The sequence below is a fragment of the Grampus griseus genome, assembly GCF_964374135.1.
Source record: "Grampus griseus genome assembly, chromosome: 3".
In the NCBI taxonomy this organism is placed as follows: domain Eukaryota; kingdom Metazoa; phylum Chordata; class Mammalia; order Artiodactyla; family Delphinidae; genus Grampus; species Grampus griseus.
In genome coordinates this window covers 147,572,427-147,716,605 of record NC_139019.1, presented here as the reverse complement: position 1 = coordinate 147,716,605, position 144,179 = coordinate 147,572,427, and the positions used below count along the sequence as shown (strand labels likewise).

Sequence of the window (144,179 nt, the reverse complement as noted above, 5' to 3'; positions counted from 1 at the left end):
GGGTGAAGTGAGAGTAGCGTCGATATATATACACTACCGAATGTACAATAGTTGGCTGGTGGGAAGCAGCCGCATAGCACAGGGAGGTCAGCTCAGTGATTTGCGATGACCTGGAGGGGTGGGATAGGGAGGATGGGAGAGAGGCGCAAGAGAGAGGGGGTATGGGCACGTGTGTATGCATATGGCTGATTTGCTTTGTTGTGCAACAGAAACTAACACAGTATTGTGAAGCAATTATACTCCAATAAAGATCTATTTAAAAAAAAAAAAAACACGGAGAAGGGGTAAAAACAAACACTCATGTAACAAAAATCCCTCTCAGCCCTCTTTCTCCATGCCTGCTGCCATTTTGAAAACCTAAGTAAGAACCTGTTAAGTAAAAACCTAATAGGCCTTTCTTTGTTAAACTTTCTTTACAGAGAATTTTAACCATCACAAAAGTAGACAGAATAATATCATGAAGTGCCATGTGTCAGCACCCATACACATGAACCACCAACTCCCTTGCAGTCCTGTCCCCTCACGACCCCCATTCAATTCCCCCCACCTACAATTTTACAGCAAATACCAGACATCATATCCTTAATGGGCTTTTAAAAAAAAATTATGGTCCTAAAAGACTTTTTTTTTTTTTTTAAGAAGATGTTGGGGGTAGGAGTTTATTAATTAATTTATTTATTTTTGCTGTGTTGGGTCTTCGTTTCTGTGCGAGGGCTATCTCTAGTTGTGGCAAGCGGGGGCCACTCTTCATCGCGGTGCGCAGGCCTCTCACTATCGTGGCCTCTCTTGTTGCGTAGCACAGGCTCCAGACGCGCAGGCTCAGTAGTTGTGGCTCACGGGCCTAGTTGCTCTGCAGCATGTGAGATCCTCCCAGACCAGGGCTCGAACCCGTGTCCCCTGCATTAGCAGGCAGATTCCCAACCACTGTGCCACCAGGGAAGCCCCTAAAAGACTTTTGAATTTGTGAGTCATAAAGAAAGGATTAAGAACTGTATTCTTTGACTTCCCTGGTGATGTAGTGGTTAGGAATCCTCCTGCCAATGCAGGGGACACGGGTTCAAGCCCTGATCCGGGAAGATCTCACATGCCCTGCAGCAACTAAGACCATGCACCACAGCTACTGAGCCTGCGCTCTAGAGCCCGTGGGCCACAACTACTGAGCCCAAGAGCCACAACTACTGAAGCCCGTGCGCCTAGAGTCCACGCTCCACAACGAAGAGAAGCCACCACGACGAGAAGCCCACACATCGGAACGAAGAGTAGCCCCCGCTCGCCGCAACTAGAGAAAGCCTGGTGCATCAACGAAGACCCAACACAGCCAAAAATAAATAAGTAAAAAAAAAAAAAGAACTGCATTCTTCTTTTTTCAATGGCTATCTCTCCTACAAAATGTACCCCAAGAATGACCCTCAACACCCCAGAAACCATCAGGATCTGTGCAGCCTTCTCACCACTTAAATATATGGTCTGTTTCTGATATACGTGCTGGGTGTGGGTGTCCTGTCGCTCGACCAGAGGCAGAAAAGTCCTCGATTCCAAGGCCAGGCTGGCTCCTCCCTCTCACGTTCTCCAAGGCCTCTCCCCAGGCTCAGGCCATGACCCCGGTGCACACTCAGAGGAGGTGACCAGCTGGTTCCGAGCCTAAACCCAGAAAATTTTCAAACACAGGGAGTGACCTTGGGGATAAGCTGCTTGCTTTCCTTTTGCTTCTGCCTGTTTTGATAGTACACTGAAAAAAAAAGAGTGGTTCAAAATTACAGATAATTTTTAGGGGTGGTAATGGTATTGTGGTTTTGTTTTGTTTGTTTTTTGTTTCAAGAGTCTCTTATCTTTTAGAGAGACATACTGAAATATTTATATGGATGACGTCTGAGATTTGCTTCAAAGTAATCCAGATGGGAGCATAGTGAGGACAGAGTTGGAACAAGACTGACCAGGAGTTGACAACTGCTGGAGCTGGGTGATGGGTTCCTGGGACTCATGTACCAGGCTCTCTACTTTTGTCTCTGTGTAAAATCTTCCAAAAGTCTTTCAAAGAGTAAACTCTCTTCCTGTTTTCCTACACGGAGGATCCTGGGCAGGGCAGATTCTCTTCTGTGTTATAAGGGAGACATCATGGAAAAGCTATTGGGGAGACCCAGATGGTCTGCGGAAGCTTCTTCTGTGGCCTCTGACTGCATCTTTTTTTTTTTTTTTTTTTTTTAATTTATTTTTGGCTGTGTTGGGTCTTCGTTTCTGTGTGAGGGCTTTCTCTAGTTGCGGCGAGCGGGGGCCACTCTTCATCGCGGTGCGTGGGCCTTTCACTGTCGCAGCCTCTCTTGTTGTGGAGCACAGGCTCCAGACGCGCAGGCTCAGTAGTTGTGGCTCACGGGCCTAGTTGCTCCGTAGCACGTGGGATCTTCCCAGACCAGGGCTCGAACCCGTGTCCCCTGCATTGGCAGGCAGATTCTCAACCACTGCGCCACCAGGGAAGCCCTGACTGCATCTTTTAAAAGCAGCTCACAGGACTTCCCTGGCGGTCCAGTAATTAGGACTCCGTGCTTCCACTGCAGGGGGCACGGGTTCGATCCCTGGTCGGGGAATTAGGATCCCGCATGTCGCATGGTGCAGCCCAAAAATAAAGAAATAAAAGGAGCTCACAGTAAAAATAACATTGGGGAGTACAACTGTAAGCTGATGAAATACTAGCAGACTAGCTGCCAGCCAATAACTGATCATCTCTCTGCCTGGCCAGGGGTGTCCCCAGCGCCCTAGATGAGAAACAGACTCCCAGGCCCCTCCTCCAGCCTTGCTGCGCCCACTCTCCAGGAGAGAGCCCCTGGGAGTGCTTCTGCACATTTTGATGGGGTTGTGTGGATCTTGTAGTACAACTATAAAAACTGAAAAGGGAAATGAGAGAGGCGTATCCCACTCTGGGTGAGACCAGGCTGTCAAAGAAGTGAGAAGCCACACAGATCAGTAAGCTTGGGGGCGGATGGGGGCAGAGGTGGAGGAGCCCGGGGGCAAGGGCTCTGGAGCCCGTATCTCTGGGAGCAGCTTCCCACTGCAGGCCCGGCTTTACCCAGCGTCTGCATGGCTTCCTCGCTCTGCTGGACCTGCTGGGACATCATCCTGCTGATCCCCATGAGGCTCTCTGTGATAGCACTGGACGTCTGGGCCAGGCTCTCTTTGGCGGTTTTCCTAGAAGTCCAGAGTGGGAGGAGGAATGTCAACAAAAGCCTGGCTGCAGGAAAGCCCCAGATTCAAATGAGATCCCATTTTTTAATCTATCGAATTAGTACATATTTTTAAATGATTATAGTCAGCGGTGACAAAGGCGTGCAGAGAGCATGCTCTTGAAGACTGCTGATTAGGAACGTAAACTGGTGCTACCTTCTGAAAGCCATCTGGCGATATGTATTAGGGGCCTTAGAAATGTTCACGCCTTTGAACCAATAATCTCATCTGGGAATCTCTCCAAAGGAAACATCCAGAATGTGGACAAAGCCTTATGTACTGACATGTGCCCTGGTGTGTTATTTATAATACTGACAAACTAGAAATATAAACACACACAAACAGGGGATTAGTTAATATAAGGGAATACTATGTACTATTAACATTTTGTTTAAAGAGCTTTTTAAAAAAAATGTAAGTCTGTGCAACGATACTAAGTGAAGGGGAGTAGGAGACTAAATTTTATGCATGGTATGATATTGACTTTATAAAAAATATGGAAGAAAAAATAATGAGAGGAGGCAATATATCAAAATGTTTGTGAGTAGTACAATTATGACTTACTTTCAGTTTGTTACTCATATTTTTATTTTACTAATTTACTACAAATAAGAATATATTTCTTTCATACTTAAAAAAAATATTACTTATAAAATTAAATACTAATTTTATGCTGAAAACAAGAAGGGGTTCCCCACAGTGGGTTTTGCACCTTGCCGATTGCTCTTTATTCTGTCACCAGAACCCAGAAAGACAAAAAGACAGGTACCTTTGCCTGAAGAGGTCTCCTCCCTGGAGAAGTTCTGCTTTCTCTAGGTTGTCAATAGCAATTTTGCAAGTGAGATTTGCCTTCCTCCATGAGGTCTGATTGCTGGAATTAGAAGGGTCATGTGTGAGTTTCTGTTGATGCCACCAGGCTGTCAGTTCAATTCACAGCAGGTCTTCCTTCCAGCCAGGGAGTAAGGAAGGCCACCCGAGTTTGGCCCAGGGTCCATCCCCACCCCCCCACCACTTCCTCCACTTGGTTGCCCCAGCAGCTGCTCCAGCTCAGGCCCCAACACCTCTTGTCTGGATCCTGGAGGCTGTCTCTGAGTTGTTTTCCTACTGCCCATTAACTGTCCCTCTCCCCCCAGGACAGCCACAGGGAGCAACCTGGCCATAGCATGCCTCTGTTTACAGCCCACAATGGCTCCAGACTTCAGGGTAACATCCAAACTTCCCAGCGGGGCACACGAGGCCCGTTCAAAGTTATCTCTTACACATTACTGCCTTGCCTTGTGTGCGACTTGGTTCTGTTCCTCGAGAACCATGACTTGCTCATCTTTGTATAACCAGTACCCAGAACAACAGTTATTGGCCCATTAGCTGCCCAATCAATATGTGTAATAGGAAGTAGAAAAATCATAAGACAGTCTTCTTCAGTATTTCTTCAAGATTTGCTGTTCTTTACATACCACAGACCAACCATGGACAACACAAACACACTGTATTAGAAAAGTCCAGTCTGACATGATTTATTTACATTTTTTACCTGATCTCCTTGCGAGAAACAACTCAAATTTGGTGAACAGTTCCCTGGAGTTCGAGTAGGGTCTTTTTTTATTTAATATTTTATTGAAGTTGATATATAATGTTGATATAGTTGATATATAATGTGTTAATTTCTGCTGAATAGCAATGTGACTCAGTTATATATATTTTCATATTCTTTTCCATTATGGTTTATCACAGGATATTGAATATAGTCCACTGTGCTATACAGTAGGCCCTTGTTGTTTATCCATCTTATACATACTAGTTTGTATCTACTAATCCCAAACTCCTAGTCCTTCCCTCCCCTACTCCCCCTTGGCAACCACAAGTCTGTTCTCTCTGTCTGTCTGTCTATCTGTTTCATAGATACATTCATTTGTGTCGTATTTTAGATTCCACTTATAAGTGATATCATATGGTATTTGTCCTTCTCTTTCTGACTTACTTTGCTTAGTAAGATAATCTCTCGGTTTGTTGCAAATGGCATTATTTCATTCTTTTTTATGGCTGAGTAATATTCCATTGTATATATGTACCACATCTTCTTTATCCATTCATCTATCGATGGACATTTAGGTTGTTTCCATGTCTTGGCTATTGTGAATAGTGCTGCTATGAACATAGGGACGCATGTATCTGTTTGAATTATAGTTTTCTCTGGGTATATGCCCAGAAGTGGGATTGCTGGATCATATGGTAAGTCTATTTTTAGTTTTCTGAGGAACCTCCATACTGTTTTCCATAGTGGCTGTACCAGTTTACATTAGAGTGAGGTCTTTGTTTGATGGACTATAAAAAAGTTAACTGGGCTCCTCAGAGAATCAAACTCATGCACTAGAACTCTTACGCAGCTGGCTCAAATCAATTGTGCTAACCCCCGGAATATTTAAAGAGGCAAATGAGAGTACACGAACTGATAGGGTGGTTTTGAATAGCACCTCTATGTTGAAAGTGTTCAAATGAGCTCTCTGATGCCTGACCAGCATCTGCTATGCCGTCTCACATCTGATACTTTAAAAGAATCAATTACATTTTCAACTGTTTACAAGGGAGTTCTGCTGGGCCCTGCAATGCAGAGATAAATGAACAACAGTGCTTGCCCTCAGGGACTCACATTTACTGGGGAGAAAGACAAGCAAAAATATTTACTGTATAGTGTGACAAGCACGATAACCCAGGTAAGCACAAGTACTGTTTCAACACAAAATCGCCGAAGTATTAATTTACTGCTTTCTCTCCTCTACCTTGGAATTGCACATCCTGAATGGCCACTCGCAACTTTAAACCCATGCTGAGGTGGTTTTGCTGGTGTAACTTGCTAGATTTTACACAAGGGTCCTCTTTACTCAATGTTTATAATCTGAGTCCCCATGGTGGCCTAGGGAAAGGAAAGCCATCATGACACAAAGTCTCACTGGTCCCCACTCACACATCCCTCCCTCCACACAGGAGCCTCTACCACGCCCATGTCTTTGTCAGTCCCTATCCTCCTGACGGCTGGGCATTATAAACAGAGCTGCTGTCAGCAAGGATGATGCTGGAGAATTACTCAAATCAGAAGCAAAGCCATAGACAAATACAGATGTGACAGTTAGTCCAATTAACAAGGATGAAGAGAAAACCTACAAGGATGGTGACATTGATAGGGACTTCAAAAGAGAAGGATATGGCTACCAGGGGCTTGGAAAAGTTGATGGGGCCCTCAAATATTTTTGCAATAACAATCCTCTTTTTGATTGTGGTGCAAACATCAAATGTGAAGGGTCAGGTACAGTTTCATGCTATCAGACAATTTTGTTGGATAAGTCCCCCAATTTCAATACCAAGAAATAGCACATACCTTCAGTTATATAATCAAGGATTAGCATATAGCTGCAATGAAAACCTCAATTTTATTTAACATAAGCTTATTTACATTTTTTTTTTCATTTTTTAAGATAAAGTCCCATTCAAAACTTTCTACATTTTGGTCTGTCTTAAGTAGGTTCACTTTCAATGGACTTTTTAAGATATCAATTCTCTTTAGATTAAAAAGGACCTTGTATTACTGGGACTTCCCTGGTGGTCCAGTGGTTAAGACTCCCTGCTCCCAATGCAGGGGAACCGGGCTCAATCCCCTGGTCAGGGAACTAGACCTCACCTGCCGCAACTAAAGATCCTGCACGCACCAACAAAGATCCCGCGTGCTGCAACGAAGACCTGGTGCAGCCAAATAAATAAATATTTAAAAAAAAAAAAAAGGACCTTGTATTACAAAAGCAACCATTTTTTTGCTTTTTTAAAAATATAAAATACAGTATAATGTTAAATACGCTTTTGTAAACTACACACAGTCTCACTTACCCAACAGCCCCTGCTTGCCCCCCAGCTTTGAGAATTACATCCGGTCTGTGTATAAATGGCACAATTGAGTCATTAAGCTAGGTTTATTAGGCAAACTCTGGCACAAGCCTCACAGGCAGCAAGTAACCCAGCCAAGGCCACTAGCAGGAGGCCAGGCTCTACCTACCTGAGCATCTGCTTTTTGTGATTCTCCACTTCCTGGAGCAGAACTTGCTTCTCCGACTCTTTGTCTTGCTCTTTAGCCGACTGCTCAAGCTCCTGTGGGGGGAAAACAGCTCTAAATTAAAATGACTTTAAAAGCTAATACAAAACTGGAGAGCACTTCTATTATGCAACAGCACTTGAAAATCCTCCTAGGGACTTCCCTGGTGGTCCAGTGGTTAAGAATCTGCCTTCCAGGGCTTCCCTGGTGGCGCAGTGGTTGAGAGTCCACCTGCCGATGCAGGGGACAAGGGTTCGTGCCCGGGTCCGGGAAGATCCCACATGCCGTGGAGCGGCTTGGCCCGTGTGCCATGGCCGCTGAGCCTGAGCGTCTGGAGCCTGTGCTCCGCAACGGGAGAGGCCACAACAGTGAGAGGCCCGCACACCATAAAAAAAAAAAAAAGAATCTGCCTTCCAACGCAGGGGACGCGGGTTTGATCCCTGGTCGGGGAACTAAGATTCCACATGCCACAGGGCAACTAAGCCCGCATGCTCTAGAGCCCGTGCGACACAACTAGAGAGCCCGTGTGCTGCAACTACTGAGCCCGTGCCCCACAACTAGAGAGAAGCCCACATGCCTCAACTACTAAGCCCGCAAACTCTGGAGCCTGCGGACCGCAATGAAGGGCCCACGTGCTGCAACGAGAGATCCCACATGCCACAACTAAGACCTGATGCAGCCAAATAAATAAATATTAGAAAAAAGAAAACCCTCCTAGAACGGAAGACTTAGGAATGCCAGTTCACATACAATAAACATCCTTTTACATAGATAGCTCAGTCTGCAGGAAGTAAGGAGCATCCCCAGGACCACAAAACAAGAAGGGAACTAAGAGCCAGAGCGGTCTTCCTGTGAGGGATGTGAGGCTGCCCTGGAGCAGGAGATACACTTCTCTAATCTAGGGCATGCCTGAAAAGAAAAGGAAAAAAATACAACTATATAGGAGCCTACTGATTCCACTCTGAAATATGATGGAAATACCACTACTGTTGCTTCATGCTTACTCTCAATCTCTGTACATATTTCATTTTAGACTGGCGGCAAACAGGGTTTTAAAGTCCATGTGGGGGGACTTCCCTGGTGGCACAGCGGTTAAGACTCCACGCTCCCAATGCAGGGGGCCCAGGTTCAATCTCTGGCCAGGGAACTAGACCCTACACGTGTGCCGCAACTAAGAGTTCACATGCCACAACTAAGGAGCCGGCGAGCAGCAACTAAGGAACCCACCTGCCACAACTAAAGAGCCCACCTGCTGCAACGAAGACGCAGCACAACCAAATAAATAAATATTTTTAAAAAAACAGAAAAAAGTAAAGTCCATGTGGGGACAGAAAATAAAGCCTTGGCCATTTGAGGCCAGGAATTGGAAATGGAGAACACCACAAAGCCAGGACCACAAAGGGATACACCCTCAGTGAAAAGGTGAACTAGGAAAATGTCTGTCAACCAGCACAGAGAAAATGTGGAAGCTTGTCCTTTTTTGCTGTGGGGTCTGGCTAGAGGGATACAAAATACCTTCCCTGAGAATATATAACCATGGAGCTACCCTCACACTGATCTAGGATTCAAATTCATACTCCCTGAGTGGTTTCAGAAACTCCACGAGGAGAAATGAACACAAAAGTGCTCCCAGACTTGTGCTAATCCTAGGAGACCTGGCAAAAGCAAATGCAAAAACCTTTGAAGAGACTTGCCTTCAACTCAGGCCACACAAAAGTCCCACCAGGAAGGGCTTCTGAAGAGGAGTACTCAGAGCCCAAAATAACCAAACACCAGGACCCAACCATCCACCACAGTGAGGGACAGCAGACCTAACAACCAGCTGTCTGAGACCCCCGAGAACTTCAGATGATGGCACTATCAGACAGACTATAATTAAAGATGTCAATATACCTTGAGTCTCACGTCATTTTTTTTTTTTTTTTTTTTTTTTGCAGTACGCGGGCCTCTCACTGCTGTGGCCTCTCCCGTTGCGGAGCGCAGGCCCCGGACGCGCAGGCTCAGCGGCCATGGCTCATGGGCCCAGCTGCTCCGCGGCATGTGGGATCCTCCTGGATTGGGGCTCGAACCTGCGTCCCCTGCATCGGCAGGCAGACTCTCAACCACTGCGCCACCAGGGAAGCCCTCATGTCATTATTTTTTTAACTGAAGTATAGTTGATTTACAATATTGTGTTAGTTTCAGGTATATAGCAAAGTGATTCAGATATATATATATATATATTCCAATTCTTTTCCATTATAGGTTATTATAAGATTTGAATATAGTTCCCTGTGCTGTACAGTAAATCCTTGTTGTTTAACTATTTTCTATATAGTGCTGTGTATCTGTTAATCCCAAACTCCTAATTTAGCCCTCCACCACCCTTTCCCCTTTGTTAACCACGAGTTTGTTTTCTATGTCTGTGAGTCTATTTCTGTTTTTGTAAATAAGTTCATTTGTATTATTCTTTAGATTCCACGTGTAAGTGATATCATATGATATTTGTCCTTCCCTGTCTGGTCATGTCATACTTTTGGCTTTCAAATTAAAACAAGTTCCAGTTTTAATCAAGCTATTGATGCAAAAACATAAACTATTAGCTCATTTATATACTAATTTATTTATTTATATGCTTGTTTATACACTAATAAATGTTTGGAGATGCAGATTAAAACTGGGATGGAGTCAATATTCATTGACCATGTGCAAAATTATTAGGGCCTTACTAGGTGCCAGGGGTAGACTGGTGCTTGAAGAGCTGATGATTGGGAGGGAGGGACATAACAAATGTGTAAATGTACTGAGGTTATCTTACTTAGTGAAGGACATAAACACTGGGTGAGCACACAGAAACTTAAACAGAAAGAACAAGGAAATACTTATACTTAAGGTGGTGAGTGTGGTTGGAGAGCTGAAGTCATATGAGTTGAAAAAAGGTCTTTCATGGAATAAATTTGCTTTAAAAAGCAAAAAAACAGTCCAAATAAATGCCCTTTGACAGAGAACAGGCCAAAAATAAATTATGGCTATAAAAAAAGAATGAGGAAGCTTCCCAATACTGACATGGAAAGATTTCCAATACATATTCAGTTTAAAAATGGTATTAAAATACCATTTTTAATATGCTACCTTTTAGATGAGAAATGGGGAAGAAGTAAGAAAACATTTGTCTTTTTTAGTATCTGAGTAGAGAAACTATGGAAAGATACATAAGTAACATATAAGAGTGGTTACCTATTTGGAGGAGGGGAACAGAGAACAAATAAGGAGGCACACCTAAGATTTTCACTGCACTTTTTCCTGCCTGCCAATATTTACACACATATACGCATATATAAAAAAATGTGAAAGTAACAGGCTTTCTAAATTAAAAAATTAAAATGATTAAATCAGCACTAGAGATGGAGGTGGAAAGAGATCAGCCAGGTTCAGTGACATTGCTGAAATCTTCAAGTGAACTCCTTTGACAAAAACTGCATATTGCCAAAATTGCCCTTGAAAATCCCTTAGGAAGCAACGCACAGGACACAGACATCCTGTTTTTCAGGGTCCAAACTGCCAGTTTTTCTATCATCTTTGGAACAGACTGTCTTCTTCTGGTAAGCAAAAACAGGGTTATTGGCTGGCATTTGGGGCCATGTCATAAAGAGAGCACAAGTCTTTAAATCCAAGAACCATATGCAGCGAGACCAGGTGCCCCAAGACCCAGACAGGAATGGCCAGCTCCATGCCACCCATCTTACCCTCACTCAGGGCACAGCACAGAAACACCTATGCTATTCAGACTGCTACTTTTCTCATTCTATTGTTTTTGGAGACAGCACATATACCCTAGTCGAATTCAGGACTGTTACATATGCATATGATGTGACTGGAGACTACAGAAACAGAGAGGAAGAGGCTGGGCAAAGTGACAGCACGGAAAAAAAAACCAGGGGACACTGGTAATGGATTGAGGTGGATGGGTTGGAGAGAGTGGTAGAGAAAAGAAAGTAATGCAAGTGACCTCAGAGTTTTCAAGTTGAAAAATTCCCAGGACAATGGTGTCTCTACTATCTACCTGTAACATAGCTGGCAGTGCCGTGCATTCAGAAGTCCCTCATCTCTACCTGGATAGCAGGTTAGTACAGTTACCTCCACTGTCTAAACGTTTACTACTCCCATCTGAACATTTACTGAAGGACCTGGACAGCTCTCGAGCAGAGGTTAGTCCCAGTTCCAAGCCCCATTCATCGTTACCCAGTTTCAGCATCCCAGCTCTGCAGACACTCACCTGTATTCTGTGCCGCAACTGTTGAAACTTCTCTTTCACTTTAGTATTCAGTTCGGTAAGTGCACTTAATGGCCCTGAACAATCTCCAATATCCTAGGAGACATTGAAGAGATGAAGAGGTCGTTCTCAAGACAATGCAATGAAATGACACCAGCTGTACAGTGAGAGAGTTGGCTTACAGCACAACTAAGTTTGGCCTACTGACTGTAATTCACCCTGATCTTTGCTATTTACCTCTGCAACACAAGCAAAAACATTATAATTTACATTTTCTCATCCCGCTTTAGGTTAATTCTGACCAAGCAACATAAAGGCATAGATAGAAACAAAATTGTCTTGACTTCTTAGTTCCTGAAGCTTAACAAAACGCCACCCAGCCACTATGAAAGACTTAAAGCAGCTTATACATCTGACAAGAATAAACATCCGAAAGAGATACTATAACTTTAGATCTTTCCAACTTGAAAATCAAGATGCTAAATTCCTGGCATCATATGCCAAGATTAACTTCTCAATCTAATTTTACAAACCATCTATTATAAATCACACTGTTTATAAACATGTTTGAAGGTAGATTTAGAATTTGTTTCTGGACATTCAAAATTACCGGGGCCAGGTTTTTTGTTTTTGTTTTTTTGGGGTTTTTTGCAGAAGGGCGGAGCTGGTTTTATTCAACAGTCTCATTACAAAAATAACCAAAACGTATGCAGCAGCGGAATTAGGAAGGACCCTGCCTGACTTCTGCAAGAGTGGGCAGCCCTCTTTTCCCCACAGCCCTGCAGGGGCAGTCAGCTAGCGCAGAGAGCCTCAGGGCAAGGTAGCGGGCAGAGCTCTGCATGGGGGCCTGGCCTTGGCTAGTACTGTCCACTCTGAGCACTTCCATCCTCCCCGCCATTGTAAACACCATGCTCAGGTCAGGTCTCCCAATGCTGGGCATCAACCCTGCCCCGCTGTTAGGTCCTCAACAGGACAAACTATCCTGGAAACTTCCTTCCATCCAGCCAGCCAGGAAGGTAGCAAATAAGGGGTGACGACTCGAGGAAGGATGGGCCACCCCAGCATGGTTGGGGGCACTGCTTTCCCCCAACACTCCTAGGTGGGCTGTCCCTGAGCTGAAACAGTTCCCAAAGAGGCCATGGCGGCTCTCCAAGGCTGAAGGGAGTTGAGGCTGTGGTGGGCCCAGAGGGGAGCCCTGGATTTCATTCCTAAGACCCTAGAGGCCCGGGGAGGGGAGCCCTGGGAGGCTCAGGCGTGCTCCATGGGGCCGGGGCCACCGGCGTGGGAGTGGGCAGGGGCTGCAGCCTGCAGGGGGCCAGCACTGGGCTCTGGGGATGCCGGCAGAGGGCCTGAGAGGCCGTCAGTGGAGTCTGTGTTGAGGTCCAGCCTCCAGTAAGCTTCACACAGAGGCAGACCATTAGCTTCGCAAAGACTTGAGCTAGACGAGTAATACTCCTCCTCCAGCTCGCAGAGGTCTATGGAGACCTCATCCCAGGGCCAGGTTTTAAAGAAGGCCCTAGAGCCAGATTATGTGGATTCAAATTCTGGTTGTAGCAGTTTATTAGCTGTGTAACCTTGAAAGTTAGAGTCCTCTGTGCCTCAGTTTCCTCATCACAACATACCCACTTCACAGACCAGGTACCTATGTAAAGGGCTTAGCAGAGGAGCTGGAACACAGTAAGAGTATGCTAAATCTAGCTATCATCAATTGCTCTCATCAAGAGAATGCAAATGTTGGAAAGTGCAAAAGGGCGCTTAAGCAATTTAGATTATGTGAAAAGGCAATTTCATTTGTTCTGAATCTTAAATTTATTTTTCTAGAATTGGCCCAGATGTTTCGTAGTTTACACATGGGAAATGTGAAGTTCAAGAAGTTTAAATGTTTGCATCAAGTTGCCTCACTTGTTCTCTGGGTTACTCGTTAAATCACAGTCCTCGCAACATATAATAAGCTATTAATTTGGTTTATTTTGCATCTGATTTCCGTGGGTAGCCTTACTTTCCTTCACCTTTTACGACAGCTAGTTGCAAACTCTGAGTCTACATCGAATGTTTAGTAACATTTGTTGGAAATGGAAACGATCTGCCTAAAAGGAAGGTTTTAAACTTTTGGTTTCTTTTTGCTAAACTCAAGGAACTATTTCTACATTCCTAACTCTTGCCTATGCCAATTGGTTTACTGCAATACTACCTTCTATCCTTAAAATTGGCTTAAGGCAAAGGACCTCAATTACCCCATCTGTTAAACGAAAGAGTAGACTCTTAAGTCTTTTCTACAGACTAACTTTCCCTGTCCGGGTCCCAGTTTTGCCAGTATCTGCTTTCTGATCCAGGCAGACTCGATTTCCTCATTTACAACAATCTCAACTACGGTCTAGGTGACGTTCGTTTCACGTAACGAACGGTGCCTCCCATGCCAGGTGGCCTTTGGTGCCACGGGGCATCGGACCCTGGGAGCTGGCCAGCAGGGGGCGAGGCTAATGGCTTCCAGGACGCTACCAAAGGATGGAGAGGACGGTGCCAGAAGGCGGGGCCAAGCAGGATGACAGGTAAGCTTTGAAGCTGTCGTGGGGGCGAGGCGACGGCCAGAGGTGTGTAGGGGAGGGGCCACAAAGGGGAAGGCTGGTCGGGACTGAGGTGGAGGGGGCGTCCCGGAAGAGGGCGAGCCAACGGCAGCCAGATGGAGTATCAAGGCCAACGGTCAAGGGGACGAAGGGGAAGGGACCAAGGGGGAAAAGCTCGGGAGTGAGACCGCCGAGCTCACAGAAGGCCAGTGGATCTTGGGTTTAGGGCTACTGGACCCCGGCGGGGGTCCCGGGCATTAGTACCTGGATAAGCGCCTTCACCTCCAGGTCGAATTTGACAATCTCTTGGTTACAGATCCTGACGTGGACGTCTTGGGGAAACGCCATGTTGGGAAAGCCGGCTACGGGCTGCCGCGGTGCCCAAATTCCAACGCGTTTTCGCACCAGCTTCCTTCTTCCCCGTCGGGTTTTGCGGCAGCGACTCCTAGAGACCGGCCTGCGGCGAGCGAGGGTGGTAGCGCCGAGTCCTGTGGACTTTCCCTGACTCGTGGGAAAAATCAGTCGGCCCCTTGGTGTGGACCTAGTAAGACGGAGAGAAAGAGAGGAGGAAATTATCAGCAACGCTTTAACAGGGGCCTCTCCCCATCTTCCGCCCATCAGTCATTCTAATGACTGCATATTTTTTGCATAGAGGGGGGAAAAAAACTGGAGGAAAAGTATCAATTGGGATGTCTCTGGAAGGTGGAATTAACAGTTTTTTATATTTCTTTAAACTTTCTTGTATTTTTCATATTTTCTACAGTGAATATAAATTGTGGAGTGAAAGAAAAAAAAGACAAATGTTATCATTACATTTTTAAATGTACGGAATTCAAAGCAGTTTGCTAGGGTACTTCCTGTCAGTCCAGCTCACGGTCCAAGGGATCTTCCTAAAACGCACATCTGATCAAGTCACATTCCAGCTTACACCCCTTCACTGGCTCCTGGTGGTTGCCTTTTGTGTACAATTGGATTTAATAAATTTACCTCGCTGGAGTAGTTTCGATGGAAATAATTAAGAACAGACCCTCAACAGATGGAGGCTCTTTCATTGAATTTTTATTAACTAGTCCAAGTTTCTTAGCTGGACCTCAAGGGCATCAGGTACCCCATACAGCCCTGTCTCCTTCCTGGATTCAAGCTCTTTTTGGATCTGTAGCCTTGGAGGGAACACCCTCCCTTAAGGTGTTCATCACCCCACTGCACCTAATAAACAGGCTGTATATTGCAGGCTTGGGAATCTGCCCTGGCTTGAATCCTGCTTGACAACCCACTTCACATCTCTGTGCTTCAGAGGCTAAATGCTGGTGATCACAGCATTGACTGAAAGATTAAAAGAGGTAATACATAAAAAGCACCAAGCACAATGTAGTAATTTGGTACATCGTAAGAATGCAATGCACATGACTGCTATTATTATATTACTGACATTTGTGGAGCACTTCCCTTGTGCCAGGTACTTTGTACTAAGTGCTTTATATGTATCATTCTAACTTAACTCTCACAACAACCCTGTGAGGTAGAGTTATCCACTTTTTACAGATGAGGAAACAGGCACAGAGAGATAATGAGTTGCCCAGAGCAAATGGAATTGCTAGGTCAAAGGATATATGCATTTTAAAATTCTGATACATGCTACCGAATTGCTCTTTATAGAAGTTATATCAATTTACACTCCCACCAGCAATGTGGTACAAATGCCTGCTTTCTCACGGCCTCGTACACACGGTGTGTTAACAAACACTGGGATTTTTGCCAATCTGATTAAGTGAAAAATGCCATCTTTCAATTTTCATTTCTCTTATCATGAATGGAGAACTACTTGTATTTATTTTACTATCTGCTCATTTTTCTATTAGGTTGTCAGTCTTTTTCATATCAGCTCCCAGAGTTCTTTAGATAGTAGGAGGATTTGCCCTTAGAAATGAGCTTTGTCTCTTAGTCTACAGAATTTTGACTTGGCTTTTATGGTGTTTTGGGCCTTAAAAAAGTTTTATTTGAAATTTTATTTTTACATTTAGATCTTTACCCATTTTGAAATATGTGTTGGCTTATGGTGGGAGATACAGAGCCAAGTTTACTTTCTCCAGAGGGTTACCCAGTTGTTCCAACACTATTTTCTGAACAATCCATCCTTTTCTCACTGGTTTCAGATGCCACACTTACCATATAAATTAAATATAAATAATATATAAATTAATAACATTAATATTATTTATAATATATAAATTAAATATAAATACATCTGAATCTATTTCTATACTTTCCATTCTATTCTGTTGGCCTATTCATTCATTCACCAAAATGATACTGTTTTAATATTAGTTTTATGTGTTTTAATATCTGTTAGGATCGAACACCCCACTTTTTTCCCCATGTGAACTTTAGTTTTTTGAAATCGTATTGGTATGTCTTATCGGGATGGCACTGAATTGTTCATTTAAGTTAGGAGGACTGACAGGTTTATGCCGTTGACTGTTCCTATTCAAGAACTTGGTCTATCTTTCCACTTGTTCAAGTCGTCTTCTGTATCCTTCATAGTATTTTAATGTTTTCTTCAGAGTTTGTACATTTTCTTTTAAGCTCATTCCTGGAGACATTTTAAGATTAAAACCTTTTAAAGAAACTGAGGTTGACATTCTTCAGGTCAAACGTTTTGGATCCTCAAGTAGAAGCTCCCTGTTCAGGACACTGAAGAAACCCAAACTCTGCACGCAGTAGATAGGCCCACGTGACCTTGAGCCCCTTTCCCATCATGCTACTTGGTGGAATGTCCTCTGCAACCAACAGTCACCAATTGCATTTCCATGAGGCAATTAGAGAAAACATAGCTCCTCTTTTCTCCACCCTCCAACATACTCCATTCTAACAAAAAAGACTCAATTCTAAGGCCTTCAGCTAGAGGCCATCTTTGAGGGATAGATATACAATTTGGTGACCCGCATTCCCCATCACTGACTACTGCCAATGCTGTTTTGCTTCCGTCACCTTTACCTACTGATCCTGAGACTAGCTTTTTTTTACTGCATCTACTAGGTTCTGGCTTTAGTTCTTTCTGGTTTGCAGACCCTAAGCCCATTATCTCCCTCCTACACAGACATCCATCCAAATATTGCCAGTGACTTGGCCAGGTCCCTTACAGAGGGGTACGGATTGTCTCTGAGTGCTGCAAGCAGATTGCCATTTGAATTGGAGTTCTGTATCACCTAAGCTGGGTCTGGGGTGAGTCCCTGCATCTGGTTCTAGTCTCTTTTGTAAAATGGACACGATCACTCACCTTACTGGGCCACAAAGAGCAGCAGGTGAGTTCCCTGATAGGAAAGCACCTCGCAGGGGCTTAATGAATGCCACCCTAGCCTTCTAGGACTTTCTAATGCCTTCTTCCTATTCTGAACCTTTCAGCTGGGATATTAAAGTATTTCCCAACTAATGTTTTCCTCTCTAAGGTGCTCTCCTGGTTCCGAAATCAATGTGGGCAACGAGAGACAATTGAACAGCCCATCTCACTGGGTGCTACCTAACAGAAGGGTTGGTTTCCTAAGAGCTGTACTGGAAGGGCTGGCTCACCCAGCTCCTTAAAAGTGCCCAGACTCTGACAGAGGCTCCTGTGAGGTCAAGTCCTGAAGCAGAACCAGTCCATGAGAGGCTAGGCCCACTTTGCTTCCTGACAGCCTCAGTGTCACTCAAATGAAGCAAAAAGGGCTTCTTCAAGGGACCAGGGATGTCATGCACACAGCCTGTCAATTCTCTTAACATACCCCACTTGATGTGGTACCAGTGTCCTTGCAAATACCTCTGCGGTAATGTACCTAGAACCCTTTGTGTGTTTAACAGCTCTTGTGTTGTTTTGTGGCCCTGTTCACACGTGGCCTCCCTTAGCAGACTAAACGTTAGTGGCGGTCTCTTTAGTCTCCTTCTGGCCAGTACGCAGCACAAGTCTTGGCAGAGAAAGTGCTAAACAAATGTTTGTTGGCCGAAGGAACACACTGCTACAGTGGTGTTTACTCGGGTCCCCTGATTTAACAGTTCTATGTATATGCCCAGCCTAGCTTGGGGACCTACTTAGAATTATGAAACACACAAACACATACAAAGGCTTAAGTCAGGAGAGACTCAAAATACCTTCTTTCCCTCAGAGAAATCGCTTGGCCAAAGAATCAAGGAGGAGAAATAAGGACAAACTAAACTATGCTCTAAACTATAAAGAATGTAAATGTTTTTGTCAATGAATAATTCTACGTAATAGCTAAATTTAACTAAAGTATTGAAAAAGCAGCCCAAAATGTTAAAAAAAAAAAGTTAGCTGTTCGCACACTACACCAAGAGAGGCGCAGCGCGATCAAGAGTTCACTGCTGTCTCCAGTTTGGAATTTTGTTGCAGTGGGTTATTCTGAAGGGTGGATGATCACCTTGGAAAGCAACAGAAAAGCAACAGAAAAAGGAAGGACGAAAGCATGAGGCAAACAATTCAAAACCTTTTCTTTTCATCTTTTTTTATTTTAAATTACAAAGGATGTTGCATACACTGATGAATCTGTATCTGACTAGAAGTGCTGAGGGGTTGGAAAGTGACAGAAAACAAAGGCAATGTTTGAATTGCCTTTTCTTCTGAAAAGAAAAACTGCACAACTATTAACCAACATTTAATAGAATAATTTTTAAACAGCTCATGCGTCAACGAGATAAAATTCTTTCTAGACAATAGACAAGACTAAATCCAATAAAAAGTTTCATAGCTACAGTTAGGGGAGTGGGGAACAAAACTACAGAATATTTATGATAGCATTACAAACAGGATCCTACGCAACTATGCAAAAGAGGTCGCCACATTGTATGAACAAACACTTTGAATTCTTGCCCTTCCGCTCTTCTCTTGTGACGTCTTATGTGCAGTCAGCCCTAGTATCACTGTTAACCACAAATGCTAAGTTATAGGACAAATCCTAGGGAAAGAAGGTTAAAAAAAAAAAAAAGCAGGCAGTGGAATACAGTGTCATAAAAATGTGGTGAAAAGGCAGATACAGTACACACATATACATTTCTGTTATTTGGTTCTGAAAAAAACAAAGGGCGAAGGGCAAGACACAGTAATCAGTCCCGCTCACATCCACCCATAATTTAATTAACTACACCATTGTGTTTACATTGTTATGAAAGAGGCAAACTTAGTTCACCCGAACTTGGCACATTGAAATACCCAACTTTGATGTTCCTCACTAGTCACCAAGTCATCAATTCCAAAATACTATTTGGAAGTAGTTTTAAGGTTCTATTCCCTCACCACTACCCCCAAATCTCTCTTTTCTAAAGGAAAATGGCAATTTGGCATAATTCAGTTCCTAGGTGTAATTTCTACAATTTCAGTCAGTTTACTAAGCACGAGGATTATGCTTCAACACATAATCCCACTTGTCTATGGAAGTGTAAAACTGTCAGTAGTACATTTTCATCATCTTCCCCCAACATGCTTATTCCTTAAAACGAAACAACCATTCCTACAGTTGACATTCATGGTTACATCCCAATGTGTTTGAAATATTAAAAAAACATGGAGTCATCTTCTCATAATGCCCTTATTAAGATTACAAAGATTACAAAAGAATCCACAAGTATTACGGCACTGTGTGAGGCTTATTTGTCATGATCCGAGGGAAGAACAAGACTGCAGTTCTGTGCAAAGTTGTGGAAATGGCCTTAGTTCCATGGGAAATGGTATTCCACAATAGACTTCACTAGAAGGATAATTTGAAACTTTAACACTGAAAGCATAATTCAATGCATTCTCAAAATTCAAGTTTCAAGATTTGGAGAGATGCTAACATTCTGTTACATAATTAACTAGAAAATACTTGAACAGAATTTTAGGAAGACTATATAAAGAAAGGGAACATAAGTTTTTGTTAATTCCTGCTGAAGGCAACTTGATTTCGTTTCTTAGAAAGTTAACTAACTCTTAGCAGCTAAAATATTTAGAAATGTATGGAATAAAGAAAAGCACATCCATTCTTGACATTTTGGTGAATAAACTAACAGCTTTATTAATGAAGGCAAACATCAGATAACTGTATGAATATTATATATAAAAAAAGAAATCCAAACTAACAGCATTGTATTTCAAAAGTACTGTACTTCTGTTTCTTTTAAAGAGACTTGTCATCTGTTTTATAAAACAAACAAAACGAGTACTCTTCTCCTAAAAAATTCTGGAAAAATGAAAATAGTCAATTTCAAGCTGATGAACTGAGCATACCTTTCTTTAAATGCAGACTACTGCTAAGGAGCAAATGAAGTCAAGCATCAGAAAGAAGATGTATGACAAATTCATGAAAGTTAGGAAAAAGGGATGTAGTGAAATTACTGCTAATCTCTCCCCCTCATATTCAAAGACCATTCAAAACTGGTCTTTCATACAAATATAAAATAACAATAAAGAGAGGGAATTTGAAACCATACCCATCTGAAATCCTTCATGATGTTTTTATAATAGCTCTGATTCTCTTACCAAAAAGGTCAAAGTGAAAGATTTAGGAAGTGAAAGGGAATGGAGATGTTTTGTTTTAAATGTACAAGTAAGGCACAATATAAAGCCACATCATAATCTGTCATGAAGGATATAGGAGAGGACAAGAATCGTACATGGTACAGTAGAACAAGCAATCATATTGACTGAAAAAGTGTGGCACCCAATTCAAAACTCAGACAAGATCTTAACAAGAACAACTGGACAGCATGCTTTCATATGGAGACAAACTCTATAAAGAATCCAGTGTATCTGAAAAGAGGAAGAACGTTTTTTGTTTTTTTAAATCATAGTAGTACTAGAGTCAAAGTTTATAATCGCTTTGGGAACAATGGGTTTATTTGAGGTGAATTCACAATGCCTTCACTTAAAGTAAAATTCTGGACTTCATTATGAGCTATCTGTATACCATGTATGAACACAGAAAACCTTTAGAGAGCTCTTCTCTAATGATCTTCACCCAAAAATACATGCCACAATTTTCAAAAACAGAACACGTACAATTGTTGGGGTTTTTACGTTACCCTTATAAGATTTGTTTGTGTGATACACTAAACGTATACATTTTAATGACAATAGAGGAAGCAGATTATTACTGGCATTAAAGTACAACCATTTCTAGACGGTTTTAAATGCCACAGAGTCCCCTGGTTAAAATGTAAAGCTGCACAGCTTGCCTATGTCATCTTTATGATAAAGTTAAAACAGCAAGAGGATTTAACTTTCACTCTACATTTTACTGCCAGGTTTTTATTTAGATCAAGTATCGCTGCAGCATTCTGACCAGCCCAGATTTAGCAGCAAATGGCAGGAATCATATAAAATGCAATTTTTTTTAACAAAGTGCTTTTCTAAGATATACATACATATATAAATAGGTACAAAATAAAGTGTCAACATTAAAAAGCTCAACTATTTAAAAGCTTTCACCTATTTAACTTAAGTAGTACATATAAAACACTGAAATGCAAGGAACAGATTCAAAGTCTTTTTTTGAAATGCAAGACCAAAAAATCAAATTCTGGTTTGCAGACAAGAAAAAGGTATAAAAAACCAGAATTCCTAACAGAGCAGCTAGAAAGGGGCAATTTTATAAACCTCATCAGCTGAATCTCTATCATGAAGTGATTTTCACCTGATTGCAAAACTGCCATATTTTGGAACATGTTTCAATTTCCCAGACACATTCTGTCAAAACTTCATATACCTCCAAGTTACAAACCTGTGCTTTGCCTTCTCCCACCTAAAAATGAAAAACTTTAAAACAATAAACTTACATTCTATTAAACCATTAGATCTAAGCTTATCTGTTTAGTGTGAATGCACTAACCAGGTACATTTCCACCAAGCACACAGGGTAATCTTGTGCATCACAGTTCAGCTAAGGTGTTAAGACAATCCTTCTTGGAGTTTCTTTTTCATAATGTCAAAGAAGCATGAAAGCAACATTGCTCACTTGTTACTGTGTGTTTTAGAATCAAGCAAACCTTTATAAGCTATAGCTTCATGTGCTATCACTTACAAATGGGAAACCGTGGTGGGGAGGGAGAAAATAACAGAAAAGGAAACACACTGTATAGACAAAATATAATTAAAAATAAATTCTCCAAGGGGTAATGGAGAAATAGTTGGAGAAATAGATACTTTCCCGGCAGCTAGGTCGGAAATTTTTGGTATTTTTTTTTTCTGGCTAAATAGGATTTTTTTTTAAGGTATAATTTTTAAGCTACCAGTTTTCAGAGTTCAAAACACAAGATTTGAAAATAAAACAGTAAGAGAGACAGGACGGAAAGATCTGTAGGGAAGGTTTATAACGTTGCCTTGACATAAGAAATTTCTCATCAAGAGGTAAAGCTTTAACATAGTTAAAACACTGACTAATGAAGCTGTTTTATGTGAACAAAAAAGAGCACCTAAAAACTAAATGTGTTAATATTTCTCAGTTCTAGAAACTATAGAAGAAGAATAAGTCACATGTTAAGTTTGAAGAAGCTAGTTTGAAAATACCTGTACAAAAATATAAAAATCTATAAATCTTTTTGTTTTTGTTTTAAGCTTGTGTTGATCTTTGAAAATATTACATGCACAATAATACATCAATTGGAAAAGTGGCAACTAAAGAATTAGATATTTTTAGCTTTTTTCTGTCTTTACATATATATATACATAATACAATAAAAATAATCTGTATTTTGGTTGTTTGGTGGAAGTATACTACAATAAGCTAAATAAACTTTTTAATTTTCAAGGTCAAAAACTATTTTACCAATAGCTTACTAAAATGAAATATATTAAAATTTCCTACAATAAGTGCAGAAATAAAAAGACTTATAGACACCTAAATGGCCACCAACTTATCTACTATGGAAGCGAACTAGAGGAACAGCAAAATAATATCTGTATGTGTGGATGCTCCTTCTGTAGATAATTGGACCCAAACAGAAATAAAATTCACAGTTCAGTAAGATCCCTAACCCTGACCTTTTCGTTTTTCTTTTTTTTCTCCTTTTTTTTCATACATTCATACAGTATCATGTAAGCTGTGCAAAACTTTACTTAGACTGGCAGTATGCCATATCAGTTGCATTTGTCTTTGGTACAAAAAATAAAACAATCGCAATAATGTGCAAGTATTTGTCTTCTTCCGGTCAAGTACCGAAATATGAGTTTTCTAGAGCCATCTTTTTTTTGTTTGTTTTTTTGTTTTGTTTTTTATACAATACACAGACTCTGTGGCATATATCTACATTTCAACATAGTCCTATATACATTCAAAAAATTTGAAAAAGAGTTGGAACAAAAAAACATTTAAACCCCATAATTTTTCCATCTATATATCTTGTTTTTCCTCATTAGGGTTTTCATCATACAAAATATTACCAGTTTTATAGTTTCCCCAAAATACAAGGCACAAAGAATATGCTTTTTTTTTCTTACTTGCACAGACATTATATATATATTTATATATATATTTATATATACCATATTGAGCTCGGAAAATGAACATCTAATATGGCACATGGGCATGAGTGCTGGGTTGTGCCATGTACAAGTGAGATTAATGGTTGTGGAAAATTAGAATAAAAAGCAATAATTCTAAAAACAATCTAAACTGACTGTTTAAAAAAATGCTTCCTCAATTTTTTTGTGGTTCAGAGCATAAACCTGCCACAATATTTGGCATTTACTATTATCTTCACTCTTCCAAAATGTTTTGCTTTAACAGATTTTGTAATCTGTATCTAAACATCTACTTAAATGTATGAGTTTCAATTCTGATGCCAGTAGCAGTTTTAACCAACGGTTTATGCTCTGAAAATGTAATAATCAAGTATTTTGGATCATGCTTCACTTATGCTACTTAGTTCTTAAAACAATGTAACCTAATTGTAAATGTTTACATAATGCTAAACTGACATGCAAAACAGAATGAAAATTTACAATGAATAACGTGACAAACACAGACATTTCTGACCAGTGGTCCAATGAGGCTGATTACACTTTTGATGTTGGTATCCTTAGTCCTACAAGGCCTCCGGTGGGATTGCCTTCCGCAGTCTTCTCTAACACTTGGTTAACAAATTCTGAGGTTTGCCCAGCAACTGGGAGACCTGAAGAAAAGAATAATAGGCACACTTAGACACATATGAAGGTGAGGAGTAGGAAAATCTGAGGGTCAGGGGTGACTCTCAGCTAGACACTGGTCCCAGATGAGTGTTCTGCCGTTTGCTACTGCAGCCCAGAAAATAATTCTACCCACCATAATTAGAGCCTACAAGATTAGAAGGATCAAACCACCAACTGCTCCAACCTCACTACATCTCATAGATGGGCTTCACCCACGTGACTGAAAATATATACCTGAAGGATGTTTTCATTCATTTTTATAATGACGATCAATTTTACGTTCCTTTTTCTTCATTTTAAAGAAAAGTGGATAAATAAGCAAACTTGGAAGAGAAGAAGGAAAGGTGGGAGACACTGCAGGTATGTTGATTTTTTCGTCTTCCTCATCCTCTATAGCTGAGGTCAAAGATATTTGATATATTGATTTTATGTAACAAAGGTGTACGTGTTTTAAATGTAATACAAAGCTGAGCAATTAAAGGAGATGGAAGCAGAAAAATACTATGCAGTAATTGCTCATAAGAAGTCAAAAGATACTGTAAAAAACAGAGAATTGACACCACCTTAACCATGTGATCAAAATCAGCCTGACCAATAATGGGACAAACTGATACTGTTTCTTGATTGACATAATGAGAAGGATATATAAGCTACAATGAATCCTTGCCAAGAAAATTTAACTGTAACTAATCATGGGCAAACAGATGAATTCAAATATTGGGACATTTTACAAGATCAACTACCTGGATTTTTTATGGAAGAAAAAAGCCTGGGAGACTGATCTAGATTAAAGGATACAAAAAAAAAAAAAAAGACACAACTAAATGCAACTCATGATCCTTAAATGGATCAAAAACAAACAAAAAGGTTATAATGGACATTACTGAGACAACTGGGGAAATTTAAATATGGACTCCATATAGATGTCACATCAACGTAAGTTATAGCAGTATTGTGTCTAAGTAAGAACGTGTCCTTGTTCTTGAGAAATACATGCTGAAGTAGTAGTTATGGATGAAGAATCATATGTTTATAAGTTACCTTCAAATATATAGGGAAAAAATGTACACAGAGGCAGAAATAAAGCAAATGCAGCAAAATATTAACAGCTGGTGAATCTAGCGGAATGACAGGCAGGTGTTCACTGGACTGTTTCTTTCTACTTTTCTTGTAGGATTGATATCTTAAATGAAAAGTTGAGAAAAAAATTAAGTATACATGTTATTAGCTAAAAAGTGAACCTGCAAGACAAAAATGTAGAGCTTGAAAATAATCAGAGGACACATACAAAATGAAACTATAATAATAATGGATCATAGAGTGAAGGACATAAAAAGGCAAGAAAGCCATATGAACAAATCTTAACAGCTTTTTTCTTTTTTTTTCCTTGCGGTACGAGGGCCTCTCCCATTGCGGAGCACAGGCTCCAGACGCGCAGGCTCAGCGGCCATGGCTCACGGGCCTAGCTGCTCCGCAGCATGTGAGATCTTCCCGGACCGGGGCACGAACCCGTGTCCCCTGCATCGGCAGGCAGACTCTCAACCACTGCACCACTAGGGAAGGCCCTAACAGCTCTTTTGATAACAGAAATAAAACCAAACATACATCAATAAATAAAAATGAGCTGGGACTTCCCTGGTGGCACGGTGGTTAAAAAGCCACCTGCCGGGCTTCCCTGGTGGTGCAGTGGTTGAGAATCCGCCTGACAATGCAGGGGACATGGGTTCAAGCCCTGGTCTGGGAAGATCCCACATGCTGCGGAGCAACTAAGCCCGTGCACCACAACTACTGAGCCTGCACTCCAGAGCCCACAAGCCATAACTACTGAAGCCCATGAGCCTACAGCCTGTGCTCCGCAGCAAAAGAAGTCACCACAATGAGAAGCACGCACACGGCAACGAAGAGTAGCCCCCACTCACTGCAACTAGAGAAAGCCCATGCGCAGCAACGAAGACCCAGCACAGCCAAAAATAAATAAATAAATACATTTAAAAAAAAAAAAAAAAGAATCTGCCTGCCAGTGCGGGGGACACGGATTCAATCCCTAGTCCCGGAAGATCCCACATGCCGCAGAGCAGCTAAGCCCGTGCACCACAACTACTGAGCCTGCGCTCTAGAGCCCGCCAGCCACACCTACCAAGCCCACGAGCCACAACTACTGAAGCCCACGTGCCCTAGAGCCTGTGCACCACAACTACTGAGCCTGAACTCTAGAGCCTGCAAGCCACAACTACTGAGCCTGTGCACCATAACTACTGAAGCCCGTGAGCCTAGAGCCCGTGCTCTGCAGCAAGAGAAGCCACCGCAAATGGAGAAAGCCTGCACACAGCAATGAAGACCCAAAGCAGCCAAAAAAAAAAATAAAATGAAAATGAGCTAAACTCATCCATTAAAGAAAAACTCCTACACTGACTAATAAAGAAAATCAAACTACAAGTTATATATAAAAATCTAGAAGTGAATTTTATGGTATGCAAATTGAAATTAAATGTAAATTTTAATCTAATTAAGATCTTCTAAAAAGAGATGTGTATCATATAAAGTAATTCAGAAAGACTGAAAATAAAAGGGAAGGCTACCAAGCAAAGATAAATAATAAGAAAGCTACATTCATGATTGTAAGATCCGACAAGATTGAATTCAGGGAAAAAGCTGTAAACAAGACAAAAGATGTGTGCTTCTTGATGATAAAGACTATAATCCATAATGAGGGGGATGTAACATATAGCATGGTGACTGTAGTTAATAGTACCATACTGCATATTTGAAAGTAGGTAGGAGAGAGGATCTTAAAAGGTCTCAGCACAAGAAAAAAATATTTTATAACTATGTATATTGACGGATGCTAACTGGACTTACTGTGGTGATCATTTTGCAATATATACCAGTATCAAATCAGTACATTATACACCTGAAATTAATATAATGTTATGTCAATCACACCTCAAAAAAAAAAGAGAAAAAAATGAAAACATGAACTCCTGAAATTAAAACAAATCTAAAAGGATATAAGAGCCGCAAATAAACACAACAGATAACGCATTTAAGAGAAACAGCAGTGAAAAGGGGAAGAATTTTAAAATAAGAAATTAAGAGATTTTTTTTTTAAATTTGAGAAGAAGTGAATATACTTCAGAAAATACTGAAGACAGGCAAAGAAGATCCAACCCACAAATAGTAAGAGTCCCCAAAGAAGAAAACCAAAGCAAGGGAACAAATCAAATATTAAAAACATATGGGCTTTCCTGGTGGCACAGTGGTTAAGAATCTGCCTGCCAATGCAGGGGACACGGGTTCGAGCTCCAGTCCGGGAAGATTCCACATGCCGCGGACCAACTAAGCCCGTGCGCCACAACTACTGAGCCTGCACTCCAGAGCCCGCAAGCCACAACTCCTGAAGCCCAGGCGCCTAGAGCCTGTGCTCTGCAACAAGAGAAGCCACCGCAATGAGAAGCCCGCACACCGCAACAAAGAGTAGCCCCCGCCCACTGCAACTAGAGAAAGCCAGCGCACAGCAGCAAAGATCCAACGCAGCCAAAAATAAATCAATTAAATAAAGAAAATTTAAAAATAAATAAATAAATAAAATTTAAAAGATCTGAAGCTACTTACTGAAAGAGCACAGAGTGTATATGAGAATATCAACCTAAAATGACCAACTCCAAGACATGGTCTAGTAAAATTACTAGGATTTAAAGAAAAAGGAAAAAATCCTGTTGACATCTGGGCAAAAATAGCAAACGGCATAAGGGAAAAAAATTAGGCAATTATTAGCTTTGCAACAGCAACACTTTATTCCAGAATAAAAATGGAGAAACATATTTAAAATACTCAAGGCAGGAAAATGTGAGTCAAGGATTGTATCTGGTAAAACTGACAATCAGGTACAAAGGGAAAACACAAACTTATCAATATATAAGACCTTTAAGTTAAAAAATAAAAAGGCAGGAAGAATTTTTTCTTATAACATTAAATTTCTCTCTCTACCTAACACAGGAAGACAATGTAGAAATAAAATTCTTTTAAGGAAAAAAATTCAAATGTTTACGATGTGGGCTTTCCTGGTGGCACGGTGGTTGAGAGTCTGCCTGCCAATGCAGGGGACACGGGTTCGAGCCCTGGTCTGGGAAGATTCCACATGCCGCGGAGCAACTAGGCCCGTGCACCACAACTACTGAGCCTGCGTGTCTGGAGCCTGTGCTCCGCAACAAGAGAGGCCGTGATAGTGAGAGGCCCGTGCACCGCGATGAAGAGTGGCTCCCGTTTGCCACAACTAGAGAGAGCCCTCGCACCGAAACGAAGACCCAACACAGCCAAAAATAAATAAATAAATAAATAAATTAAAAAATGTTTACGATGTAATATGGTAACATCAACAACTAATACTTACTAAGTATTGAGAATTTGTGTTCAGCAGTATGCTAAGTGCTTTACATGCACTCTTTCCATTTAATCCACACAACTGTCCACACTTTACATTATAGATGAATAAAATTAGGTTGAGGGAAGTGAAGTTACTTCCCTAGGGTCCTCAGGTAGTAAGTGGCAGGGCCAGGACTTGAATCTAGAACTGATTTCAAATACTCTGATTTTAACCATTATGCTGAATGAGCTTTTGTTTTTTGGAAACGTATCTTAATTTCTGCACATGACCAGTGGGTATTGCTAGAGCCACAGAGAAACCACTAGCATTTTGTGTGTAAAAAGATAGGAAACAAGGCATGCAGAACCTTAAGTATCTTAAGATAAAGAAAATGTTTTAAGAATGAAGATAAATGCTCAAAAGAATCAAATGTTACACAGAATGTCAAGAAAAATAAATTCTCAAGTAAGTCTACTGGATGAGGCAATTAGTGGGCCACTTGGGAACTATACAGTTCAGAAACTATCTAGAGATGAGTGTCAGATGACAGGGCCAAGTGATGATCCATGGGTACAGTGCAAGCACTTGCAACTAGGAGCACTTACTTCTAGCTCCTAGTCCTGCCACTTGTTGGCTGTAGGACTTGTGGCAAGTTACCTAATGCCTTGTTGGGCTTCCAATTCCTCATCTGTAAAACCAGGATAATAATACCTTCTTCACAGAACTGTGGAAGTAAATCACTAAATCTGAGTAGACAGATCCTGGATCATAATAAGTACTATATAAATGTTAGCTGTTTATCCCTTCCTAGACTAAGGAATTCTTTTTTCTCATCTCTTAATCTCTCTTTTAGATCTTCTCCTTTGGCCTTTAAACATGAAAGTTGTCAAATTTCATGAAATCGTTGGGTTTAAATCTATATGCCTTGCTAATTTTACTAATGATTCCAAATTGCCCTACAGAAACACTAGTATATTTTACGTTCAGTATGAACACAACACTGACAAGAGAAATTAATGACATTTCAAAAACCATAAGAAACTTACTAAGTGCATGGAAGCATTAAATGTGTATTTATTTTCAATTAAAGAAAATGCAATGATTTGGGTAGCAGATTTGGTATACAGAAGCATTTCTGTATAAGTGGAAATAAAATATTCTTGCTCACTCCACTGCATCTAAGCATCTTGATTTCTTCATAGCAGTTACCACAATGTTATTATTATTATTTTTGGTTTTCTATTCCTTGCCTTCCATTTTTAGACTACAAGCATCTAAGAAGAGTAGCAACCAAGTCTCTACTTAACCCCTGTGGATCCCCCAACACCTGGCAACGTAGTAGGCATTGAAAAAATTTTGTGGAATGAATGAATTTATAATAACTGGAAATCAGAAAAATTGTCTTAACAAATTCTAAGATATTTACAATTAAAAAAATTTTTTTAATTATAGTGTTTGGCACTCTAAAATTCAGGTAAATAACTAATTAATGATTGAAAAGTAAGCTGTAATTCTTTTAAGTGATGTGATTCAATATACAGTCAGCATCCTGGGGAAGAAAATTCTCAGGTAAGTGAAATTTACTACTCTACACAACAACTATGTAAGAACCAGTTTTTAAGAGACAGTCCTAGAATAAAAACTGTTAAACAAAGAACATATAATATAGCTGAAACAATTTTATGATGCTTCAGGGTCTTCATGGCTTGTGTTATGCTGTAATGCCCTTGGGATGCTACTGATCATAGGGTGATTTGCTCCTATGGCAGCCAAGCTCCTGGGGCCTCTAGGGTTTGCATGTCTTTGTCTACATTAGCTACCTCTACCCTCCCTGTCAGTATCACTCTGCCTGACTTGTGGATGCCTGCCTCTCTGTTCCTCCCCATGTGGTATAAACTGTTCAGGGATGGAAAACCAGATAATCAAGTCTGTTAGAATCCTGTGAAAGAGTAAAACAAATAGGTAAGAACCTCTATTGAAGTATATACTGCAGGCTTGACAAGGTCAGGGATCTTTATTTTCCCCACAGAAGGTTAAAGTTGCTAGAAGTTTATCTTTCCTAAGTGTTAAAACAGTTCAGTGACGAAGTCTAAATAATAAATTGTGGGGCAGCACAACGCTCACCTGCCCACTTGTAAGCCTAGTAAGCGTCCTAATAAATCACTTCTTGTCTATCAATCAATCAATCAATCAATCGTGGTAACCAGCAGAACATGTTTATGAATGCTAACTCTCAAAAAACAAATCTTCTCATAAAGGGAGGTAACTACAATGAGACCACTTGAGTTTTTCCTTAAAAGAATTTTGAATATTCCCTTGAATCATATACCTTACACTATACGTTATTAATGGTTATTAGTTTATCCAGTGTTCTTCTTACCAAGAGTATCTTTAATGAGGATTTCAAGCTTCTGTCCCATGTTGGGTCCTCTCTCCTCTCTTGGATTCTGTACTCGGTTTACAATCTCTTGCTTGATGGAGTTGATTACAAACAATAAATTATCTGTAAGACAGAACAGGACAGTTGGAGCATGTCATTAACATGGAAGAATTTACTTTTAATTATGTAATAACAGATACTCAATTAAAAATGAAGAACATATAAGAAAACATTAAGCAGTGATGGGTGTAAGCTTTCTTATCCAAAGAGACTAATAATCAAACGATATGCCACTTTTGATAACAGATTGTAGACATGTATCAATGTCCACTATCCTGTAAGCAATTTGCCCTACTTGTCTTCACAGCTATGACAGTGCCTGGTATATTGACTCATAGGGTCTTAGTAAATGTTTATTAAATAAATCGAACAAAGCCCTTCAAAGACAAAGCTTTAAAAACAAATTTCCCGGGCTTCCCCAGTGCCTCAGTGGTTAAGAATCCTCCTGCCAATGCAGGGGACACGGGTTCGAGCCCTGTTCCGAGAAGATCCCACATGCCGCGGAGCAACTAAGCCCGTGCGCCACAACTACTGAGCCTGCGCTCTAGAGCCTGCGTGCCTAGAGCCCGCGCTCCACAACAAGAGAAGCCACTGCAATGAAAAGCCCGCGCACCGCAACGAAGTGTAGTCCCCCCCACGGCAACTAGAGAAAGCCCGCGCACAGCAACAAAGACCCAACGCAGCCAAAAATAAAATAAATAAATTAAAAAAACAACAACAAATTTCCCCACCTTAAGAAGCTTTAAAAAAAAAAAAGAGCAAAGTTAACCAAAAGTAAATAAGGAGGGAAATAATAAATATAAGAGCAGAAATCAATAAAACAGAACACAAACACACAACAGAGAAAGTTAACAAAGCCAAAAGCTGGTTCTTTGAAAATATCAACAAAATTGATACCCACTCCCACCCTCATCCCCATCTCCAGCTAGACGGCTTGATCACCTCTACCTAGAATGGAAAACGGGTTATCACTTCAGAATACAGCCATTAAAAGGATAATAAGAAAATGCTATGCTAACAAATTCAAAAACTTGGATGAAATGGACAAATTTATTGAAAATGCCACTTCACAAGAAGAAATGGAAAATCTGAACAGCTCATTTCTAATAAAGGAATTGAATTCATCAAAAAGTATTCCCCAAAGAAAATGCAGAGGGCTTTAATGGAAAATTCTATCAAATGCACAATGAAGAAATAAAATTAATTTCATCAAACTTTCAAAAAAAAAGGAAGAAAGATCATGGCTGAATTCATTCTCTAAGCCCAGTATCCTCAAATACCAAAACCTGACAAAGATATTACAAAAAAAGAAAATCACAGACTAATAACCCTCTTGAATATAGATATAAAAATCCTTGACAAAATATTAACAACAGAATCCAACTTAAAATATCGGAATAGAATCTTACAAAATATTTTCAATAGACTCTAATATAAAGAGGAAAATACATCATAACCAAATAGAGTTTATTCCAAGAATGCAAGGTTGGTTTAATAAAAAGTTAGTTAATATAATTCACCATATTAACAGGGGAATATGTGACACATTACCAGAATAAAGGAAAACAATGTGATTGTTCCAATAAATGCAAAAAAAAAAAAGGAAAGAAAATGACAGTATTCAGTATCTATTCATGATAAATGAAACTAGGAAAAGAAGGAAACTTACTCAAAATAATAGAGAGCATCTCATCTACAAAAAAACCTACAGCCAATATCAACTTAAAGGTCAAAGTTTCCCCTGCAAACAAGGCAGTCACCACTTCTATTCAAATGTCTCAGACATTGCAACAAGGCAAGAAAAAGAGTTAAAAGGCATAAAGATCAGAAGGGAATAAATAAAGCCATTTCTATTTGCAGATGATGACTGCTTAAATAGAAAATTCCAGGGCATCTACTGGAATATCTACTACTGGAACTAATAAATTTAGCAAGAAAATAAGGTATAAGAGTAATACACAAAAATTCATTTTATATACTACCAAGAAAGAATTTGAAATTTCAAAAATGAGTCCATTTACAACAGCACCAAAAAACATAAAATACTTAGGAATAAATCTAACAAAAGATGGTCAAGCACTCTACATTGAAAACTATAAAACAAGTCAGAGAGAAATTAAAGAAGACCTAACTAGATGGAAAGAGAAACCAAGTTCATGGATAGGAAGCCTCCATTTTGTTAAGATGATAATTCTCTCCAAATTGATCTACAGATTTAAAGCAATTCCAATCAAAATTTCAAGAAACTTTTTTTGTAAAAAGTGATAAACTGATTCCAAAATTTATATGGTCATGCAAAGGACCTAGAATAGCCAAAACAACTTTGAAAGAACAAAATTAGAAGACTAACAAGGACTAACACTGCCTGACTTTCACAATCTACTATCTACAGTAAGACACTATATATTCACATAAAGATAGTCAAATAGATCAATGAAACAGAATACAGAGTCCAGAAGTAGACCCATACATATAGGATCAACTGATCTGATAAAGGTGCAAAAACAATTAAATGGGGAAAGGAAAGTTCTTTCAATGACTGGTGCTTGATCAACTGGATATTCATATGGGGAAAGAAAATCAACTCTTAGCCTACACCATACATAAGAATTAACCTGAAAAAGATCTCATAAACTTAACTGTAAAACCTAAAACTACATAAATCCTAGGAGAAAATATACAAGAAAATAGAATTTTTGGAGTCGGCAAAGTTTCTAATTAGAACACACAAAAAATGTAAAATATAAAAGGAAAGACTGACAAATTGGACTTCATCAAAATTGAACATTTTTGCTCTTTGGAAGATGTCAGTGAGAAAACAAAAAGGAAATTCAAAGACTAGTATAAAATATTTTCAATACATATATCAGACAAAGAGCCTGTATCTAGAATAAAGAACTTTTAGAAGACAAAATTTTTAAATGGCAAACTATTTTAATAGATACTTCACATATACACACAAAGTATATGAATAGCCAGTAAGTACAGTAAAGATGTTGAATATCATTAATCAAAGCAATATAAATTAAGACCACAATGAGATACTGCCACATACCACCCATTAGGTTGGTTAAAAGTAAGAAGATTGACCGTGCCAAGCGTTGGCAACGATATGGACCAACTAGAACCCTCATACACTGTTTTTGAGAATGTAAAATGGTACAGCTACTTGGAAAACAGTTTGGCGGTTTCCTATACAGCTACTCGTAGGTATTTAACCAAGAGAGATTAAAATATATGTCCACCCAAACACTTGTACGGAAATATTCACAGCAGCTCTGTTACAGCGAAAGCAAACAACCCAAGTATCCATCAATAGGTGAATGGATAAAGAAACTGTAATATATCTAACACAATGGAATACTACTCAGCAATGAAAAGGATTTAACTATTGATATAGATGACATGGAGAAATTTTTTTTTTTTTTTGCGTTACACGGGCCTCTCACTGTTGTGGCCTCTCCCATTGCGGAGCAGAGGCTCCGGACGCACAGGCTCAGCGGCCATGGCTCGCGGGCCCAGCCGCTCCGCGGCATGTGGGATCCTCCCGGACCAGGGCACGAACCCGTGTCCCCTGCAGGTGGACTCTCAACCACTGCGCCACCAGGGAAGCCCGAGAAATTTTAAAATAATTATTCAGAGTGAAAGGAGCCAGGCAAAAAAAGAGAATGTATGGTAGGATTCCATTAATATAAAATTCTGAAAATGTAAACTAATCTACAGTGACAGAAAGCAGATCGGGGCTACTAAGGGATAGGAATGGAGGGAGGGTTAGCTTACAAAGGGGCACTATGAAACTTTTGGAGGTGATCAAAGTGTTCATTATCTTGATTGATTTCACATGTATATACATATGTCCAAACGAACCAAATAATACTCTTTAAATATGTAGAGTTATTGTACTTCAATTATACCTCAATAAAGTTGCAGGGGGGAACACATCACCAATTTCAACACACAGGATTCCTATGGTCTGAAATAAATCTCTACTACTTCAGACACTGCTTTGAAATCAATGATGTGTTATTCCTAACCTTGTAATACTTAGAAGAGACCAATCTAGACTAACATTGAAGCGAGAAGTCAGAAATAACTGGGGGTGGGGGGGTGGGGAGGCAGTTTAAAACTACATGCAGGAACAATATATATAAAACGTGTCAGTAAACAAGGAAAGCACAGCTGACTCCCTAAACCACATGAAACAAGAAATTTATGCTTCTTCTCGAATAACTGAGAGAGAACACCATTTACTCAAATATAACGACATTTACATGCAGGCTGGACTTATGAGAAGCAAATGAGGTTCCCTCATCTTCAACAGGTAAAGTAAATCAGGTCACTTTTTTTTTTTTTTTTTTGCGGTACGCGGGCCTCTCCCTGCTGTGGCCTCTCCTGTTGCGGAGCACAGGCTCCGGACGCGCAGGCCCAGTGGCCATGGCTCACGGGCCCAGTCGCTCCGCGGCATGTGGGATCCTCCCGGAACGGGGCACGAACCCGTGTCCCCTGCATCGGCAGGCGGACTCTCAACCACTGTGCCACCAGGGAAGCCCCAGGTCACTTTTAAAAAGAAAGAAAGAAAAAAAAAAAAAACCCACTGTAAAATCAAAATTGAAACAGAGCAGAACAGCTCTTCTCAACCTGGGCAGTGTCCATGCCAGGCCCTGGGGGGAGGGAGGGCAGAGGTGAAGGGTTCTAACAACATCAAAAACTTCTGGGTGAGGAAGCGGAGGCATCTGGCTCAGAAAGTGAGGCCAAACCTTAAATCTCTAACAGATCCCTCCTGTTTTGATTCCATGTTCATCCAAGAATCTTCCAGTTTTAATTTTCTCATGTAGCTTGCTTAGGGATAAAATATGTCAATCAGGATGAACGTCCAATCCTCTTAGTAGCTTTACTTTTCATTCTGAGTCAACAAATCTACATTTGACTCACGGAGCAGCTTCTTGCGAGCTTTGGTAGAAGGAATCAATAGGAGGAGGAGGTTCGGCAGGATAGGACGGGATGAGTAGGACAGTCCTGGGCCCTGAAGCTAGTCCTTGGAACGGTGCTAGTTGATGACAAATTTAAAAGGATAAGGACAACAGAGTACATTTTTTCATAAAGCTAACTTTACTCTGAAATTATGCCTGTCTCAATTTTCTAATGCTAAAATATTCTACCTTGTATGAAATGACAGTAATTGTAGATGATGTTCCTTTTAATGGCTTCACATGGCAAAATATAAAGCTGGCAACACTATGGTTCCCAAGTCCCAAAATCTTTTTCCGATGTCACCGATTTGTAAATCACAAATTCTAGAAACCATTGGGTCAACAGATAGGTAACAGGGCTTCCCTGGTGGCACAGTGGTTGAGAGTCCGCCTGCCGATGCAGGGGACACGAGTTCATGCCCCAGTTCGGGAAGATCCCACATGTAGCAGAGCAGCTGGGCCCATGAGCCATGGCCGCTGAGCCTGCGCATCTGGAGCCTGTGCTCCGCAACGGGGGAGGCCACAGCAGTGAGAGGCCCGCGTACCGCAAAAAAAAAAAAGATAAGTAACGGATAAAAGTGTTCCACAAAGCAGTAACAGAGTGACTCCCAGATATTTAGAGGAATCAAGGGCACCATTCCCTTGAGAGATGTATCAGAAACTCCGGGAAGAACTTTCAGACTACATGTGGCAAACTACACAGGAGTATCTCATTGCTTCTGAGGTCTTCTAAACCAATAGTCGAAGCTGCTCTTCCCCAGACTGGAGGAGAGAAGCTAGTAAGACAGAAGTGGACGAGAAATAAATGAATGAGAAGATCCTTTTCCTCCATGCTGACTAACTGAGAAGAAAATGCTACCTTTTAAAGACAGGCCTTCAAATGTAAAATAGCTAGCTAGTGGGAAGCAGCCACATAGCACAGGGAGATCAGCTAGGTACTTTGTGACCACCTAGAGGAGTGGGATAGGGAGGGTGGGAGGGAGACGCAAGAGGGAGAAGGAGATATGGGGATGTGTGTATGTGTATAGCTGATTCACTTTGTTGTAAAGCAGAAACTGACACATCATTGTGAATCAATTATACTCCAATAAAGATGTTAAAAAATAAATAAATAAAAAATAAAGACAGGCCTTTCCTACATGAAAATATCTAGAGGCTTTAAGCTAGCTTTGGAAACAAGAAACATTTAAGGCCATCAAAAACTCAATGAGATAGAACAACACATTCAGAAATACACATATTCCTGGCCCTTACCAATTCCCCAATTGTTCCACACCCCAGAATATATTTACATCACAGACAGAAAGCATGTGTGCGTGGGCATGCATGTACATATATACAAATGCAAAAACATATGGCCACACAGATGTACATCATTATGGATAAATTTATTAACTGAGTAACACACAGATATATGCCTACATGTGTCCAGAGAAAAAGAGACCAGAAGGCTCCCAGGAGCTCACCACACTTCCCTGCAGTGTGAGTCAGCTGCGTTCTAAAATGAAGTATGAATGTCCATGACATTGCAATCATATATATACTCACAGAGCTCAAGGTCAAAATGCTTCAATAAGCAAGAACGAATAATAGGAAAATGGGAAGATCTCCATTCCAACAAACCAACTATTGTTTTACCTAATTCATTTACCTTGATTAGAATTCCTGTGTGGTCATTAATAAATAAAACGATCAGTTCCTTTCACAAGTTGTAAACATCACAGTTGGAAATCCTCTTTCTGTCCTCACAAATGGAAACAAGATAACCAAGATAAAGGATTAAGAAAAAACTCCACAACATTTATTGAGCACTTATGTGCCAGACATCATGCTGGACTTAAGAAAACCTCTGGAAACAAATAATAATCGATCATTTAGCCACTGTTCCACTTTCAGATACAATTTAGCCCAAGAGCAACACAGTGAAGAGGACAATTTTAGACGTAAAGGAACATATGAGCTCTTATGCTACCAGGCTTAAGGAAGAGTAACAGAGCAAGGGGAAAAGAAGGGGTGGTTCTTATTACAGAAGATCAAAAGAAGAGCTTTCCAACCCACTAGTTCGTTGTAGAAGGGTTCCAGGTGTATGAGATAATGATCATCTCAGCCCAAAAGGGCCTCCTCCCATCAGCAGCCTACTCTGTTATACTCCAGGATGCCTTAGGGATGATAGTTTTCTGCATGTGCCATGATGTGAAAGATTGGGAAGCACTGATCTAAACCAACGGTTCCCAAATATGTACTAGGATGGTTGCATAAGAGTAATCTGGGGTAGGGGCTTCCCTGGTGGTGCAGTGGTTAAGAATCCGCCTGCCAATGCAGGGGACACAGGTTCGAGCCCTGGTCTGGGAAGATCCCACATGCCGCGGAGCATCTAACCCCATGCGTCACAACTACTGAGCCTGAGCGCTAGAGCTCGCGAGCCACAACTACTGTGCCTGCATGCTACAACTACTGAAGCCCACGTACCTAGAGCCTGTGCTCCACAACAAAAGAAGCCACCGCAATGAGAAGCCCACACACTGCAGCAAAGAGTGGCCCCCACTCGCTGCAACTAGAGAAAGCCCGTGCGCAGCAATGAAGACCCAAAACGTAGCCAAAAATAAATGAATTAAATTAAAAAAAAAAGGGTAATCTGGGGTAATGTTAAAAATATGGATTCCTGGGTTCTACTTGCATAGATTACAGTTCAGAGTATCTGGGGAGAAGCCTAGAAATCTACAGTTTAACATGTACACACCAATGATTCTAATGAACAATCACATTTGTAAAACATGTTTCTAAACTATCCACTCAAAGGTTAAAGTATACATTAGTTAATAAAATTGGCTAACCCAGCACACAACTGTAAAATGGAAGTCAGAGATTACCCATGGTCACAAGAGGTGAGCTCTTTAGGATAGAGGTGAGATTTGGCTTGGCGCGCCACAGACGGACATACTAAGAGAAGGACGTGAATGAGTAAGAGTGAGTATATAGCTTACTGAATGGATGAACAAAAAAGAGGCTGGCCTAAAGCTGGGCAGAATACAGGGAAAGCAAATAACAAAACCAAAGAAAACGAGAGTGGTCAGCAAGGTAAAAGGAAGTTAATCAAATTGTTAAAAGTGTAGGTTTACCATATTCTGTGTTGAGGCCCCATAATTTCACTTTATTAGCTTCATACTGCGCTTTTTTCTTTAACCGACAAGCCCTGTGAAAGGAAGGAGCAATTTAGTTCACTTTTTTTTTTAAAAGGAACATTCAGAATATACTTCTTTTTGCTGCTGTCAGACATTTTCTAATAGCAACCAAAAATCGCTGCCTACTGATGTTTGTATCGAGGGCCTCAATCATCACCCCAAAACATACAATATCATCATTTATCCAAACTGATTTTTTAAAGTTTCAGCATAGATTCAAAAATAAAGCTATGGCTAGTATGCCAAAATAAACAAACAAACACTGACAATACCAAGTGGTGTAGAAGATGTGAATAAGTGTAACCCTCGTATGTTGCTGGAGGGGATGTAAAACAGTACATACAACTACTTCGGAAAACAGTAAATATTGTTTTAATTTACTTCATTACCTTGGAAATAGCTACTCTGGCAGTTTCTTATACAGTTAAACACACACTCCTGGGAATTTACCCAAGAGAAATGCAAACTTATGTTCACATAAACAACTGCAGATGAATGTTTATGGTGACTTTATTCATAATTGCACAAAATTAGAAACCACTCAACTATCCCTCAACCGGTGAACAGATACACTACAGTGTATCACTTCAAAGGACTACTACTATCAATACTCCTCCACACAACAACATTATGAATCTCAAATTCGTCCTGTGCGATATCAAAGCCAGACTCAAAAGGCTGCATATAATACGATTCCATCTATATTCTGGAAAAGGCGCAACTGTAGGAACAGAAAACAGATCGGTGGTTGTGAGGAGTTAGGGGTGAGAGAGGGAGTTCACTTTTACAAAGAGGCATAAGGAAATATTTTAAGGTGATAAAAATGTTCAATATCTTGACTGTGGTTGTGGTTACATAATTGGATATGTTTGTCAAAACTCACAGAAGGATACACTGAAAGTGAAGAATTTATCAAGTAAATTATACCTCAATAAAAAAACGTGACTTACTGCAAAACAAACAAAAAATAAAGAGCTATGATAAAATTTTTCCTTTTTATACTATAAGGCGCTTGAGTTCATTCACCTCTCCCCTTTAAAAACTTCTTCCATGAAGCATAAATACCATCATTTACTTTCAAGGGAAAAATTATAATACTCTCATTGTAGTATTTATAAAAGTATATTTCTGAAAAAAGGGCCGAGGGCCATCTCCTCTATGAAAGCTCACTGAAGTCTAACCTCACCTCCTAGACTTCAATCACATGAGTAAACATTACCATTTACCTGGAAGCCAGCTTATTTTTTTCCTTCCTTGACCTTGGCCGGGCTGTTAAGGGAAGCTCACTGACTGGAGTCAGATCACTAATCACCTTATTCAGTTTCCGTAGTTCATTGCCTATCTGGAGTAGTTTTTTAGGATTTGGAGTCAGGTCTTCCACATCCGTTCTCCGTGACTTCTTTACTGCATATTTTCCTATAGATGGTTTAAAAGAAGTTTAAGTGAGATCATTTTATTTAACAAGAGATACATTTTATATAGCCATATGTAAAAATCCATCTCTCCCCTCGTCCCTTTTCTTTTTTCAGAGGTCTCAGCATGTGAACAACCTACGCTAGAAGGGCTGGCCTCCTCTCCTTCCCACTTTGTGATGGCAAGAAATGGGGGTAATAGAGCACAACTCCAGCCTTTTCCCAAACCTTCTCCACCTTAAGGTTTCTAGCCCTGGTATGATGGATTCTTAATTATCTGTATGGAAGTAATAAGCATCTCAAACCTCAGGACTGGAGTCCAAGTTCACCTGCACACAAAAATCAGGGCTAGGGTACAGTATATGGTCAGCAACGAATTTGGAAATTTTACCCAAACCAAGACATTTACGCTGCTATGACTGAAAATTTGTCAGACATATATATTCCTGTGTTGGACCCAAAAGTCCAACAAATAAGGATTGCCTTTTCAGAAACCACGTCTTCAGTTAGTTTGATAAATAACATTACAGAAGACTCAAGAAGACTTTCCCTACCACTGCAGGCAAGAGGAATGGCTCTGTCCTCTGAACTACAATACCCTGAACAACTTTCCTAGTACTCACTACATGCTACCTGGACCTATTTTTTGGACCCATCTTTTCACTTCTGGTAGAAAATTAATCTGAAGTCAAAAACTAGGCCTTTATTCACTGAAAGATAATAGAGTACAGACCTGGGTGCCAGTGGAAAGGGAAAATGAGGCACAAATATACTTCTGATACAACTTCTGTGTCAAAAATGCTTAGCAACTTATATCTGTAGCATGAGCAACTACTAAACTGTTTACTGAGTCCAAGCCTACTAGTGCCCCTCACCTTCTCAGTACAGACTTTGGATTAAGGTAAAAACATCTGTGCAGAAGAAATTCTACTCAATTACATCCTCCTGGGTTCACAAATCAAAATCTGGCCTACCTAAGATTATAAGCCTCTCCTGACTCTTACTATTCAATTCTTCCTGCTCCATTCCTTTTCTCCGCAATTGTTCTTCCTTTCTTTCCTTTCCCTCCTCTTTTCTCTCCACCACCGTTTTGATTCCAATCTCCCTGTTTATATTTAGGCCTGGAGATTGGACAAAAATGAAAGACAGAGATGCTAGAGCCCATTCTCTTCTTCCCCAACCCTTCTTGCTTATGGCAACTGTGACAGGTCAGGAATCAGCAGGCTCTTGGGTCATTTCCTGGGTAGGATATATAGAACAAGAAGTGACTACAAATCATTTTTACACAAGCTTTCCTCCCTGTTTAGGTGATGGCTCTCAATACTGATAAACGCTATTTGTGAATGAAGAGCAGTCATAGCAAATACAGCAGCTCTACTGTTCTAGACTCTCCAATTTGCTAGGAAGGGTTGAATACCTACATATAATGTATAATGATTAAGCATTATGGTTTACTATCTCTATTTAAAAGTGACATGAAATATCCAGGACTGATGGTTACACCAAGACTTATCATGGTGATCATGGTGCATGCAAATGTCAGATCACAATGTAATACACCTGAAACTGATATAATATTGCACATCACCTATATTTCAATAACAAGAGAAAGGAAGGGAGGGAGGGAGGGAACATACATGATCACAATCCCCTCTTACCATGATGTAAGCCATTTTTCTGATACATGTTACTTGGCAAGGTATCTCTGTTCCATTCAGATGGCCTTAGCATCCTCTCTTGCTGTGATGGTGTGAGTTGTTCACTATACTCCCAGAAGTACCTTCTTTTACCTCTCTTCCGAGAGGTAATTGAAGTCATCTCCTTCAAATCTTCCACAGAATCATTTTCATAGCCTTAAAAAAAGAAAGCCCCCCGCCCCGATTTTAAGTTCCGTACATTTCAATAAACCAATCAGGACAAACAAAAAGATCCCCTCTATTTACCATCTGACACATTTCCTTTCATCAAAAAACAGTATTAACATGTCAAAGATAATAAACCAAATCTATAAAATAACTTTTAATATAGAAATCTCTAATTCAAAATATTTAGAGACTAATAAACAGAGATAACTACACTGTTTACCTTCCTTAGGTTTCTCTTTGGTTAGTATATGACACTTTCTTTTTGTATCTTCACATGAGATTGAGAGAATGAAATACAGCCACAGGAAAACAAACAACCCAATCAAAAAATGGGCAGAGGGGCTTCCCTGGTGGTGCAGTGGTTGAGGGTCGGCCTGCCGATGCAGGGGACATGGGTTCGTGCCCCGGTCCGGGAGGTCCCACATGCTGTGGAGCGGCTGGGCCTGTGGGCCATGGCCGCTGAGCCTGCGCGTCTGGAGCCTGTGCTCCGCAACGGGAGAGGCCACAGCAGTGAGGCGCCCGCGTACCGCCAAAAAAAAAAGAAAAAAAAAGAAAGGGCAGAAGACCTAAATAGACATTTCTCCAAAGAAGACATGCAGATAGCCAACAGGCACGTGAAAAGATGCTCAATATCGCTAATTATCAGAGAAGTGCAAATCAAAACCACAATGAGGTATCACCTCACACCAGTCAGAATGGCCATCATTAAAAAGTCCACAAACAATAAATACTGGAGAGGGTGTGGAGAAAAGGGAACCCTCCTACACTGTTGGTAGGAATGTAAATTGGTGCAGCCACTATGGAGAACAGTATGGAGGTTCCTTAAAAAACTAAATATAGAGTTGTCATAGGATCCAGCAATCCCACTCCTGGGCATATACCCGGAGAAAACTCTAACTCAAAAATACACATGCACCCCAATGTTCATAGCAGCACTATTTACAACAGACAAGACTTGGAAGCAACCTAAATGTCCACAGACAGATGAATGGATAAAGAAGATGTGGTGTGTATATATATATATATGTATACACACACACACACACACACACACACACACATACACACACACACACACACACACCAGAATACTACTCAGCCATAAAAAAGAATGAAATAATGCCATTTGCAGCAACATGGATGGACCTAGAGATTATCGTATTAAGTGAAGTCAGACAGAGAAAGAAAAATAAGTATCATATGATATCACTTATATGTGGAGTCTAAAATATGATACAAATGAAGTTATTTATAAAATAGAAACAGACTCACAGACATAGAAAACAAACCTATGCTTACCAAAGGGGAACGTGGTGGGAGGGATAAATTAGGAGTTTGGGATTAGCAGATACAAACTACTATATATAAAATAGATAAACAGCAAGTTCCTACAGTATAGCACAAGGAACTATATACAATATCTTGTAATAACCTATAATGAAAAAGAATATATATATGTATAACTGAATCACTTTGCTGTACACCAGAAACTAACACAACATTATGTAAATCAACTATATTTCAATTAAAAAAAAAGAAATACAGGCACAGAAATGTTAAAAAGTACCATTAATTAACGGTACTTAGACACTATACAATTATTTTTAATGTCTTCCGTCTAATATTTATGCATCTGAAACATCCCCAGACAGAAAGCTGTGTGCATTTCTGGGAAGGTATCCTATGAAGCAGAATGCTGTGAGGTAGCAGTGGTTTTCTTCCTACTTCCCACAATACGCTTTTTGTAAAAGTACAAAAATGACAGTTCTCACACAGGCTATTCAAATAAAAACTTATATGCCTATTCTAACTAATATTTTATTGGAAGCAATTTGCATTTACTTCACTTTTTAAGAAGTTATTTTCCCTACTAATAGGAAGTTTCAGAAAATACTTAATTCTGAGCTGCTAGAACTACTGGTCAGACCCAATACAGAATAACCTATAAATCTAAAATACCCTCAGAGCATGCCCATCTTAGAGATTACTCCACCTAATTAGTACTAGGTACCTGGGGCAATGGAGATGGGCTGTGCACGGGGTGTATACAGCCCTAAACCTAAGGTAGCAAGGAAAAACTGGATGGCAATGGCCAAGCAAAATGACCATTTTCCCTCCTAAAAACATGACTCCTCTGGAACTGACACTAAGAAAGTGATGACATCTGGACATTTTGGAAATAAAAATCGAATTTTAGAATTTTGCCAGGTTTTCTTCACATTAAGAGTTAATTAGGAACATGATTCCATTTATTCGACATTGTGGGAAAGGCAAAAGTACAGGGACAAAGTGGTTGCCAGAGGTTGGGGGTGGAGGGAGAGGCTGACTATAAAGGAACGGGAGGGAAATCTGGGGGGTGATCAAACTATTCCGTACCTTGATTGTGGTGGTGGTGGTTTCATGATTACATGCACTCGTCAAGACTCAAAGAAGTGTACACTTAAAGAGGGGTGAATTTTACTGTTATGCCTCGATAAACATGACCTTTGAAAAAAGAATCAATTCAGAGAGCAGAATGATTTCGAGGCAACAGTAAAGACAAGCTTTTGTAGCACTGCTGGCTTAACAGCATTAAAATGCTCATGTAGTACTTTAAAACAAATTAAAAAAACACAAACAAAACAACAACATGGCAAGCAGTGTGACAGAGAACCTTAGTTCTTCTTAAGAAATGAGGCACAGACTACCCTGGTGGCACAGTGGTTGAGAATCCGCCTGCCAATGCAGGCAACACGGGTTTGAGCCCTGGTCCGGGAAGATCCCACATGCCGTGGAGCAACTAAGCCTGCAAACCACAACTACTGAGCCTGCATGCCACAACTACTGAAGCCCGTGCATCCTAGAGCCCACATGCTGCAACTACTGAGCCCACGCACCTAGAGCCTGTGCTCCACAACAAGAGAAACCACTGCATGAGAAGCCCGTGCACCACAACAAAGAGTAGCCCCCGCTTGCCGCAACTAAAGAAAAGCCCGCATGCAGTAACGAAGACCCAACGCAGCCAAAAATACAATTTAAATAAATAAATAAGAAATGAGGCACAAGTGACACAATCATTTTTGGAAATCTGATTTTTAAAAATTCTGTTAGATACATAAAGTAATATTTTTTTATTTACTTGTGTTAATGTATCACTTTAAATTAAAGGACTTTATCTTATTCCAGTTATCAACCTAGCTTTGGAAAAGGTGCAAGGGCTACATGCTTCTGCCAGAAATGGCCTTTTTAAAAAGGCCTTTGCTCCATGAGGCCAAGCTAAAATTACTGGCTCACAGAGACTACCCTAGTATGGCTGGGAACACCTCAACACAGGCAGCACCAACCAAAACACTCCCATCTTCCTATCAATGTCAAGAACTGGTGTCCCAAGTCTATCCCGGCCCAAAGTATAAGGTAAACATTTTTACATACAGCTCCCTCAGGCAACCCATCCCCTGACACTTTATTTGATATGCTCCCTCAGTGGCCTAGATTTCTGGCAAAACACTTTCTCTCTCATTTAATGTACTCACATATTTCACTCACAGATGTTTCATTTGAGGCTTCTAAGAACTGGGTAGGAAGAGGTTATTAACCCTATTTACACAAAGAAACATGCTCAATGGAGGGTTTAAGTGATTTGGCAGAGCTGGGACTGGCTCAGGCCCCATGACTCCAGCTCCAAATGGGCTTCCCGCTTTGCCTGTGCCTATCTAGTTAAATGGTCTAAACAGATTTTTTCCCCCACATATATTCCACGTTAAATCCAAAGAGTCATTAGGATTTGGATTTCTTCTCTCCCACCCAAATTAATAACCAGTTTTATTTACTTACGTATGTTCAGCATTTTCCCAAAAAAAGTATTTAAGGGTTATCAGTTTTCTTTGACCTAATATTTTAATATTTTCTAATAGCATACACCATGAACTCACAATAACACACATACACACAATGGATTTGTTAAAGTCATCTGCCTTTCAATACAGAGACTACTGTGATCAAGTAGAATGCATGAAAATTATATTCCCAGATCACTGGTCTTGCATTTAAGGTGATTAAATATTTCTTGAAGTGTGTTCTGAGGAACACTATTACTATAAAATGTCTTCAATCCCAAGTGAGTTCTGTGATCAAATAAATTTTAAGAAATTCTTGTCCTGAATCTTTCTCTTGCCAAGTCACAGTACACATAAGATCAGAAGACTGAGAAATCATGACAGTAAATAAACCCACTCAACTCTAAGTTGCATGAAGATAAGGATCATGTCTATTTTGTTCATCTCTGCATAGCCAAAAATTAGTACACACAGTGCCTAACACAAAAATAGGCACCCACACACACAATTTTTTTTTAACAAATCAATGATTTGTTTAATGTAACATTTCCCATGGAGCCTTTTCCATTTTCTTTTCATTTGATGGATCACCATATTGATCTAACTCATTCCTTCCTGACACAGTTACCAAAACGTAGTCAAAAAGGCCTAAAATTCTGATCACACGTCTTTGGTTAGTGCAGATTACTGCCATTAAGCTGGTAAAGTCAATCATGAAAATCCTTAGTAGGGATTACAAAATAAACTCTCATTCTGGGGGCCTAATTCTTAGCCTTACAACCATGTAATTCCATGACCCCAAACAGTTGTAGCCTGTCCACAGAATAGGCTCTATTAAAACTTGGGAGCAAGTCCAGAGTAGGGACTGAAACTCCATTTTACACCTTTCCTGGAGCTTTGTAGGCTCAGGCACTGTTGTAGCCAACTGCCAAGAAACAGCATCAAGGGAGCTAGTCATCACAAAAGGGCCTTTGTAAACTGCTGCAAATTAAACCAATCAACCCACTCTGAAGAAACTATAACTATCCCACTTTTCTGCTTCAAAGAATTTCTTCTTGCCTCTCACCAATAACTCACATTTGTATTCTTAAAGTCACTTGTTTAGCTCTTTCTTCCAAGAAGAAGGGAAATTTTCATTAGCAAATGAGAATAAGCCCCCAAAATACCATAAAATATCATTGATTTGTGGATAAGGCATGTCATTTGTTGACATTTGTGAGAAGTGTCCAAGTAATACTAACCAAAGAGGTTTTACTTCAAGTCAACTGGAAGTGAGTGAATTAAATGCCATCCAAATATTCAGTATTGTTAAATAGTGCCAATAAGAGGGGTTCACCCTGACAAATGCCAGCTAACACATCTCTGTTTAAAGCACTGTTGGTTGCTTAACACCAACAAACTCACAAATCAGGGCTCTCCCGCCCCACCCCCGACAAGAGTCAAAAGGCTGAGAAAATGGAAATGAGGGTCAACTTATCAAGTGGTTTCTTTTCATGGACCTACTCATCTCTCAACACATTTATCCTTGTGAAATCAAGTCAAAAGATCAAGGATGACTGGAGTTAAAAGTCAAAGAAAAGCAGGAATTCCCTGGCAATCCAGTGGTTAAGACTCCACGCTCTCATTGTCGAGGCCCAGGTTCAATCCATGGTCAGGGAACTAAGATCCCACCAAAAAAAAAAAAAAGTCAAAGAAAAGCAAAACTACAACCAGAAGTGGAATAAACAGTATAGTCCTTGCCTGCCTTGCTTGGTGATAGTGGGATTTACCGACTCCCTCAGATTTATATATTCCTTTTAGCACCAGCCAGTAAAGGCATTTTCTTCCCCATACTTTCCACTTCCTAGTTATCACCCTAGTTATCACTCCTTGTCTCAACCCTTACCCTCCCTCCTACCCTAATTCTAAATATGGGACTCAAAACAATAGGACTGACCTGTCAGGTTTTAAGGACCACTCATGGAGAGCACTTTGGTCTCCCTATGGGAGGGAGCTATATAACTTACTGCTAACTGCAAAGACAGTTTGAAACACCTCAAAGCAGATTTCATTAACTTGTTGAGAGAGAAGTTTTCCTGCTAAGTAGAAAAGACCATTGTTCTGTCTAGACTATACTGAGTGCTAAAGTAAGCCAAAGAAAAGGCATAAACCCTTTTCCTCCACCTTTTCCTTACTTGAAAATCCACTCAAGTCAAACAACTTAATTGTCTCAAATGCATAAATCTAAGCATTTGTGCAATAGAAAGATTTCACTAAGAGGAAAGTCTCTGGGCAATAATATGCTTCACTGGCTACAATATAGCTACTATGGCTGAAAAACCTTTCTGAAAATTAAATACCAATGTTTATACTGGCTGAAATTCCAACAATGAAAGGGCTCTCTTTGACAATTTATATTTTTCTTAATAACTTGGTCTTTTATGTAGAAGTTATAGTGCCAATATTATGTTTGAAGAAAATAACTTTCGCTTAAATGTGAAGATCTTCACTTCTTTGTGCATTTAACTGTGTGCCACTTGGCAACACCATTTTCATAAATAAACTGCACAAGCCAACAGTGGCAAAAGCCCAACCATGTACATGCTGAAGTGAACCAGTTCCCCACAGGTTTCATTTTCTTTCTCCCTTTTTTTTATATGCACTGTATATAAATAGAGCAGAGACTCCTTCATGCTCATTAAATTACAGCATGTATTTTTCTTCAGTGGAAAAATACTGTGCAAATGACAGATGCAGCAGACACAAAGAAAAAGCTCTCTTTTACCTTATTCATTAAGTAGGCTTTGTTGGTTATTAGGGATGAGTAATATAAACCATCATTGCTTGGTTCACCATTCTAGGGACTCCAAACATACCTCAATTATAACAGAGGGACACAGGCAGAAATAGGAATATTTTTTAAACCAATCAATTTTGGCATCTTTGCACAGCTGCTCAAGACAGTAACAAATCAGATCACTTAACATAAGATAAACTAAGAAGAAGCCCTCGAGGAATCAGCATATGAACTACACATGAGCAAGAGTGATTATTTTAGAGCTGTTTCAATAGATAAAAGCAATTACATATCCAAGTCAAGATACTAAGTCATTTAATCCCCAAACTAAGACAAAGAAAGCAACCACAGCAAAACTTTCTATTTCAAGAGAGTAGCAAAAAGTCAATTCAGTAAGCCTCCAAGCACTACAATACCTGGTTCAGAGAAAGTGTCACTGATGTCATCATCCTTGTCATCTTCATAATCCTCTTCCTCTTCTTCCTCTTCCTCGTTTTCAGAAAGTTCGTGCTCGCTGCCAAATCCTTCATCATGGTCCTCATCGTCAACATCTTCCTCGTCCTCCTCCTCTTCTTCAGGACTGCATTTGGTTGGCTGTTCACCCAAGTTGTCAGAGACAAAAAGGGAATAATTGTGCTCTTCTTTTTTCTGGGATGAATCTGAGACCGATGTGCTGGCAGAAAGGCTGCTACTCTCTCCTGCTGCAATAGACACAGGCCCCTCCTGGGGCAGGGGACTGAGTAATAGTTCCTGGGTTTCTTTAAAAGGCAAAGCTGGAGTGGCATGGCCCTGCAGAGGCTCCGTCCCTTTTTTCTCTGGTCTTTTGGCTACGGCACCACAGTAGCAGGTGTTCTCCTTTGCTGCATCTGCATGAACCTGGCTCAGTAGAGGCCGGCTCTGCTGCACTGGGTTGATCTTTACCTTTGCCTTTTTCACATAGTCTTTACATTCAACATGAAAGTTCACTTTTTCATTATGATACATGTTGGTCTTCACCATGATTTGTGTGCTTGAAGTGGGTTTACTTGCTTTTTGGACACAGTCTGACAAAGGGACCTCAGCCTGAAGAGTCTTAGAAGAACACACAGGAGCAGCTGCTCTACTTGCGATCTTTTTACCAGGGAATGATGAGGGCAAGGGATTTTGTTTGACACTGAAAAGTGAATCAGGGTAATAAAGGGAATCAGAAACAGACTGAGAGTCCTCGCTATTAAGCTGGGCCAAAGTTGGAGTTTTACTTATGACCTCTTCATCTTGGTAAGGGCTAGAAAAGTCATCGAGACCCAAGTAATCCACTTCTTTTGTTCCCCAGATGTCACAGCTGGTTAGTTTGGTGTACTTCGTTAAGTCTTCACAGTATGTATCCCACTGTTCCCAGTTTGAGGTTAAAGTACCCTCGTTATCCAGGACATCTGTGAAAGACTCCAGATTTTCAATGTCTTTGCAGTCCTCCAAAGAAAGGAAGTTGTCTCTAGGATTTTGCTGGTAGTTCATCTCTCTATCCTGAGAAAGGTTTAAAAAAATATATAAATCACATACTGTAACTGAGGAAAGAATTATTTACCTCCATCCTCACTTTCATGCATCAAACTGATAAATCAGTACTCAACCTCTGGTCTGCTTTTACGATAAACACTACTTACATGACACTCTACCATTCCATTTAATATCATTTCCTCGGGCAAGGAAAAAAAAAAAAGGGAAAATATGTCCCCTGAGAAACTTAGGTATGGTTCAGGGCTCTTGAACTTCACTGTAAACACTCTTCCCGAAAAAAAGTTTACATTTCCTGATCTTTAACTTAGAAGGATTTTGGGACCTTCTCAGAAACAAGCTTCAGTTATAAAGCAAATAACAAAGGCCTTACCTTCATCACAGAATATGTCTTCCTAAGTGAGAATTTAAACATAGAGGTGAAGAGCAATCCAAAGAGAGGTGCAACTCAGCCACAGAAAGATAAAATCTTTGGTAAGACCTCGTAATAACTCTTGGGCATGGGAAAGTACTTTAACTCCTCATGAGTAGAGAGATGATTTTTTAAATGTCAGTAAGACTATGCAGCCATTAAAAGGAATGCAGTTAAGCTCTAATGTACTAGGATGAAAGGCCACTTACCATGTTTTTATGTTAGAAAGAGTTAAGTTACAGAATACTGTATCAATGATATGTCATCCAATTTAAAATATTCATATATTTATATATGCATAGAAAAACTCTGTTAGTGGTAATTATCTCTGGGGAGAAGGTTTGGTGGGTGGAGGCTCAGGAAGAAAATGAGGAAATTTTCAGTTTTCCAGTTTGTTTTTGTTCTGTTTTTGATTTCTCCATTTGTTTGTGGGGTTTTGGTTTTTTTTTTTTTTTTTTTTGGTTGCACGTATGTCTCCGTGTGTTTTAACAGCTTTATTGAAATATAGTTTATATACCACAAAATTCACCTCTATTAAGCGTACAAATCAATAATTTTTAGCAAATTAACAGATTTGTGTTAGTTTTCCAGTTTTGATATACCTCCGTGTTTCTGAAGTTGCATGTAATTTAAGTTATCTTTAAAGTCTTTTTCTTAAGAATCTTAAGTGTCTTTTTACCTCGAGAATAAATAATTAGTATATTCAGATGTTGCTTGGATTTGCTACCTTTGTCTCACATTCTCTGTGTCATCTGCCTTGCTCAATGTTATCAGTCCTAAATATCCCAGCTGAAAAGTCCTTTAGCAGTTAGGCATATTAAAAAGACGGCTTCTACCTTCATCGTCAAAAACTAGAGTTAAGGATATTTAGATAACCTTTCCTCTTACTATTTTCAATGGGCTCATACACCCTTCTAAAATACCAGACTGATAGTGACAAGAAAAAAATTTGGCCTGATCACATCATCTTTTCTTTTTAGACATTTATAAATAAAAAAATGATACAACACCTTTACCTCAAATCGATTAAAGCAGAATCCAAGAAAATGTTACTTACCAGTTCATACATGAAATCTGGATCTGAACTGTTTGCTAAGAGATCTGTGCTCGTCAGAGTCTGTTCTGAAAAGGTGTGGCTTCGAAAGGCATCCCCAAAAGGCGGATCCATTCCGCTTACACTAGGCTACAACAGAGTGATTTTAATTTTGGAAAGTTAACGACTGCTTCGAGACCAGTTTATTACACACAAGCCCCACCCTCACACCTACTAAATAATTATCTTTAAAACAATTTTGTATTTTTTCCTGCTTTTTAATTTTAGTACATTTAAAATATCTAACTAACATTAAACTATGGAATTATATTACGAAAATAACTAAGATGCATCAAACATTGGAAAAGGAATAGACTGGAAATTGTTAATTATACCTAACTTCTAAAAACTAAAGCTTATTTAGCCACCAGAGTCAGCATGTAATACCTAATGAGTACTTTTATTTATTAGCTATTGTAACATTTCTTCAAATCCATCTCTAACAACACTCACTGTTCTAACTCCAGAAAGTGGAGAATCCCCTGCCATTTCTTCGGGTCTGAAGAGATAGCAAGACAGTCTCTATACTCCTAAATGAGTTCAATGTCTTATTTCCCAAAACAAGTGTAAGACCATTTGGGCATCTCTAGTCCAACTAATGCCTCCAGGAACGTGATGGAGTCAGGATCAGCCAAATATCAAAAAATCTGCTGCGTGAGGCCAGTAACTGGTGCATGAACTCAGTAGCCTTAATCGTGATCCCTGAGAAGGATACAATTTCTATGATAAATAAGAAAGGGAGAAAAAAAGGCTCGGCACCCAGAGTTGATGCTCCTTCTTTTCTCTTTATCCCCCCTTTATCATTTCAAGGTCTAAACAAATCATTTCAGAGTGAAGTTCAGGCTAAGACTACTAAAGTGGCCCAAACAAGTCAAAGTCCTCACTTTGAAATCTAACTTGGATAAAGGAAGATGGGAAAGAATACAAATTCCCTGTTTGCCTTTTTGTTCTTCTCTTGCAAGTTTCTGTCAAAACTTTTAAAATTATATTAGTCTACTTGCTTATATTTCTCTATTCATATACCTTCTACCTACCACAGACTGACCCCTTTTCACACACTCTTTCACCATGTTTTCCTTCATGGGTACTTCCCATCCCATTCTTTTCTTTCTCTAATTTTCCGCAAGCTTGCCAGGTTGCAAGCTCAAAATAAGTGTTTTATAGACCTAAATTCAAGTATTCAATAAATAGCGAATGAAACCTTGAATGGGAAAGAACTCAAAATGGGTATCTGCAGTCCACTTGGTATAGTGGTTGGGGTGGAGGGAGGCCACTGGTCTTTTTACTATCAGCTAGCAAACCCCCTTTTGCCTCCGCTGCCTGTCTCCAAATCACTGGACCATCTCGGCAAGTTGCTGATTTCCTGTGCTCGAGGCACAGTTCTGCCTGGCCCCACATAAAGCCACCTCAGAGTCCCTGCCCTCTCATTATTTCTAGGTTTCTCCCCAGCATAAAAAGAGGGGGGACAGGGCTTCCCTGGTGGCGCAGTGGATGGGAGTCTGCCTGCCAATGCGGAGGACGCGGGTTCGATCTCTGGTCCGGGAGGATCCCACGTGCCGCGGAGCGGCTGGGCCCATGCGTCGCAGCTGCTGAGCCTGCGCTCTGGAGCCCATGCTCCGCGGCAGGAGGGGCCGCCGCAGTGGGAGGTCTGCGCACCGCGGCTAAGAGTGGCCCCCCTCGCCGCGGCTGGAGAGGGCCCGCGTGCAGCAGCAGAGACCCAACGCAGACAAAAAAAAAAAAAAAAAAGTGGGGGAGGGATAAGACCTAACCACGGGAGGGGGAAGGGAGGAAGTTTGGATATGCCGAATAGGGACTAACAGGACTTCATTTATTGTTTCAGTGATTGCCTCAAACCAGAACTGAGCAATTCAAAGTAGTTACCATGATATAAATAGTCATCCTTAGACATGTTTTGTGGGAGGTATAGGTATATATGTGTATGTGTGTGTGTGTGTGTGTGTGTGTGTGTGTGTATGTGTGTGTGTGAAAGACAGAAAGGTTGAAGTCCCTCACCATTTCCTCCTAACTGAATTCAATGGGCATGAAGGGAAAGGAACAATTGGGAAACTAGAAGAAGATAGAGGGGATGGAAATGGGCTTTCTGTGGCAGATTAATTTTCAGGGGAGTTGGTTTAGACCCCATAAAAGCCAGCACCTCTGCTACCTTCTAACCAACTTTTCCTTCACATTGTTCCCTGTGTCAACCTCATTAAATTTCAAAGCTATAGCAAAGGAAGGACATGTATTCAAAACCAGTTGAGATCAGCAGCAAAATGTCTTTAAAAGATATTATAGCAAGTTGTGTTAAGATTCAGAGAACTTACTGAACCAACTGCAGTGGGAAAATATAAAACTTTGCACCTACTCTGTATGATTTACCTGAGGCATTTCCAAGCCCAGATCCTGTGAGTCCGATCCCAAACTTCTTTTTTTTCTCGTTTGTAAATTCCTTTCCAGCTTTACTTTTAATTTCAAGATCAAAGATGATTTTCACAATAAACAGTAGGTTTCCCAGAATGCCTTCAATTCAACTGCTTGTATCACTGTTGTTTTTTTAATAATTCTGTGCGAATCTGTCAACAACACAAAGTAACTTCACTGAAAGCCACTAGAAACAAGTTGACCTTTCAAAAATAACATTAACAAAGAACACTTTAAAGGAATAAGTACTGTGATTGTACTATCAAGAATTTAGGCCATTTTTTAGTACCAACTATTCTGAAATTCACCATCCCTCCCTTTATTTGTTTCTACAATAGGACTGGTCAATAACCAACTGGCACCATTAAAAAAAAAAAAAAATGCTGACAAAATTAACATAGGCCTGGGACTTCACTGACAGTCCAGTGGTTAAGACTCCATGCTTCCAATGCAGGGGGCACAGGTTCGATTCTCTGGTTGGGGAACTAAGATCCCACATGCCCGGTGGTACGGCCAAAAGGAAAAAAAATATTATTAACATAGGCCCATCTTTCCTGTGATCTAAAAATGTATTTTACTTAATGTTAAAATAAACCTCCCATTCTCTTCATGTTTTGTATGAGAAAACACAATGTCTCAGCAATTCCATCTACTGTATAATCATTACTGCTAAGTGAACCTACATTTTATATCTCTCATAAATGTACAAGAAGAGCAATGAATATATATCACCAATAACAGAATTTAATATATCCTCTACATTACATAAAATCATGTTCATAATGGTATACGCAGCATTATTCTTTGAGTTATAAGTGAAATCTGTCCTTGAAGTAATTATTCCAGTAAGCTCTGAACGTGTATGTTGAGAGGCGAAACAGGGATAAGGACTACTTTGCAGAGTGGTTTCAAGGGTTAAATTAAATGACTGCAAGTCACCTGGCACAGGGTCTTGACTGTGGTAGAAACTGACAGGTTAGTTCCCCTTTCCCTCCTCTGTGAAGGCTTTAATCAAGAAGAACTAAACAGCTATACCCACTTCATCATCTCTTCCTAGATAAGTGGTCCTCAAAGTGTGATCCCAGGACCAGCAGCATCAGCATCAACCTGGAAATCTGTTACTAATGCAATTCTTGGGCTCCAGCCCAGACCTACTAAAGCAGAAATTCTGAGCGTAGGGCCCAGTAATGTGTTTTAACAAGCCCTCAGGGTGATTCTGCTCCTCTCTAAAATCTGAGAACCTCTGCTTTAAACTGAACTTCTTGCTCTTATTCATTCTAGATGCAGTATCATTTCTTAGACTGATGTAAAGAGCCAATTTAAGCTACGCTGCCCTCTGTAGTTAACACATTCTCTGGCCTAGAGCTTCAGAGTGATACATTACATCAATTTCAGAGACCTCTTGCTGAACAAATAAGAGATAGTCAACAAGTACGCAATAATTGTTCTACTCAATTAGATTAATAAATTGAGTATCATCTGCATTTCCTAGATCTTTGCTGGGCTTTTCCCACTACTTGGCTGTCATTCTCAGTGCACTGTTCTAGCCTAGGAAACACCCTCAAGTGCCCAACCTGGGCCCAGAAACAGAATTAACTATGCATCTCAATCCAGTGCTACAGTTTTTAAATGGACTGATGCCTGCTTGTGCCAAAGGCTAGTTCTGGCCCAATTCCTCCTTGGACATACTGCTGACACGTACTCTCAGTCCTAACTCTTCCCATGATTCCTGTGAGAAACAAGGTCAGTTGCCTTTTCCAGACCTATTACTTAGACACCCCCCCCAAAAAACAAATTATTCAAGTGATGCATTCAACAAAGTGGACTAGTATAATCCCGGTCTATAACTTTGGATCTGGGAAAAAAGTTTGATACTCTCTAAAACCTGAAACTTATCCTTTCTAGCAACAGGGTTGAAGAATCAAGAAGAGATTGAGTTCTCTACAACATATATATTTTGGCATATATTTATTGACAACCACTATAGACACCATGTACCAACAGCTTGGTTTATCAGGAAAACACTGGACAAAAAAAGGGCTAAGTTCTAGTTATTGCTCTCACTTGCAAACTCTACAATATTGGGTAGGTCAATCTTTCTAAGACTCATTTTTCTCATCTATATAAAGAAAATAATATTACTCCTGGCTACCAAATTTTCTAAGCCATAAAACTTCCATACAAATACAAATATTTATGTAAAACGTTATTTTAAACACTTGGCATCGAAACAAATTTGTCAATGCAGTTAGCAAAAAGAGCACTTGTTTGGAAGACAAGAGACCTGGATTCCAGTTTTGATTCCATAATTAAAACTAAATAGGAGGGCTTCCCTGGTGGCACAGTGGTTGAGAGTCCGCCTGCCGATGCAGGGGACACGGGTTTGTGCCCCGGTCTGGGAAGATCCCACGTGCCGTGGAGCGGCTGGGCCCGTGAGCCATGGCCGCTAAGCCTGCGTGTCCGGAGCCTGTGCTCCGCAACGGGAGAGGCCACAACAGTGAGAGGCCTGCGTACCGCAAAAAAACAAACAAACAAAAAACAAAACCAACAACAACAAAAAAACCCCAAAAAACGAAATAGGAGAGTGGCCAAGATGGCGGAGTAGAAGGACTTTAAGCTCATCAACTCTCACAAGCACACCAAAATCACAACAAGCTGCAGAACAATCATTGTTGAAAAAGACTGAAACCTACCAGAAAAGATCCTCTACAGCTAAAGACATAAAGACAGAACCATGAGACTGGTAGGAGGCATGGACTTACAATATAATCAAGTCCCATATCCCCCAGGTAGGTGAACCCCAAATTGGAGAATAATTATATTATAGAGGTTTCCCCACAGGAGCAAGAGTTCTGAGCCCCATATCTGGGATCCCAGTCTGGGGGTCTGGCAACAGGAAGAGGAGCCCCTAGAGCATTTAGCTTTGAGGGCCAGCAGGGCTTGATTGCAGAAGCTCCACAGAATTGGGGGAAATAAGACTTCATTCTTAAAGGGTGCACACAAAATCTCATGCACACCAGGACCAAAGACAAAAGCAGTAATTTCACAGGAGCCTGGGCCAGACCTACCTGTTGGTCTTGCAAGGTCTCCTGGGAAGGTGGGGGGCAGCTGTGACCCACCCTGGGGACACAGACACTGGTGAAAGATACATGGGGGAGGCTGATATATTGGCACCAAGACCTGGTTGCACCCAACAGCCTGAAGGCTCCAGTGCTGGGATACCTCAGGCCAAGCAACAAACTGGGTGTGGACACAGCCCCACCCGTCAGCAGACAGGTCGCCTAAAGACTTCCTGTCCACAGCTGCCTCTAAACACAGCCCTAAACATGGCCCTGCCCACCAGAAAACCAAGACCCAGTTCCACCTACCAGGAGGCAGGCACAGGCCCCTCCCACCAGGAAGCCTGCACAAGCCTCTGGACCAACCTCACCCACCAGGGAAACAAACAAAATTAAAGAAGACAATAACTGAAATGAAAAACACACTACAAGGAACCAACAGTACACTAAATGAAGGAGAAGAATGGATCCGTGAGCTGGAATAGAGTAGTGGAAATCACTGCTGCCAAACCAAAAAAAGAAAAAAGAATGAAAAGAAATGAGGACAGTCTGAGACCCCTGGGACAACGTCAAACATGCTAATATTCACATTATAGGGGTCCCAGAAGGAGAAGAGAGAGAGAAAGGACCTGAGAAAATATTTCAAGAGATAATAGCTGAAAACTTCCCTAACCTGGGAAAGGAAATAGTCGCCCAAGTCCAGGAAGTGCAGAGTCCCATAGAGAATTAACCCACAGGGGAATACACCATGACACACTGTAATCAAAAGGACAAAAATTAAATATAAAGAGAGAATATTAAAAGCAACACGGGAAAAGCAACAAATAACAAACAGGAGAACTCCCATAGGGCTATCAGCTGATTTTTCAGCAGAAACCCTGCAGGCCAGAAGCGAGTGGCACAATATACTTAAAGTGATGAAAGAGAAAAACCTACAACCAAGAATACTCTACCTAGCAAGGCTCTCTTTCAATTTTGATAGAGAAGTCAAAAGCTTTACAGACAAGCAAAAGCTAAAAGATTTCAGCACCACCAAACCAGCTTTACAACAAATGCTAAAGGGACTGCTCTAGGTGGAAAAGAAAAGGCCACAACTAGAAACAAGAAAATTACAAAATAAAAAATCTCACTGGGAAAGGCAAACATACAATAAAGGTAGGAAATCATCCACACACAAAGCTAGTAGGGAGGTTAAAAGATAAAAGTAGTAAAATCTGGACTTCCCTGGTGGTGCAGTGGTTAAGAATCTGCCTGCCAATGCAGAGGACACGGGTTTGAGCCCTGGTCCAGGAAGATCCCACGTGCCGCGGAGCAACTAAGCCCGTGCGCCACAACTACTAAAGCCTGTGCGCCTAGAGCCCGTGCTCTGCAACAAGAGAAGCCACCGCAGTGAGAAGGCTGTGCACTGCAACAAAGAGTAGCCCCTGCTCGCCACAACTAGAGAAAGCCCATGCACAACAACGAAGACCCAATGCAGCCCCCAATAAATAAATAAACAAATTTTTTAAAAAGTAGTAAAATCATTTGTATCCAACAATAAGCAGTTAAGGGATACACAAAACAATTAGATGTAAAATAGAAAATCAAAAACAGTAATCATCAGGGGAGTAGAATACAAATTCAGGGTATCTAAAATACGTTTGAAATTAAGAGATCAGCAACTTAAAATAAGCACGTATAAATATAGACTCCTATACAAAAACTTCATGGTAACCACAAAACAAAAATGCATAATAGATATACATACAAAACAGAAAAAGAAATCCAAACATAACACTAAAGTTAGTCACCAAATCATGACAAGAAAACAAAGAATGGGGGGAAAAACCTACAGAAACAAATCCAAAACAATTAACAAAATGGCAATAGGAACATACATATCGATAATTACCTTAAATGTAAATGAACTAAATGCTCCAACCAAAAGACATATACTGGCTGAATGGATACAAAAACAAGACCCATATATTTGCTGCCTACAAGAGACTCACTTCAGATCTAGAGACACATACAGACTGAAAGTGAGGGGATGGAAAAAGGTATTCCACGCTAATGGAAATCAAAAGAAAGCCAAAGTTGCAATACTTACATCAGGCAAAATAGACTTTAAAATAAAGACTTATAAGAGACAAAGAAGGACACTACATAATGATCAAAGGATCAATCTAAGAATATACAACAATTGTAAATATATATGCACCCTACATAGGAGCACCTCAATATATAAGGCAAATGTTAACAGACATAAAAGAAGAAATTGACAGTAACACAACAGTGGGGGACTTTAACACGCCACTTACATCAATGGATAGATCATCCAGACAGAAAAGCAATAAGGAAACACAGACCTTAAATGGCACATTAGACCAGACGGACTTAGTTGATATTTATAGGGCATTCCATCCGAAAGCAGCAGAATACACATTCTTCTCAAGTGCACATGGAACATTCTCCAGGACAGATCACATGCTGGGCAACAAAGCAAGCCTCTGTAAATTTAAGAAAACTGAAACTGTATCAAGCATCTTTTCTGACCACAACACTATGAGGCCAGAAATCAACTACATGAAAAAAACTGCAAAAAACACAAACACGTGGAGGTTAAACAATACACTACTAAACAACCAATGGATCACTGAAGAAATAAAGAGGAAATTAAAAAATACCTAGAGACAAATGAAAATGAAAACATAATAATCCAAAATCTATAAGATGCAGCAAAAGTAATACTAAGAGGGAAGTTTACAGCAATAAAGCTTACCTCAGGAAACAAGAAAAATCCCAAATAAACAACCTAACTTTAAGTCTAAAGCAACTAAAGAAGAACAAACAAAACCCAAAGTTAGTAGAAGGAAAGAACTCATAAAGGTCAGAAGAAATAAATGAAGTAGAGACTAAAAAAAACAATAGAAAAGACCAACAAACTAAAAGCTGGTTCTTTGAAAAGATGAACAAAATTGATAAACCTTTGGCCACACTCATCAAGAAAAAAGAGAGGGACTTCCCTGGAAGCACAGTGGTTAAGAATCCACCTGCCAACGCAGGGGACACGGGTTCAAGCCCTGGTCTGGGAAGATCCCACATGCTGTGGAGCAACTAAGCCCGTGCGCCACAACTACTGAGCCTGTGCTCCAGAGCCTGTGAGCCACAACTACTGAGCCCATGTGCCACAACTACTGAAGCCGGTGCACCTAGACCCCATGCTCCGCAACAAGAGAAGCTACCACACTGAGAAGCCCGCACACTGCAATGAAGAGTAGCCCCCCCCCCGCTCGAGGCAACTAGAGCAAGTCCGCACACAGCAACAAAGACCCAAAGCAGCCATAAATTAATTAATTTTTAAAAAGAAAAAGAAAAAAAGGGAGAAGGCCCAAATCAATAAAATCAGAAATGGAAAAGGAAAAGTTACAACCAACACCACAGAAATACAAAGGATCATAAGAGATGACTATGAGCAACTGTACACCACTAGAATGGACAACCTAGAAGAAATGTACAAATTCTTAGAAAGGAACAATTTCCCAAAACTGAACCAGGCAGAAATAGAAAATACGAACAGACTAATTACCAGTACTGAAATTGAATCACTAGTTAAAAAACTCCCAACAAGCAAAAGTCCAGGACCAGATGGCTTCACAGGCAAATTCTACCAAACATTAAGAGAAGAGTTAACACTTACCCTACTGAAACTATTCCAAAAAATTGCAGAGGAAGGAACACTTCCAAACTCATTCTATGAGGCCACTACTACCCTGATACCAAAACCAGACAAAGATATCACAAAAAAAGAAAATTACAGGCCAGTATCACCGATGAACATAGACGCAAAAATCCTCAACAAAATAGTAGCAAACGAAGTCCAACAATACATTAAAAGGATCATACACCATGATCAAGTGGGACTTATCCCAGGGATGCAAGGATTTTTCAATATCCACAAATTAATTCAGTGTGATACACCACATTAACAAACTGAATAAAAACCATATGATCATCTCAGTAGATGCAGAAAAAGCTTTTGATAAAATTCAACATCCATTTATGATAAGAACTCTTCAGAAAGTGGGCATAGTGGGAACAAACCTCAACATAATAAAGGCCATATATGACAAACCCACATCTAACATCATACTCAATGGTGAAAAGTTGAAAGAATTTCCTCTAAGATCAGGAACAAGACAAGGATGCTCACTCTCACCACTTTCATTCAACATAGTTTTGGAAGTCCTAGCCACAGCAATGAGGAAGAAAAAAAAAGAAAAGAAATAAAAGGAATCCAAATTGGAAAAGAAGTAAAACTTTCACTGTCTGCAGATGACATGAAGATACAGATACATATGCAGATACATAGAAAATCCTAAAGATGCTACCAGAAAACTACTAGAGCTCATCAGTGAATGTGGTAAAGTTGCTGGATACAAAATTAATATACAGAAATCTGTTGCATTTCTATATACTAACAAAAAATATCAGAAAGAGAAATTAAGGAAACAATCCCATTTACCATCACATCAAAAAGAATAAAATACCTAGGAATAAACCTACCCAAGGAGGCAAAAGACCTGTACTCCAAAAACTATAAGATGCTGATTTAAAGAAAGTGAAGATGATACAAAGAGACGAAAACATATACAGTGTTCTTGTGTCAGAAGCATCAGTATTATTAAAATGACCGTAGTACCAAAGCAATCTACAGAATTCAATGCAGTTCCTATCAAGTTACCAATGACATTTTTCACAGAACTGGAATGAAATTTTTTTTAATTTGTATGGATACACAGAAGACCCCAAATAGCCAAAACAGTCTTCAGAAAGAAGAATGGAGCTGGAGGAATCACACTCCCTGACTTCAGACTATACTACAAAGCTACAGTCATCAAACAGTATGGTACTCACAAAAAAAGATACATAGATCAATGGAACAGGACAGAAAGCCCAGAAATAAACCCATGCACTTATGGTCAATTAATCTATGACAAAGGAGGCAAGAATATACAATGGAGAAAAGACGGTCTCTTCCATAAGTGGTGCTGGGAAAACTGGACAGCTACGTGTAAAAGAATGAAATTAGAACATTCTCTAACACCATGCACAAAAATAAACTCAAAATGGATTAAGGACCTAAATGTAAGACTGGATACTATAAAACGCCTAGAGGAAAACATAGGCAGAACACTGTTTGACATAAATTGCAGTGATTTTTTTTGAATCTGTCTCCTAGAGTAATGGAAATGAAAACAAAAATAAACAAATGGGACCTAATTAAATTTAGAAGCTTTTGCACAGCAAAGGAAAATCATAAACAAAACGAAAAGACAACCTATGAACTGGGAGAAAATATTTGCAAATGATGCCATCGACAAAGGATTAATTTCCAAAATATACAAACAGCTCATACAGCTTAATATCCAAAAAACAAACAACGCAGTGAAAAAATAGGCAGAAGATCTAAACAGACATTTCTCCAAAGAAGACAGACAAATGGCCAAGAGGCACATGAAAAGATGCTCAATATCACTGATTATTAGAGAAATGCATATCAAAACTACAATAAGGAAAAAATAAATAAATAAACTACAATAAGGTGTTTCCTCACACCAGTCAGAATGACTATCATTAAAAAGTCTACAAATAATAAATGCTGGAGAGGGTGTGGAGAAAAAGGAACCCTCCTACACTGTTGGTGGGAGTGTAAATAGGTGCAACCACTATGGAGAACAGCATGGAGATTCCTTAAAAAACTAAAAATAGAGTTACTATATGATCCAGCAATCCCACTCCTGGGCATGTATCTGGAGAAGACTCTAATTTGAAAAGATACATGCACCCCAATGTCCACTGCAGCACTATTTACAGTAGCCAAGACATGAAGGCAACCTAAATGTCTACTGACAGAGGAATGGATAAAGATGTGGTATATATACATACAATGGAATATTACTCAGCCATAAAAAAGAATGAAATAATGCCACTTGCAGCATCATGGATGGACCTAGAGATTATCATATTAAGTGAAGTAAGTCAGACAGAGAAAGAAAAATACCATATAATAATCACTTATTTGTGGAATCTAAAAAAATGACACAAATGAACTTATTTACAAAACAGAAATAAACTCAGACATAGAAAACAAACTTGTGGTCATGAAAGGGGATAGCAGGGGATGGGGGAGATGAATTAGGAGTTTGGGATTAACATATACACTATTGTATATAAAGGAGATAACCAACAAGGACCTACTGTATAGCACAGGGAACGATACTCAATATCTTGTAATAACTTATAAGGGAAAAGAATCTGAAAAAGAATATTACATATACATGTATAACTGAATCACTTTGCTTTACACTTGAAACTAACACAACACTGTAGATTAACTATACTTCAATAAAAAAAAGAAAAAAACTAAACGGCCTTATGAATTAGAGCAAGTTAGTTAAATGTATGCTTTAGCTCCCAGACTGAGGAATTACAATTATTATCCCTTAACTATGTAATAGAGGTGTTATGAGAATTGAATGAGATATTAAATTAGGATGTAGCAATGAACTAAATCTGAAAGGTGATTATTATCAATAGGTGTATTTTGCCAACACATTCTTTTCTCCCACAGCTATTCCAGCTTAAAAACTCAACATCTGTGACAGCTGTTGACAACAAAGCTGTATATTTTAAAGACACCAATTCCCAAAAAGAGGGTATCCACCATATAGAGGGTTGAGCTTGTTCTCCTGGGATAAAGGTCCTTAGTTGCTTCTCCTAGTCTCTTAGGTGGCAGCAAACAGGATGGGGGAGGGCCAATTCTACCCCAAGCAGTAGAACCTCTTTTCAGTGATAAACTCTCCCAGTCTCTAAAACTAATGACTAAAGGTCACAACACCAACTATCCTCATTCCCAACATTTTGCACCCATTTTCCAGAAATGCTTGGTACTGTTCCAAACATTTATTGTGAAACAACCAAGAAGAGCAAAATTCCCCACCCAAAAGTGGAAGGGAAAAAGAAGAATAAGGATTTCTACAGCAGTTACACCGTTACAGTTACACCGTTACACAGAATCTTCCATAATGACACACTGCTTCAAAACTACCTCTTAGGGCTTCCCTGGTGGTGCAGTGGTTAAGAATCCGCCTGCCAATGCAGGGGACACAGGTTCAAGCCCTGTTCCGGGATGATCCCACATGCCGTGGAGCAACTAAGCCCGTGCGCCACAGCTAATGAGCCTGCGCTCTAGAGCCCGCATGGCACAACTACTGAAGCCCGCACGCCTAGAGCCCGTGCTCCGCAACAAGAGAAGCCACCGCAGTGAGAAGCCCGTGCACTGCAATGAAGAGTAGCCCCTGCTCACCACAACCAGAGAAAGCCCGCGTGCAGCAATGAAGACCCAATGCAGCCAAAAATAAATAAAGTAAATTTATTAAAAAAGGCAAACAAAACACACTACCTCCTATACCAGGGAGCCATATACAAAAGGCACATTAATACTTAGATGGCCAAGTGACACTGAGGAGGAAGGTGTAACAACATGCTTTTTGGGGACGCCTTCACACTTCTGTGGGTCTCAAGAATATCCATATTTTATTCAAAGTTTTTGATATTAAAGTACATAAAAAGTTAATGATCTAATTTCCCAATGTGTGACCTGAGGAATATTTGTCCCTAGGAATGTTAAATGGTTACTCAACAAAAGGGTTGTGAGGTTAGGAAAACACCACGTTAACCAAACTTATACTGCCTTTATGCAGAATTTCTTGGAAACTTCAAGATGCTAGGTGTTAATGTGCATTACAGACCCCAATAGGTGAACAGAGCAGATCTCATTTCTCAAGCTTATTTGATCAAAAAATCCTCCACCCTGCCCTCAAGCTGACCTCAAGGACTAGTAGTTATTCCGAAAAAACAAAAACCAACGACAGCTAGGGGAAAGGCTAAATTAATTCCCCTAGTTACTACTTTCTTATTCACAGCTCTGGCTCACCAGTCCCAATACAGTTTTGTGAGCCTTTCAAGGGAGAGAAGACTGTGGTCCATCAGAAACAATATTTACCAGTAGATTTTCTGTACCTGGGCTCATTCAAAACTATTCAACAACAGCTCCTAGGGGCAGGAAGACACTGCAGTAACAGAGAACTACCTCTCTAAAGCAATGAGATGGGGCAAATGATTTATTTATGAGCAGCAATGGTACCACCTGAAGAGAGCCGCAGCTTCAATCTCTTTTCATAGCCCTTTCCACCAGGTCCTACCCTACGTTTTTTTGGTTCTCCGTTTGAAAATATGTTGAGGCTTACTATGTACATTAGGCAAGGCAAAAGGTCAAGTAAAATAATAGGAAAGATCAAAGGACTTCTTACAAAGGTTCATCCCCGGGACTGCTCACAACACTAATCCAAACCTTAAAAGCCAAATCCAAGAGCTGACTGGTGTGGCCCAGGCAGCTCACACATACCCAAGGGCTCCTAAATTGTGCCCCTTCCAAATCTGAGGGTTTCAGCTGATCCCTAAGGGTCCACATATTTTACAAAAAAAAAGGTTGACATCAAGAAAAATATAAACCTCTTTATAAATAAAAATGTCTATGAATAAGCAGATATTGCATATGATGGCTAGAATCCCTGCAGCTCCTCTTTTATATGTCACTGCCTTAGGCCACTGCTCCCTTTTACTATCTTGAGGGAACTGGTTCCTCACAATAGTAAGCAGCACTTCTGAATCATCAGAGTAGATGTTAAAATTTTTTGACATACCCATCAGGATGGCTATCATCCAAATAAGAGAAAATAACAAGTGTTGGTGAGGATATGGAAAAATCAGAAAACTTGTGCATTGCTGGTGGGAATGTAAAACAATACAGCTGAGAAACAGTTTAGTAGTCCCTCAAAAAGTTAAACATAGAATTACTATATGATCTAGCAATTCCACTTCTGGATATATACCCAAAGGAATCGAAAGCAGGAATTCAAACAGATACGTGTACACCCATGTTCAGAGCAGCATTATTTCCAATAGCCAAAAGGTGGAAACAACCCTAGTGGTCATTGACAGATGAAAAGATAAACAAAATGTGGTATATACACACATTGGAACATTACCCAGTAATAAAAAGGAATGAAATTCTGATACATGCTACAACATGGATGAACCTTGAAAACATTATGCTAAATGAAATAAATCAGATAGAAAAGACAAATAATATACGATTCCACTTATATGAAGTACCAGAATAGGCAAATTCATGGAGACAGAAAGAGAAGAGAGGTTACCAGAGGCTGGGAGAGTACAGTTTCTGTTTGGGGTGAAGAAAATATTCTGGATATTTCAGAACAGTGGTGATGGTTATACAAAACTGTCAATGCACTAAATGCCACTGAATTGTACACAATATGGTTTAAATGGCAAATTTTATGTTTATTTTACCACAAGAAAAATTTTTATTATTATTATTGTTTTTTTTTTTTTTTTTTTGGCTACGCCGTGCATGGCTTCCAGGATCTTTGTTTTTGTTCCCTAACCAGGAATCGAACCCGTGCCCCCTGCAGTGGAAGCACGGAGTCCTAACCACTGGACCACCAAGGAATTCACCACAAGGAAATTAAAAAAAAAAAAAGTCTGTGGTAAAACAGGCCAACACATTTATACTGTTATATACCACGGTTTATTTTGATCTTTCCTAAACTCTGCTAGTTCATGTTCATCATTTCTTTCAGGTGGCAGAGTTCTTGGGTTCTCTCTCTGTAGGTGGTAATTGTCCTGACCCCTAATTTAAATCAGTCATTCCTCCTGAGATTTAATCCCCAAGATGAAAGAAAGGGAAGAGGGGGAGGGAAGGAGGAAGGACCCCCACACACTCCATCCAAACTGTTACACTTCAAATGTCCCACTCAACAATTCCTTGCTTTCTGAAAACTACTTAGCAGGAGTTCAACAAAACAAACCTTCAGATGCTTACTAAATCAAGCCACTACCTATTTCATGGTACAGTAGAAATCAGAGATCCCCAAATCTCCAAACCACTGAGGAGGAAGAGGCTGACTATGCAAGGAACGCATTGGAGAAAAGGCGGGGGCTGCGTTCTCCCTTCATCATGTAATATAAATCCTGTGAACATGACTGCAGAGAAATTGCTACTCTCTGCCCTTCAACAGCAGTTCTCTAGACTCCAAAATCTGAAAAACAAGTAAGTAAATTTCAATGTAGATGGTTATCCTAATTAGATGTTAATACAATCGGGATATGGATCCTTCTGCCATAACACCTTGTGAACTCTTTATCCCTGGGTCAACCCAATAGTCTCCTTTTATCTTCACACTCAGAATTTAAAAAATAAGGGGGTAAATTAGGTTGGCCACAATATCTTAATTAAATAATTAAAAGCACATTTTCCTGAGGATCCTGAGGAGCTAAGAAAATATACTAAATCTCAAAAGTGATCTCTCCTTGGAATTCTGTCTTAGACAGACACAAGCCCTCTCAGAATTTTATTCAATTCTTTTCCAAAGGCTTTGGCACAACGTTAATCTTTGGGCTACAGAGACAACACACTAGAGCTTATTTAAACCACTTTGGGAACCAATAAGAAAGATCATTAAAGCAGGTTTCTAGATCAGCATGAGGTGAATGGGAAGAGTTTTTATTTCTGAAAACTACTGACGGTTAAGATACTAGTAGGGTCTTTCTGCAGCCTTGATACCTGCCAATTAAGTTGTTCAAAGCACAAGAATAAGAGCATGAGACAGTTTTAGATAGAACCAAAGAATGCATTTCTAACCCCAGGCACCTTTGATTACTCCTGGTAACAAATATACAGTTTATATTTGATGTAACTGTTTACAGATTACAGAAACACTGCTATACCTTGTCATTTAACAAAACCTAGTGAAGTAATTAGGGTTAGTATTAGCACCCCCCACCCTCTGTCTAACCACTTGTACATGAATTTAAAAAGTTCAGCAAGGACAAGAGTTGTCCAAGGTCAGCCAGTAAATGGATGCCTCTGTGCAAACCTATCATCACAAAGACCATCTCTACTCTCAGTGCCTCAAAAGTCATCTCTAGAGAACTCTCGAATCTACCTCTTCATCCTAAACACACCAGTGCACCATCCCTACCATCTGAGATCCAGGTATTTCCCTGGATCACCCGCATCCCATGACCTCGGACACAACATGCCACCTCCCCACCCAAACATTCCTATTCTGCCAATAGTATCATCACTCTCAGACATCCAGGCATGTAACACTGATCTCAGCCTTGACTCTTTCTTTCCTCCTCCCCACTTGCTTTGTTATTAAATCACGTCAGTCTCGTTTATCAAAAATACACTGACGACTTACCTTGTAAAGAGCATGCATGTACCTGTCTGACTTTGCCTTTCCCACCTTCTCAACCCTTGCTTGGACCTCATCATTTTCTATTTACCATCCCAATATTTGCCCTGCATGTCTTCTTGCTTTCAGCCTCTCCCTCTCTCCAGTTCTTATGCCCCGTTATAAAATTATTTTCCCTAAACTACCACATCATATTAGCACTGTGCTCCTAAGTTTTTAGCAACTCCCGTTATCTCTTGGATAATATTCAAAATACTCAGACACAAGAAAACTATCTTTCCAACCCCATCTTCCACTACTCTTTGATAAATATAACATTAGTATTAGTTTGGTCTTACAATTTTCCCCCAAATCCTTGAAGTACTTACAATCCCACTTCACTCCACTAAGGATGTCCAGCAGTGAGACTCCAGCTTTTCATGCCTTTGCCCATAACGTTTTTCCTCTTTCTCCTCCCCAACCCCTTGCCTCTTCTACCAGAGATTGTAAAATTTTTGAGAATGACCATTACATCTCATGTCTGTTTCACCACAGTGCCAAAAGCAATGCTATGCCCAGCACAGGCATGCAGACAAGAGCTGACTGACAGCAAACAGGAAATCTCCTAAGACCACAGGTCATTCTGGATAAGGAGTCAAGAGGTGCGACGTTCTTCATGTAGAAAGAGTACATTACAAAGAAGTCAGTCATTCAGTATATATTTATTAAGTCTCTTTTAAATGCTCCAAAGTATCTTGTACAAGCTTGTTCATTTGAGTCTTGAACCACTGTAGTATTGTATAGTAAAAATATTTAACACTGTACTCCTGAATTTTCTTTTAAATTTCCAGGAACAGTAGTGTTTGAATTTCAGTCAATTTTAAAGACCTGAAATAATTTTTGTCTACGGAGGAGAGGGTAGAGGAAAAGAGGAGGATTAAAACTTATTTAAACCAACTGAATCCAGGCACTGGACTAATACATGTTCTTTTTTTAATTTTAATTTTATTTTATTTGGCCACGCCATGCAGCATGCAGGATCTTAGCTCCCTGACCAAGGATCAAACCCTGTCCCCTGCATTGGGAGCACAGAGTCTTAACCACTGGACTGCCAGGGAAGCCCCTGGACTAATAAATGTTGTACTATACTCTCTATCTTTCGCATGCACGCTCTCTCTCTCTCTCATACACACACATTTTTAACTAAGACAAAGTACTTTATCCAGGTTAAACATTGGAGTTTTAAAGAATCATTTCGTTTTCTGAGCTGTTCTGCAAAAATCTACAAGATGTAAAAAGGGAACAGTACAATTAAAGGTAGCAGCATAAAAACAGCGGTGCACGTGAGATCACACTTGAGCCGTCCAGCAAGATTGCAGGGAAACATCCATCATAGAGGACACTGGGGACATACCCTAACAACTTCAGTGCTCTTGTTATCAGGGATCTGGACTCTTCCTCAAAATTTATTGTCTCCTCCCTCCCTTCTCAGAGTTGATGCTTTTCACAAGTAGCATGAATGTATACTAGAGACAATTTTGAAATTCCCTTCGAATTCCTTCCTAGTGTGAAATGGGCTATATAAACCACCAGCTCAGGACTATAGAGGTACAGAGGTTGTGGCGCAGGGCTACAAAGAGGTTGTGAATACAGTTTTGCAATCATTTCTTTCAAAACTGAGAAAGGCTGCCTGCCTCTTTGGCTCCAATACTCCTAAAGACTTGCTCTTTGAGAAACAAACTCTAGATTCAAGATAAAATGTTCTGCTTTAAAATTGAGTATTTGGAATTTCATTCCAGATTCTTACTTGCCTTCTTTTATTTGTAAATACAAGAATTCCCCCTCTTACTTTGCAGGGATATTGTGATTCATGATAATATGTAAGGAATCTAGCCCTGGCACAAAACAGACAATAAATGGTGGCTATTTTTTGTTTCCTGATTCCTTCGTCAGTGTAAGATGTTCCTGGGATGTGGCTGCTATTGAATGTATAAACCTAAACTCAATTCAGAATCCTAGATTGTCTGAATTCCACACTTAATTATCACAAAAACCCAACTGCCTGGAACTAGGGTGAATAAAGGATATGCAGGCAACACAGGTCATTTAACACCCTCGCTCCAGCTTTATGAGGGTGAAATGTTCAACATGCTGGTTTAATCAGCAAAAGAATCTTTGGAGTCACAAAGTAATTCATAAAGTTGCAAACTAGTCATCTCTACACACAGTAAAGAATTGGTGGATAAATTACAAGGGGAAAGGCTTCTTCAGAGAAATTACTGCTCTTATTGTTCAAAAAATTACATACAATTTATCTTTTTTATAGTATTTATACTGGCTTCACCAAAGAAGCTGAGCAACTCGAGGGAATGGATTTATACAAAATTTATCTTTGTACTCGTAATACCTTACACAGTTTCTAACGAACACACACACATACAAACACACAGTTTAATCTATACTATACTTGTCTCAACAGGGTTCAGAATAAATCAAAGGAGGCAGACTATCCCAATTGCTGGGAAAACATAGCTTTGAATAGAATCAGCAGCTCTCAGAAAAGAAATACAAAGAGTAAAAAGAATCTGGTCCCACCCTTCCATTAGACACTCATAATTCTTATATCCCCCTACAATCAGAAAACAGAGTAAAATTCATTTACAGTAATTCATTAGTTTTTAACCTGGGAGATAGAAAATCAGCAAGTTATTATTCTAAGCTATAAAACAAATGTAACAAGGTCCTAATAAGTTCACTCTACCAAGAGTATGTACATTTTAAAACAAGACACAAAAAACTGAAGGCTTTGTTTTTTTGGCCATGTTGCACGGCTTGCAGGATTTTAGTTCCCCAATCAGGGATTGAACCTTGGCCCCAGCAGTGAAAGCACCGAGTCCTAACCACTGGACCGCCAGGGAATTCCCAAAAAACTGAAGATTTAAAGCAAAGATCTCAAACTGGATTGCAGCCACAAATCAATGCCTACATATGAGTTTTGTTCAGCCCACACATTAGTGTTTTGAAAAAATTAAATTTTAACTGCCAGCACTTAAGTTGGAAATTTCATATAAAATTTCTGTATCCTGTTATCAAATGCCACTCCCTTGGGGGAGAAATATCAGACCTGACAACATTGGGTACATATTCTCAGGAAGATCACTTGAATTGAAGTGAGAGTTATCGCTTGAAACGGGCCTGTGCTTTCCAGCTTGCTCCAATCTCCAACCAGGCCCATTTTACAAGTAGGGAATCTTAAAGATTCTCAAGGGCTTCCCTGGTGGCGCAGTGGTTGAGAGTCCGCCTGCCAATGCAGAGGACATGTGTTCGTGGCCTGGTCCGGGAAGATCCCACATGCTGCGGAGCGGCTAGGCCCGTGAGCCATGGCCGCTGAGCCTGCGCGTCCGGAGCCTGTGCCCCACAATGGGAGAGGCCACAACAGTGAGAGGCCCGCGTACCGCAAAAAAAAAAAAGAAAAAAAGATTCTCCAAACCACAGAATTAGCAAAAAGCTTGTTTGGGAACACAGGTAACTCCAGGACTTTCATTCTTAACCATTTTGCAACTCGACCTCCAAAATGAAAGGGAATGTGAAAACAGGTATTTAAAAGAACTGTACATGAATGTCTACTGCAGCTTAATTCACAGTAGCCCAAAATCTGGAAGCAACCCAAATATTCACCAATTGGTAAATGGACAGACAAATCGTGGTACATCCGTATAATAACAAGTACTCAATTGATAACTTGAAACAACATGAATCTCAAAAGCATTATGTTAAGTAAAAGCAGTCAGACTCGAAAGACAACACATTCTATGATTGCATTTATATGAAATTCCGGAAAAGAAAAAACTACAGTGATAGAAAGTAAATCAGTAATTGGGGCTGGGGTGAAGGGGAGCACGAGGGAACTTTTTGTGGTGATGGAAACATTCTATATCATGACTGCAGAGGAGGTTAAACAATTGCATACATTTGTCAAAACTAAAAATTGTGTGAATTTATGTAAATTATACCTCAATAAAGCTAGTTCTAAAAAGAGGTGTTCAGAAAAGGCTATAAAACTAGAGAGAAGAGTACTGCCATCTCTACCTGGGAAAGTTTCAGGCAAGGTGAGATTTGAATTGGGTCTCATCACAGAACAAGTTTAAGGCACATAAGAAGTAAAAAACACAAGATATAACTAGCAATATTCTGCACTGTAGCCTATGAGAAGTGACAACTCTGAATACAAAGAAAAATGCTTCGAAAAAGGAAATTCATAGAGATGGATAATTAGTACCTAGATAGGTATCAAAGACAAGTTGATTTCCCAAGATTTCCCAAGAGGGAATCAACTCAGACATATATTGCTGTTCATATGCAAAATAAACAGTAATGTGAAAGAATTTTTGTTTTCTTTTTAAATAGAGCAAAATGAAAAGTAAGACTCAAAAAAGGGAAAGGAAACCTAAAGAGAGTAAAGGAAGGGATGGCGGCAAGGAGATGAAGTAAAGGTAAGGGACACACTGGGTCAGAATCAAAGGTACCTGGTGACCACAGATGAGAAGACAGAAGGGAGGCGTGTCAGACCTTGATGAGGGGCTAAAAGAAAAACTAAAAACTAGGGGGAAAGAGACCAAAGTCAGAGCTACAGAGACCTGAGTGCAAAGCAGGCCCAAGAGAATTAAAGGACAAGGGAAAGCAAAAATGTTCTTTCCTCCTAAATCTCACAAAGTAGTCCCTTCCTCTTCCATCTCCACCTCTGCCTTAGTTGAGGCCTTCTCATACCCAACCCCACCCTACACATCTTGTACACCTTTTAGACTTCCCTGACTTCCTTCACTAGTCTTCAAACCCAGTTCAAATGCCGTCTTTTCTGGGAAGCTTCTCCAACTTGCCCAGGCAGAGTTAGTAGCCCATCTTCCATATTCTCAGGACATGTTGTTCTAAATACTATAATGTTGAACTGCAATGTCTGTCTCCTCTACTCATCAATGGGCAACTCCAGCAGAGGATTCAGTAGTAAGGATGTAAACTCTTACTAAAAACAGTTCAAAAAGCTATAAAGTCTACCTCATCTTTTACAACACAAGTAGGATGTTTGAAGCCTTGCTCTTTAAAGGGTACAGTGAGGGAATTCCCTGGCAGTCCAGTGGTTAGGACTCAGTGCTTTCACTGTCAAGGGTCCAGGTTCAATCCTTGGTTGGGGAACTAAGATACTGCAAGCTGAGCAGTGAGGCCAGGAAAAAAAAAAAAAGGGTACAGTGAATCTTTCAAACAAGAGTATATCCACCCTGCCCCTTGTTTCTCCCTATAACATCAAGGACATTTTAAGTTTTGTTTTCATAATGCTTTAAATTTCTTGGTGAATGGCAAACATATAATAGGGAAGAAGGCAAATTGTACCAGGAATGGTGTGTAACAGTCAAAGGAACTTCCTCTACAAAACAAAAGGGGCAGCTTAAATTCGCCAAGACAAAACATTATCCGGAAGAAAATAAGTGTCAACAAAGAATCTGAAGAAAACTGAAGAAGGACAAAAAATCAGCAAGCTCATGACGCTTTCGTCAGAAACTTGTCAACATCAATAATACCCAAAGATAAATGAGTGGAAACATGACTTTGTAACAAAAAATGTAAAAGTGGTTTTGGCGTTAAAAGGACAGAATGACAGGATGATCAGAGTTGCTGGGAATTAGTGGAGAGATGAGTAGTTTAGAAAGCTGTTGGGGCAGGAGAGTTCCAATATAGATTTTTGGAAGGAATGTCATGAACTGGCATTGAAAAGGTATACTGTCATGAAGAGGCACACAAGGCTTGGCTGGCAATCGAATGGGATTGCAGTCACAAAGTACCATTTTCTCTCTCCCTCTGTTTTCTCTTTCAAATCAAAACCGCAAGTCCTGAGACTGACAACCTGCGACAATGACTAAGCTTCACCCGCTGACAGGGCTGGGGCCTGGAGGCCCCTGGAGGGGGTGGCCTTGGCGGGGAGATGGCCTCTCCCAGCTGCCCTGGGGCCAGGCTGGCTCCTCTGGGCTTCCAGGGAAGTTCCATCCATCCATTTTCAAAGATGTCAAACCACCCTTCTAACTATGGGGCCTCCTGTCAGGGCCAGACCAGGGAAGGCTATTTTCTATTCTGGGGGATTGTTGTAATTTAAATGATTGTTTTAATAAAAATTCTAAGTTGTAAAAAAAAAAAAAAAAAAAAGGCATACTGTCACGAAAAGGCATACAAGGCTTGGCTGGCAATGGAATGGGACTGCAGTCACAAAGTACCACTGCAGTCCCCTGCATCAAACTCCCTCCACATCTAGCCTTCCCCATTGGGGTAAATCAGACTTATTAGCCAGAATGATTTTACAGTGCGTCTCCCCCAAAGGGACCCTGCTACATAGATGAATAATTATCCCAAACAGCTAAGAAATAAGAGGTTTCACTCACATTTGCCAAACACCCAAAGACCAAGTGTGCCAAGAGCTAATGACAAATCCAAGGACAAAGCACAAGGTCTTTTTGTTGTTGTTTTTTGGGAGTGTGCGCACCTGGAAGGAATATTCAATGAGTCTAACTAACGGAATGTACCTGAAAAAAATTAACAAAAGAATTCAAGGGGTTTTTAGACATCATCGAAATAGCTTCTCTATAAACTTCCTTACAAGAAAGGGTCAATTTTAACATGAAGACTTTTTGTATGAGAAGATGGTGATTAATTACTCCCTTCCAAGTCAGAAAGCCCAACATCTCTACTAATAGCAGACTGACTTCACTGCCTTCCAGATAAGCAGTTTTTAGCGATTCACTCATTTATTTAAGTAGTTCAGAAGCACTAAAAGGTGTGAGGCACTGGAGATATAGAAATAAGAGGCAGACTCTGACCTCAAGTTGCTCGCTGTTAAGTGGGTAGAGAAATGCTGTAGGGTGGGGAAAGTCCTAATAAAGAGAAACTGAGAGGCAATCACTAAGAGAAAGAAAATTGAATCCAGATTTGGGATGTGGTTTCAAGCGGCCTGAAGCATTAGCATATTCAAAGTACAAGAGTTTGAGAACACAATAACTAACAATTTCCCAATATCCCTCTGTGAGATAGAAAAACATCCCCACTATTAACAAATTAATAAACTGAATTACTCATAGTCACCCAGGCAAACATAGGTTAACTAGAACTAGAAACAAGATTGAACGCCACATGATGCTTTTCAGCTTTAAGAGGTCAATATATTCTCTTTCCTGAACTTTCATGCTCATGCTTGAAATCCAGTTCAAATCAACAAGACTGGTGAAATATTACATAAAAACAAAACAAAAAACTACACATGAAAAAGTATTTGCCTGTGTAATATTTTTAGTTACGGCATCTCTGCTTCATTGGGCACTTAGCACCACCTGACATTTTCCAAGGAAGGGGAGTGGCGGCAACCTAAAAATTTTGGGGGTCTTCTTTGAAAAAGCACTCCACCTTATTTAGGTAATTCTAGAAACATCTCAGGCAACAACACAATCAATGTGGCTTCCAAATTAACTATATGTGTATGTATATATATATACATATATATATATAAAATATATAAATAAGAGCTAAGTGTGTTATCTATTCACTTGACCAACCTCTCTTCAAACAGCTGTACAGTTTTGTTACGAATCATGTGTTAAATGCACTTTTAAACCTCAACAGGACCATACCCTTGAATATACTGAGGTTCTTAGAGACATCTTAAAGCCAAATTTTTTTTCAATCACAATGCATCTCTAAAGTAAATAGGACTTAATAGTCCAACATTTACTTTAAATGGTTTTTCAGGAAAACACCTATTTGCAAATAAAATAAAAATATAGAATACAATGTTGCCATGTGCTCTTACTCTAAAAATTCTTCAAGGCAGGAGATATGTACATTCTGCAAGTGCTCAAATATTACTCGAAGTTCACGTTTATATATGCTGCAATAAGTTAACATCTAAGTACTTAAAATCCAGAGACTGATGTCTTGGAACATGGGTTGACAAACAAATTACAGCCTTCAAATACAGCCTGTTCTTATAAATAAAGTTTTACTGGGTTATAGCCCCAAACATATTGTCTATGGCTGTTTTCATGCTACAATTTGCAGACCTCAGTAGCTGTTACAGACACTACATGGTCCACAAAGCCTAAATATTTACTACTTGACCCTGTACAGGAAGTCTGTACAGGTTACACTATCTTAGAATCATTAGCACCAATGATCTGACAAATTTATGTCCAGTCTAAGAGTTTATCTACTCTGAAAGACAAACTACTGAATACGGTGAAAGAGGATTCATCCCCAAAACATCCAAGTACAAACCCACATGGAAACAAACCTCTGCTGAATCACTGAAAGTCTCGTAGTTGTCAATCTTGACTAAAAACTAAACTTTAAAAGCGAACAGGGAATTTAGTTCTCTTAATCTTTTAAAACTGTGCTACATTAATAGAATCAATATGCAAACTCACTGTATTTTCATTGTCACTTGTATTTAGTTCACCACCACAAGGAGCCATAATTATTCCTTTATTCCTTACACTGGCATCCAAGAACCCACACATGTTAAACTAGTAAACCAGACGAGACATAGTTTTTGTAAAAGCTTGTTTCCCCCTGTCATGACAGACAGAAAATGGGATAGTAAGTGGAGGATCCCAAATCTCTTCTTTTGGATATATTTAGCCTCTTCTATGCTTACTAGTCTAAAAATTCCAAAGATGCTTTATCAATCATATAAAAGAATTACATCCAAATAAGTCCTGTTGGATCTATTTACCATTCTTAGAATAAGAGAAAAAATAAGGTAATATTTTTATTTGTCATAAAAATTATATTTAATAGCTGAAGTCTATCAAATAATCAGGGATTATATTTTCATATATCATTCTTAACAGAACTGTGAGTCAATCATATCAAATTAATACAGAAATCGATAAATCATTTATTTACCAATTATTATTTTTCTCCAATTAACAAAATAGGAGATAATGCAAATTCCTAAATAAAAACAGTCAACTCTTGAATAGCCCCTGCACGATATACCTAAGGCACGTTCCTAACCATAAGTGTTTAACCAAAGATGCAACAACAGCCTGGTACCATTGACAATACCATTGCAGTCACAGATTGTAAGGTTATGTTAACATGAAACTAAATTAAGCATCTAATACGGCGGACAAGATGCCAAAATAATCGTGAACCAAATAAAGTAAAATAAGTTACTTTCTAATTACTCATACCATTTCCTCTTTCATCTTTGGTGTTTCTCCTAGCTATTGTGGATTACAAGAAAATGGGGAAAAAAATATTTAGAAGTACAACCAAGTGACAAACAGTTTACCACAAATCACAAGATTTACAAAGAAATCTTATTTTCTGCTTTTTTAAAAAGAAATAAGTCAGCTCTTGATCCTATTTCTCACCTGCAGGGTATTCGCAAGACAGAGTCTTAAAGAACCTTCAAACCTAAATAATTTTCTCATGGCTCAGTTTTCTCATGAAGCTAATTTAAGTTAGCTACTAATTTATGTAAGCAGGAGGGGCAAATTACTACTAAGCTAGGGCAAACACGAGGGGCCTGATCTTTAGAAGGTATCCTGATGAAAAAACGGAGACCCCGCCCAGCCCTTAACTTTTCTCGGCTTTTCTAGTCCTGGCTTCCTCTGTGCAAAATCCAGAAAAACATAACTTCCTCCTCACTGCTTCTATCTGAGGCCTGGTGCAGAAATTTAGACCGCTAGTTATCCAAGTACCTTCTTAAGGCTCAAGCTCGCTCAGAAACAGCAAAAAGGTTTGCCTTCTTGGGTTAAAGGAGGGCAATTACAGGGTTTGGCGGCCGGGTTTGTCAGGAAGCGTAAGGCCGAGAAAGAGGGCGAATCCAGAGACTGAGCTCCATCTAGTCCCAGGAACCACCCCCAAGGGGCGGCTAGACTGCCCTCGGTACTTCCCTGCCTCCTCTGCTCGGGTGGGGAGAGCGGTGGGTCGGGGTCAAGCTCCCCTGAGCTACTTCATCGTCCGATATGACTCGCCTTCGGACACCCGAAACGCCCCCGGCCCGGCTCCCTTGCCCTTTGCCCTGTCTCCTCCCCTCTCAGTGACCCACCACCACCGGTCCCCTCCCATCTAACATGGCCGCCCCACCCGGCCCACCCCGGCACAGCCTAACTTTGGGGGTCCGAGGCACCGCCTCCCCTACTCTCATTGGCTTGGCAGCCTTCATCCGCCTGCTCCATTGGACAGCAGACCTGCCACTCTGCGCAAAAAGCTCCGCCTCCAAGCCGCTTCAAGCTGCTTTGAGAAGACATATAAACAAATCCCGGGAGGGAGGCCCCCGCTCGCCAGTCGCCGGGGCGGGGACGGGAAGGGGAGCGGCCACCCCCGAGACACCCCTGCCTGGAGCCCCCCAACCCCCAGCCCGCGCCTCCTCGTCTCCTGTCAGCCTGGTTCCAACCTTCGTGGCCCCGGCCCTTCCTCACACGCCCCTCTCTCTCGTCCTCCCCCGCCAGCCTCGCCTCCCCTCCCTTCCCCGGCCCCTCCCACCCGCTCGCTTCTCTGACAGGCCGGTTGCCGGCAGCCACGGCCCCGGGCTCCGAGGCAGCGGTGAAGGGCCGGGCGGCCTGGCAGGGCGGACGCCCGGCACTGCCCACCCCTGGCCTAGCCTGCCTCCCGCCCGTAGCTCCCTCTACCGCCGCCCCGCGCTTTTATATAACCATCCCGGGCCGGGGGTGGGGGAGGGGAGCCAGAACCCCCGTGACCGGCAGGCGGCAGCCTGCGGCCCGCGCGCCCCCAGACTCTGCCCTGGTCCTGGCCCCCGCCCCGCGCCGGCCCAGCGCAAAGCCCCGGCGCTGCCACCTCCTAGGCCAGCGGCCCTTCTCCGCCCCCCGCCCGGCTCGTCCCCTAGTCCTGGCCCCTGCGGGCTCCGGGTGGCGGGCAGCGGAGCTCACCTGTGGGAGTGGGGGCGGCTCAGGGGCTGGGTCCGGTTCCGCTGCAGGGGCCGCGGCCCCTCTCCATGCTTCCTCGGGTTTGTTTTGTTTATGTCCTTCCTGACGGGTTCCCGGAAATCGCGTGACTCGCCCCCCTCACGTGGGCCGCGGCGAGGAGGAGGAGGGAGGCGGGGGCCCGCCGGCCTCGGGCCAATCGCGAGGCGTCCAGCAGCCCGGCCAATCAGGAGATCGGCCCGGTGAAGCACCCCTATCACATGACGCGGGAGGGGCGGGTGGCCGGGAAAAACCAGAAGGAGGGGGCGGAGCGGGGGCTCGGCGCCTGCAGCTGCATTGTGGGCGTGGGCCGTCTGATAGCCAGCTACCCTCACGTTTCTCGGCGCTGTTCGTTTACAAATGCTTTCACGTCCTGCATTCTATCTAACCTTAGAACTACGCTGTGAGGCCGGAAGTGCTCGTATGCCCATTTTACAGTTTAAGTTCACTGAAACTTGAAGGAATCTACGAAAACAGAGGGCATTAACTTAGGAGGGGGATTGCATCCACTTTCTGTTTTATGAATGTTCTTCGCATCTGAACCTCTCAATTCACTGAGAAACTGACCTTGCCTTCAGTCGTTCGATCATTCTTTCAACTAATATTTATTGCACACGTTTGCTCCAGACGCTGGAATAAACCAGATTTCGTGCACCTTTGAGACAGCGATCTGTACACAACGGTACAAACAGAATGCTACCAGAGCGCCTAGACAAACAAGCCTTCGTAACACATGTACCTGAGTGTGTGTGTTTCCTAATTCTATTAATAATAACACGCAGTGCTAATACACCAATTTTTCAGACGGGGAAATTAAGGCTCAGAGAGGTTAAGTTACTTGCTCAAGGTCAGGCAGTTTGTAAATGACCCAACTGGGACTAGAACCCAGTTCTGTCATCACAGCCTGCGCTTGCAGACTGCTCTTTATTCTCCTTAAGGGCACAGAATTCATCTTCTGAGCACAGAAATCTGATTTTAGTAAGCATTGGGAAAGGACGATTGGGGAACAGAAATGCTTGACTAGATTCCTTTAGGATGCCAGTTTCCTCTTAGGAGTAATTGCCTTTGAAAAGGTGGCTCCTCTTTGCACATATAGAGAAGTAGTAACGTCAATGTCAAAACCATGGACTTTTGAATCAGAGAGTTTTATAGGTCATAAGCTTCAAGAGGACAAGGACCAGCCTGTATTGTTTATCCTCTACCTTTCATGCCTGCCACATAGTCATTAAATACTCGTTGAATAGCAACCTGGATTTGAAACCTTGCTCTACCGTGTGTGAATCAGCACAAATTATTTAACCTCGTGAGGCTCCACTGTAAGTAGCTCATGGGGTTGATGTGAGAACTGAGCGAAAATAATTCGTATAAAGCACTTACCATAGTGCTTCAAATATAGTGAGCACTTAATGAATGACAGTATGATTAGATTGTTTCAAGGACATTATTTAGAAGATCCACAGCAGACTAAATACAAGCAAGGATAACTTTAGACTTCAGCAGTTAAACAGCTACTGAAATAATACTTTTGTACACCATATTAATAGATAAGTATATGTAGATACCAAAGAGGACAGTAAAAGTAAATCTCACCTCTGTATCCTTCAAAATGCCTTAGGGTCTCAATACCCAATGAAGGAATGAGTATTTTCCCGATTGCACAGAAGTAGCAGGACTGTAATTATTTTCCTAAGTCTAATATACCACCTTCTAATTTTCCACACGAACTGGAGTTTAAAAATGAAACCCCAATAGAAAAACTAGCTTGGGAAGTTTGAGCCATGTTCCTCTCACTCATTCATGAGATTCATGCATTAAATCTCTGTAGGTCACAGATAATCCTCTCTCGTAATACTATATTTGGAAAAACTCCAGCAGATGGTTAGCTTTTCCACTGTTACTGCCCTTTGAACATAAGTATTTTCACCTCCTCTACTGGGCAACAGTTTCTTGGGCTCAAGGACCACCCAGATTCTTCTCCCAGCACGAGACTCTGCCCATTGAAAGCACTTACTAATGAATTACGTTGTATTCCCGCCTTTGCATGTTCTGTTGTCTTGGAAAGGACAGACTTTTGGCTAACAGAGACCTTTCCATCAAGCTTTATTAATGACTACTTCCTGCTCTGAAGTGAATGAAATCACTGACTCCTAATTGATTTCTGTTTCTCTGGGCTTTATCCTGCCAGTCAAAGTTGGCAGGGAGTTAGGACTCTGGAATAGCACTGCTTTGAGTTTCAGAAGGCTCTTCTTGTTCTAGCCACAAAGCAGTAACCAACTGCCATGACCACTTCCAAAATGCTTAACCTTGATATTGCAGAACCATTTACATAGTGGGATAGCCTGAGTCAGAAAACTATGTTTTACCCAAATATGAGTCAATGGGGTAAAAAAGTAATACTTAGGACTCCACTGAATTCTTGAAAATAATTTTTATTGTTTGATTAGGTAACATGTTTACACTGTACAAAATTCAAAAGGTACAAAAAGTATTCAGTGAAAATTAAACCTCTCTCCCACCCCTGTTCCCGGGCCACTCATTTCTCCTTCTCAGAACCAACCACGGTTACCCACACTCTCTGTATCCTTACAGAGACATTGGAAATGCAGACATTTCACCCACTTTAAGCCTTGATGTATTTGAAACACTGTTCTTGGCGCCAAGACCCCAGTTGGAGCTCTACCACCAACTATGAGACCCAGGGTGAGGGGCTCGACCTCTCTGGGTTCCAATTTCTTCACCAGGAGGAACTGGGCTAGAACTGGATGTTCCCTATGGTCCTTCTAACTTTGAGTTCTCCTGAAAGCATTAAAATAATTGCCACAGGTCCTAACTTTCCTTTTGACCTAAAGTTTGCACTGTGTGTAATTTTTCATTGGAGCACAGACTGAGCCCTGCCTGCTGGTCATGCACATATCTTCTAAATGAGTGTTTTCCTTTTGAATCTGTGTTTTCTTTCCAGACCCATCTGGATCTGTGTAATATGTTAAGATTTCACAGCTTTAGAAGTGAGATTAATTAACTCAAGATTAATCAAGATCTCCAGGAAAAGCGGTGTCCTTCTGACACTTTTGAAAACCAATTTTCTTCCTGAGAAAACTGGAGTGTTGCTGAGGGTGAATCTAAAAGGGATACTAATTGATGTTTGGCAATTGGCACCCATCCCTCATTCATCCCTCCTAAAAAATATTCTTTGGGGGAAGAGAAAAGATCAGTTCTTCCCATAGACTCAACCTCTCAATAGGATGCAGTGTTCTTTATGTGACAGCTCTGAGCTTCGGTTTCTTACTCCTCCTGGGAGGCACCAAAGTTCAGCCCCAAATGCACTTTCCTAGTCGATCATTTACTTATTTCCCCTGAATCCTCGTCCTCCAAACCCAGACCATGTCTGCCACAGGATAGGAGCTTGTTAACTGCCTGTGGTCGGAAGGCACAGATTAACCTCTAAATCCTATTCATCCTCCATGGCTGAAGACCCCATATCTTTTTTTTTTTTTGCGGTACGCGGGCCTCTCTCTCATGTGGCCTCTCCCGTTGCGGAGCACAGGCTCCGGACGCGCAGGCTCAGTGGCCATGGCTCACGGGCCCAGCCGCTCTGCGGCATGTGGGATCCTCCCAGACCGGAGCACGAACCCGTGTCCCCTGCATCGGCAGGTGGACTCTTAACCACTGCGCCACCAGGGAAGCCCCCCATATCTTTTATGAAGTTTATTTCTATCGTATCTATTTCTGCCCTCATTAATCTCCTTCCTTCTTCCACCCAACTGAGCATTTAATGTACTTACTGCTTTGTATTATTCGTAACATGTGTTGATATTATTTCCTCGAGTAAATCAAGGGGCATAAACACTAACACATCCTTGAATTACAGAGAATGCCAGGCACATCAGTAGACAGCAGATTCAAGCCTGCTTAGTGACAGATAAGGGAAGAGAAAGCAATAAAGAAACTGACATTTGTTGAGTGCCTAATGTGTACAGGAAGACACAGTCTCTGCCCTGGAAGAACTCAGAACCTGGTGAAGGAGACTGACTTGGGAAGGTGACAATACAAGAGTTTATAAGAGGGGAAGCCCTGACCTGATTGTTAAGAATATGACACGTGTTTCAGGGCCACTTTCTTGCTAACTGATTTGGGCAAGTTCCTAATCCATCTATCCCTTGATTTCTGTCATCACCTGCCTCACAAGTTGATTTTGAGGATGAAATGCACGGCCTGATGCCTAATAGGTTCTCAACAGTGTTGGTCTTCCCCTCCTCTACCTTCCAGGGAGGAATGTGACCGGAAGTTTCTTGCAAGAGAAGCAGCAGCAGAGAAGGGAAAGTGGCATGGCAAGAGAGGGCAGCAAGCAACTCAAGACTGTTTTGGTATGCCATTATCTTCCAAGGCAGCATTCCTGTCAAAATTGTTTTGTCTGTTTCACTAGACTGAAAATTTCCAGGACATCTAGTAGTTCCTGTGGGGTTTTCGTTTTTTGGTTTGGTTTTGGTTTTTTGTCAGTGCTGAGCTGAAGATACACTGTTACTATCAGCCACTCTAACTGAGAGCTAACCAGGAAGCCAGGGAGTGAGAACAATCTAGTGTTTGTTGTAGGAAAGACTCCCAACGGACAGGTACAATAAGACCTTCTTGTTGGGGAGGCCAGAAATAGGACAATAAAAACAGAAAGCGGAGGAACAGACTGATAAGAAGTAGGAACCAAGACCTGTAGCCAGATAACAGTTTGTTGAACTACAAATAGAGGCACATTCCAAAAGGCCCAACCTGGTGTAAAACTGTGAAGCTGGATTTCTAAACACAGGAAGTAAAGAGTCCAGAAAAGGTCACTAAAGGAAACAAATAATAATAAAAAGTTCAGAGAACTGAGGGTGAAGTGAGGGGGTCCTGTGTATCCAAGGTCCCCCCCACCCCATAAATTCACAAGGTCATAAATTTCCCTCATGCTACAGCAAAACCAGGGATGGTGCTCACCAGTTTTGAGTTTCCAGCTTGTTTTCACAAGGTCCAGCCCAAGAGTGAGATGCATAAAATAAATGGGTGCAATGTACCTGAATTCACACTCCAGTCACAGTGAGACATAGAGCACATTAACAAACCTGAATGCCAGCTGTGGACTCTATCCTGTGTTAAGAGGGCAGTACTAGGAGGAAGTCTCATTAATCTACCCCCATAACTCAGTGCCCATCTAGGCTCCTGCAGGGCTGCTGGCCTTTCCATACATATCCTAAGGGCATCAGCTCCCTGCAACCTGGGCGGTGCACCCACCGCTCAGGCTTACGTCAGGATTCTGGTGGCAGAAGTCCTGGTGAGCTGGCTACAGCTCCTTCTTGGTGCCCTGATAACCAGTCAGCTTGACATGAAGAGGCTTCTTGCCCACTTACCCAATCACCTCTTCCCAGTCTGGCAAAAGAGAAGTCGCCTTTGGGGAATTTGGGAGTAGGGTGGTTCAGGACAAAGTAAGGGGTGGTTCTCCTTTCCTCCAAACAAAGGTTCAGGCTCCTGCCAACTCCATAAAAGAAGGGAGGACCAGGTCGGTGGTTTTCTTCTCTCCTCTGGTTGGGGAACAGAGGAGTAGGGAGTATTAGAAAGGAGGAAAATGTACAATACTGCTCTTGCCCTGCCCCAACTCAATTACACTCTGGTGAGGCGTAAGGCAACACAGGTAAAGTCCTTAGAGTCTGGCACACAACAAGCCTAAGTGAAGGTTAGCTATTTTTGTTATTATTAATAACAATGGCTCTGAACTTCCCTAGGGGTCTGATAAAAGCCATAGACTTGCTCCCCAGAAAAAAGCGCACAAGTATACACACACCTAATTTTGCAGGTGATTTCAGGGGGTGTGCAGATATTTGTGTAATACTCTGATTAGGATCCACTGCGGTCAGAAGGACACACTCCAGCCTACAGAACAGTTACATAATTTGCAGGTCCGAGTACAAAATGAAAATGCAGGGAGCCCTTGTTCAAAAATTAGTAAGAATTTCATGACAACAAAAGCAGAACATTAAACCAGGTGTGGGACCCTTCTCTGCATGGGGTCCTGCTTGACTGCACATGTCCCACACCCAAGCAGCTGGCTCACCAAGACCTTAGAGCTCTAGGTCAGACCACTGTACCTTTGCTTTAAGCAAACTCAGTATCCCAAGAATGGAATTTACAAAATGTGCATTTGAAAGCTGGCCACCCATAGGACTCTTACTGAGTAACTACTTAGTGCAAGGTTGTAGAGATCAAACACTTGAAACAAACAAGCCAGAGATGCTGCACAGCAAAGCTTTTGCAGACTGGGGGGAAAGACCTGTAAATTACACAGCTGTGATGACAGGAATCAGCCACAGTTGCTGTGGGAACCCAGAGGGGGCACAATTTAGGAAGGGAGGAGGTAGGAAAGCGCCCCCAGGGCCTGTCTCGGGTCAACACAGCAAGATGAGAAGGCTGCGAGGTGTTCTAGGCAAAGGGAGGTGAGAGAGGAGACGATGCTTTGCCCAGACCCGCACTTTCTGTGCATGTGCTACATTATGCCTGAAAATTCCACTGGTGACCCTGCTTTTCAGAAATGCCAGCGGAGAGCAGGAAGCGCACCCCCTCCCTCAGACATGCAGGTGTAGGTGTGGGCTACTCCTTTACCGCAGGTACCATAGAAACAAACCACGGGGAAGCAGCTAAGACTGCAAGACCCCAAAAGGGTCACGTGAGGAAATTTACCCTGGGACAAAATGCCATGGAGGCTCAGCAGCAGCCCGGGACCTTGCGATCAGACTCCTCTGGGTTTAAATCCCCTTACCTCTATGTAGCAGCTTGTGGCCTTGGGCCTCAATTTTTTCATCTGTAAAATAGGGATAATCGTAGTATTTACCTAACAGGGTTATTGTGGGGATTAAACACGTTAACATATGTGAAACATTTAGAACAACGTCTTGCTTACCCAACTGCTACATAAGTGCTAGCTATTATCATTAGCAATAGGACTGATAACAATGAAGGAAAAAACACAAACTAAAAAAAAAAGAAGTTGCAAAAGAGCTCTCGGATCTCAGAGATGGGAAGAGGCTTGGGTGTGGATGAGTAGGAAGGCTGGAGGCCCTGTAACCATACCCGCTGAAGGGGCAAAAAAAACCTTTGGAATGTGATGACCTTTGACGTATTATAGACCTCTGGGTGGCATTGGCTAAGTCATGTAACCTTTGTTGACCTCAATTTCTCCAACTGTGGAATAGAAATAATGTGTTCCACTTACTTCATTGGATAACATATGTGAAAATATTTGGTAAGCTGGAGGTGAAGGTGGTGCTATTGTCTAAGTCACAGGGTTTACTAATGATGTCATTTATAGACAGACCCCTCGTCCTCTGCCTACCCCTTAAGAGTGGGTGCGTCTCAGGTCTCCAGCCTAGACTGCTTCTCAGCCCCCATAACCACACCCATAGCTTCAGTAATATCCATGCTGGTGCCTAGCATCCCTACCTCCAGCCTGGTCCTCCTTCCCAACCTCCAGGCCCATGTAAAAAGTGCCCACTAGGTACGTCCATGTGGATATCTCAGGCACCTGCAAACTCTCATTGTCCATGACTGAACTCATCATGGCTCCGTATCTCAGTGAAAGGTTCCACGGTCCAGCCAGCAGGAAACCTGGGTGTAATCCTTGACCTCTCCCCCCACCTCTGACAACCATCAGTCATCTGTATCTGCTAATAAATATGGCCCCAGTGCAGCTACTTCTCTGACTTCATTTCACTCCTATTCCCATAATCCAGGACACCTCTCCCTTTCCTAGATTCCCACAACTTCATCACTCATCGGCCTAGAACACCTCACTCACTCCTGTTTGCCTAGCTCTTACTCATCCTTTGGGTTTCCCGTTAAAGGTCATTTCCTTTAAAAAGCCTTCCTCCACCACTCATTAAGGGTTCCTAGTGCTCTTACCCAGCAACCTGTACTTGCTAAGATACTGCACCTACACTGAGGTCCATTGCTAAACTCTCAGCTCGAGGTCACAGGCTGAGTTTCTTCCGCTTACCAGTGTCTCAAGCAGGTAACCTCAGGACAAAGAACAGGAGCTGAAAATACTTGTTGAATGTTGCTGAAAACCTTACACGGCTTGCAAAGTCACACTTAGCTTCTTAACTCACACTTCCCCAGACACAGCGCTTACTTTTACAAAACATCTGCTCCTCGCGTTCCATTTTGGGGTGGCGCCCACAGCAGTACCACACTTTGGACAGTAGAAAGAAACTATGGAAACCATGTCAAAATCCTGATGGCAACTTAAATAGAAGCTTGGCTGGATTCACGTGGGTAGCCGTCTTCATCGTTGAGCATCCTCAGCTAGAATACTCCTGTTTTGGAGTTGGCCTGGGAAGGGGGGCTGGGGAGAAGTAGTGGGAGGTGGGGAAAAAAGGGCCAATACATTTCACAAGGAGGGGGTTTGAACTGAAACAGAAACATAGCCTGAATGAAAGACTTGCTTGGAGCAGTTGGGAGTGGAAGAACAGTAGGGCTTTTTCTACCCGTGTGGGACCCCAGAACATTCATACCCCAGGCTTCCACTTTTCTATGTGGGCAGAATCAAAATCAATGCTCCCTTTTCATTTCACCGCGCGGTCACTGTGAGCACCTATACAGAGGGAGGCTGGCGTTTTATAAGCTGAATGCTCTGCACTCCATCCTGCACAGTGCAAACAGTTAATCAGAACTGCTGTGTGAACTCGCGGATTTTCATTGATTCAGAATAGCTTCAGTGTTTTAATAAATCTAGCTGACTTCATTTCCCTGGGCCCTGAATTACTCTTAAAATAAAAGTGTGTGTGTGTGTATTTGTGTGTGTGTTATATAATCTTTGAAGGAAGCACTAATACTATTCTGACAATGTTCCCCTGCAAAACACCATTTTTCCCCTGATTATAAAATAACATGCTCTTTGTAGAAAATTTGTAAGTACACAAAGCTGTAAAAGACATAATCACAATCAACATTTTGGTCCATTTCCTATCAGGTTTTTTTCTGTGCATGTAAGTTTGAAATCCTGTGGGGTTTTTTTCCTTCTTAACATAATATCCTATTATCTTTTATTATTAAAGAAACTTATTGTTTCTTCTTTTTGCTAAAGTATCACAGCTTCATTGGAGAAAATGCTGAAAAGGAAAAAGAAAATTAAAATCATTTGCAATTACCATCCAGAGGCCATGTTAATAGTTCTGCTGTTTGTCTTTTCAATCTCGTTTTCCAGGCATATATTTTGGGGAAAAAATTATTAAATGCACCAGGATATTCCTTTATTTGTATGCAGTATGGCTTATGTAAGAATCTCCTTTTGTTGAACATTAAGGTTGCTTTCCATCAATTCTGCTACAAAAAATATCCTTCACAACAGCATTTTACATTGTGCTTTTTTCCTTAGAAAATTATGGATTTTCTACAATTAACTTCATACATTCAATTCTTGAGAGAAAACTGAAATAAAGGGACAGGGGAAAAAGTAATACACAATTTTCACTTCAGAGTCCATCTCCATTTTAAATACATTTGTTCTCCAAACAGAAGAGAGCTCTTGCATAGAGAGGTGGGGTGACGAAACCATTCTAAACTGCCAGATAGATATTTTTAAATGTAATTTAAATATAGTTGATAAAGGAGCAACTGACTTCAAATTTTTGGAAGATGAAATCCAGGGCCAAATCTTCCATGAGTCCGAGCAACAGTTTAAAATAATTTCTCAATTCTATATTTCCCTCCACATGGCAGAACACCTACCAGTGCTTAAAAAAAAATAAAAAACTGGCCAGAAGAAATAAACAAAAAGGTGCCACTTCTGAAGCAACACCAAAGGAAGATATAAAAAAAAATTGTTGGGTCAGTGATAAGGGTACAGACATCATATGTTTAAAGAAAACAACAAAAAGAATGTTAAAAGAAACCAATGACCCTTGAACTACATCTTCAAAAGCATGCCAGAAATACTCCCGTTCTGGTATACGAGCTGGTAGAGCCTGGAAGGGCAGGAAGGATGTGGTCTAGACACTTATGCTATGATTGTTTCTAGGAGATCCATCTCCCTGCTCAGAGATCAGGCCTGGATCCTGGTGTGTGCCTTTTATTTTTCTGTAACCCAAGTACAAATGACTAAACAAAAGGGAAACCATATGTTTAAAAAAAAAAAAAATCAGCTGGCTGCCTCTCTGGAGCCTATCTTCATAGAAAAGTACTGTCAGTGGGTCCTAGGGATTTTACCATTTCTTTGAAAAATACCCTTTGTGTATTATTATAATTTACAAATCACCTTCACCACCACATTTGGTAACAACCTCACATAGCAGAATGGTCAGGTATTATCCCCATTTTATAGATGAAAAAACCGAGGCTCAGATATTAAATGATTTTACCCAAGTCACCTAACTAGCAAGTGATGGAATAACTGCAAAGCTAGGGCTTCTCCTAGTCTGATGATCATCCCCAGGCCACACCATGTTCACCGGGACTTTGGAGGAGAGACACACTTCCAGTATCCTTTTAAAGCGCTGGATGGTGCTCCTTCCAATCTGGGCCCTGACGAGCACTAGAGCAAGGGCACTGTCAAAGGAAATAGGATTCACAGGCATCCATCTCAGATGCTGGGTCATTTTAACAAAATGGTTCAATTATTAGGGAGGAGGTGAGGAGAAAACATATATCTGAGTTTACCTGGCTGTTAGGAGCTTGCAATCAGTCTTTGGGCAGGGAGGGGCGGGAGGGTGGGGGGTGGCCTTTGATCTCCAATCTGGCTAGGAAATGAGCTCCTTTCTTCTTCACAGGCTTTATACTGAGGCCTCATTAGGAGTGAGTCCTAGTAGGGTTTGGAGAAAACCCTCTAGATTCAGGCCTGAGCTGCTGCCTTATTAGGGCCTTTTATCTCCCTAGAAAGTTTACTGAGCAGGATTTTCAAAACCTCCCTGGCACATCACCAGGCCCTTCAGTGCTCATGTCCCTGTGTTTCCCACTGCTGTTAGTGCAGCCAACACATACATCTTCCCTACCCGTCTGTAAGACCCACCAAATGGCAAGCAAGCCCAAGTGCAAAAAGCAATGTAATCCAGTTCACCCCCTAATGTCTTACAGCGAACAAGAAGTACGAAAATGTATCCGTACAAAGTGACAGACTAAGGCAGAACTCAGGGACCTGGATCAGCCAGGGTTGTGACCTCTGCCTTCAACCATGCCATTAAATCAGAAATGTGTCAAACCACGATCGTGAATGAGAAGGGCCCCCCAAGAGCTGCCCTCCATCACTGCTGCAAGCATGCCACAGCCGAGGTCTGCTGTGCTGAACCCATGTAGGCTCCCTATCAGCTCATGCCGTGCTGAACTCGGGACAGGCAAAAGCAACACTCAAGGGAAGCACCACACTAGGGATGACATGAGGCTCAGCTTCAAACCCATGGTGGCCTGCTGGGAAGCAGTCCAGGGTGGGAGTTGGAACGGTTTCAGACTGACCGCCAGTGATGATGGGCAGTAGGGCCTGACTTGAAGAATCTGGGTACACAGCTGCACTCAAGTCACGCTCCCCCGACCGTGGTCAGGACTCAAAGACTGTGGCATCCTTTCATGTACCCACAGTAACCACCAGCATTGGTTTCTTAGATGACAAATAACGATTAAGGATCAAGTAAGTTGCTCCGATGAGAGACAGCTTGATCATCCACAAAGGCATAATTCTTCCCTCCCACCCAAGCCCCAGAGCTGGCTCCTGGCCAGTGGAACTCTGAGAGAGGCAGGGTACAAGGAAGAAGTGCTCTAGAGCAGAAATTAGAAAACACAGATCCTACTCCCCCATCTGCCTCTGACCAGCTATGTTAAACTGGGAAAGTAACTCTCCCTGTCTGGGCTGAGATTCCTCATCTATAAAATGATGGGGTTAGCATGTATCACTATGGTCCCTCAACATCAAATCTTCATTGTTTTCTGGATTCCATGAAATTAGCTGAAGAGGCCTGTTTGCTGGAAATGTAAAGTGCAGAGCTGCCTCTCAGGAAAAACTTTAAGTTCAAAATGAAGGAAAAGAAAGAAATGAAAGCAGGAGAGTCATGTCAACTTGAAACTCTCTTTGGTCATAAGAATAGCAAAGCAATGAGTTCAGATAGTTTGGGAGGAATAGAAAAGTGCAAACTGCAAAACAGGAAACCCATTCTTGGCTGGCTGTCAAAGAGCCATGAGCTGGTGAAAATTTAGATCCATTTTCATTTTAAATTTCTTAAAACTAATAAAGTCCCCAAGTTAGTGAATTATTGAGATGCCTGCTACCGAAACACAGAATTATTGTTCCCGTCCCAGGCTTTTTAACCACTTGATTTTTCAGTCCTATTTCTGATAGTGAGGTGGTACAAGGAACCGCTGGTTCCCGCTTGTCCCTGTGGCTGGCACCGCCCCTCTACCTGCTTAGCATCATGACCACGTGTTTATGGACAATGGTCAAACGGGGCCTTGAATTATATACCTCCCCAAATAGCATTCCAGCTCTTGAATTTACAGGGACCCAATTTCCACATCTTTGATTCCTCCAGTGGCTACAACAAGCACTCAGGTGTTTACTGGATGATTAACAACAGTACTTACCAGACTCCTCAGGTATCTCAAACTACACAGCCAGGTTAATCCATCCAAGCTACGTTTGGACTACAAAATCATTTTTCAAAAAGGCATTATCCAGAGACAGAAGAGCTTACAGAAATGAGCTTAACAAACACCAAAACCAGATTTCCATAGAGAGCAGAAAAATAATTTATTCCAAAGGAGGGCAGAAATAAGAAATTCATCCCGAAAATATACTTTGGTATAATTCTGGTGGGACAGATTTTTCCCTCTGAACATGTTCTCCTACTGACTGCCCCACTGGAGTCTTACTGTCATGTAACAGTTTTTAAACACTTCACTGATTCTCACGTTGTGAGCAGGCAGGAGCCATCTTCAGATCCACAGTTTCCAAGGAGAGAGTAATGTTATTTCTCAAAAGAACAGCACTTTCTATCTCCAAACAGTACATAAACATTTTATAGAGGCAGCACAGTTTAGATTCAATAGGCACATCATTCATCAAAGTGTAAAAAAGGTGACAGGAAAAAATACTGCATTGTAGAATAAGATATTCAAATGTGGTGGGAACGTTTAAGGCAGCTGACAGCCAAATTGGGCGAGTCAAGGAAGGTGGTCTGGGTATGGAGGTGATTTTGCATCTAAAGGAGTTCTCTTCGTGACCTGCAAAACAAAACCGTTCCAGTAACTGGGCCTTTCCATCAACCTCAGGAGGGCAAAAGGGTAACACCAAGAAAGTCAACCAGGCCAATAATTTTAAATACACAGATGCCCCCTAAATGAAAGTGGGCTCAGTTAATGTGCAAGTTCGGGCAGGTTTTGCAGGGCTGTGACAATAAGTCCAGTTACCAAGGACAATGCTAAACTAAGGATCCCAAGTCCCAGTTTGACGGTATCATAGAAAGCAGGAAGAGTGGAGCTGACTAAGACCCGTTGCACTGGGACCTGACAAGTTCCCTTGGGCTTCAAGAATCTGTATTTGCACTTCCGCTCCCACAGGCGGGCAAGCTGGTCCCTGAGTCAGACTCCTAAAGAGCAGGCTCCTTGCTACTCGATGGCTCACCGTTCTTGCCACCCCAAGTGTAGGTGACAAATGAGAATTTCTTCTTCTAGAAGCTTAAAGCTGCAACACCACCTTTGCAGAGCTGGCAAACATTTAAAATAGGTATCTTCACACATCAGACTGCTAACAGTGGTCGCATAACTCCTTCTCGCAAAAGCTTACTGTACAACGTCTTGATAAATAAAGCCATATGTGCTACTTTTGAAGTTAAAGAGAAAAACTAAAGAGAAAATAAGTTAAATAGTGTCTTTAAGAGGTGATTTCCACACAAGCCTCGAGTTAGTGGATAAGAAAACAAGCTGGTTGTGGCCCACCATTTGCTAGGGTGTTGAGGGAGGGGCAGGCGGAGTGAGGGGCTAGTTAAGTGGGGATGAGGCACGGCTGCAGCGGGCAGGTCTGGAAGGCTGGAGGTCACAAAGCCCACAGGGAGACCACACGGGCCCTTGCGATTTCCCAAGCCAGTGGGCACGCACCCTGGAGAATCCCCAGTGCCGGGAGATTAAATGGCGGGTTTCCCAAGGCTCCGGGGCCAAGGTGCCCAGAAGCAGACATGAGACTGCTGGTAAATCTTACTGGAGCAAGCTGGGCAGGCCAGCCGCCCTCCATGGTGGAAAGCACCGGACTGCTGGGGACCCACTAGGGTAGGACAGTGCAAACAGTCAACTGAAGATGTAATTAGAGGACCATTTTTACCACGTACTAAGGAAAATAACCGTAGCAGGCTAGGTAGGGGCAATGACCAGAGCTACCGGTTTCTTCCATGGCTTCATGAAACCTTTCTATTAATCTCACGATCATTTTCTCTTCTCTTCCTTAGGCCAGCAGAACAGCCCTCTGCATAGACCTGAGTTCCAGGCAGATTATTAATTTACTTGAGAATATGTGAAGCAGTGAATCCAAATGTTTTGTGTGTGAAGTTCCTATGAAGAGCATACGGTCAGGAGACTTGCCTGGTGGCGCAGTGTCTTAAGAATCCACCTGCTAATGCAAGGGACACAGGTTTGAGCCCTGGTCCAGGAAGATCCCACAAGTCACGGAGCAACTAAGCCCGTGCGCCACAACTACTTAGCCTGCACTCTAGAGCCCGCACGCCACAACTACTGAAGCCTGCTCACTCTAGGGCCCGCATGCCGCAACTACTGAGCCCACCTGCTGCAACTGCTGAAGCCTGTGCACCTAGAGCCCACGCTCCACAACAAGAGAAGCTACCGCAATGAGAAGCCTGCAAACTGCATTGAAGAGTAGCCCCTGCTAGTCGCCACTAGAGAAAGCCTGCACGCAGCAACGAAGACCCAACGCAGCCAAACATTTTAAAAAAAGAGCATATGGTCAGACTTCCTCACTGTTTAGGCCTTTCTGGATGAATGAACAATCACAGAAGGGGAAAACAGGTCTTCACTTTTGAAAAACCACACCGAAAGAGGGAATAATTTTCCCTCAAGCTCAGTGATACCAGTTTAAGATTAACGTGAACGAGCATTATGCTCGAAGACTTGTGGTTTGATTCTGGAGTGAATTAAAGAACCACATATTCTAATCATCTCTCTGATATGAATAGCCATTCTGGGGTGGAGGTGGGGAACTCAACCAAAGAGTCCATGCTCTCATTTTGTAAAATAAAGGAATCACAAAGCTACTTTCAGATAAAACTGAGAATGAAAACAACATAAAAATATTAAGGCTAGGGCTTCACTGGTGGCGCAGTGGTTGAGAGTCTGCCTGCCGATGCAGGGGACAAGGGTTCGTGCCCCGGTCCAGGAGGATCCCGCATGCCGTGTAGCGGCTGGGCCCGGGAGCCACGGCCGCTGAGCCTGCGCCTCCAGAGCCTGTGCTCCGCAACAGGAGAGGCCACGGCAGTGAGGGGCCTGCATACCGCAAAAAAAAAAAAAAAAACAAAGATAAAAATATTAAGGCTAGAATCAAGAAATCTGTTCAGGGAAGGATGATGAGTGAATATATATATATTTTTAAACAAAAAAGAAGAGGTCTCATTTTTATCTTTATTTTTTCGTTTCAGATAACTTCGAAAAATAATTCCTTCTTTACTCTCATGGTAAGGTATGTATTTATTGTAGGAGATTAACTACAAGAGGTATTTAAGCAACCTATAAAGGCCTGAGTGCTTCACAATTCAAGGCAAAAACAGCAGAGCTAAATACATTTAGGAGAGAAGAGATCTCTGGGAAGCCAAGTGGCCAGGAAAGGAAGTGCAAGGATTTGCAAGCTGGACACTCAAGAGAAAACATCAGAAAGAACTGAGAATGGGTGAGTGGAGACAAGAAACCAGAATGTTCGCTGAATAGTGTGTTTACTAACCGGCCTTCTACATTAATGACTGTGGTAGGGTAATGAGGCAGGAAAAGCTAAGTAAAGCTAATTAGGTCAAGAGCATGAAAATGGTATGGCTGGAACCAGTAGGTCACGGAGGAAAGTTGTGCAGAAAGCGGCGAAGGTGGTTGGAAGGCAAACTAGGCAGGCCTTGACCACCAAGTTAGAAAGTGGGACAGAATCTGCAGACTAGTCATTCTTATCTTTTGTGGCTCATGGGACCTCTGGTGACCCTGACAAGCTGTGCTGACAACACGTTACATACAGCATTCCAAGCGGCACGTACCCATTAAAATCAGGGACCTTGGGTTTAAGAAAAAGCCCTGCTGTAGCCCACGGAGAGCTCCTCAAAGTTTCTGGGGCAAGCAGGATGTGTTTCAGGAAGTGCTATGTCAGGAAGATAAACAGGGTGGTGGTTTGTAGATACCTTGAGTGTAGAGGCAGGCAGACGTGATGAGGAGCCACTGCAGTAATTCAGAGCCGCAGTGACTGGGTCAGATAGTAGGGTCCCCGACAGAGGAACAGAGTAGACAGGCAGACACTAGTGACATAAGTGGCTCAACTGGATTCAAGGAAGAGGAGAAAGAAGCCATCGAATGGGTTCTAGGTGACAGGGAAAACTGTGACAGGCTTTTTAACCATAAAACACCTTGCACTGTTTTAACTTTTCACAAGTATGGCTTAGTTCCAACCTCTCAACAGATCACAAACCCCTTCAGAGTCCACAGCCTCCTCTGAAATCCCCACTCAGTACTATGTACCTCGTGACACTCAAATATTTTTGGAATGCATAGAAAAACAGCTTCCTCAGGGCAGAGGCCTAATTACCAATAGTCTATTCCTCTCCGCTCCAGACTTTGTAATAAAATAGAATGCCTGCCCTTTTAGGACTGCGGTAAACCATACAGGCTTATCTAAACATATCACCATGATGCGGTTAACCAACTAACTTACAGAACACTGGTCTGAAGCCATTCCAAGGAGATTCCCTACAAGCATCACACCCCCAAAGCTGCAGGAAAATGGGACATCGGAAAAACAGCAAACTTGATGTGATAGTTCCATAAGCATCTCAGGAATCGAGGCTCTAGAGGCAGTCAAGGTTGGCAGGGGTCAGAGATGGCGTGAAATAGTTCTTTGAAGTATTGGGTAAGATTTCCAGCCAATAAACATAATGTGCTATAACTCAGCCTATCAACATATGAAAGAAAATCATGGCAATTAAAGTGTTTAGAGTAGCAAAGGACCGGCTTGCTGTTTAACCGTGTTGTTCAGGATCAATTCAATTTCATCTGTATAGAATTATTATTTGAAAGCTTTCATGACTGCTCCTCATTTTTCTCTGCTGAATACCATGCCTGGCTTACATCTCCTACTTTCCAAATCTGGCCTCTTAAAGAATCACATACAGAATTGAACACTTTTCCTTACCAGCTGAGGACAGGCCTAAATCTGGTTTCTGCACTCCTTTATCATCCCACAGTTGTGTAAAAGTTCAAAGTTCTAAAGGGAATTTAGCTCATTCTTTGAATTTTACCACCAAGAAAAGTGAAGTTCTGTCTTAAGAGTTCTGTTTATGGGCTTCCCTGGTGGTGCAGTGGTTAAGAATCCACCTGCCAATGCAGGGGACATGGGTTCGAGCCCTGGTCCGGGAAGATCCCACATGCCGCGGAGCAACTAAGCCCATGTGCCACAACTACTGAGCCTGCGCTCTAGAGCCCGCAAGCCACAACTACTGAAGCCCGCACGCCTAGAGCCCGTGCTCCGCAACAAGAGAAGCCACTGCAATGAGAAGCCCGTGCACCACAATGAAGAGTAGCCCCCACTCGCCACAACTAGAGAAAAGCCCACACACAGCAACGAAGACCCTACACAGCCAAAAATAAATAAATAAATAATTTTTTTTTTTTTTAAAAAGAGAGTTCTGTTTGCTCCAATGTTAGGATTAGATCAGATTAGATCTCTTGATGTGATAACTCCATAGGACTAGAGGTACAGTACTACCACAATCATTGCCTCAAACATGGAATCAATGTGACATGATGTTCATAACTAGGACTGCCTGGCTGTGCTCTATTTCTTGCCATTCTGCTTTTAAAGGAACAACCGTTAACATAAGGGTTTCAAGCAGTCCTAGTTTGTGCTGTGGACCAGAGTGCAAACATTAGGAATTCATCATTCAGGTTACAGACACATGAAACTGAAAAGAATGGGCAAATGACACCAGATCCACACACACAGTGTTATTCACTGTGGGCCCCATTTACTTATGGTGAGAGATGGAAATGAGGCTCAGAGAAGGTAAGTGAAAGGCAATGCTAGAATGAAGATCTCACTCTGAGAGGCCTGAGGTTCTCAGCTTTAAACCCCAATCAATACCACCACCTAACATTCACTATAGTTAAGAGGAAGGACATAAAACAGAACTTGATGGGGAAAAAGGAGGGGCGGGGAGGTTTTATATATATATATAAATCAGATTTTTTTTAAAAAATCTATATAAAAGGGAATCAAAACCCCTTTAGGCAGACAGAACTCTAAGGGAAAAAAACGGCTGCCTACCTATCAGGCTGGCAAAAATCCAGGCTGTGAGGAAATAGAAATTCACATACATTGTTGGTAGAAATGCAAAAATGGTACAATCCCTATAGAAGGGCATGTAGTAATACCTGGAAAAAGTATTTATACCTTTAACACAGAGATTCTATTTTCAAGGACTCTAATCTAAAGAAAACTGGTAAAAATACAAAGTGTCATACGCACAGGATGGCACTGTGGCTTTATCGATAATAACAAAAGACTGGAAATAATGCAAAAGGATATCAATGGCTATAAAAAGAATTAAGGAAGATCTCTATACACTGATAGGATATATTGTTCAGTGAAAAAGAGCAAGGTACAGAATAGCATATGTAATATGATATTTCTTCTGTAACAGCTGTGTGTGTCAGGGAAGGATGGATACACACACACACACACACACACTATGTATTTGCTTATCTCTGCACAATGAAACACTGGAAGGATATAGACTTCTATGAATATAGCTTACTTAAAATTTTGACTCTGGAAATGTTTTACATATTCCAAAAAATGTAGCCAAAAAAAAGAAAAAATTACTATAAATTGAACACAAAATAAATCATCTTAACCTAACTGTATAACAAATTGATAACCACCAGAGGAAATAATTTCAAGTAACCACAGAAAACAGCATGTTGTTCTTTATTTGTTCTAAGAACAAATAAAGCAGCAAAGAAATCCTAAACTGCATTCAATAACCTTATAGTTAGTAGTTACATTGGGGTAATTTTGAAACTATTTTATATATATTATATGATAATCAAATTAAGTAATTAAGTTACTGCCTTTAGGAGCCAAGATTTTCAGCATATGTGAATGATATTCAAGTATAAAATTGAAGAAGTCAAATAAAAATCCTGTAATGTTAAATCTGAATTAGAAATACTGACATGAACCCGTGATTTTTTTTTTCTTTTTAAAAATCCATACTTCCTGGCTTTGTCCACTGTAAAGGCTTAGAAGCAACAACACCCCAACAGAAATGAATGCACCTAGCAATCAGATCATGGTTTATAAATACCACTTCCACTGAAAGAAAAACAGGGCCAACTGGGCTTGAGGACTGACTAGTGAACCAGGGAATCCTTTCAGTGGGAAAGTTATTAGAGGAACAGCTGATTCCAAGTCAAGAAACATACAAGAGAGGTCTGGGACACCTTGATGTTGCCAGAAAGAAAATTATCAAAGACTAATATCAAAGGGACATAGAAGCCAGTCTAGACAGGTGCCCACAGGGCCAAAGAAAGAACAAGTGAACTTTATAAAAAGGATAATAAACATTTAATTGATTAAAATTGAAAAGGAAAGAAAAGAAAACCTCATTGAATACCCCAGAAGTAACTTGGGCACCAAGTTACTCACTTTGAAAACTAAAAGAGGGACTTCCCTGGTGGCACAGTAGTTAAAAGTCCGCCTGCCAATGCAGGGGACACGGGTTCAAGTCCTGGTCTGGGAAGATCCCACATGCCGTGGAGCAACTAAGCCCGTGCGCCACAACTACTGAAGGTCACATGCTCTAGGGTCCATGCTCTGCAACAAGAGAAGACACCGCAATGAGAAGCCCGCACACCGCAACGAAGAGTAGCCCCTGCTCGCCGCAACTAGAGAAAGCCCACATGCAGCAACAAAGATCCAACACAGCCAAAATAAATAAAGTAAAAAGAAAGAGGCTTCCCTGGTGGCGCAGTGGTTGAGAGTCTGCCTGCTTATGCAGGGGATATGGGTTCGTGCCCCGGTCAGGGAAGATCCCACATGCCGTGGAGCGGCTGGGCCCGTGAGCCATGGCCGCTGAGCCTGCGCTCCGCAACGGGAGAGGCCACAACAGTGAGAGGGCCGCGTACCACAAAAAAAAAAAAAAAAAAAGAAAAGAAAGAAAAGAAAATTAAAAGAAAAAAATGAAGTGTGTATCCCACCTTTCTTATATGATCTACATTTCAAGGTTAGTAAATAACTCTAGTTGATAAGGAAAAGTTCATTTTTAAAAACATTTTTATTTATTTATTTATGGCTGTGTTGGGTCTTCGTTGCTACGTGCAGGCTTTCTCTAGTTGTGGCAAGCAGGGGCTTCTCTTCATTGTGGTGTGCGGGTTTCTCACTGTGATGGCTTCTCTTGTTGCAGAGCACGGGCTCTAGGCACGTGGGCTTCAGTAGTTGCGGCACACGGGCTCAGTAGTTGTGGCACGCAGGCTCTAGAGCACGGGTTCAGTAGGTGTGGTGCAAGGGCTTAGCTGCTCTGTGGCATGTGGGATCTTCCCGGACCAGGGATGGAACCCATGTCCCTTGCATTGGCAGGAGGATTCTTAACCACTGCACCACCAGGGAAGTCCAGGAAAAGTTCATTTTTTTATAGAAATATTTCACCTAATCAAATATGGAAGTAATAACAAAAACTAGAAAATCACCATTTTTGCAATTTCTACTGCAATGCTTCATTCAGGCTAAGATCAGCAATGGATACAATCACTGGATAAAGGGTGATAGAGACCTTTACACCTGGAGGGGCCAGAACCCACTGATCACCTTGGCATCTCTAACGACCAGACAGCCAGACATCACGTCTCTCCTGATATAAGGCACTATGAAGTTCACAGAACCACTTAAGTACCCTTGCCAAAAAAGCTGAACCTGAATCTAGTCAAACATTTAGCGCTAACCTCCAGTTAACATAATAATGGAGACTGAAGAACAAATGAAATGACAGGCTTTCTTTCTGACTCTTGGCCAGTGAATAAATCATTCCACTACACCACTCCTTACTTCCCTGATCCTCAGAAGCAAATGAAACTTGCAATTTTGAGACCAATTTTCAAAAAGCATCTGTCTCTCTCTGTCCAAAGCATTCACAGATGCCCTTCATCTAAAATCTGTCAGCCACTTAAAGCTGCTAAATCTCAAAATACCAAGTACACACAGTCACATTCCTGATCTGTGCCCGAAAGACCACATGCAAACATAACTTATTTAACTGGCTGGGTAAGAATACAATTTAAAAGAATCTTACGGATAAATCCTTTGCTAAAAGTGAATGGCCTAAGTTCCAAATCTATTTCTGCAATTCAGATTGTGTTTGCTTTCAGCAGTCTGCCCTTGCCAAGTGTTAAAATGAGGAAAAGTCCAGGCAAACTCTAGCTGACCGATTGACAACATTGATGTGAAAGGTCAAGGGCATAGTCACCTCAATGACTGAGCACTGGCGAGCAGGTCTTCTTACTCAAGGCCAATGATGCTTGAGGTACCAGATGGTTTCATTTTTCAACTGCGGTCCAAAGAGAGGGTTGAGTTGGGCCAGAATTGCAATCAGCCAACTAAAAAAATAATGGGGGAGGAAGGACAACAGAAAGTGGTGAAATCATGTTGGAACGGGACCATTTTAAATTAGGATGAGAAAAGTGCTTTAGTAGAATTTAAATCTATTGTTCAGACCAAACCTTCAACACACTTAAAGTTCATAAAGCACACTGTGCTAATGGAAGCATGTCTTGTAAGAAAAGCCTTCACAGAACAAACCCTCCCTTCATCTGATACATTATTGACAAAGCAGTGAGGCTTCATCATAGTATGTCTCTGTCTTTTCTCTCATTTTCTTAGTTTCCTTTCCAAGTAGTCAAGATTTCCTGAATTCATATGATATCATCACCTCAGAGTGTTTTTGCCTAATCTCAGTTTACCATCATCACAACTTCTGGGCTCAGGAAAAATCAGTTTACTTTACCCATTCTCCAAATGCTAAGACCCACAACCAAAATGACACATCCAGTTTTACTGGTATAGCCAAGGTTAAATTTCAGCCCACTGTCTCCCAATTAGACTATATCACTTGAGCACCCCTTCTCTCATCACCATCACCACTAAAACGTGTTACATATCTTCTGGGCAGTAGTGGAGCTGAACCAAATGGGCATCTAACTCCCCCTGCTTACTTCAGATCTAAGTAACAAGGTATTCCTCTGTATCACAGACCGATTATGGAGGAAGTATGATGGTGTTACATATTTACCTCAGGGTCGGAAGTGCAAAACAGTACATAGCCAAAACTGTCTTTAAAGTTTTCTTCTACTGCTCACAAAGTTCTGAATAAATGGTTTTGTATCTGACATGGGAATTCATATACTCAGTGAAGTTTGAGAATCACTGAACTAAGACCAAAGCAAAGAACAAAAAGAAAGACAGTAAAAGATTTGCAAATCATATATCTGATAAGGGGCTAATATCCAAAATATATAAAGAACTCGTACGGCTCAACAGAAAGACAGCAAATAAACAGCTGGCTATTCAAACCATTCCATGTTTTACTTTATTAAACCAATATTTAATGAGCACCTGCTAGGCTCCAGGCCCCAGCAATACAAAGGAGAAAATGAAATGCTACTGCCCTCACAAAGCTTACGGAATGTAATGTCAGGAAGGAAATAAAGTGAGGCAAAGGAATAGAGAATGATGGAGGTAGTACTCCTTTGATGGGGTGGTCAGGAAGGCGTTTCGAAGAAGTTACCGCTTCAGGCGAGCACAGAATGAAGCAGAACACACAGTGCCTTTAATTCCTATTCAAAATACATGAGTTTTTATTTAAATTAGAAATTAGAATTGCTCTCGTCTGGGGGGAGGGGGTCTGGTAAACAGGCCCAGACTCCATCCACTACTGATCTTGGAGGATGGATTTTAGCATCATAATCTGATACCGCTGTCCTCTCTGCATGGGATACAGAGAACTGCTTTCTAAGGGAAAGCAGCTATCCTGCCTCAGCTATCCTGTAGTCTCCTTCTACAATTTTAGGACTTTAAATTCCCCTAGAAGAGGGGAACTAGCCAAACGCAACCATTATCTGGCTGGATCTCTTTTCTTCCATTTGCTGTAATATTTAGAACTCTTCCAATAAAAGAATCAAAAAGCTGATTCTGATCACCAATGATCAGACTGCTGGACAATCTAGCAGCAACAGCAGCTTCACCTACAGAAACAATGTACCCGCCCCTCCCCACCCCAGTCCAACAGAAGGTGGTTCTGTGACAGGAAACGTGACACCTGAGGACATCCAGCCAAGACAGTTACCTCAAGCTGACTCACTTTATAAACAAAAAATTCAGATGAGACTCTCTGATCTGTCCTTAGAACTACAATATTTGACGCAAACAAAATACCCATACTTGTAGTTGAGGTTTAACATCTACCTGAAAAAAAGAAAGAGGAGGGGAGCACAGGCAGACACACTGAAGAGCTGTGACTGCAGTGAACAGTAATGGTGCAGAGCTGAGAGTCATGGAAAATTCCACACAGACCCAGGACTTTCCCGATCCCAGCAGGCAATGGAAGCAGACAGTACAAACAGTCGTCCGTCCTTTCAGGACAGACTGAAATACTGGCCAGTGCTTAGAAATGCTAAATAAAAAATACGTTAGAGCCTCGCCTCTGTCTCCTCTCGTTACCAAAAATGTTTAATATTGAATAAAAACACCATCTCCCAGTACTTTGTACGATGTGGGATAGCGATGCTTCTGAATTCTGACTTCACATTACAATCACCCAGGGAGCTTTAAAAAAAAAAAAAATGATGGTAGACTTCACAAATGATCTTTAATTCTCCCACAACATGGTTAAGGAAATTGAGGCAGAGAGAGGTGAAATGATTCGCCTGTGGTCACAACACTAATTAGGTGGTAGCAGCTCCTGAACCCAAAATCAGGTCAGACTAATGTTCTTACAAAAGTTACCTTCTGTACAAAAGTTACCTTCTGAAATATTTTAACTGACAACAGTTCAGAAAGCATCAATCAGTTTAGCTAAATCTAAACTGTCTGGGAGTTAAGGAAACAAAGAATCCATCTGCTAACTATAGATGAAGTCCATCATGAGCCTTTGGTACCTGAGGTAAAGAAGAAATATCCAGAAGCAAGAACGAAGTCCACTCTGCTTGCTCAGATCAGTATTCGGAAACTTTTTTGAATTTAATTTTACGTACTATTTTTAATGTTTCAAATCAAGTGAAACATCTTACTTAAAACAACAACAACAAACCGAAGTTCAAGAAAATTCCTTGGGAAACAGCCCAGGTCAGTTCATTTGAAATGTCCTGGAGGAAATTCCCCCCTCTAACCAGATGAGCTCTTCGTCTGCCCTTCTGATTACTGCCTGACTTCAGATTTTTCTTTAAAGCTGAAAAACAGTGGGGAGAACTGGAAGGAGAAAAAAAAAAAATCCACTCTGAATTGATGGAAGTGGGTGGAGAAAGAGATCATATTCCAATGAATCTATTATTTCACATGTCCAAAAAAACAGAACTAAATGTACTCTTCATATTTGCCCAAACTGTTCCACATGTCTCCACAACCTGAAGTCCAGCCTAATAACTAACCTGAGCTTATTCAAACTACCGAGGCAGCTATGGCACGGTACCATCTTTCAGAGAATTGAGAGCTGGAATGCACCAGAGGTCAAGTTCACGGTCCTCATTTTAACAGCAAAGAAACTATGTCCTAGGGAGCTTAATACTCCCACAGCGAATCAGGGATAGAGCTGGAAAGGGAACCCAGGACTTCTGAGTCCCTGATACCAGGCTGCTTCCATGGGGTATTAAGGATGAAACAGATCAGGCAGCCTAGGAGTTCCTCGTTTATTCCACAATCATTTACCAATGCCATGCTCCATCGCCAGGCCCTAAGGATGCTCAGAGGAATCAGCTGAGGGGCCAACCCCCCGACCCTGCCCCCAGGGGCTCATGAGCTTGTGAGAGACAAACCAAGGGTGGGGGCAGAGTATGCTCTGGAAGAGAGAGGCAGAGGATACTTCATCTACAAACACTCCTGGCCACTTATCTTGAGCTCAGCTCTGGGTTATTAGAATGCTTCAAGCATAAAATACGTCCTCCCCACAGAAAAGGTTATATACCGAGCTCTCTCAAATCCCACTTTGTTCTTTTGTTCCACATTCAGATATGAGAACAGGGAACAGAGGCATGGTTACTTCCCAGTGATGCACAGGTCATGCGGATAACTGCTCAGCTTCCCTGCTGGAATAGGGAAGTCCGGCGAGAACTTCTCTTCTGATCTGCTGTCCCTCCAGCGAGGGCCATGATAGGAGTAACCTCTATCACCTCCTTAAGAAACAGCAGAGAAGTGACTTGCCCTGTCTCTACCGAGATGACCTCTGTCAAATATCCTTATCCCAATCCAATGACGCAAATTCTTTCAAGGGCAGCAGTGTTATTATACACTATTAGAAAATATGGGATTCAGTATTAGACAGGGTTGGATTTTAATTTTAACTACATCAAATATTAGTGGAGTGACTCCAAGCAAGTGAGCTTACAACCCCGAGCCTCAGTTTCCCCTTTTGTAAAATGAAGATAATAATCCCTGCCTCAAGATACTAAGAATTAAAGGAGGGACCTCCCTGGTGGTCCAGCGGTTAAGACTCCACACTCCCAATGCAGGGGGCCCGGGTTCGATCCCTGGTCAGGGAACTAGATCCCGCATGCTGCCACTAAGATCCCATATGTGGCAACGAAGATCCCGCGTGCCACAACTAAGAGCTGGCACAGCCAAATCAATAATATAAAAAAAAAAAAGGGCTTCCCTGGTGGCACAGTGGTTAAGAATCCGCCTGCCAATGCAGGGGACACGGGTTCGAGCCCTGGTCCAGTTAGATCCCACATGCCGCGGAGCAACTAAGCCTGTGCACCACAACTACTGAGCCTGTGTGCCACAACTACTGAAGCCTGTGCACCTAGAGCCCATGCTCTGCAACAAGAGAAGCCACCACAATGAGAAGCCCATGCACCGCAACAAAGAGTAGCCCCACTCGCCACAACTAGAGAAAGCCCAGGCACAGCAACAAAGACCCAACGCAGCCAAAAATAAATAAATAAATTTATATTTAAAAAAAAGAATTAAAGGAATAATATATGAAAGTGCTCCGTGTAGTAGCTGACAAACAGGTGTTCAATAAATACTACTTATTCCTTCTCTTTCTCTGTGATACAGCTAAAAATGCATTCAAGCCACAGAATGAAATACAACCTATTTTACTTTACAAAGGAGTTTCTCATGCTGCACTGAGTCATGCTCATCTCCACCTCCTCTCCCGCCCCCACCTGCTCTGAAGTAGGCAGAATTCTAAGATGTTGCTCAAAATTCCCATCCCCTTGCGTACACACCCTGTATAAACAGGGGATGGTGGATATGTAGGGACAGTCACTGCCGTGATTAGATTATAAGATACAGCTGGCTTGACAGAGAAAGACAAATACTGTATATCACTTACATGTGGAATTTAAAAAATAAAACAAACTAGTGAATATAACAAAACAGAAACAGACTCACAGATATAGAGAACAAACTAGTGGTTACCAATGGGGAGAGGAAGGGAGGAGGGGCAATATAAGGGTAGGGAATTAAGAGATACAAACTATTATGTATAAAATTAGCTACAAGGATGGATTGTACAACACAGGGAATATAGCCAATATTTTATAATAACTATAAATGGAATATAACCTTTAAACATTGTGAATCACCACGTTGTACACCTGAAACTTACATAATATTATTCATTAACTATACCTCAAAAAAAAAAAGATACAGCTGGCTTTAAGGGAAATTTCCATCAACAGATGTATGGATAAAGAAGATGTGTGCGTGCGCATGCGCGCGCACACGCACGCACACACACACACTCTGGAATATTACTCTGCCATAAAAAGGAATGAAATAATGCCATTTGCAGCAATATGGATGGACCTAGAGATTACTATACGAAGTAAGTCAGACGGAGAAAGACAAATATCATATGATATCACTCATATAGAATCTAAAAAAAATGATACAAAGGAACTTACTTATAAAACAGAAACAGACTCACAGACATAGAAAACAAACTTATGGTTACCATAGGGAGAAGGGGAGGGATAAATTAGGAGCTTGAGATGAACAGATACACACTACTATATACAAAATAGATAACCAGCAAGGACCTACTGTACAGTACAGGAAACTATATTCAATATCCTGTAATAACTTATAATGGAAAAAAATCTGAAAAAGTATATATATGTGTGTGTATATATATATGTATATGTATATGTATAACTGAATCTCTTTGCTGTATACCTGAAACACTGTAAAGCAACTATACTTCAATTAAAAAAAAAAAAAAGAAAGAGAATTTACCCCAAGTGAGCATGACCTAATCAGGTGAGCTCCTAAAAGGGACAGGGCTCTTCCTGATGAAGGCCATTTGGAGTACATGTATCACTTATTAATTCATTGCCATGCACCCTTTAATATGTGCTCTGTAATAAAAAACTGCAATGCACCATCTTGCAATGCACCCTTTAATATGTGCTCTGTAATAAAAAACTGAATCCCTTTTTCTCCTTTAAAGTGAGCACGATGTTAAGCTTTCTCAGTAGAGGTAGCTGGAGGGACACAGCATGGGCTAGAAGTTGGGGGAGTGGGTATGAGGACATTTGGTGGAATCTGCACAGGCTGTGGCCCAGAACACGGTTGCTCTTTGATCTAGAGACTTGGCCTGGAAATAACCTTTCTGCAGCCCTCTCGACATGAAAACCAGAGCCCCTACCTGGCCTACATGCTTTGAAGTCCTCCTGATCACAGTGGCACAAGAATTCCCACTACCCGGCCACTGATCTCTCCAGCCTGCTCTGCTACCTGCACTTAGAGCGTGGCCAACTGCTTGCCCAGCAACTCCAGACCAACTCCAGACCAACTCCAGCCTGGCCAAACTAATGAACTTCTCTGCTATCTGGTGGGCTGAACTATACCTTCTCCAACAAGGTCTGAATTCTTTCCAAGTTTGTCCTTGCTTGGGTACTCTCCCTGAGCCCTAGGGTACCATATGGAGTTTCCTTCTATCTTATAGTTACTCTTCTGCCATAGTGAATAATTATGTTAAACTTCCTGTGTTTAACCTATTGTGTGGTTGCTACCTCCTTATTGGACCCAGACTGCTACAGGATGAGGAGGATTTGACACAAAGGAAGATTCTCTCTTGGTAGCTTTGAAGATGGAGGAGCTACATGGCAAGGAATGTGAGTGTCATTTAGGAGCTGAGAGTAGCCCCCAACTAATACCCAAGCCAAGGAAATGGGACCTCAGTCCTACAACCACAAGGAACTTAATTCTGCCATAGCCATGGGAGTTTGGAAGAGGACCCCAAGCTCCAGATGAGAAGGCATAAACTTACTTTCCATTAACCTGATGCCAACTGTATCTCTTCTATGGCCCTTGCACTACTACAATACAAAAATAGGAATATGCCCTATTTTTGCCAGCTCTAAAGTTGAATCATCTTTTCCTTTCTTTTCTCCATACTTCCTATACTAGGCCTTCCAGTTCAAATTCTCTTATCTGCCAAATTATAAATGAAGAGATTATATGGTCAGAGTAAGAAAAATAAACCTTTTAATATAGTAGATAATAGATATAGTAGATAATATAGTAGATAATAATATCTACAGGTACCTAGATTTCCTTTCCACTATCAACAAGCAAGACATCCAAATATTTTACATGAATCCATGAGAGAAATGTAAGCAAGTCTCAGAGCAAAAAACTAAGTGAAGGCAAGTACCCAGAGAGGAAAATAAAGTGACTACAGGTTGTGTTCCATACTTTGAGAGCATAACTAAACCAGATTAACTTCAGCTTTTATTTTCAGACATCGAAGGGCATGAAAAACGGTAGACAAAGCCCAGCGCCCATTGAAGGTAGAAAGTCTAATGGAAGTTTCACCCACACACCGCAAAAAAGCTAAGACCCCAAAGGGTTCTGTCTCAAGATAAGGAAAAATCAAACGACCCCCTTAAGTGGAATGCTAGGAAAATCAACTGTCTCAAATACAAACACCAAGAAGGAAGGAGAAAAACACTGCCATTGAGAACTGGTCTTCATGAAGGTTTGCCAACTACATGGTTTTAAAAAAGAACATACCAAGAATTTTACTTAATTTAATGCCACACTCATGATGGCCTTAGGCACCTGGCAGAAGCAATGTAAATACTTTCTGGAAGAGCCCACCCTCATACCAGGCCCCCAAGAAGTCATACATATAAAACTATAGGGAAAACAGAGAATTCCCTGGTGGTCCAGTGGTTAGGACTCTGCACTTTCATTGCCGAGGGCCCAGGTTCAATCCCTGGTAAGGGAACTAAGATCCTGCAAGCCGTGTGGCACAGTCAAAAGAAAAAAACCAAAAACACACTACAGGGAAAATGGACAGATGGCAGTCAAATATAACTAAATGCATATGGAAACAAGACACCATGAGTGAGAGACAGAAAAGAGCAGACACAAACTTGAAGAGACTTCAGATAATGGAATGATCAGATATGCACTAAAAATAAACTGTCTACTATGTTTTAAGAAATAAGATACACTTAAAACACATGCAGGGAGAAAGAAAGAAGGAGGAAAGGGAGGGAGAGGGGGAAGGAGGGGATAGGGAGGGAGGGAAAACAAAATTATAAAAGCAGCAAAAAGAACTTCTATAGAAATGAAAAATATAATACCTGAAAATAAAAAAAGTCAACAGGTAAAGTTCTGGTTCTGGTAGTAGCAGAGTGGCTTATATCAGACTCATTCTATAGATAGTAATTATAAACTCTGAACAAAATATGAAAAACAACTAACTGATGGTACTAAAGAGTGCCCAAAGCAGGTAGAGACTAGAAGGGATTCAATCCTTGAAAGAAGGAAGTTAGTTTTATACAGCATTTCCCCTGAGGACACTGTCCAGTCCGTGTGAAGCTCTAGCAAAACCCTGCAGTCTTATTGGCTTGAGGTATCAACAGATGAAGTTCAGAGCTGCCAGCAGTTAGAAATTAAGAGGGGAAACCACAAAAAAAGATGTGTCACAAAGGGGAGCCCCAAAACCTGTGTATAAATTCCCTTAACTCCTTGGCTCATCCTTGAACCATGAATGCAAATGCCAAGGACTGGTGGAAAACACCCAGAAGGCCGAAAAAACAGAGCAGAGATTTCCACTGCTGCGTACAACAGCGGAAGAGAACTGGAGTCTGAAGTTAGAGGGGCTTGGTAAACACCTCAGACTTTCCACTGAAACCTCAGAAGGGCCACATCTTAATGGAGAACTCACTCTAAGGGCAAAAACTGAAATAGATCTGCCCAACAAAGTGTAAAACCAACCCTCCACAGGTTTAAGGTGATCAATTAATAATTTAACCGTTTGTTAGAAAAAATTTAACGTTTTTCAGAGGAACAAAGTAGAATCCAGAATGTCTGTCATCTACAATATCTAGCATTTAGTAAAAAACACACATGCAAAAACCCCAAGAAATGTAATCAACAATCAAGGACAAAAGAATCCACAGAAGCTGAGTCCAAAATGACACAGATGATCAGTTAAAAGGTAATGTCTCTAAAGTAGGTGTGGCCTGCAAATGGCTGTGTACTAGAGGGCAAGGAGCTGGAGTTCTATCTGAGGAAAATCAAGGCCCAGAAAAGCAAAGAAATCCTCCTCCTTCTTATGTTAGCTCATATAATAAAGGTGTTTATTGATCTAAAACAAACTCAAAACAAAACAGCATTATAAGTATGGTTAAGGACTTAAAAGAAAAATTGGCTATAAAGAATGAACAGATTGGGAATCTCAGAAAATAAGTTAAAACTTTAAAAAAGAACGAAATGGAAATTCTAGAACTAAAAAGTATAATATATGAACTGAAAAATATTTGGATGGATTTACCAGAGGATTGGAGATGACAGAAATAGTGAACCTGATGAGAAAAACAGAACCTATCCAATCTGAAGAAACAGGGAAAAAATATTGGAAAAAAAAAATCAAACAGTCTAATATAGGTGGAACTGTAGTCTCAGAAGGAGAATGAATAGAGCAAAAAGAAAAAAAAGTAGACTATAGGCTGAAATTTTCTCAAATTTGGTGGAAAACATTAACTTAAAGATCCAATAGCTCAGCAAACCCAATCAGAATAAATTCAAAGAAAACCACACCTATGCACATCACAGTGAAACTATGCTGAAAAGCAAAGATAAAGCGAAAATCTTGATAACATCCAGAGGACAAAGAATGCATAAAGAACAATTATTCAAATTACAGCCAGTCCTCAACAGAAACAATGGAGACCAGAAGATAATGGAAGAGCACCTTTAAAGTTGTCTCAAAGAAAGGAAGAAAAAAAAATCTTGTCAGCCCAGAAAAAAATCCTTCAAAAATGAAAGTGAAATAAAGACATTTTCAGATAAACAAAACTGAGGGAATTTGTAGTCAGACCTATCCTGTAACAAATACTAAAGGACGTTCTTCAGGCTGGAAATCCAATCTACAAAAGGAAATGACAAACTTAAAAAATGATAAATATGTAGGCAAATACAAAAGACTTTTTTCTCTTAATTTCTTTATAAGACATATGATTCTTTAAAAATTGTAACACTGTAGTAAGGGTTTTACAACATATAAAGATGTAAAATATATGATAATAGCACAAGGATGGGGAGTAAATGGAATCACGTTGCAAGATTGTTACATTTTACCTGAAATGGTTCAATATTAACTCTAAAAAGATTGTGAAAAGTTAAGAATGCATGTTGTAATCTCTAGAGCAACACTAAAAAAGAAAAATACAAAAAATAAAGGAAAAAAAGAAAAATACAAAAGTATAGCTAAATGCCATTGGAGGAATTAAAACAGAATACTCAAAATATTCAATTAACCTAAAGAAAGGCATAAAAGGACAGAGGAACAAAAAAGAGTTGAGACAAACAGAAAACAATTAACAAAATAGTGAACCCAAACCTAGCTATATCAATAGTTACATTAATTGTATAAGGAATATCCATTTGGCAAAAGGCAAAGACAGTCAGAATGGATAAAAAAGTAAAAACAAGCCACCTACTGTCTTCGAAAAGGCACATTCTAAATATAAAGACACAGATACAATGAGCATAGGAAAGGTGGTATGGTTATCGATCAAAGTAAAAACTGAGTTAAGGAGTATTACCAAGGATAAAGATTGATATCTTATTAATATAATGACAGAAATGTCAATTCATCAAGAAGACACGACAATCATATATATGCATGCTCCTAATAACAGAGCTTCAAAACATATGAAGCAAAAAAAGGATCTTTCTTTTAAGAAGAGAAATAGAAAAATCCACAATCATAGCTGGTGATTTTAACACCCTCTCTCAGTAATTAATAAAAGCAGACCAAGAAAAATCAGTAAGGACAAAGAAGATTCGAACTACCTTGACCTGATGTTTACAGAACACTCTACCCAACAACTGGAGGATATACATTCTTTTCAAGTGCACATGGAATGGTTATCAAGATAAGACCACATGCTGAGCCATAAAATATATCCCAATTTCAAAAGACTGAAATCTTACATAATATACCTTCTGATAAGATATCTAGAAAGGTGCCAAATACGTGGAAATTAAACACCACAATTCTGAAAATGAAAATACAGCATCATCAAAATTTGTAGGGTCTAGGTAAAGTGATGTTTAAAGGGAATGTTACAGTATTAAACACTTACATTTAAAAAGAAGGAGGGATGGACTTCCCTGGTGGCGCAGTGGTTAAGAATCTGCCTGCCAATGCAGGGGACATGGGTTCAATCCCTGGTCTGGGAAGATCCCACATGACGTGGAGCAACTAAGCCCGTGTGCCACAACTACTGAGCATGCACTCTAGAGCCCGCGAGCCACAACTACTGGGCCCACACGCCACAATTACTGAAGACTGCATGCTCTAGGGCCCATGTGCCGCAACTACTGAGCCCACATGCTGCAACTACTGAAGCCCGTGTGCCTAGAGCTTGTGCTCCGCAACAAGAGAAGCTACCGCACCGCAACGAAGAGTAGCCCCCGCTTGCCACAACTAGAGAGAAAAGCCCACACACAGCAACGAAGACCCAACGAAGCCAAAAAATTAAATTAATTAATTTAATTTAAAAAAAATAAAAATAAAATAAAAAGAATAAAAAGAAGGAGGGACTTCCTTAGTGGCACAGTAGTTAAGACTCCGTGCTCCCAATGTAGGGTGCCCGGGTTCGATCCCTGGTCAGGGAACTAGATCCCACATGCATGCCACAACTAAGAGTTCACATGCCACAACTAAGAGTTACCATGACACAACTAAGGAGCCCACGAGCTGCAACTAAGGAGCCTGCCTGCCACAACTAAGACCAGGCACAACCAAATAAATGAATTAAAAAAAAAGGGAAGTTTAAATCAATGCTCTTAGTTTCCACTTTAACAGCCTAGAAAAAAAGAGCAAATTAAACCCAAAGTAAGGAGAAGGAAACAAAGAAAAGAGAACTGAAATAAATGAAGAGATATGCCATGTTCATTATCAGAAGACTCAATATTGTTTGCTCTCTCCAAACTTATCTACAGATTCAACACAACCCCAATTAAAATTTCAACACGTTTTTTTGTTGTTGTTGAAACTGACAAGTTGATTCTAAAATGTATATGGCTATTTTAGAATAGCCAAAATAAACCTGAAGAACAAACAGAGGACTTACATTTCCTGATTTCAATATAAAGCTATAGTAATCAAAAGAGTGTGGTATTATCATAAGGCTGGACAAACAGATCAATGAACAGAATAGACAGTCTGTAAATAGACTCACACATATATGGTCAAACCATTTTGAACAAAGATGCCAAAGCAATTTAATGGAGAAGGGAAAGTCTTTTCAACAAATTGCGCAGTGACCACTAGATATCTGTATTGGGAAAACAAAACAAAACAACAGCAACAAAAACAAAGCTTGACCCCACCATTTTAGTGCCGGTGGCCCTTGGAAGCAGTCTTGCCTGCCAAACCCTCTCCAAGGTCAGGCTATAGCGGAAAGCCTTTAGGTCCAAGTCCTTGCTTAATAAGGTAAATGATAAGAAGTTGTTCAACAGGTCTCGTATCTTTGTTTACCTCAATTTTTGCCGGAAAAAAATTTTCCAGACCTCTCAGGACCATCTAATATGACCCAAATCCCATTCCCAGACTGCTCTGCTCTTCTCAACACTCGATCCAACTTCGCTCCCTTTTGTTTCTCCCAAACCCTTGCACTGTGTTCTCTGTAATTTAGTCAGTGATCTGCCGCTCATACCTTCTATTCTCGTACTCCCCCAACTCCAGCATCACTGAAGCCGGGCTCCCCCCTGAGGCTCTCTCAAGCTGAGAAGGCTGCTTATTCTTACAACAGACAGCTCAGGCTTTGGCAATGGCATCAATAACTTCTTTGCTCCCTCTGCTGCCTGCAGACAATTCTCTCCCACTCTCACGAAGAACTGCCTTCTGCTTGGGTATGCATGCCTACTGACTTTACTACCCTCTCATTTGTGCCAGTCACTCCCCCTTATTTGACAGAGGAGGCTTGAGTTTGTCCTTTGCTGGCTCTTCCTCATCTCTACAACACCTAAATGTTGGCATTCCTCAGGTTTGGCCCTAACCTCTCTTCTCTTCTCTCGCCATCCTTCCCTTCGGTCAGGTTTCTCCACCTTAGCACTACTGACATCTGGGGCTGCATAATTCTGCACTGTGGGGAGGAGGGCTGCACTGTGCAGCGTAGGATGTTCAGCAGCATCCCTGGCCTCTACCTTCTGGATGCCAGCCTCATAGAAAACCCCTGTCTTAGGCAATTACATGCACTCGTATGGCCTCCAATCTCTCTTCTTATATCCAGTTTCCTATTTGATGTCTCTTAGAAGGCTCACAGGCATCTCAATCTTCGCACGAACTCAACTGAAGTTTTGTTTTGAAATTTGTCCTGTCCCAAGTCTTCACCATCTTGGTAAATGGCCCAATCCAGAAACCAAGGACCCACCGCTGATTCCTCCCACCTCCTCCGCCTGCAGGACCAATAAATTCTACTCCCAAATTAGTTCTCAAATCTGTGCACCCCCTTTATCTTCACTATCACCACCTCAGACCAAACCACAAAGATTCCTCACCTGAATGAATGCCGTAACCTCCTAACTTGTGGCCCTGCTTCCACTCTGGCCTCCAAGCAGCCTGCTCTCCACAGAGCAGCCAAAGTGGTCATCTGACCAAATCACTCCGTTATTTAAAATCTGAAAAGATTTCGTATCTACTTAAAATAAAACGTAAACCCCAAGCCCATAAAATCCTACATGACCTGGCCCTCACCTAAATCCCAAACCTACCACTCCTCGCCTCACTATCAAACCCCATCACACTACCCTCCCAGAACATGCCAAGCTCCTTACCTCTCAGTGCCTTCCTGTTTGCAGAAGACCGGGCCTCCAGCTGCCCCCATGGCTGACTCCTCCTCCAACAGGCTTTCTGTGAGCGCTCTCAATAAACCCTCCCTCCCTCCCACCCCTTCACTGTTCTCTATCACAGCACCCTGTTTGGCTCCTTAAAGCACCATCTCACCTTGTCTATTATAAATCAAGAACAGCTTTGCTGCTACTGTTGTTAACCTGCTTGTCTGACTCCCTTCACTGGACTGTCACCTCTAGGAGGGCAGGGACGTGGTTCTCTATCATAAACCCAGGAACTGGCACAGAGTAGGTATTCTACGAAATACTTACTAGTTGAATTCTAGGGGAAGATGGGTAACAAAGCTGTGGAACAAACAGACAACTATAAATGAGAGATACAAACAGAAAAACCCACGAAGGCAACAAGCAAATTAGCTAAAACAGAACATGGCTTCCTCTGGCTATCCACCTGAGTTCCAAGCTGAAAGGAGGAAGGGCAGGAGGACTTCATATCTCAGGAACAAATTTAATTTTAATTACCCACTGTTTTCCAGGACTGATGCCGCTATTTCCTTTTATTAGCAGACATCACCAAACAAGACAGGAGAGAGACACACAAAAATTACCAATCTATGGAGAGACAAGACAGACATTTCACCTACGCCAAACACATTTCCTGTCTGAAGGAGCTTCAAAGCTGGAGATGAAGACAGACCCCACCAACCAGCTAACAGAAGGTCATATACAGGTGCTTCTACTGGCCAAAGGTGAGACAATTTGAACACCAAAGAGATACTAATTATATTGGATTGAAATACATCAAATATGTTTAATTGTATCAGATCATAATGATACTAACACAAAACAAAAATCATTACTCACCACTGGAAGATGCTAAGGAAACAATTTATTATTTTGAAACAGGTAAGCAGAGAGAAGAGCACACATATATCCTAGCTTTTCTTTGTGAACCGTTTTTCAGTTATTTGAATGACAAAATAGTTGATGAAGTAAATCTTTATGGACATATTCTAGCTAATGAATAAATAAGAAGTTATAGAAATAGAACATCATCAGTGATGCCAACAACACAAAGAAAAGTCAGACATGATGTACCCCTGATGAAAATATCAACACCATTTATAAAACAGACTTAACAAAAAATTGAACCTGAATGTGATCTAGCCCCTAAGTATGACTACCAATTTACAGGAAATACAGAAGAAAGAGGATTATGTTAAATGACACCATGGGTATGCAGTTAATAAGGAACAGACTCTGGAAAACTATGGGGCAAACAATCTGGGTTTTTTTCTATTAAAATATGCCAGGAAAAAAAGAGATTTGGAGAAGAAACCAATAGAGACTTGAAAGACACATCGCTAATCGCAATGCAGGGTCTTTATGAGCATCTTCATTCAAACAAACTGTAAAATAAATATATAAATAAAGTATATGAGACAACTACAGAAATTTAAATGATATTTGATGATATAAAGGAATTAACTTTTTTTGTGTGATAATGGTTTGGGGCTATACTTGAAAAAAGAATGATTACTTTTTAGAGATATACATATATTGAAATATTTACAGATAAACTGATGTCTGGGATTTGCTTCAAAAAAATCTGGGGTGGAAAGGGAAAGTGTGTGGGGATGTAACAAGATTGGCCATGAGTTGATAATTTTTCAACATGGATGACAGACACGTGAAGGTTCATTCATTACATTATTCTACTTTTGTAGAGCGCATACAGTAAGTTTTAAAAGTCCAAAAACAGAAAGCTTAAAAAACAAAACAAAGCATGCTATAGTAAAGAACATTCTAGAAACTGACTAGCTGTGGGTACTTGGTGGGAAACCAAAGTGAAGAACCCTGGCCCTGGGAGGTAATCATGTCCTGTCCCCAAACTGGCTCTAGAGGCAGGACCAAAGCAAGGTTGGGCTCAACTGTGGATCTGCAAATTCCTAGACACGTAGGGGAAAGTGTCTGAAAGCTGTGCAGGTCCTGTGAGATGGGCAGTATTAGGGGGCTGGAGAAGTGAGTGAGGCGGACTCGTTTGGGGGCCACAGAGTAGGGGTTTGGGAGAATGAGTAGATGAGGAAACCTCTTTGGGAAGTGATTGGCGGCTTCACTGACTCTCTGTTTTGCTGCCTCTCTCCCCTCCCTGAAGAGGGCAGGGAGGGGACTTCCCTGGTGGCACAGTGGTTAAGAATCCGCCTACCAATGCAGGGGAGACGGGTTCGAGCTCTGGTCTGGGAAGATCCCACATGCCGCAGAGCAACTAAGCCCGTGCACCACAACTACTGAGCCCGCGAGCCACAACTACTGAGCCCGTGTGCTGCAACTACTGAAGCCTGCTTGCCTAGAGCCTGCGCTCCGCCGCAAGAGAAACCACCGCAATGAGAAGCCTGTGCACCGCAACGAAGAGTAGGCCCCTGCTCACCACAACTAGAGAGAGCCCACGCGCAGCAACGAAGATCCAACGCAGCCAAAAATAAATTAAAAATATAAATGAATTTATTTAAAAAAGAGGGCAGACAGAATATTTCTGCTATATATCCAGTGCCTGGTACACAGTAGGTTCATTATAGTACTATTAGTATATATTATTATTAACAATAAATAAGTTGAGTGAATGAACTCTAATAAGGCCCAATAAAATGAATGCTACAAAGGCAATGTAAGCAAACTGTGCTTACAAGTAACATATAGTTCTTTGAATTAAAATAATTTATTTTTAAAAATCACTGATAATACTATATTTTTCTTATCCTTTGTTATAAGTTTTCACACACAGCATCTTATTTAAAAATTTACCAAACCACACTACAACATAATCACGCCAAATATTATTCAGCCTAGCAGAACCAAGGTCTCCTGGTCTCCTAGTCAACATTTTTTTTCCTGTATCACTCTGCTGGTAAGATTTACAATTAGTCAAGTGCTAAAGATACAGCATGTTTTCCAAGAAGCAATTGTACCTTCACAACACAACACTAAATTTCTACTTTACCCCTAGGATGTGAGTTTTGTAACTCTGGGTAAGCTACAACATAACCCGACATTAACAACTAACCAAAGACCAAGAGAAAGTATAGAATAGTAACTAAAAGGCCTGTATGCTTAAGAAACAAAAGTGATCTTGTGCCTTAGAGAGGAAACCAGATGTAGAGCATTCAGACTTTACTCTGCTGAGCTAGCAACACAAGCTGGTTGTACTGGCAGAGATCCTGATTTATTCAGAGCTCAAACAAGGTTCGGCTGGCGGAATCTAACCTTGAACTAGAACAAACTGGAAGGAGGGAAAAAGTGCCACAAAGAGAAGGCAATTCAAAAGTCTATGAATGTATTGCAAAACATGACTTTGTTTAGGAAATCTAGTTTCTTTGGGGGTGTCTTAATTGCAAATGAGGTATTTTCAAGAAACTATATGTACTAGTGCCAAACAGTAAAGTGTCCTTTGAATTTCAAATTAAATTTGTTACAGAAATCCCACCCCTTTGTGGAATAAGGATGTAAAATACTTGGGATTTGAATTCCACCTGTATGCTTCAGGCAGATATTTCGCTAAATAGGATATATGATCAGGTTTCAAAGAAACAAAAGAAAAAAACAATTGCATAAAGTCTATACCACCCAGCTCATTTCCCCATAAAATGGCCTCCAGAAGCATTTAATGTTGGAACACTGTGTACTAACTAACTTTATTAATACATCGATGACAGTACTGACCCACTGTCAATAGAGCAGTCACCAGCACATTGGGACAAAGGAAAAAAGCTAGACAGCAAGAGAGGTAAGGGCTCACAGACTGTCCTCAACTAAGTCACTAATACTCAAAGTGACACCATTTCCAACCAAGTCCAATTATTTTATTTTACACTTGAAAGTGAAGATAGGAGGCACGAGACTGACAGGTCTCCTGCCTGTTTTAAAGACAGTATCAGGGGCTTCCCTGGTGGAGCAGTGGTTAAGAATCCGCCTGCCAATGTAGGGACACAGGCTCGAGCCCTGGTCCGGGAAGATCCCACATGCTGCGGAGCAACTAAGCCCATGCGCCACAACTACTGAGTCTGCGCTCTAGAGCCCGCAAGCCACAACTACTGAGCCCACGTGCCACAACTACTGAAGCCCACGTGCCTAGAGCCTGTGCTTTGCAACAAGAGAAGCCATGACAATGAGAAGCCTGTGCACTGCAACGAAGAGTAGCCCCCGCTCACCACAACTAGAGAAAGCCCGCACACAGCAACGAAGACCCAACACAGCCGTAAATAAATAAATAAATTTATTTTTTTTTTTAAAAAAGAGAATAACAGGAAAATTAACCAGATTTCAAAGACGATGGAGGACCAGAAAGTCACAAAACATTTTAACCTCATCTTGGTTTAATCTCAAGTCATTCCTCTGCTCAATAATTTTGTCTTTTTTTTTTTTTTTTAAGACCCCACCACTAACCTTACTGCTCATGCAGTAGAGATCAAAGGAATGAAAACAAAGGCTTTTTCAATTACAGGACCACTCCTTGGCTCCTGGATTGATTAAGGGCTTCCTTGCTGTAATTTCTAGAGGAGATTCGGTAGGATAGGCTGGTACTCAGTCACCCCTACTTAAACGAGGAATTCTTGATGATGCATGTACTGCTTCTCATTTACTCTTTAGAGTTAAACACAGCTAGGATAAGAATGCCCTCTATTCGCTACATGTCAGACTTCCATTCTGGGGGCTGAGCTATGACCTGAAAAGGCCTCTTTTTTACCTTTCTAACTAAAACGAAAAGACTAAACAAGCCAACTGCATAAAGTCTCATCACATAAGCACTCGTATCAAGGCAGTCAAACAACATCATCATCATTTAGCCAAACTTCTATAGTGCTATATGATTCAGCTTTAAACACTTCAAGTTGCACTGAAGCAAGTGACCGAATGGCCAGATAGCCAAAATTCATGGTAATAACTCTTTGTCAGGGGCAGATTTTGATCTATGCCAACAACCAGAACTGGCTCATACCCACAAACCTCTTTGAAAAACCTTAGTGCAAAAGTCCCAGGATACAAGAAATTCATAGATTCAGAGCCACAGCCTTTCATCACAGGATTAGAATGCTGCTTCCTACCACATGTGGGCACTAAGCAAGAGTTGGCCATCACCAATACTTTCCATATAAGGAAGTCTCAGGAAGCTAGCAAGCTCTCTTTAAAAAAAGAGAATTTCTGGTTCTAAACTCTTAACAGGCAATCCCTAAAAGGATAAATTCTATGGTATGTGAAATATATCTCAATTAAAAAAAAAAAAGAAAGAATAGTTCAACTGGGACTTCCTTGGTAGCACAGTGGTTAAGAATCCACCTGCCAATGCAGGGGACATGGGTTTGAGCCCTGGTCCAGGAAGATCCCACATGCCACGGAGCAACTAAGCCTGTGCGCCACAACTACTGAGCCTGTGCTCTAGAGCCCGCGAGCCACAACTACTGAGCCCGCACTCTAGAGCCCACGAGCCACAACTACTGAAGCCTGCACACTTAGAGCCCGTGCTCTGCAACAAGAGAAGTCCCCATTCGCCACAACTAGAGAAAGCCCGTGCAGTAATGAAGACCCAATGCAGCCAAAAATTAATTAATTAAAAAAAAAATAGGGCTTCCCTGGTGGCTCAGTGGTTGGGAGTCCGTCTGCCGATGCAGGGGACACAGGTTCGTGCCCCGGTCCGGGAAGATTCCACATGCCGCGGAGCGGCTGGGCCCGTGAGCCATGGCTGCTGAGCCTGTGCGTCCAGAGCCTGTGCTCCGCAACGGGAGAGGCCACAACAGTGAGAGGCCCATGTACCGCAAAGAAATAAAAAATAATAATAGTTCAAATGCAGTTTTGCCATTTTAAACAGTATTCTAAAAATATATGTTGAGAAATTACCTCACATATCCCAAAGCTTTCATTCAAGTTTATATAATCTATTCGAACAGATGCCAACTATTATCATACTTTGATACAGTGTATAATGAATTGTTTAAAAAAATTACCCTTACTCTACTCAATCACAATTCTAGCTCAACTTCTATTCATGAGATAAAACAAAAGTTATAATAAAGAATGGCAGGACTTCCCTGGTGGTGCAGTGGTTAAGAATCCGCCTGCCAATGCAGGGGACGTGGGTTTGAGCCCTGGTCCAGGAAGATCCCACATGCCGCAGAGCAACTAAGCCCGTGCACCACAACTACTGAGCCTGCGTTCTACAGCCCATGAGCCACAACTACTTAGCCCATGTACCACAACTACGGAAGGCCACGCGCCTAGAGCCCGTGCTCTGCAACAAGAGAAGCCCCAACTCGCCACAACTAGAGAAAGCCCACGCACAGCAATGAAGACCCAACGCAGACAAAAATAAATACATAATAAAGAATGGCTTTATTGGCTTCATAGTGAGAAATTTAAGTGAAATGAGTAGGCTCAAATACTTCACAGTAGTAAAATATAAAGCAGTACGATGACAATTTCTGGCTAATTGTATGATTGAAATTTGTGCCAAATAAATTACACTTGTATTGCCAGAAGAACTGAGCATCTGTACAGTTCTTAGGTATATATCCTGAACATAGGAAAAGTGTTCTTTTCAACCTTAGGATACTATTTCTAGATGTTACACCAGGAACAAGCCCCAGTGAAACAAAAATGTAAAGTTTCATGACAATCATGCTCCACGTATTTAACTTTTATTCACACATATGATAAATACCAGGAATAACTGCTTATTGTTTTAGGAAAAAACTACTTACAAGAGATAGCAGCAAACGGAACAGGTCACCAACATGGTGATGATAACTCTGGAGAAAAAAAAAAAGTGCAAGCATTAGATAACTAGCAAACTATGCAGACTTTGCAGGAGGTTTAAGTTCCCTTCCCAGATGATCAAACCTGGCAAGGATTGCACAACCAGGAAAATACATCTCAATCTGTTCAAACACCAGAGACAGCAGGGTGCCCTGGGGTGCACACAGCAGAATTCTACGGAAGTCATTAACATTTGTATTTAAGGGAATGTGTACTGATGCCACAGTTTAGGGGTCTAATCCAAACCCATCTGAAACTGAACACAAAAGGCTGTACTGGTAATAGCTTTGACATCCAAGTAACTGCCCTATTTGGTATATGAAATGACACTATACTGCTAAAAATGTTACTGAGTCCAAGCTCGCTCTGCTCACCGCACGACAGGCCAATGAATCGGAGACGAGGTGTTGAGGCAAGGGATACGACTTTATTGGGAAAGCTGGCAGCCCGAGAAGATGGCAGACTGGTGTCTCCGAAAAACCATCTTCTCTGGGTCTGGATGCCAGTTTCTTTTATAGAATCAGAGAGGGAGAGGCGGTGAGGAAGTAAAGTAAAAGGGCCATCAGTCTTGCAAAACATCTGGAATGACCAGCCTCCGTGAGGGGATGTGTTAGTTTCTTCTTTTTTGCAGCCATTCACAGGTAAGCAGGGCTAGCAGAGGGACAGGGTTCCCTGAGGCAGGCCATTATGTATGATTATAATAACAAAATCAATGAAAAGCAAAGGTTAAAGTCAAAGAAACAGATCCAATGTGGAGTCCGATTTAGCTCTTCCGTGTTACCAAAATATGACTTTCTAGCCTTGACCTCTCCCCATCTCCATTCCTGTCTGAAAAATAGTTAAACCTGGATCTCTGATCAGCTGAATTTCAACGTTTAAAAAATTGAATTCATGATATTCTTTTCCCATTTCTCTTTCCAAATTTAAATCTCCTACTCCAGAGAAGCTCTGCCATTTCCACCCATCTGACCCACCCCTCCAATCTGTCATCATTTTACTCATGCCTCCCCTGCACCTTCAGTCACCAAATGCTGTGGATTAGTCCTTTGAAGCAGCTCTCCTTATGCGGATTTTTTTCCTTTCTATTCCCATCGTTAAAATCAAAATTTATCAGGTCTGCCTGGCTAACTGCTGGCAGATTCAAAACTTTCTTCCTTCCCTTTCATTCTATCCATACAATCTTTCATTCATTCTACAATCACCTTGGGTTAATCTTTCTAAAATATTCCTTTCATTACATCACTCTGCAGCTTATCACCTTTCAATGCTCCCCCATCATTCACAGGCGTGACTTCCAAAGACGGGGTCTCCACACCCCATAGAGTAAGAAAGACTATCTCCTAGAAGGCAGGGGGCAAATATCTGAACTCCTATATATATTATGTTTAACTCATCCTTTAGAAATTCTGTGTGTGTGCATATATTTTCTGTGGTTAATACACTGGCTTGTCCATTCAACAGATTCAGAGTGACTTGTATGCACCAGGCTCTGGGGAGAGAGGAGTGAACAAAAGGGATGAAAACCCCTGAAGTTTAGCAAAGCAAAGGTTCCTGGTGAGAGGGTATCAGGCATTCAAAGAGGACAGAGGCCAGTGTGGCTGAGCTGAGCAAGGACAGCCTGGTAGGAAGTGAGGTCAGAGGTATCTGGTAGACTCTGAAAGGAAAAGGGAAGCTATTTTGGAGGGATTTGAGGAGAAGACTGACAAAATCTGACCCAAATTCTAATAGGATCTCTCTGCAGGGTGGAAATAGACTAGGGAAGAGAAAGCAAAAGGAAAAGCAGAAAAACCAGTTAGTGGGGAATTGCACCAATGGACCACTCTGGTAGCAGTGCCTGTAGTGAGAACCGGTCAGACTCTGGATATATCCTGAAGGCACATTCTTCAAAACATGTACCTTATAGTACATATATAAATAGGTATTGGGGGTTGCACATCATGTTTATTATTCTCCATCCCAAGCTTCTGCTCCTCTTCTTCCATTCCCCTGCCCCAACCTGGAATCCCTCCCTCAGTCTTTCCCTTCCCCAAAAGACCAACTCAGAGATCGGAAACAGCTGAGGCCCCTCTGTACTATTTGATTAATAGTTCGATATCAAACGCTCCCTCATGGGAATTCCCTGGTGGTACAGTGGCTAGGACTCCACGCTTCCACTGTGCGGGTTCGATCCCTGGTCAGGGAACTAAGATCCCGCAAGCCGCACGGCACAATGCAGCCAAAAAGAAAAGAAAAAAAATTTTTTAATTAAGATATCAGTTCCTAATGTGCTTCATTAAAATATCAGTTCCTAATGTGCTTCTTCTAAGTTATTGCCTGCTGAAGAGTTTAGGGGTGAAGTGTCATGATAACTGCAATTTACCTTCAAATGATTCAGCAAAATTACGTATGTATGTATGCACACCTGGATTCATAGACAAAGCAAATATAAAGCAAATATGAATATGTCAGCATTATTGAATCTAGGTGGTGTTATACAACACCTGTACTACTCTATTTTTCTGAATGTTCAAAAATGTTATGTCTGAAAAAATTGGAGCTGACTGAACTGTAACACTAATCCCTGTGCTCTGTCCCCATTCCCTCCCCCACAACTACTGCTAAGGGAGCCACTGTGAAAAAATCTGAAGCTTTCAGAGAATCTGTGGATTCCTAAAGAGGAGAATGGGAAATCATGAAAAATAGGAATGGTCAGGAACCAGTACTCCAGGTACAGACTTCATTTTATCCAGCCCTTTTTCAGTTGTAGAAAAGATGAGAGTAAGAGGCTTGTTTTAGGTTATACATAGATTCAGAAGAGTTTTTCCCCTTTTGCTCCCTTTTCCCCCCAGCTTCATGAGGTCCTGAAAACCTCCTAATCACCCAGGTTTCTGCATTCTGATGTGCAGGGATCTCAGAGAAGAGGATTTAACAGCAAAGTTTCCTTTCTTCCCTTCTCACACAGCACCTTTACTTAGCTCCTTAACGAAGATGTTTTTAATCCTTCAAATCAGAAATGCTCTCCCGTGTTAAAAATTCACCATAGTCCTTGAATCAATTCAGCTCCTTCGTGTATTTAAAAAAAAAAAAATCACTTGCAGTCTTTTCAGAAGGTAAAGGGGAACTAATACTAATTCAGTACTAATATTTCCATTTTACAATGAGGAAACAGGAACATGGAAAAGTTAACTAAACTATCCAAGGTCATAGGGATCATCCAGCCGGGAGCAGTGTTTCTCAAAGTGTAATACAGTAACTCCTAGGAGACACCTAGTGTTTTAAGACCTGCTCAATCCTGCCAAGAGCAGGAAATACAAGGACTGAGGTGGAGGCTATGAATTAGATCCAGATAACATATCACTAGCAGGTCAAACCTGAATAGTGACACTAGGGCTAGAAACTGAGTAGCCCATGGACCACTGGAGGCGTTTCATTACCCCGGGTAACACCAGTGGCATCAAGACCCAAGGCTGGGCATGGTGGGCCCCAAATGGGGGTCTTCAAGAAAGGAGTGGTCAACACTACCAGAACATTAATAAATGCTTTCTGAGTATGAAGGCTGGAAAGGAAGACAGTGGGTAATGAAACAGCTGAAGACAGAAACACAACAAAAGAGTACTATGTTGTTCTCTAATTCCAGTAGGAGAAACAAGCCCAAGGAATTAAATTTGGTTAATACAAATTGTTTTAATAACCCCAGAATTCTGACACTCTAAATCATCTATTACAGGCTGGAAAGATGACCCTATATAACTGATGTTAGGGGTGGGGTGGGGAAGAGGAACCTAATACAGTGAAATGACAGAAATTCATCCACCATTTTTCCTTTTTAAACAAATTATGATTTACTTGTAAGCTCGATGGAAGTAACAGGTCTAACACAGTTTATTCCAGAGAGCAAAAGGGGTTCAGGTCACAAAACATTAAGGAAGTAATAGCATTTTCTTTCCTTTAATAAAGGCAATAGACTTATCCACTCAATAACTTTTTACTGAATGTCTACTCTGCATGCAGAGCACTGTGAAGCCACCAATTCGTTTCAAAGAATAAAACAAGAGATGGTGTTCCCCCAAATCTGTGACTTCAGTCTAAGTTTCACCCCACATGATCTTGCCGCCGAGGAAAAAATGACTAAAAGGCAAAGAGGAACCAGAAAGAGGGTGTTCCAAAGCCCCTTTGAAGATAAGACTCTGTTTCATACTACAATAAAAAAAAAGTTTACTTACAAAACAGATAAAGCTCTAACAAAGAAGTCTGGGGGAAAAAAGTCTTTCTTAACCAATCATTCTAAGAGCTTGTTACACTCACATACAAGGGCTGGAGAGCCCTTGGAAAGGTATGACGCAGGGGTTTCTAAACAATACCTCCGACTCTTTGATAATTAATCTCGCTCTAGATCAAGCCCCAGCTAGAGCCTGGCGCCCACTAGATGCAAGGCCTGGGCTCAACGTTGCTGCACAAGCTTGTCCTCTGCAACTGCGACAGTCTGTGAGGCAGAGAGATCAATTTCTGTTTTATTTATTTGATCCGTTCCTTTAAAGTTTAGGCAAACGAGGCCTCATTTGGGTGGACGGCAGGGCTAAAGGGGCGACAGACGTCTAGGGACGAACCCCAACTTCTCCTTGAGTCTTTATAAACCCATTTCCGACTGCACCGTCCCCACACAGAGACGTGATGAGAAAAAATTCCCCTACAACTCCTTCCCAAGGAGGGTCCGCCGGAAGTCACCCTCCTCACGTTCAGGCCGGGAGACACTGAGGCTGCTGCGATAAGGAAGTCGAGGGGCTGCACGGGGGTCGGGGCCTGACTGGAGGGCAGGATCACCCGGGCAAGGTCTCCGACCGGTGCGGAATCGCCCCCTCCCCCGCCCGGCTCTGCGGGTCCTCACCGCGCGTCCCTCCCCAGGCAGGCCTGGCGCACTTACCCCCGGTTGGGACCCTTAGGGATGAACCAGGGCACCAGGAAGCCGACGAAGCCCCAGAACACGCTCATCACGATGAGAGGCACGGTGAGGCCCGTATACGCCATGGCTGCTGCGGGAGGTGCCAGCCCCTGCCCCGCCGCCTCACTGTGGTCCCACCCGGAAGTGTCAACACCGGCCGCGTGACCTGCGCGCGCAAAGACCGCCTCCCGCACCCCACGTGACCTCGCGCCGGACTCCGCCCCGCCGGGGACCGGGAGACAGAGCCCCGCCCACCCCCGGCCGGTCTTGGGGTCCTGCTCCTTGGAGGGACATCAGTCACCCCAGACCCCCAGAAGTAGGGGTAAGTCACCAGGGGCTCAGCAAAGTTTTCTGATACGAAGGTGACCCTTTTAAGAAAAGAGTGTAGGTATTTACAGCTTTATCTTATGCAACAAACATATAAAGAACTTAATAGTAAGTTTCTGTTCAGAATTCCTGTGTGCCAGGCACTGGGCCATGAGCTTTAAGTGTTTGAGTTTGTTTTAAACACCTCACGACAGCCTATGCAGTCGTTTTCATTATTATCCCCACTTTGCCGTTGAAGAAACTGAGGCCCAGGGAGGAGGTTAAGGATCTTGGCCAGAGTCACATAGCTACTAAGTGGCAGAGCCAGGATTTAACCTTTGACGGTGTGATTTTCAAGCCCAGTGCTCTTAGCTACTTACCTACTGAATGACTTGTGCACTGTTCCAAGTTAGGGGGTTACAGAAATCAAACAGACACTGCCTCCCCTCAGGGAGTTCACAGGCTGGTGAGATGGACTTGTGAGCAGGCCACTCAATGCAGTGTGAAGGTAGAGTGGACCGTAGTGCACAACTTTTCCATCCCAGCCAGTCCTGAGCTGAGCCTTGAAAGAGGAGTAGAAATTAGCCAGAGTAGTAAGGAGAAGGTAACATGGAGTTTCAAATGCTTGCCAAGGATTTTCACATATGTTCATTGTAGTATGTGACAACCTTGGAACAGAGGAACCCAGTTCTCAGAGAGGTTGACAGAGCTCTCAGGCAGAAGCCAGATGGAAAGCAAATCTATAAACCAATCCAATGTGCTTTACCCTGGACCATGTTTTCCCAGCAATAGTCACATTTCCTTACCTGGAATTGTCTCCTGATTTCTTTCTTCATTCAACTAGAATGGATTCCTGGATTAAATGAGAAATTGGACCAAAGATCTTTAATATCTCTTGAAACACGATTCCAAGCCTTTACCTGAAGGACAAGGCAGGAAACTAGTTGGTCTCCTTTGTGCTCATCCTGCCCCCCGCAACAACTCAGTCTCTACAGAAATTCTGTTGTCCTTAAGTTCCAGTCCAGGCATCACCTTCACCAAGACCTATTTTCATTCTGTTATTGCATGTCTTGTGGCCTTCTACTTGTTTGTGTGTATAAATTAACCAACCCTCTACTAGAGGGCAAACTCCTTGATTATGGGCACTGTTTAACTGATCTTTGTTCCTTAGAAGCACTTTATACATAGAATGTGCTCAATAAACACTTGTACAACTGAATTGAATAGTTAAAGGGTGAGATCAGCCAGAACTAAATTAGAGAAAAAAGTTTGCTCTTTCTTCCCATTTCTTTTTTTAAAAACTTATTTCTAATCGTGGCAAAATAAATATACATAACATAAAACTTAACCTTCTTTACCACTTTTAAGTGTACAGTCCAATAGTGTTAAGTATTCACACTGTTGTGCACCTGATCTCCAGAACATTTTCATACGCACTAAACAAATCCCCATTCTCTCCTTCCCCCGCCCCTGGCAACCACCATCCTACTTTCTGTTTCTATAAGCTTGACTACTCAAGATACCTGATATAAGTGGAATCATAGAACATTTGTCTTTTTGTGACTGGCTTATTTCACTTAGCATAATGTCCTCTAGATTCATCCATGTTGTAGCATGTATCAGAATTTCCATCCTTTTTAAGGCTGAATAATATTCAACTGTATGTATATACCACGTTTTGTTTCTCCATTCATCCGTGGTTGGATAGTTGGGTTGCCTTCACTTTTTTGGCTATTGTAAATTTTTTTCCCCTTTTAAAAATAAATGCAGATATTTTTAAGTTGATCTTGGTACGTCTAACTTTTGCCTTGCCTTCTTGGCAGCCTCTCTGAGAAGCAGATGTTGGGGAGCACAGGGATGTGGCTGTTCAGACACCAATTCTGTCGAAATCTGTTTCAGCCTCTGTGAAAGAGAAAAATCTTTAATCTCGGTATTATATTTGTGGGCTAGTATTGGCCAATAGCTCCCTCTATCAGTCAGTCTGTCCAAAACATTTTATCACATGTTCCAAGTGAAAACTGTGGAGAAGGCCAGGAACTAGGATTCAGTGACCCTCTGAATGAAGAAATATTCTCTGCTTTCAAGGCATTTAAAGTCTCCTGCAGGAAATAAACCAGACTTTGGGCAGCGGTCCCAGGACTGCTGGGGAGTCCCTGAGACTCTCCCAGGGGGTCCACCAAGTCCTCTCTTTTCTAACTACCAATCTGTGTGAGGTTGAATTTTCTTCCTTTGCTTCCTTCTCTTCCAAAACATCATATTGCCACAGACTGAATGCAGAAGCATTGTAAGAATCCATTTGCCTTCTACTAAACCAGACATTAAGGAATTTTGCAAAAATGTAACACAATGTCACTCTTTTTGCAACATTTTTTTGTTTTGTATTGGAAAATATAGCTATTTTCCTTAAAAATGTTATTTCTGGGCTTCCCTGGTGGTGCAGTGGTTGAGAGTCCGCCTGCCGATGCAGGGGACACGGGTTTGTGTCCCGGTCCGGGAGGGTCCCACATGCCGCGGAGCTGCTGAGCCTGCGCACCCGGAGCCTGTGCTCCGCAACGGGAGAGGTTCCAACAATGAGAGGCCCACGTACTGCAAAAAAAAAAAAAAAAAAGTTATTTCTGTTAACATGTTTTGGGTTTATTATTATTTTTTAATGATTTACAAATAAATCTTAAAATTTTAATGTCTAATATGGTAAATTATATCGATAGATATAACCCTCATAAATAAGGTCTTTGGGTCCTCAATAATTTTTAAATTAGAGGAAAATTCTCGGAGGCAACTTCAGTAGGATGAAATAAACAAGAGTGGATTATAAAACACTACAATGCAAACCCCAAAGAACCCTAAACAGGCATGCAGGTTTACAAAGCCACGAAGTCATAAAGCTCCTTTCCAAGTTGATTGAGAACGTTGGAAGTTAGTGGAGAAGCTGAAATTCCAGCCTAATTCACTACTTGTTTGCTCTGCACATATGTAGGGAACGTCCACTGCCGGCAGACACCACTGATAATTGCAGCTACCATTTCTTGATGGCCACATGCCAGTCATTAAACAAGGTACTTTGAATTACCTGTCTCATTCAGTGCTCACAACACCTAATATAGATGTTATTAAATCCATCTTACAGGGCTTCCCTGGTGGCGCAGTGGTTGAGAGTCCGCCTGCTGATGCAGGGGACATGGGTTCGTGCCCTGGTCCGGGAAGATCCCACATGCCGCGGAGCGGCTGGGCCCGTGAGCCATGGCCGTGGAGCCTGTGTGTCCGGAGGCTGTGCTCCGCAACGGGAGAGGCCACAACAGTGACAGGCCCGCGTAAAGCAAAAAAAAAAAATAAAGAGAGGCTCAGATTCGTAACTTGCCGAAAGTCTAGCTGTTTTAAGTGACAAAACTGGCATCTGAATGTAGGTCTTCGTAGCTCCTGTTCTTCCCACTAAGCCATGCTACCTCTCCTATTTCAAATAGTAAGTCAACCAAAACAAAGCAAAAAAACCTTAAACTATACACTAAACAAGATAGAGACATCTAAGGCCTAAGAGGAGACCTTTAAAAACTACCTGTTGCAGAATTAGCCGCCCTCCTACTAGGGATAAGCTAGGATGTGGTTGATTTAATTATTTCTGATGGACAAAGAATATTTTATTTATTACTGGTGCATGTTTATATTGTAATTATGGTGTTCAGGCAATACATCAACCTCATATAGTTATTTAAATTTGGATGACCTGCTGTTCTCATGAAGACTTCTTTACGGATCAAACTTTGAGTAAAAACCCAATCATATGCACAGAATATTTTTAGAAGTATACAAAAGACTGGAAACAGTGACTGCTTCTGGGGAGAACTTAGTGACTGAGAGTCAGTGTGAAAGGAAACTTATCTTTTTTTTTTTTTTTTGGCCATGCTGAGCGGCTTGTGGGATCTTAGTCTTAGTTCCCCAACCATCCCTGACCAAGGATTGAACCCATGACCCCTGCAATGGAAGTACGGAGTCCTAACCACTGGACCACCAGGGAATTCCCAGGAAACTTACTTTTCCCTGTATACCTTTTGTACCTTTTTTTTTTTAATTTATTTAATTTATTTATTTTTGGCTGCATTGGGGCTCTGTTGCTGAGTGCGGGCCTTCTCCAGTTGTGGCGAGCGGGGGCTACTCTTCGTTGCGGTGCGCGAGCATCTCATTGCCGTGGCTTCTCCTGCTGCAGAGCATGGGCTCTAGGCACGTGGGCTTCAGTAGTGGTGGCTAGTGGGCTCTAGAGTGCAGGCTCAGCAGTTGTGGCACACGGGCCTAGTTGCTCTGCGGCATGTGGGATCTTCCCAGACCAGGGCTCGAACCCGTGTCCCCTGCATTGGCAGGCGGATTCTTAACCACTGTGCCACCAGGGAAGCCCGTCTTGTACCTTTTTATGTTGTACTATATATATAAGTATTACTTCTTTAAAAAAAAACAAATTAATTTAAAAGAACAATGAACAAAGACCCAAGCCATTACCAGATTGGAACTGCTCAAAGTCTGTAGCATCAGCAGAGTATGAAGGACTCTTGGTTAGTACAGTTCTGCCGGGTTCCCAGAAGATTTGGTTACTTATTTGCCTACCCAACTCACATGGAAACTCTGTAGCTGAACATCTCAACCCAAGTGCACTATGAAAGCAGACATTCAGAATCAGTTATGTGAAGTTTAAAAGTTTGGAGTTTTCCCAAAATAGCACAGGGGACTCACTCAAGTAAATGGACATCTGCAAATTTGATGAAAAGGTCAGTAGGAAACTGCTTAATTCAAACTCATTCCAGGAAACATGCTAAAACCCCCCAGGCCAAAACCTTGATAAGCAGGCCCACCCAGCTGGCATTCTGCAGTCTCCATTTCCTGCAGCAGCCCAAACATGATATTGCTGCCTTTAAACACTCCCGCTTTGTTCAAGAACCAGCATTTATCCAAACTCCCTGGAGAAAAACTTCCCCCTCTGCTCCTTCAGACAAACGCACTGCCAATCTCCTTAGAAAGACAATAGCTAACATTTGCTGAGTTCTCTGTGCTTTACACACAGTATCTCAAGTAGTAAGTCTGACAACTCTGTGAAGTAGGTACTCTTGTCTTCCTTTCTTTCCCTTTCTTTCTTTTTTCTTTCCTCTTTCTCCTTCCTTCCTTCCTTCCTTCTTTCTTCTTAATAAATTTGTTTACTTATTTTTGGCTGTGTTGGGTCTTCGTTGCTGCACACCGTCTTTCTTTAGTTGCGGCAAGCGGGGGCTACTCTTCATTGCAGTGCACGGGCTTCTCATTGCAGGGGCTTCTCTTGCTGCGGAGCACAGGCTCTAGGCGCGCAGGCTTCAGTAGTTGTGGCACACGGGCTCAGTAGTTGTGGCACATGGGCTTAGTTGCGCCACAGCATGTGGGATCTTCCCAGACCAGGGCTCAAACCCATGTCCCCTACGTTGGCAGGCAGATTCTTAACCACTGCGCCACCAGTGGAAGTCCCAGAGGTAGGTACTCTTCATCTCCATTTTATAAATGACAAACCTGAGGCCCAGAGAGGTTTGGCCATTTGCCCAGGGTCACACAGCTAGAAGCCGACTGAGCTGGGATTAGAGCTCTCAGTTGATGTCAAATTCCCACTCTTGATCATGCACTATTATTCACATGGCTGATGATAAAAAGCCTGGTGTGACTTGGGGAGATTACAGCTCTCAAAGCTCTTATCTATCACTTGTATTGAACAAAGTTGCTGAAAAGAAACCAAATCTAACTCTTAGGAAATACAATTTAAGTTTCATGGTGAGCGTAATGGCTGGAGCCTAGGGCCCAGACCGGGCATCAGAAGATGTCATCCTACTACAAATATGATCTAGTTTGAAATCTGACTTTTATGCAAATTTGGGGCCCTGAAACATGTGTTGTTCGAGAATGAAGACAAAACCTCAAATTAGAAAAATAAACCACAGCCCTTGCTGGTTGACCTACTTGTTATGCTCCCTAGACATATGGTTCAGTGTGCTAACATAGCCACCATGTTTTGGGCACCTGCTCTATTTTATCTGCTGTGTGTATGTATACATCCTAATCCACAATTTCCCAAATTTACCTAGTCATAAGCATCATACAAGGGCCATGTGAAAAATACAGATGCACACGAGACCTGAAGAGTTCTCTCTTCAGACGTACTGTATCACAGAATCTCCAGGCAAGAGGTGGAGACTATTTTAGCAACCACCCACGTGACTCCTAAAATCAGGGGGATCTGGTGGACTGCTACTTTAATTTTCAGCCTTGAAGATCAGCGTTTCCAGCTTCTTACATAGACTAGAGAAACAGAGGGTCATAAAAACGGCTGTCTGAAGACCACAGCAGGACTTGAATCGAGATCCGTCTGGCTACGGAGCCAGCATCATTCCGCCTACTCTTAAATCAATGCCACAGTCAGAGCATGCATATTGAGTTCTGTGGTTTGTGATCTTAGCAATCTTTTGTGAAAAATCATTCCTTCTTTGAGTGCAAAGTGAATGTCAGAATTTGAAATAGAAGTTAATTGAACAATAATAGCGATATTAGAATTTATACACTCCCACTATCAAAGTGTGCTCAGAAATAGCCCATTTGATCATGGCATTTTATTTCTGCATTTAACATGAGACAGGAAGGCAATGAAGGTATTACCATCTTTTTACTCTGAGAAAATGGAAGCTCAGAGATGAGCTGTTTGCTCAAAGGCCTTTGACTGTCCAGTGGTAGAGCTGGGATTGGAGCTTGACCACTGGTGACAATGCTTTTCCCACTAAGCACTAATGCTTTTACTGCTACAGACACGTAAATTCTTCTCTGTTCCATATAAATATGTAGGCTCTTGTCAGACTCCAGTAAAGGGCTGACTTAAGAGCAGGAGGAACACCAGAGGCAGGTGGCTGTGGGAGGTGAATGTCCTTTGATGCACTGAGGCCTGGGTTCAAATCCCAGCTCTATCTCTTAGGCTCTCTGGGATTTGGACAATTAACCTCAACTCATTTTCTTCACCAGTCAAAATGGGAAATAACTGATTCAATCAACATTTATTAAGAAACACCAGAGTGTCAGATAAACCCTGTGTTACTAGAGAGCCATAAAAGGCTGTTTAATGCATTAATCAATAGATTATTTATCCCAGGGTTGGCAAGGGAGGATTCTAGATGTGGCTCTGAAGCTAATCGTAAAGAATGACTAGAAGTTAGACCTGGGGTCTAAAACTCAGATGCCACTGGGGGTAGACAACAGGGTACCCTGGCTCCACACAACCGATGCTGCGCAGGATCAGGGCCTCATGCAGCTAGATGAAGCACAAGATCTGGATTTCTCTGTGATCTCATAAGTTTTAAATGTTGGAAATTAAATTATGAAAACAACAGAAGGACAAGCAAAATCTATTTGTAAACCAAGTCTTGCCTGTAGACTGTCAGTTTTCTGAGTTAGCCCCGGGAAAGAGGAGGGCATTTCAGTCACATGGAAATAGCATTAGCAAGGTCAAGACTTGGGCAGGGCAGCTGGGTCTGCGAGCTGCATGCCCTTGGGTTTGGTTGGGGTGTGAGGGAGAGGAAGCTGGCCAGAGAGCAGACTGGCAGGCTTGAGGGTGAGTGCTGAGCAGCACTGCCCTCTGTGTGTGCCAGTTCACAGCCGGACCTACACTGAGTGGGACAACCTCTGCGTCAGGGACCAGAGCCCTGTCCTGTCTGCCCCGTCGGCGTGAGGGTCCAGGCAGGAGCAGGGCTGTCTTAATCTCACTGCTGCTATACTGTGCTGCCCTGTAGATTAAGCATGTGAAAGACTGGCAGTGGGGAACTGAAAGTAAGATGGATTTTATCTAAAAGGCAATAAATATGTTTTGGAACAATAAAACGTGTCCAATTTTTATTCATAAAATTATTAATCGAAACAGCAAAAGTAGATATACAGAGCCACATATCAATAACGAAACGGGAAGGAAATGAAATGTTCCAGAGACACCTGGAAAAGTTTCAAAGAAATACACACCAGGCAAAAGAATCTACAGATAAACCGTGGTTGCGCAAAAGGTTATATTCATTCCTGCATTTTCTCAATAAGTTCTTCCTTATATTTGCCTTTCTCTTTTCCAACTTGTCGAGATTTGGCTTTGCGTTCAAGAATTTTTTTCCGATCTTTGTCCAGTTTTAGCCTGGTGATAACCACCTGTTAGCATGAGAGAACAAACAGATATTGAATATATATATATATATTTTTTAAGGAGAAAGGACTTATAACCAGCAGATCTTCCCTCGACAACAGTAGCTTGGGTTCCTTCTTCTGCTACCCAATGCCCAGCTCCTAACTCTTGAGGATCTAGAAGACCATTTAGGTAATTTAGTGGGACGAAGTGTTGTTTAGCTTGTGAAACATTATACTACCCACATGGATGGTTTGCCTATCCACGTCGGCAGTATAATTTGCCCTTGGCTGGCAAAATGCGTTGTTTTAAAAATACCTGCATTCCCACCAGCTGCTGGGCAATACAGAGATCATAAAGATGAGTGAGACCCAACCATTCTGCCCTTAAGGATCTGAAACTCTGGAGGAGAGACCCTACAATATAACGTATAAAATGGGAGGTTAAAGGAGGAACAGCATATTCCACCAGGTGGGTGTGAGGGCCGAAGGAAGAGGTGTTCTCTCTTCTCCCTCTGGACACTCTCTAGTGGGAAAGTGATGCCTGGAACACTCTTGCTACCAGCTTGCAGACGGGGCCTTCACCAAGGATGACAAAACAGACAGGGAAAGGAACTGGATCCCTCGTGATATCACTAAGCCAGTGAACCAACCAAGCCTTCCTCCCAAGGAAGTCCTTACCATGGCCGCCTGTGCAGAAAGTACCAACAGCCAACAACTCTAGTAGGAATGCTATGCTATATGCCCACTACCACTGCGCAGTCCCAGGCCATACCTTGCTTGGGTGAATGCCCACGTGGACAGTTGTGCCATTAGCCTTCTCACGCTGCACCCGCTCGATGTAGATGACATACTTCTTTCTGTACACCTGGACTACCTTGCCAATTTGCTGACCTTTGTAGTGTCCTCGAACCACCTGAGAGAAAATACAAAAGAGAATTCTCCCCATTTCTAATGCTTGAACATCATAGTGAGGAAACTAATTATCAGGAACACACAGGCTAAAAATAGAACTTTTTGTATTCAGTCAAATTTTGAATTTTGATTCAATCAAAATCAGCTGGGTTTTTTTTTTTTTGGTATAAAGCTGCTTTGTATTATTCTAAGTCAGGTGGAAATTCTTTGCCTGTATTTTTTTCTTCTCTTACCTGAACAAAACATTCCTTGAACTAAGATGGTCATCACATGACTAGTCCTGAGAGTAAAAAAATATAATCGCTGTACATCTAAAACTAATACGTGTTAGGGACTTCCCTGGTGGTCCAGTGGTTAAGAATCCACCTGCCAGTGCAGGGGACATGGGTTCGATTCCTGGTCTAGGAAGATCCCACATGCCGTGGAGCAACTAAGCCTGTGCACCATAACTACTAAGCCCACATGCCACAACTACTGAACTCCCTGCGCTCTAGGGCCCGTGTGCCACAACTACTGAAGCCCATGCGTCTAGAGCCCATGCTCCACAACAAGAGAAGCCACCACAATGAGAAGCCCGTGCACTGCAACGAAGAGTAGCCCCCGCTCGCCGCAACTAGAGAAAGCCCGCACACAGCTACGAAGATCCAGTGCAGCCAAAAATAAATATTAAAAATAAATAAATAAATAAAACTAATACGTCTTATACATCAATTATAGCTCAATTTTTTACAAAAAGTAAAATAAAAAAATATATAATCACTCTCAAGATCTAAACAGAGAATGGTTAAAGAAATTATACTTAGTAACTGAATCACTTTGCTGTACACCAGAAACTAACACAACATTGTAAATCAACTATACTTCAATTTAAAAAAAAATTATATTGAGATTCTCAGGCAACCATCTAAAACCCCATGTTTTCAAAAAACAATTTATGACCAAGGAAAATGCTCAAGATATGACCTTTAGAGAAAAAAGAATACAAGGCTATATATATAGTCTGAATCTTACGTGTATATGCTTCATATATGTATATGACATGTAACATGAGATGAAGATATATCCAAATGTCAATAATGGTTGCCATTAGGAAGGAAGGAGAATTACTGATGACTATTTTTTAATTTACGTTCTTCTAAATTTCAAGATTTCTACAATTAATACAAATATTTTATAGTCAGAAAAAAAACGTTAAATTAAAATCTTGTGGGCTACTTCTGCAACGAAAAATCAACTCATGCTCCAATTCTATTCAAAAACTAACTAGATTATGGTTTCCCTAAAAATGTAGCCATATAAGCACAGAGGAAATACCACATGTAAAGAATTGGCGAATCTCAATACTCCTAAAATGTCTACCTACATTGTTCAGCTTACTCACCACGGTGATTTTCAGGTTGAAAAGACAACAGCCATGCATGCCTCACTGAAGATCCACCACAGTCTACGTGACCAGAGACCCTCACATGGGAAAAGTGGGTGAAAAAGCCCCTATTAAGTATCATCCTGATTGAAGAAAGGTGTTAATAAAAGGAGTCAAAGGGACACCCGTGATAAAGAGCAGTGGACAAACGCTAGACCCAGCGAGGAGGGAGACAGGATAAGACTCAATCGACTGTGGAAAGGTGAAGGAGAAGAGGCGAGGATGACATCCAGAGTCTGGCTGGGCAACTGGATGGATGGATGTGCCTTTCCCGGAGGCATGGAACATGAAAATTCCATACAGAGCGGGAAGGCCAACTGGGCTGGTGACAAAGACCTGCGAGTCATCCGAAGAGATGGCAACTCAAAGCTTGATTTTACTTAGGGAGCAGGTGGTACGGGAATGTAGAAATCTAAGAAAAGCCAACATTTTGGAAGAGCTTACAAAAGAGACTGAAGTGGCCAGGAAGAATGGCAAACCAGGAAGTGTGGTGTTAGAGTAGCCAAGACAAGAAGGTCAAATGCCCTAGGATGGTCAACTGCTAGAAGGATAAAGTAACAGATGACAACAAGCTGGTCACTGGTGGTCATGGCTACAGTGCTTTCGGTGGAGCAGTGGGATGGAAGCCGTTACGCTAAGGCAATGAGTTCACCGGAGGTGAGAAGACGAAGGTGAAAAAAGACTGACCCAAGGAGTTTGGATCTGAAGAGGATGAGAGAGAGGACACATGTTCAACGTGGATGTGAAGTTAAGGGATAATTTTCTATTTTTAAAGAGGGGGAAACATGAATATGTTTAAATGCTGATGAGAAGGAACAAGTATGGAGGAAGAGGTAAAGGAAACTGTAGAGAAAGGGGATAATGGATAGAAGGATCTCAAGAGGGCAGAAGAGAGTGGTGGATGTCACATGCAGTGGCAGCAGGATAGCATACACAGAAGCAGAGATTTCTCTTTCACTGTAACAGGAGAGAATGAAGATGGGAGGGGTGCCACTGCAGGTAAGCCAGAGGGTGTGGAGCCGGGAGTTGTGCAAGATCCTGGACAATAGTTCGAATTTCCTCTGTAAAGCAGGAGGCATAGTCAACTGCTCAGAGAGAGGTAGGTGAGACTTGGAAGATCCCAAGAGAGAAAAGGCAGTTTTAACAAACCTAACTGGGACGATTTTATTCTCCTGGTCAGAGAAGTGCTTACCCAGTATGGCCTTTGGAGTTAAGAGACCTGGATTCCTGGCTCAGACACTCATTTTCTATATTATTCTTTATTACTTTACCTGAGTTTCATTTTCTTCATATCTAAAAAGGAAACCATTCATAACCCCACAGGCATTAAAAAAACGGCAGCTCCTTCTCCCCTGCCCTCCTTCTCCTTTTTTTTTTTTTTTACACATTTAAAAAAAATTTATTTATTTAATTTATTTATTTTTGGCTGTGTTGGGTCTTCGTTGCTGCGCACCATCCTTCTCTAGTTGCGGCGAGCGGGAGCTACTCTTCGTTGCGGTGCACAGGCTTCCCATTGCAGTGGCCTCTCTTGTTTCGGAGCACGGGCTCTAGGCGCATGGGCTTCAGTAGTTGTGACACGTGGGCTCAGTAGTTGTGGCTCGCAGGCTCTAGAGCGCAGGCTCAGTAGTTGTGGTACATGGGCTTAGTTGCTCCGCGGCATGTGGGATCTTCCCGGACCAGGGCTCGAACCCGTGTCCCCTGTGTTGGCAGGTGGATTCTTAACCACTGTACCACCTGGGAAGCCCCTGCCCTCCTTTTCTTTATCTCATCTTCTAATTCCAACCCGTCAATAGTTTTCATCCATTCAATAAATATTGATTGTGCCCCTGTTGTGTGCCAGGCTCTGCACTGAGGTCAGGTAACAAAAAAGAAGAGTTCTCTGGCCTCACGGAGCTTAGTCTGATGGGTAGTAGGCAGCTGAGAGGTAAACATGCAAATATATAATCCTAACTGGAACAGGGCACATGGGAAGATACTGAGATGATAAAAAATGGTCTACGTCATATTAGGGTGACGCTACATGGTTTTACATCTGCCAAAACTCACCTGTGCATTTCACTGTATGTAAATTATGCCTCAGTTTTTTTAAAAAAAGACCTCAAATTGTGTTCATTGCTATGAAAAAAGAATAAAGGATGCTATACTAAAATACTGAGTAAAGTATCTGGGAAGGCTTTTCTGAGGAACTGACATTAATATAAGACCTGCAAAAGGAGGAGTTAGCCAGGTAAAGGGGAGAAGAGCACTCCAGGCAGAGGGAGCATTCTGGACAAAGATGCAGAGAGAGAAAAGATTTAGGTGCATTTCTTTCTTTTTTTTTTTTTTTTTAGGTGCATTTAAGGACCTGAAAAGACCAATGTGTTTGAAGTACAGAGCATGTGGGGGATAATAAGATGAGATGAGGTCAGAGAATTAGACCTGGACTGGCTCACGCAGGGCCTTGTCAGAGATTTAGATTTTGCCGTCAGCACATCAAGCACCACTGACAGGTTTTAAGCAGGATCTGATTTGCAAACAATGCCACTCTGTGGAGAATGGACTACAGTAACAGTGGAAGCTACAAATGCTTTGAACTAAAATGGAAATATAAAGAAGTGGTCAGATTCAAGAGGTATTTTGGAGGTAAAATCAACAAGACTTAGTGATCGATTAGAAGAGAGGGGTTAGGGAAAGTTAATAATAATTTAAAGGTTTATGATATACCTAAGTGGGGAGATAGAAGTGTCACTTACTGAGGTGTGAAAGATGGGACGAGAATCAGATTTTAGAGGCAGTGGGAATATCAGGATCTCATGCATAAGAAGCTTGAGATGTCTGTGAGATATCCCAATACAGGTGTTCAGCAGGCAGTTAGATCTACAGCTCTGTGGTCAGAAAAGTAGTTTGGACTGGGATGTAAAAGAGGAAGGTGTTAGCACAGAGCAGACATTTAAAACTTTAGGAATAAATATTACCATCTAGGTAGACCATGTAGGCCAGCCAGTGGAAGACCAGGTGCAGGCCCTGTGACAAACTCCAGCATTTAGGGAGCAGGCAGAGGAGAAATAGCCAGCAAAGGAGTCTGGGAAGTTGCAAGTAAATTGTGAGCCTGAAGTGTCACAGAAGCTAAAAAGAGAAGCTGTTTCAAGAAGTAAGGTGGTGCAACCTATGCCAAATGCTGCTGAAAAAGTCAAGGACAGGGCTTCCCTGGTGGCGCAGTGGTTAAGAATCCGCCTGCCAATGCAGGGGACATGGGTTCGAGCCCTGGTCCGGGAAGATCCCACACGCTGCAGAGCAACTAAGCCCGTGCGCCACAACTGCTGAGCCTGCACTCTAGGGCTCGTGAGCCACAACTACTGAGCTCGCGTGCTACAACTACTGAAGCCCACGCACCGAGAGCCCGTGCTCCACAAGAGAAGACACGGCAATGAGAAGCCCGTGCACCACAATGAAGAGTAGCCCCCGCTCGCTGCAACTAGAGAAAGCCCACACGCAGCAACAAAGACTCAACGCAGCCAGAAAAAAAACAAAAACAAAAGTCAAGGACAGTGAGACCAAGATGTGACCACTGAATTTAGTCACAAAGAGGTCAGTGGGGACTTCCCTGGTGGCACAGTGGTTAAGAATCTGCCGCCAATTCAGGGGACACGGGTTCAAGCCCTGGTCCGGGACGATCCCACATGCTGTGGAACAACTAAGCCCATGCGCCACAACTACTGAGCCTGCACTCTACACCCCGCGAGCCGCAACTAGTGAGCCCACGTGCCACAAGTACTGAAGCCCACGCGCCTAGAGCCCATGCCCCACAACAAGAGAAGCCCGTGCACCGCAAGAAAGAGAAAGCCCCACGCAGCAACAAAGACCCAATGCAGCAATAAGTAAATACATACATACATACATAAATAAATAAGAGGTTATTGGTGATCTCAGCCAAGAGCAGTTTCTATAAAGTAAAGAGTCCAGATTTTCCAGGTCTCTTGCAAAACTGAAGAATCTGACAACAACTGAACGTTAACTGAAGAGTCTTCATTTCCCTAGCGCAGCAATGGGCTGAGGGTATATGACTATCTCCCTTAAAAGAGCCCACTTCCTTTAATTTGCCTAACTAGACCCTAGAGGCATTTGCAATCCCCCCCATTCTAGAACATGCCTGATGGGAAGGATCCAGGAGAGAAGAGGTTGAACCCTACTTCTGAATTATTTTTTTCTATGCTATTCCTGTTACAATCTCAGCCTAACTTATCCCCTGCTTCCAGTCTTTTCCTCCTCAAAGCTTCAGAGTCCCAGTGCCTTAGGTGATCCACCAAATCCCTTACTTCATTCTCTAAAACAATGGTTCTCAACTGGGGGAGGGTGGCAGGGGTGGATTTTGCTCCCCAGAGACACTGGGCAATACCTGGAAATATTTCTGCTTGTCGTAACTGTGAGGAGGTGCTACTGGCATCTAGTGGGGAGAGACCAGGGATGCTGCTAAACATCCTACAGTGCACAGGAGAGCTCAGCACAACAAAGAATTATCCAGCCCAAGAAGTCAATAGTGCTGAGGTTTTAAGAGGGGCCTGTAGGTCCTGTGCACTGTTAGTGTTCTAGGGAACACTGCCTGGTAAGTGCTCAATAAATATTCCCTCAAGGAATGAACATAGCCCCTGTCTATTTTACTCACCCTCACTTCCCCTCTCTACTACACATCCTAATCCTAAGCTCCAGTCACAGAGAACAGAGGGCTTATACTTTCTCACATGGGCCGTACTCTCACAATTTCAGGCCTCTGACTTGCTGCTGCTTCTCCATTCTCCCTGCCAAGTCCAGCACCATCAAATGCCCAGCTTCCACTAAACTCAATGATAACAAGACCCTACTCTTATTGCAAAACATTCCCCTGCAAAGTCTGGTTCAAATAGCCACCCTGGGTAATGCCTGGCAAACTAGCAGCCTCCGCAGACAAAATAAGAAAACAAGTGTTTTGCTTGGTTGGTACAGTATATTTCTCAAATTATTATTATTAAAGAATTGAGTTGGAATGCTCTAAATTAGGCTGGACAGGCGCTCTCTGGTGACTCTGGGCCCCATCTCCGGTCTAACACATCTGCAGGCTCACATTACCTGCCAGTCCTCCACGTCCAAGCACACTCGACGTTCTCAGGCAAAGGCGGCGCCCGAGCGCCACGCAGCTGGGTAACTAGAGCCCGGAGGACACATACCTGGACCTCGTCGTCCTTGCGGATGGGCATGGAGCGAACGTTGTATTTCTGCCGCAGCTCCTTGGAGAGTGGAGACGACATGATCTTCCTGCGCACGTGGGAGGGGGCATTGAAGTGACGTTTGCGGTTTTTGCTGCGGTCCGAGGTCACGAAGGGGTTGAATTTCATGGTGACGGTCTGCAAAGAAAGGCAAGGGAGAGGGAGAAGGGACGCTCAATGGGGTACCAGGGCATTCTCTGCATCCGGGACACTTCTCCCATCCCTGCGCAAGGGCTCTAGGGAGGTGGCCTCGGAAGAAGGCGACTGAAGGAAAACGAAGGATGTGAGGGGTCTGGGTGTTACACAGAGGAAAGCGTGCGTGGGGAGCACATGCTTGACTAAACGGATCTGGGCCGAAGGTGGCACTGGGACCTTGAGGCTAACTGAGGGAGGAGGGCTCGGACTGCACGGTTCGGGGTCCCGCAGAGACACCTCCAGGGAGGCAGGCAGCCCCTGCACTCACCTACCTGGCGACCGCAGGTTTCAGACCCTGGGCGCGCAAGGCCGGAAGTGAGGCTTCCTTGCCGCGCAAGCGCAGAAAGAAAGCAATGCTCCATTCCTATCGGAACGAAACTGAATAGCGCCCCCTCCGGCATGGGGTGGGATCGCAGTGCCTCGTTTTCGGGGGCCACGGGAGCGCTAGGCGGCTCCGGGAGTCATGCCTGGAACCCGGTGACTTCGTGCCGCTGGGGAGAAGGGGCACTTTTGTAGGGCCTGCAATAAAGGCTTGTTGATGTTCTTTTAATAGGTACATTATCAGTAGTCTCTCTCCTACCCCAAACTCTTTGCCCGTTACCCTCCGCAGAGGTCGTCTAGGCGTATGGTAGGGGTAATTTAACAT

General features: G+C 41.7%; 4 protein-coding genes across 5 annotated transcripts in view; all 4 read right to left on the bottom strand.

Moving 5' to 3' along the window:
- The window catches only part of BNIP1 (BCL2 interacting protein 1), a 19,098-nt gene extending 4,522 nt beyond the window's left edge, over window positions 1-14,576 (bottom strand). The window contains exons 1-5 of the mRNA XM_082650154.1: window positions 14,375-14,576; window positions 11,550-11,642; window positions 7,259-7,350; window positions 3,986-4,087; window positions 3,062-3,180 (exon numbers count right to left, since the gene is read on the bottom strand). Of these exons, the coding sequence (XP_082506280.1) occupies window positions 3,062-3,180; window positions 3,986-4,087; window positions 7,259-7,350; window positions 11,550-11,642; window positions 14,375-14,458 (490 nt within the window). The 5' untranslated portion in view covers window positions 14,459-14,576. The remainder of the gene's footprint in view (window positions 1-3,061; window positions 3,181-3,985; window positions 4,088-7,258; window positions 7,351-11,549; window positions 11,643-14,374) is intronic.
- A 4,051-nt stretch (window positions 14,577-18,627) lies between these two features.
- On the bottom strand, window positions 18,628-50,702 carry CREBRF (CREB3 regulatory factor). Its single transcript, XM_082650681.1, has 6 exons — window positions 49,497-50,702; window positions 42,283-42,477; window positions 40,439-40,628; window positions 39,150-39,223; window positions 31,001-31,123; window positions 18,628-24,241 (listed from the first exon to the last, which is right to left on the bottom strand). The coding sequence occupies exons 1-6, from the start codon at window positions 50,572-50,574 to the stop codon at window positions 24,126-24,128; spliced, it is 1,776 nt and encodes a 591-aa protein (XP_082506807.1). The 5' UTR covers window positions 50,575-50,702; the 3' UTR covers window positions 18,628-24,125.
- Window positions 50,703-92,558: 41,856 nt separating this feature from the next.
- Window positions 92,559-127,491, bottom strand: ATP6V0E1 (ATPase H+ transporting V0 subunit e1). The gene is made up of 4 exons (XM_082650092.1): window positions 127,313-127,491; window positions 122,358-122,405; window positions 101,537-101,666; window positions 92,559-93,050 (listed from the first exon to the last, which is right to left on the bottom strand). The coding sequence occupies exons 1-3, from the start codon at window positions 127,414-127,416 to the stop codon at window positions 101,573-101,575; spliced, it is 246 nt and encodes an 81-aa protein (XP_082506218.1). The 5' UTR covers window positions 127,417-127,491; the 3' UTR covers window positions 92,559-93,050; window positions 101,537-101,572.
- Window positions 127,492-135,493: 8,002 nt separating this feature from the next.
- RPL26L1 (ribosomal protein L26 like 1) lies at window positions 135,494-143,895 on the bottom strand (the record flags this gene model as incomplete). Of its 2 annotated transcripts, none has more annotated exons than XM_082651262.1 (4): window positions 135,494-135,808; window positions 136,557-136,697; window positions 143,300-143,476; window positions 143,806-143,895. In XM_082651262.1, the coding sequence occupies 4 exons, from the start codon at window positions 143,893-143,895 to the stop codon at window positions 135,680-135,682; spliced, it is 537 nt and encodes a 178-aa protein (XP_082507388.1). In that variant the 3' UTR covers window positions 135,494-135,679. The 2 variants fall into 2 exon arrangements, with proteins under 2 accessions (XP_082507388.1, XP_082507389.1); XM_082651263.1 differs by having other exon boundaries at window positions 143,802-143,855.
- Between the last annotated feature and the right edge of the window lie 284 nt (window positions 143,896-144,179).

Bases quoted from the DNA above. Each gene is read 5' to 3' on its own strand.
- CREBRF (XM_082650681.1), bottom strand. From the start codon at position 50,574: ATGAACTACCAGCAAAATCCTAGAGACAACTTCCTTTCTTTGGAGGAC. The intron at 42,478-49,496 runs GTATTGTAGTGC...TCTTTTTTTAAG, and splicing joins TGACACTTTCTCTGAACCAG to GCTATGAAAATGATTCTGTG. The intron at 31,124-39,149 runs GTAAACCTACAC...TCTGTCTTACAG, and splicing joins GGGCCTCAACACAGAATATG to ATAATTTATTGTTTGTAATC.
- ATP6V0E1 (XM_082650092.1), bottom strand. From the start codon at position 127,416: ATGGCGTATACGGGCCTCACCGTGCCTCTCATCGTGATGAGCGTGTTC. The intron at 122,406-127,312 runs GTAAGTGCGCCA...TTTTTTCTCCAG, and splicing joins CCTAAGGGTCCCAACCGGGG to AGTTATCATCACCATGTTGG. The intron at 101,667-122,357 runs GTAAGTAGTTTT...TTATTTTTTTAG, and splicing joins TCCGTTTGCTGCTATCTCTT to TTGGCTGATTGCAATTCTGG.